The 127,500-nt window shown below is 28.3% G+C and overlaps 2 protein-coding genes across 4 annotated transcripts; both read right to left on the bottom strand.

Annotated features, from left to right (window-relative positions):
• Positions 1-5,090: 5,090 nt before the first annotated feature.
• On the bottom strand, positions 5,091-9,209 carry LOC136075857 (uncharacterized). The gene is made up of 8 exons (XM_065789294.1): positions 8,406-9,209; positions 7,531-7,732; positions 7,340-7,435; positions 6,671-7,227; positions 6,024-6,279; positions 5,839-5,899; positions 5,540-5,708; positions 5,091-5,400 (listed from the first exon to the last, which is right to left on the bottom strand). Exons 1-5 carry the CDS (start codon positions 9,207-9,209, stop codon positions 6,238-6,240), a joined length of 1,701 nt encoding a protein of 566 aa, XP_065645366.1. The 3' UTR covers positions 5,091-5,400; positions 5,540-5,708; positions 5,839-5,899; positions 6,024-6,237.
• A 30,599-nt stretch (positions 9,210-39,808) lies between these two features.
• LOC136076749 (NACHT, LRR and PYD domains-containing protein 13-like) lies at positions 39,809-96,831 on the bottom strand. Of its 3 annotated transcripts, XM_065790162.1 has the most exons (5): positions 96,776-96,831; positions 87,323-87,370; positions 53,086-53,133; positions 45,545-46,883; positions 39,809-40,431 (listed from the first exon to the last, which is right to left on the bottom strand). In XM_065790162.1, the coding sequence occupies exons 4-5, from the start codon at positions 46,782-46,784 to the stop codon at positions 40,229-40,231; spliced, it is 1,443 nt and encodes a 480-aa protein (XP_065646234.1). In that variant the 5' UTR covers positions 46,785-46,883; positions 53,086-53,133; positions 87,323-87,370; positions 96,776-96,831; the 3' UTR covers positions 39,809-40,228. The 3 variants fall into 3 exon arrangements, with proteins under 3 accessions (XP_065646234.1, XP_065646233.1, XP_065646235.1); XM_065790161.1 differs by lacking the exons at positions 87,323-87,370; positions 96,776-96,831 and adding an exon at positions 69,814-70,081; XM_065790163.1 differs by lacking the exons at positions 39,809-40,431; positions 87,323-87,370; positions 96,776-96,831 and adding exons at positions 41,325-41,618; positions 69,814-70,081.
• Between the last annotated feature and the right edge of the window lie 30,669 nt (positions 96,832-127,500).

Below are 127,500 nucleotides of genomic sequence, written 5' to 3'. Positions count from 1 at the left end.
TATATATGTATATGTATGTATTATATATATTCACGTATAATTAATATGCATATATTGTTTTCGGCTAACGTCAATAACTATAAAGAATCGCATTCCTATTCATTAGGTATTACATATTTTATATATACGCATTTATATTCATTGTGTATTACATCCATAATAAATATGAATAAATGTATATGTATTGCACATATATTTGTATATATATATATATATATATATATATATATATATATATATATATATATATATATATATATATATATATATATATATATATATACATATACATATATATACATATGTATTTTACATACCGTAAAAACCCCTAATTCCGGATGGTTTAGGACTTAAATTATCATAACTAGCTCAATATAAAGAGTTTTGAAATAATTTTTTTAAATAAATAAACTTCATAACAAGACAAATCAAACAATATAAAAAATATTTTTTTGCAATATAAATCTATCTTTTATTTTATTTTTAAAAAATATTGTTTTCATCCGGAATTAGGTGTTTATGCCCTAATTCCGGATGCGTATAAAATAAAGAAAAACAAATTCACACAAATAATACTAACATTAAAATAATTATTTTAATCCATTAAAAAAATGAAATCGTTTAATAAAAAAAGAATATACATTACTTTATACACATTCGTTATAAATAAATTCTATGGTTGAACGATAATCAAAGACACATGCAATGCATGACCAATTTGAACACTGCTCACACGCAAGCCATTGGTTATCTAAGTTATTTGTCCAATTAATTTCGCAAGAATAACATAGAAGATCATCAGATACTAAAATGTTATTTGAAGCTTGAGGAAAATGAGGGTCTTCTAATTGATTCTTTGTCTTTATACCTTTTTTACCTGGTATTTTAGACGACTGACTTTGTCTCAACTTTTTTTTTTCTTCTCTTTTCTGTGCATTTTTCGCTTTTTGTGTAGAAGTGGAAATCTTTTTTTGTTCTCTAGTAAATTTCTTTGCAGCTTGTTCATCTAATTTATGTTTTTTTGATACTTGTTCAGCTTCATCGTAAGCTTTGGCATCCGCCGAAGTCATATTATAATTAGCTGGACGCTTTATTCTCTCACTTTTTTGAACTCTTTTATTTAGAGTTGGTGTCAATTGATCTCGAAGCATATTTAACACTGATTTGTTTATATCTTTGCCCACTTGTTGAACAGCATTATTCAAAGTAGCAAAGCATTTAAGCAACAAATTGACATTCTTGTGACATTCTTGACGGTGTGTTAGGTGTATTGGTAGCATTTCCCATAACAAATGGACTAGATACTGTTGAAGAATTAAATAAATTTTCAATATTGTTGCTTTCGACAGCTTGAAACACAGCACCAATGGAAGTTTTTTTAGAAGAAATTTGCGAACGATCGAGTGGAAATATACCAGCATTTTTGAAACCACTTCGTGCATTTTCAGGTTTAAACCCACCATTTCGGATGAGATCCTTAAACATGGCCGGAAAATGTCGATTAGTCAGGCTTTGAAAGTGATTTTTAGTCAAATAACTTTCAACAATTCTTTTCCATGCGCCTGTTACTGTTTTAAAAACGCCAACATCTAGCGGCTGTAAAAAATGGCTGGTATGAGCCGGCAAACTCCAAAGTAAAATAGAATTTTCTAAAGCTTTTTTTTTCAACTCTAAGCTCATATGTAAAGCATGACCATCAAGTATTAGAACTTTAAATCCTGAAAGTTTGTTTGCGTGAGGCAAAAAAACTGTTTTAAACCACGACAAAAAAGTGTTCGGATTCCATCCAGCCTGAACTACTACTGTAATAATAAACATTCTGGGCACCGCCTTTGCACCAATCTTTCATAACATGATTGCCTTTATAAATTATTTGATGAGGTAAGTAATTACCGAATGCGTCACAACAAGCCAAGATTGTCGTCATTTGCTTTTCATTCGATGGTGCTAGCTTTTTAGGGTTTTTTGTTCCTTTTCTACAAATAATTTTGACTTTGCCTTGATCAAATTGCAAACCATCACAGTTAAATATTTGAAACGGCTTATCGCCTAAATTATGTTCATTATATGCTACTGCTAATTGGTCGAACCAATTGTCAATTATAGCTGGTTGTGTGGCCACAGCTCTAATAGTTTGCATACCGCTTACTTTTCTTGGGCAAATTTCTTTACGATATTTATTCATGAAACTGGAGTACCATTTTCAAGTCGGTTTACCGTCTTTGAATAGACTACGTTGGTTTGATTCTTTTAAATAGTTTTCAACAAAAATAAACACGTCTTTTCTATTCAAGCCGAAGCCTATATCACTCATAAATTTTAATAAATCAACAATAATAGCTTCAGTGATGTTGCTCATCTTTCTTGGCTCTCCTCGATTATTAGATGATCCTTTTGTTCTGTCAAAAAGTGTAGATTTTGCCACATTACAACACTTAGCAGCTTGTACGTATGACATTTTTTTTTCAGTAATAGCTTGAATAGCTAGCTGGATTCGACTCTCTCGCTCTTCTTTTTGTTTAAAATTATCCATATTCTTTAATACAGTAATACAATTAACACAAATGCGTTAACTTTATGGATGCTAAAAAAAATAGATGTATCTGGATTAGTGTCAATTATTTTTTCCCTGGCGGCTATTTTATTTTTTATTACTTACTTTCATGAACATAGTATATTATATTATGTGCATGAAAGTGATAAAAAATAAAATAGCCAATTGTAATTATTTATATCCGGGACTCAAAAGTGTATTTGTTTATTGCAGCTGGCTAATTTGTTTATTATTTTTTTTAGGTACATAAAATAATAATTGCCTCTATCCGGAATTCGGTGTCTTTTTTTTTTGGCTGGTAGCAAATTTGTTTTTCATTTTTTTCATTTATTTCAAATGGTAATTTAATTTTTTTTTGGCTAAAATAATCAGCAGGAAGTTCTGCACAAAATAGTGTTTTTACTTTTTTAATTTTTTTGTTGCAAGTCAAAGTTATTATTTTCCTTTTTTTTGTTTTTTTAGTTATGAGAGATTTCAAATTGAAATCTTTCATGATTGCATTAGTTTATATAATTTTTTTTTTATATTTTTTGATTTGTCTGGTAAAGACGTTTATTAATTAAAAAAAATTATTCATACATTCATTATATTAAGGGAGTTATGAAACTTTTTACTAAAACCATCCGGAATTAGGTTACATCCGGAATTAGGGGTTTTTACGGTATTCATTTATAATTTCTTTTAACTCGACTTAGTCACAGATTCATTTCTTTACAGTTATTGACGTTAGACAACTTGAACTTTATTTGCTTATATCTTTTTTTTTAGGGTTAATCTAGAAACTTTAGATTTTTTGTATTATTTAGTTTAATTCGACCTTTTTTTAACTATATATAGAAAGTACTATGTTTTATATGACTTCACTTATATATTTTACTTTTTAGAGTTTCAGATAAAAGTTATGTTTCAACTTAAAATAAAAAACATGTTGGTAGATAGAACCGCACAGTTCTCTTATGATCCAGAAGAAAGTTTTTTAAACAACGTAAAAATTTAGATGATATAATGTTTTGAAAAGAAAATTTCCAAATGGAGATATCCAATGCATCACTTTTGTATGCATGAATTTAAACTTTATAGTTTAGGGATCGCCAAAAAATTATGCAACGCTAAATTTCACCAATAAACAAACCAACAAAGGTTATAAGTTTTACCTCGCAGAGCCTCAAGTCATAGAAAGTCAAAACAGTCTATTTAGTTTATTTAAAGTTGCCGCGTAAAAGAGGTTAACATCTCCTACTCCTTTTTTTCAAATAAATTTAGCCTTGTGTAATTTATGGACGATCCCTTATATGTTATATATTATTACAATATTTTTTTTAAAATTTCATAAACATTTTTAATACTTATTCCATTGTTTCTTTTTCGGTAAAACAGTTATCATTAACTGGCGGTAAAAATTCAGCTAATGCAAATAAAAATGTTTTGCAAATTATAATAAATATAATATTTTTTTATAATATATAAAAAATTTGAATTTTAACATTTATGTTTGACAGTATGACATTTATCATCTTTTTTATATATGTAAACTGACAACAGACACTATTTTGTCAGAATACAGCATGAATGGTCTAAAGAAGAAGAAAAAGTTCAAAGAGTTGACAAATCTATGTAACGCTATCAGTGGTATTCTCATTAGCTTTTTATTGTGTTTGATTAATTTTTAAAATTAAGAACAATGTTTTAATTTTAAGAAAATTAAATGTTTTTTATTTATTTCTTTGGCTATGAAACATGACATGTATTAAGTACATTTTATTTTATGATCTTATTGATCTTGTATTGTACTATTAATTTCAACTCTAAATTGACTACTTTCAGTAAAATCATTTTCTGTATTAGGCTTGCAATAAGACGGAGTAATACTTTCTATTTAAAAATCAACATCTTCTGATATCTTTTTCTTTTTCTTAGGTATTACAACTACATCGCGAATGGTTGGGTTTTCGGTTTTCCTTTTGTTACTAGAGTTAATCTGATATTGTGTAAGACTTGCTTTTAATGGATACACTGTAAAACTTTACCGTGAAAATCACGGTACTATACCGTTACCCATAAGTGCCGGTATTGTACCGTGATTATATTACGGTAAAACACCGTGAATAAATCTCGGTAAAACGCCGTTATTTTACGGTAGAATACCGTGATTATTCTGTAATGAAACAGCGTGAATTACGGTATAGTACCGTGATTAATTTACAGAAATGCCTCGCTCATTTGTTGTAAAATATTTTTTGTACAACTTAAATCAAAATATATTTTTACTATTTTCGAAAATGTTTCGCCTGTTTCATTTTGTCTTATTTTTTCATTTATTTCAATTGTATTTCAATTACATTTTTTTTAACTGTATCTTCAATTATAAATATCTATTAACATATATGTTTGTTTATATGTTAATGGCAACAAAAACACGTCATATTTTTAAAAATCTTTTCAGTTTTACATTACTTACATGTTATTAAATAGAAATAGTTACTCAGATAAATTAAATGAATGTAAATAAATTCAAATAAAACGAAAATTTAAAATCTCTTACATATCAATATGACGTTATATAAATAGTTATATTCGGTAAGTAGGAGTTTAATAATGTATTAAATTCAAAAATAAAACAAAAGACATCATTGTGAAACTATTGAAATTTACAAATAAATATAAATAACTATATAATAAATTGCTGTTTCAAAGTTATATTAAAAAGTTTAGCAACGTGGTAAATTCAAATATTATTAAATTTCGCAAACTTCTGCAGTATTGACAGCACAATTTTGCTTATTGCTGAAGTCTTCTTCGTTCGCCTTGCTTTGCTCCCTTTTTCAGGATTGATGCCGAAAAATGCACTAGAACGGTCAATAATATATGTATAAGCAATTGACGTTTAAAAACATTCTCATCAATAAATATCATTAACATCAAATACTATGTAAACCTTAAACAAATTAAACACATTTAATTAAACATAATATAAGCATTATATACCGTTGACAAAATTCTAATATTGATGAAGCTTCTTTTGGATATGGTATATTGAAAATATAAAAACTCGCAAATAAACAACAAAATGACTTGATGAAATTGTTCATTCCATCAACTACAACAATGCAATCAATTACCAGCATGAATCGATTTGCTGTAAATAGCAAATTCCCTAAAAAAAGAATGCAAGTTGACCTAACAAAAATCCATTTTAAATACATATAAATAAAAATGATCAAGCCTTTTTTTTTTTAATTATTTTCAAAATCTTAAAACATATTAGAACTTGTAATTCAACATACCATAAACACATAGATGAGGAGAATTTGATCTTGGCACCAATTCTGTTTGATCCATTGTCTCCTAAACATATTTTTTTTACTACTAAATATCTTTTAGTAACTACATTGCATGTTATTATAAAATGAGTGAAACACAATTAATTGCTTGAAAATATGTATTGGATATATTTTAAATTAATGATTACTATCTTTAACATTCATCCACAAACATAAAGAGTGCGTCAAGTTTTTCATTAAACAAACTAATCAAAGCCATTAGAAGACCGGGAGCCACAGGTAAATCTGACAAAGTTTCATGTATTGCTTTATCTAAATTTTTTATCACTTTCTTTACGTTAAGGTTTGCTATTCCACAACTATGCAAAAATAAATATAACTTTTCATCATATAATGCTTTCATCAAAAGTTCAAAACATCAAAGTGATGTAGCAAACCATCAACCTAAATAGAAAAAACCAATTTAAATATATATATATATATATATATATATATATATATATATATATATATATATATATATATATAAATATATATATATATATATAATATATATATATATATATATATATATATATATATATATATATATATATATATATATATATATATATATATATATATATATATATATATATATATATATAAATATATATATATATAAATATATATATATATATATATATATATATATCCCAAAACTAAATAAAATAAACTTCTACAAAAATCTTATAAAATACTATAAAAAAATCTCTAATTAGTAGTAATATAGATTAATACTTACTGGTTAATAATATAAGTTATATTATTTTTAAATAAAATTAATTTAATTTACTGTAAATAAATTGGGGAATTTTATCAACAAATCATTCAATAACATCTTTTCATTTATTTCAGTTCGTTGCAAATAGTATTCGAGTTCTTCAGGACTGTTTGAAACACTGAGAACTGGTTCTCGGTTCAAGCAACCATAACTATCAGTTTTTCTTTTTATAACATCTACTGATAATTGTTCCTTTTGGGATTCCATATTTAAAACACTCATTAATGGTGGAACACGGTTTGGCCGCTGCAGATAGTCATAACGGTTTACTAGTTGTAACGTTAAACTGTCATGACCGCTACCAATCACTGTAGTACCATACTCATCTTTAAACGATTTAGGATATTTGGCAACCATAGAAGATGCAATTACATCTAAATGTTTTTTTAATGGCTTTGGGCAAACAGCAAGGACATCATTCATAATAATCCTTATAATTGCACACCGATGTGCTGTTAAAGGTCTTTCTCCAGCTGCTAATATATCTTGTACCTCTCTAGACATTTTGGCCCAAGGTAAAACAAATGTCAAATACCAATCAGCAGCACTTACATGTTTAATCTTCATTACTAGACAAAATTGACACAATATTTAAAATAGAGCAATTAAATATATAAAGAACACTAACTAAATATTTTTTCAATTACTATGTTTTATTAACAACTTTTTTTAATAACTTACTCGAATTAGTTGAGTTATTTTTCACTTCAACTGTGGGCACCATTTGTATGCTGGATTGTGTGGCCACAATAAAATCTACAGAGTTTTGGGATTGTTCTGCATAAAATTTTATTAATATTATAAATAAAAATATATAAATGTATATGATAATAAAAATCATATTTATTTTGAGTATCATAAATCTTTTTTACCAGAGCTTTCCTTTGCCCAAGATTCAAGGAGTTTGCGTTGTTGGATGGGTTTTAGCAAAACCAAATAATCAACTTTAACCAGGTAGAGATCTGTTTCATTTTCACCACCTATTTCCCATAAATTTTTCACAACCTGGTTTAAAACACATCCGTCAATATTTAGCAGTGTTCTTAAAATATTACTTTTAATAACCTCCATTATCTAAAAAAATAGATCTTATATAACATGTGAATATATCAAGAGTATCATAATAAAAGTCATATTATATTGTAAGTAAATTTTACAGAGTTTGATATGGTTATTTAATTTAAAAGATTACAACTAATTAAATTTAAAAAACATATATATAGTATTCACAAAATGTAGTATTAAAAAAAAAATTAAATTAAAAATATATATATAAAATATTAAAAATTATACTTGCTTCCATTTTAAATTATACTAAGCAAAAAAACCAAATATTAAAAAATTTAACAAAATTCAAAGTAAGGCATTATACATATTAATTATGCAGCAAAATTCTTAAAAAAGAAAGTTTTCTTAAAACGTTTTTATAATACTCTCTACTATTGTTTTTAATTGGTTCTTATGACTGGTTCTTTAAATAATATTTCTGAAAAAAACTGCACACATTTACTGCATAAATACTGTAAATAAAATAGTTTACAAATAAAATCTTTTATCATGATATTGCCAAATAAAATATATAACTTTTAAAAATTATTTATGTAAACCTGTAGTTATTCGATGAGCATGACACAGAGTGCTTTAAGGAAATAAAAGAGTGATTGCAGTGCTTTTAAGATGGTAGTGGAAGATAGTCTATTAAAAAAGCAATCATTATACATCGAATCTCATTATTTTCTCCACAGACCTCATACATACCAAGCTCGTGCACAAATTGTGTGTTCTGCTCATTAATAAGAGCATACTCAATTCCATGTGTATCAAAAAAAAGAAACAAAATTCTTGCAAAAATAAGAAGTTCGTGATCCTTTGTAAAGTCAAAAATCAAGAATAAATCTTTTTTGTAATGGGTACCTTGATAGACAATATGGGTAGAAAATGTATCCGGCAGTTGTCCACATGTAGTTATAATTGCCTCAGAAATGGTAGAACTAAAATTTTTGACATTGAATGAAAATGAATTGACCGCATAAATTTTTGAACTTGGTATGCTTGAATTATTGTATGATTGCAACAACTGGTGTGTTTCTGTTAAGGTTTTACATACATGCTTGTAATTGTTAAAATTTCTGGCACATTTTTTAAAGTAAGAATGCTTTTGTTCAAACCTTAAAGTGAAAACTCGCATTAGATGCCCGTAACGTAAAATTAGCTGTGGATAGTGGGACAAATAATGATGTTTTGGTAATAGTTTAGAAGAAGAGAATAATTCTCTACGAGAAGACAAATAACCATTTATTGAAACCTGCAGATAAGCAATATGTTGAATGTCAATTTTAGGTGAACATATAATCTCAACAATTTCTTTCAGTCTTAAATACAATAACCACACAGGATCTTCAAAATCTAGAATGTAAATTCCTATATAAAGGGGACACAAACGCAAAAACACCCAGTTTTGAACTGCATGACCACTTAACTTTTCAGTACTCGAAGTTTTATTTATCTCACAAGGTTTATCCAAGGCATCTCCTTCAAAATATTTCTGCATGTTAATGCTTCTGTTGATGTTGTTAAATGAAAACCATCGCTTACTAACAAAATATTTAACAAATAGATACATATCTCGTGAAGCAACGCCTTCGAAGATATCATGAGCTAAGCATGGTGGCAAACCTGTAGACACATGAAATCCACATAAACCATTAAATGGTGAATTAAATTTTATTCCTTCAAAATTGTTACCATTATTCTGAGCTAATTGAAGCAGGCTATTATTATGGCTTGATTCTGTTCAATCTAGTCCACAGAATTGAGGGTTAAAATCAAACTCTGCACGTGTTGCTAAACAGTATCGACAAAAGTGTGAAACTGTGCTAAAATTTTCACAAAAGCCTTCTATAGAATGTGATCCTAAATTATCCCCTAGTATGCATAGAAGTTTTGTTTTTATAGATAAACTTTCAGAAACAGAAACAGAACCAGATATTTCTGCCAATTCAGAAAATATTGGTGCAAATACTTTGCTGAGGCCAAAGTACTTTAAATCTGCATCTTTACACATAAGTACCAGCTGTAGCTGCTCCGATGCATATCTTTTGTGTGATGGAATATTAGCTAATGTTAAGTAAACTGCAAGTATTTTATGTTTTTTTCTTCCTGATCCAATTGGATTGACAATTTCAAAAGAATCTTGATATAGAATAAGATATACAATTTTATCATCAGACTTTGCAATATCTTGAATTAGGGATCCACTCAGTAAGTCTGAATATATACCAAAATTTTCTTCATGTTTTACCCAAAACCCAGGTTCATTGCTGTGTTTATTGTACATCATTTTTAGTAAAAGTCCTTTATTGGAACATGATGAACAGTTCTAAATTTTTTATTGGCATCAAAACCTAAAGTAAATTCTATTGGAGATATGTAACTCATGTGTTTATGAAAATAAGCTTTCCTTTTTTTATTAGTACTTAAAGCGTACAAACTGTTTATCTTTATTTGTTCTGACTTAGAAAATTCAGTTAAAATATTTTCACAGATATCGCTGCTTTGATTCGAGATTGCAGAAGTCAGACTTTGAACAGAGAATTGAGTACTCGAATTATTAACTACCATAAGTTCATCAAAAATAGATTGAACACAAGAAGCTGGAAATATATTTTTTACTTGCGATTTTAAAAAAAAGAGAGCTTGATCCTTCAAATATTTTTCAGAAGAAATATCATCAATACGATCAAGAAACTCTTCATTTTCATAGTGTTCTAAAGATCCACATGAAATGCTTTCTTGTTCAAGGGTGTTAACATCTTTATTGTTGTTTAAATTAGAAGAATTTAAGCTATGTACAACATACAGTGGCATGATAAAACTTGAATCCCATTGCTTGTGTCGTCTTGTTATATGAGATGCAAATGAATTTCGATAATTTTAAACTGAGATAGTCCAGCACATATTTTTTTACATAGTGCAACATCACATTTAAAACTTTGGAAAATGTTATTTATTTCTGTTGTTGGTTTATTTTCGATAATACTTTTATTATGTTCTTTTCTTATATGCAATTTGAAAGTTGAATACGTTTTGAAAATAATTCTGCAATTTTGAATGCAGCAAGGAAACTGAATATTAGCTAAATTGCGATGGCTTTGATAATGAGTCATATAACTCAGCAAAGATTTCATTTTTTTGGTTGCATGCTTTTAAATCCAATTTAGACATTATCTTTTTTATAAACTATATATATATATATATATATATATATATATATATATATATATATATATATATATATATATATATATATATATAAATTATGTTAGTGTATTCTACAAACAGAGTGCTCAATGTTCTAAAAGAACAGAGCAATAATAAATTAGTAAAAACACTTATCTAATTTTTGATTTCTTCAACACTGTGTTTCACCATCAGTAGGTTCATCAGGAAGAATGTTTGTATATATGTATATATGTATATATGTATATATATATATATATATATATATATATATATATATATATATATATATATATATATATATATATATATATATATATATATATATATATATATAAAATTATATATAAAATATATATACATATAATAATTATCAGGATTTATAATATTTATAGGATTAAAAGGATATAAGGTATGATATAAAACACAACTAGATAACCTAGCTGTGATCTTCAGGCTGAAGTCTTCAGTCTAAAGATACCATGGACTTCAGCTATGTCTTAGTAAGATATACCTGAAGTTAATAATATCTTCAGGTGTTTGATATCAACGTGTTTGATATCTAACACGTTTTATATACTCAATCTTTAATCTTATATTTGATGTCAAACACGCTGATATCATATAAGTTATATCATAAAATCAAGTGCAATAAGAAATGACATTGAAATAAATAATATTATTTTGTAAATTATAGGATGAATTATTTAGACATATACAAATATTTCAAATAGAAATTATTCAAAAATCAATGCGAAGACTAAATATAAAAAAAAAACACGGCTACTCAATTTACTTAATTTGTCTAAAAATTTTACGGTAGTATACCGTGAAGTAGTTAAGAGTCGTGTTCGCGGCCGAAATACCGTAATAATTACGGTATTGTACCGCAAAATGCGTTCACGGTGAAATACCGTGTTATTCACGGTATAGTACCGTGAATTTCACGGTAAAGTTTTACAGTGTAGGGATGGTCTTTAGAGGACCTCTGCTTTCGAAAAAATATAACGAGTAAATATATGGGCAATTCCACGGCGGGAAATGAAAAAGTAGTAAATTTTTATTCTCTTTTTCGTCAACTTAGCAAATGAATATTGATGTCGACACATGAAAGTTTATTTAAAATATACATTTAGTTACCGTAAGTTAACAAAGACATGATAAAATTTTGTTTTTTCTAAAATTTAGTTAAAAAACTTCTTTAAAAAAAGTTCTTTAATAATATATGCGAATGAATATAAAATGTTACGTTTTTATATTTAAAGTATTAAATAACGATGCTTAGTTAAAGCACATTTTAATTTTAAATTTGTGTGACGTAAGTTAAAACTACAAGCATTTACTAAAGTTTTGGCGCTTTTCCGTTAACAAAATGAATTACGTCATTAAGTAATTCTTGTTTCGTCGCGTTGGTTCGGAGAATATAGAAGAAAATATTTTTAATTTTTTTTAAAGTTAATTGAAATTATTTATATTGTTTCTTTTTTATTTGTATATGTGTTGTACATGAACTCCTCGCCCTCCTAATCTGTGATGACAGTTTTTTTGTCAAAAATATTTTAAATGATTGTAATATAAATACTTTTCAGCATTTTAAAAATTCAGCCTAATGAAAGTTCTCATAAGACGGTTTTGTCGCATAAGATTTCTCATAAGACGGTTTTGTCGCAACTAATGTTGCATGAAAATAGAGTTTGGACTATCTATAAAATTTTAACAAGTATGTTAAATTTCATCATTAGGGATGTACAAAATAGATTTGGTTTTGCACGAATCTGCTTTTTAAATGTTTTTGGATATCATCAAGTATTGAGGCCCAATAATTTTTTCCACTCCGTTACCGTAACATAAATGTAACTACATCTGTGAATTAATATTATTTTTGTAACAAATTCTATTTTTGTAATGAAATATACTGGGTACTATAACTACAGCCTACATGTTAAGTATATTAGCCAAATTTAATGACATAAAAAATTTAATTTATGTGACAATGTCTGCTCCGTCACTGACATTTACTAATTATTTATTATTTAAGCAAAACAGTGTAAGTTACATTTTAAATTAAGGGGAAAATCTTAGTATACAAATAAATTTAGTACATTGTCTTTTTAAAAAAGGTAAAGCGTCTTTAAAAAAAGAAACTAGCTCGACAAAAATCTTTTTCGGATTTAAATTGTACAAATACTGCCGCTCCGTTACTGGATCATTACCATACATCAATAATGTGAAGAAAGTCGTGGTCGCTCACAACATCATTTGCTTCAATCAACAAGATATTCAAATTTTCATTGAAATTAACCAGATCAATGATATTGTTGCTTAAGTGTTGGAATTGGTAATCATTGACATCCATTGCATTGGCCGAAGTAAAACTTGCATCACTGTTAAAATTCTGCAATATTAAAAAGAAATTCACGGAAGTACTTAAAATAAATTTAATTATTATAGAAACAAATAAATTAGCAAAATAATAAAATACAGAAATATTTTTTTACCGTGCTAGTGTTTTCGGAAAACATATATCGCTTTAAATTGTAGCATGTGCAAACTGTAGCCCTCTTACAGAAGCAACTTAAATCTCGATACAAAATATTAAATTTTCTGTCTGTGTGCAGCTGATGCAATTTCATAGTGCCTGTAATAGCCTTTAATGTTTTGGAACATTTTGAGTCAAAAGAAGTAATTTGGATCCCTCATTATAGTAAAACTTTATTAATGAATGTCCCTTGTTAAGAAAATTATATAAACTTTCTGCATCTGGAAGATCACAACCCATATTAGACAATTGATCTGCCTGACGTTTCACAGATGCTCCCTTGCCATGCCCACTTTCAAAAAAATTCCAACTGGCTAAATTAAATTTTAATTCGTATATCAATGTAGAGAATAAGAAGAAGTTTTGCTTATTCCTATATTGTGTGGTTGGTCCATCAGAAAAAAAATGAAGATCTTTAATTTGCGGGTTATCTATCTTGAGTTTAATTAGCACGGGTTCCTGATGTGCCCATACAGGAGGTGGATCGTGCCTCAAAGAGTCGGATATAGTTGTAAATGATTGATGTCCATCCATTTTATAAATTACTCCTGTATGCAATCTAGCTTGTTTGTTACTTGCTCCAAAATGTGAAGATTGAATTGCAGCAAAATTCTTGCACACATAGTTCTCAGAAAAATCTATATGTATAACAGCTTCGTTCACATTTACTGTTTCTTTTAATTGTTTGTACATTCTGAACTGGTGTCTTATTATAAAAACATGCTTGCATAGCTCGTTTCGAATTGATTCACAGAATTTTATTTTAAGATCTTTAAGTGTTCCACGCTTCACACTTTTCCTGATAACATTTGTTGTTTTTTTTCTCCCATCTTTTCGTATTCCTGTTTTTCTTTTTCCCACTGGAACCAAACTATTATAATTTCATCTTTTAGCAATGCTTTTGCTTGAAATTGAACACGAGACTTTAAACAAATGTTACATTCTCTGAGCATGCATTCTCTTCTATCAGTACTACAACAAACTTGTTTCACTACTTCTTTAATATTTTTTTCTTTTAAAACACGCAGGTTAATAAGTTTATCACAAAGTAATAGTATGTTCTTGTGTTTTTTGCACAGACATGTATCTCTATCTTTAGCCGACGGTTTGCGGACAAAAATGGGCGATAACGAGTAAACGTAGTATATGAAATGTTGTTTCTCGTATATTCCGGGCTAAATTTTTCATAAAGGTTTATTAATGAATCAAGTAGTAGTCGCTTTTGTTTTTTATCTTTATTTTTTGTTACAGTCTGTTTCTTTCCAGTTGTTATTCTAGAATTGTTATCACGTGTAATAAACTCTCTGATCAAAACCTGTGTTTCAGCATCAAGCGATGTATTACCACGATGGCATTCGCTGTTTGGAGTTGTACTTTTTGATGAAAAAGAAGAGTTTGGGGTTTTATTACCTGCTAATAAATTTGACATCCTGCTTGTTTCATTTGTAAGAAAACCGTTTTCTACAGAAGAAGTAGATGATCTATCAGTGGTTGTAGGTGAATTTGTTTGTAAACCAAGCAGGAAACTTTTAGGCCTTAACCAACGTTTTTTGTATTTTTGGGCTGAACAATTAGCTGTTTCCAACTCGTCCGTTAATGTTTGTATTTTTCTATAAGCCTTTGTTTTTCGGTAAGCAACCTTTGCTCTACCTCTTTGTTTGCGTTCGTTATTCCTACTCAACTTGCTTTCCGAAGACTCTGATAACGATGTTTCAATCTTTCTTTTTGCAGCTCTAAATTTTGCTTTCTGGACGTGCCAACAACGACGAACAATTCGTTTTTTTCTTTCTGATAATTCTTATATCACTTTAACCTTCTTCTGCTCACGCCGCATTCTTTTTCACGAAATATGTCTGCATTTTTTTGTAATTGTCTGTCCCGAAGTTTTCATGTTATATGCTTAGTTGTATTTCTTTAGGAAAAATAGTATAATAACTGTTATTGTTAATACACCAAAAATTTATTTATTATTTATTTATTATTATTAAAATATATTTCAAGATTTACATTTATTTTAAAAGCCAAACGTATTAGAGTCAAATGTAAATAAAAACCAAACAATAAATGAAATCCTAATACTAAAATACTTACGAATTACTCTAACAATAACTTGAAAGTAAAAGAACGCAGCGTACATACGGTAGTCATCTTTAACGCTGCAAGGTAATCATATTTTATCGCTGCAGTAAGTCCCTAATGGTTGATGTTTTTATTTAATGCAGAAAATACCTTAGTTTAAATGCTTTTGATTTTTTTTATCTTCGTGATGTCAGCTCCGTTATGTTCTTGTCAACTCTGTTATTAGGAGGATTTAATCACGGAGTTGACAGTAACGGAGTAGATATAATTATACATAATCAAAAATATCTCATTATTACTCATTGGAAAATATCTTTAAAATCTTTTATTGCTATATTGCCCAAAAGATTTAAAGAGTACTAAAACACGCCATATAAAAATTTGTAATTTTACGGAATAAAAAAGCGTAACGGAGTAGACTTCGAATAAGAATATCATTTTTAAAATAAGGTAATTAGGCTCTCATTTTTATATAAATAATGCTTGCAGCACGATATAACTTTAAATGTTAATAAATTCCATAGAACTGGACTTTTTTTCATTACTTTAATTAGTAAATAAGTAAAAACTACAAACCTGTGACTATTTTAGAATGTAATAACGGAGTGGACAAAAAATGTGGGAACAGCAAGTTTTTGACAACAGGATAAGGTGTAATTTAATACAAGTATTGAAGTACCATATATTAGCATGTCTAAAGCACCAAATTATGTCCCCGATTAGCCTTAATACAAAAGAAAAAAAACTATTGAGTATAAAAATATAGTCCTAGATGCAGGACATCTACGGAGTGGACATTTTAATTAACAATTGTGCACACAAAATTTTAAATTTTAGTTGGAAATATCCGATAAAATGCTAGTTTATATTAACGATAAGTATTACTACCCACGGTGATGTTTTTTATGTTACTTGTACAAGAATTGCGTTTTTATAGCTGTAGGACAAAATTTCAGTAACAGAGTTGACGGAATGAGAAAATGACTCTAATACACATAAACGTAAGTAGTGTAAGTAAAAACTTCGACAAACCAAAGATTTTATTATTTAAACTTTGAGTTTGCAGTAAGCCTGGTCGCCGCATAAAGTCCGACATTGCTATCCTCGAGCAAAAACATCGAGTCCACCATTGAGCAATAAATACATTATCATATATTTAACACCTGTCTTATAAAAATTGACTCCAACAGCTTGGTCTAACAACACTTGAAGAATGCCGTAAAAGAGCAGACCTAATCGAGCAATTTAAAATCACGCGTCAACTCAAACTTGACAGTTGTTTCGTCTTGCAAAAACTTTCAAACAGTAAAGCCAAGTATATTTTGAGAGAGTATGATCGAAAACTAGAACGCCAGCTTGTACAAAATTGTGAAGAACAACATAACCTTTTTTCAAATAGAGTTGTTGTCCCATGAAATACGATTTCGCAAGCATTAGTGAACGCTCAATCAATCAATACTTTCAAAACAGCATAACAAAGTAAATTTTAGTCACACAATTGCTGCTTTATCTGTAGCTTCTATATATTTTTTTTTCGTCAGCATAAAGGGGCATGGTGTTGCACCTCTTCATCAAACTATAAACGATTTATTGAATTTGTTTCTTTTGATCACTGAATAATAATGATTAAATAAATAGAAAAAAACTATAAATCATTATATGGTGCATTCCATAGAAACTTTGAAAATGATTTAAAAAATCTTTCTTTGACTGTTTATGCCTATGAATTATTATAATATGTACTTTATATGTTTTAAAATTAATATAAATATAGATTCAAAATTTAGCTATGAGACACCTTCACCCTGCCAAAACTCGGAAATTTTCTCATTTTCCAAAATCAATAAAGTACATTTAACAATGTTATACTATAAGTATAAGCGATTGCAATTTTTCAAAAGTTTTTCAATGCGTAAAGGGACATGGTAGATGCATTATTTCATAGCAAAAAAGATTTTTAACCAAAAGTAAATAATTAATAAAAATATTTGACGAGAACAGTGAAAAAATCTGCGTTACGTCATAAGAAAAAATATATAAAAACTCGATTCTTACAGTAAAAATTTTAAATTTTTAAAATTTTTTAAATAAAATGTAACTCTTGATTATTTAAAACAAAATTTTATTGTCATTTTTTCTATCAAAGAAAAATCGATTCCAAATTTTATGCCTAAAGTTGCGTTACTTCAGTAACTACTTTAATTTCAAACAATGTTATTGACCTTAAAACAACGTTATTGAGGTAACGCAACTTTAAATAACAATGAAATACATTACTCAATGCAACTAAGGCATAGAACAAACTAACTCGTAACAAAAAATAGCCGATAATATTAAACAAATCCGATTGGTTGTTAGTGGCAACCGAAAAACTTTTTTTATTGGTATTTAATTTATGCAAACAAAGAATTTATAAATAATACCAAAATATGAAGTGTCTCTTAGTTTTGCAGGAGATATATCCATATAATAATAACTCGTGTTGGTATATTTATAAAAAATGTTTTTTTAATAGCAGTTGGAATGAGTTATGTAATATATATTTCATTTTGCCCTGTGCTAACAACAAAAAGTATTTATTTTAATACATTACTGAAGCCATAATAGCTATTTCTATCAACTTAGAGTTCAAAAATAAATTGTTTTTATAACAATAAGTTAAATGTAACTTATGTTACTTTTAAGTTATTGCTATATAAAAGAAACCAAATGTCAATTAAAGTTACTATTGATATAAAAACGAAACGAGTGTGAAAATGAAAGTAACTTGTTTACAAAGTTTACCGCCTCTGTTTTTTCATTGTTTACGCGGTTAGCAGACGATCCCATGGCTCAAAAGTTGGTGAATAATTTCGTTTGCCGTGGAGTTTTTCTCTTTGCTCTAAAGTAGGTAGGTTTTTTCGGAAACCGTTGAGTTTATACATAAAAGTAAACAAAAATTGACACGTGGTTAAAGTAAATATGGATCTAAATAAATACTCCAAGTGTATATTCAGCTCTTTATGATGACAATTTAAGCCTGAACAGTTTTGAAGAAAGCTCTGAGGAAAGTGGAATTCTACAAGGTTATTTATTCTGTATGGATTAATTTGTTAAAAGTTGCGTCAAGATTTGTAATTTGTGATTTAAATGCGTCACAATACAATAATTTGTGAGGAATTTAAATACCTCAATTCAACAACTGTAATACATCGCAGCAAATTTAGGTAGTCCCTAAAATGCAGAGATTTTTTAAAATATGCTCTTTCCAGCTAATATGTTCATCTAGAATGACTCCTAGAAACTTCACAGAAAATGCTTTTTTTAATTTTGTTTCGTTTTGTCATCTAAAATATCCGGGAGTTTTAAAGGAAACGTGTCTGACTTTGATGGTTTTGTGAAAAGAATGTATTTGCTTTTTTCAATGTTCAAGGAAAGTTTGTTGGCCTTCAACCAATCGCTTAGCTCTTCAAGCTCCTAATTTACTGTGTTAAAAATAGTTTTTATATATTAGCGGATGTAGAAACCTTGGGTGTCATCAGCAAAATGAATAAAATTCAGTATACAAGAAGATAAAAATATGGCGTTAATATAGACAAGAAAAAGCAAAGGACCTAGAATAGATCCCTGGGGAACGCCACAAGTAATGGTTTCAATGGAAGTGTAAGTGTTATTGTGATCTAAAGCTTGTTTCCGATTGTTTAGATTGCAACTAAACCATTTTAGATTTTTATTTTTATACCATAATTACTAAGTTTGTTTATGAGGATTTCGTGATCCACTGTATCGAACGCCTTTGACAAATCGATAAATACTCCAAGTGTATATTGATTTTTGTCAAACCCATTCAAAATTTCGTTAACTAACTTTATTACTGCATGTTCATTTGAATGGTCTTTTTTAAATCCGTATTGGTTATTGAAAAGGATATTGTGATTTTGGAGGTACGAAAAAAGTCTACTGTACATTATGCTCTCTAGTACTCTCTAGCATGAAAGTATGGAGATAGGCCTATAGTTTGATAAAGTAGAGTTATCTTCGCTTTTATATATCGGAACTACGTGTGCTAATTTTAAGTGTTCAGGAAAAACTCCACTTTTTAATGAGTGATTAAAGATGTACAATAGGGGATATTCAATAACATCATAAATTTCTTTAACCACCTGAGAGTTAATGTCATCAAGGTCCGGACTCTTTTTTGATTGTATTGTTTTAAATGCGTTTCGAAGCTCATCAGAAGATAAGTCCATTACAAACTTCTTTTAAATATGATTTAAATATTTTTTTACTTTGAGTTATTTTATTAGCTAGTGTGTTTCTGATGCTTGTAAAATACTTGTTAAAGCTTTCAGCAATCTTTTCATTAAAACAATGTTTTTGTTATCAGTATTTGAATGGTTGGCAGGATATTACCTGGATCAATCTTTTTCTTTCCTCTTACTGCTTTTATAACATCCCAAGTTTTTTTATTATTACCAATCTTATCTTGTAAAAGATTTGAATAATAATTTTCTTTTACCTTGTTTCTTAAGTTTTTCAAATAGATTTTTATAACTTTTATGTGAATGTGTTAAATTGAATTTAAATTCAAAATTAAAGTGCAAAGCTATCAAGCAAAAACCCAAATAAAATGCAATAAAACCGTTTTTACAACAATGAAAAAGAATCCGCTGGGTACACTGATTCAAAATTATTTTCTAAAATAAGTGCCATTACGCAGAATGTCTGCGTAGTTGTTATACGGAAACCCTAACAAAAATCAATAAAACAATTTAACAAAAATTTAAATAAGTATAATAATCGTAACAAAACTGTTTTTATAATAAGTTTGTTTTTAATGTAAGAATGTTTTTTTATGTAAGAAACAACTATAACTAAGAATTTCTATTAGCGTCATAGTTAGTTTTTATGAACTTTCTATTTGCGTCATAGTTAGTTTTTATGTATACTACGCCTTTAAACACAATGAACATTTAAAGTAAGTTTTGCTACTGTTTTTTTCGCAGCCATCGTGATACCATTTTCTGCATAGTACACATAATAAATGTTGGAGCGAATGATTATTGTCTCCTTTGCATGAATATTTAGCACATATTGTCCAATCTTTGTTTTGTTGGTGTATATTTGAAATCACCATGTCAAATATACCTATACTCTTTGTTATACAAATACTTACTTTTAACTTGTTTTGAGTTTTTACAATAAGATTTAATATTTGCTTCTCTAGTACTTTTTTTCGATTAAACGTAATTGAGATCTCTCCAAGACTGTAGATATACCTTATAAACTTTCTTGCTTCTGCTATAGGCACATATTCTTTTTGACCTTTTATTATTTGATAAGCCCACATTATAACATAAACACCGCAATCAAAAATATTATTTTGTTGTTCGCAATCTAAACTGTAATAGAATTTAAATTTACTCATGTCTAATTTTGATTGAGCAAGGATTGATGAAATTTGAGTTATTTTCATTAATTCTACAAAGTGCTCTCGTCTGTTATTGTTTAGTCGTAGTGAATCAAAAATGCAGATATAATTGTTTTTTAATGAAATCACTCCTAATATCCAATGATTGCCTCTTTCTATATCTGTATTTATATTCACCAAAATAAAGTCTTTGTTAAATACATGTTGGTGCATAAATTTTGAAAGTTGTGCAATATTTCCATTTACTAAATATTGATAATTAAAATAATCTAAGTAAAATATTTGATTTTCTTTCTCAAACGATTTTAAGAACAACAAACATACTTGATCAATTACGTTTGATGTTAAGGGTTCATTTTCATTCAGCGACGGTTCATTTAACTCTTCAGCTGAGGGACCCAGTTGTGGCAAATTACTGAAATCTGCTATAAAAGTTGTAACTGTTTTTTCTTCTAGGCTTTTATTGTTTTTATCATCTATGCTACTCAAATTCTCGGTAGAAACTTCCATGCTTGTATTGTTTTTGAATTTATCTAAAGTTGCCAACAAAGTAAAAGTATTTTCCGCCGTGTTTAACTTTGTTTTGTTTGGTGTCGAATGTTTTGGAGGCAAATGTTTAGATAGTTCTAAGAATTGTCAGCAGCTATAATACTTAGTTCTCTGTCTTTTGGTCTCGGTTTTTTTCTGCCACTTCTAGTTTCATGGTTATTGTTTTTTCTTAATTTGCTTAAGCGGTATGTTGGCTTTGATACGTCTGGGGGTGCGTTTGGTAATGAGTTTACTGATATTATATGATAACAGTTTTTTCTAGCAGGGCATGTACAAGTATATCCTTTAGTATTACCGTTATATTTTACAAGATGTTTTTTGCCATCAATTGCGCTTTTTACTGTATTACAATAATTTTTCGGTTCATACGCAGCTAAATCTTTTTTTTAAACTATTGATGCCAACGTGTTAGCAGATTGTCTGAATGATTTACTAATGCCAATCTGAATCGGTTTCATTTGATTTTTACTTATACTTTCTAAGATATTATCTAATGGAGTAAATTCTAAATCACTTATTTCTAATAACATTTTATTTCTAATAACATTTTAGAGAGATTTTGGTCAATCATTTTTAAGTTTCCTAGATTTTTGTAGCCACGATTAAATTCGTTAAGAAAATAAATTTGAAATTTATATAACGACAATACCATAGAATCTAATGGAAGCTCTTTATATTTTTGATGGTCTTTAATCATTCTATTCAAACGTTCTGCAATATTATTTGTTGCATTTACATCATTGAAAGCTGAAAATCTGTAATATATTGATTTATTGCAGTGCATTTTAATGTTTTTTTTCAAATGTTTGTCAAAATATTTAAGAAAAATTGCTGACCATTTTAGTTTCAATCTTTCATAATCGTGGTCAAAATTGTTACTTTCGCATAGTTCCTCAACATTTGTTATGTACACTTTGTAATCATCTTTATAACCTTTTACTGTGCTGATATACCTTTTTATGTCTTGAAGAACATGATTTCTGCAAAATTTTATGTTCGATGAAATATTTGAGTTTCTCATTATTGAATTTAAGATTGATTTTTCGCGATCTATTAAAATTGGAATGTTCTTTCCAAATTTATCCAGTAACAAAAGACGATATATAAAATTTGACCAAACCATATCGTGTGTTATTTCATGCTCTCTATCGTGTATTACAAACATCACCGGAAATATTGGTTCTTTTACAAAATCAGTGTTTCTCATAACTAAAATCGAAGCATAAAAGCTTCTAAATTAAAAGTTGTATCATAAGATAGCATTTGTTTTAATGACGGATTGGCACTGCTTTCTTTTATCAGTTTATTAGCGAGCTCCAAAGCTTTTGGATGAGCCATAATTAACATCAAGTCACGATGAATAGCAAAGTGATGAATGAAATCATATAAATCTTGATTGGCTAGCTCTTGGACTCCGTAAATTTCATCATTTGTAATTCTCCGTTTTTTCACTTCGTTGTATTTGATATTTTCGGTTTGCTTAGTGTTGCGTGGTGAAACCGATGCTTCAGCATCAATAAAAGAATAGGGAGTATTTTTTAGGATATAGTCTTTTTTTGATAGAGTTAAAAAATTTTCATATAATTTTTGTGGTTCAATATCCAAAGCATTTGCCTTCATAAGATTTTTTAGACTTGTTGTTGAACGGATAAACGGTCTGTCACAATTGCTATTTCCGTGAGGAAATATATATATATATATATATATATATATATATATATATATATATATATATATATATATATTTATATATTTATATATATATATTCAATTAGTTTTTTTACTGCTGTGATTATGAGGGAAATACATTCTTGTGTACAGTATGCTATTATGGGGTTAAAAATGGGTTTATTTCAGAGAGTAACAAGATCTTGTGATCAAAATTTATGCTGAGGAATTGTTAAGCCACTTTTTAAAAACGGTTATTTTCATAGCCACATATTAGTAAAAATATGTTAGCATATGAAATTTTATTCTACATTTGTGAAATATTTTATACTATATTAAATCCTATCACTATCACTCTGCACGTATGTGATACAAGTAAACTTCTTGTGAGAGCCTTGTTTGAAAAAGATTTGAAATGACATATTGTACTTAATTTTTATGTGAATAGAAATACATTATTTTTCTTTTAAGAAATACGTTGATAAAAAAGCTTTTAAAAACAGTTAAAATTTTTACTTCATAAGATATAGGGTGTTATGTACTTTACCTAATCAGGTGTAATATACTTTTCCTAATCAGTGGTCAATTGATGAAATTACCACTAGATAAACCATTTTTTGTAAATAAAGTTGAATTAAAGTAATTGAACTGGTACATATATCAAAAATTGCAATATACAAACATTTTATATGTAAACCAAAATGATATTTACAGTTTGCTATGTTTAATCAAAAAAAGAAAGGATCTTCTGAAAATAATTAATTGATGGTGATAAGTCAACTAACCTTGTAGATTAAACCGGAAGTAATGACATTGATTATCGAAAAAAAGAACCAACGAAGTTGTAAAAGAGTATGAACATTTTCTGTCCTTTTTTGATTGTCGTAGGCTCTACAAACGAAACCTTTAATATTATTTATTGTAAATAGATCAGGTGAAGCTTCTGATTTACTAAAATATGATATTGCAGCTAGGGTTCCATTGTCAGTTTTGGTAAATTCTTTCCACTGAAGCAGTTAATAAAGTGAAGAATTTGGTAAAAGTTGTGTTAAAGGACACTGTGATAGCTAAAAGAGCTGCAGCATCAGTCATTGCCAAAAAGGAAACCTCACCCATGGAACAGTTTGTCTTGTAGACCTAATGGAATAGGTGGCTACCCTATTACAGTTCTACCAGGTAACATTGTATTAGATATTTAAAGTTTTAGCTTCACATTGTAAGTCTATAATAATGTAAAATCTTTTAACAATTTCCAACAGACACCTTCAAGAGCAAGAAGACTTTTTAAAGAAGAACCAGAACTGAGAGCAAAAAATCAGGTTTATTTGTAACACAAGACAGAGCTGTCCAGCTCTGGTGTAAAAAGCTGGTTTCGTCACTAAATCAAGTTGTTCCAAGTCGGATTGCAGAGATGAACTTGGATCAAAGTTGCAACTAACAAGGACACAAATCAGGTAAATAAACTTGTCATTCAATGAAAAGACTTGAAAGTTCTTTGTCAGCAAGTTCTTGAAACTAGAACCCTCTCCGATAACTACATTATGAAGCTGGGACTGGATGGTGGTAGTGGTTTTCTAAAAGTAAGCTTTGTAATCATGGAAAAAGATTCAGCTTCACAATCTTTGCCATCAAAACGACTTCTCACCCAATCTCTGACCATAGTTTCTGGTATTAAGCGTCAGTTACTGATTGCCACTTCTGCACATCTCCAGGAAAACTATAGCAATATCAAGCAAGTTTTTGATCTGCTAAACCTTGAAGAACTTCCCTTTGCTTTTTCCTGTGATATGAAGCCGTCAAATATCATTTGCGGTCTACAAGTAAATTCTAGTGAACACCCTTGCTCTTAGTGTGACATTTCATCAAAATATCTTGCAAAGTGTGGATCTCTAACAACTTTTTGATCAAGCAGAAGAGATTATCAGGTATTGAATGTGGCTAGTGCTAACATCAAGAAAGCAAGTTCATTCTGCTATTGTTTTGCAGTGGAAGCTATTAAAGTTCCACCACTTATTTGGAATCATCAGACCGTAATAGTCTTTAGAGAAGGAAGAAATGTGTTATAACACATTTTTTCCTTCTCTTAAGACTATTTTGCACTTGACTGCACTTACATAAATGTAAGTGCAAGGGAGTGCTAGATAAACTATAATATTTGGACAGGTGTCCAGTATTGAAAGGTGGTGTTTAAGAGGAGAGTATTATTCAGTGATTAAGTTAGAGTTAAGTGAGTATTGTTTAAGTTAGATTTAAGTAAGTGTTGTTTCAGTGTTCTGTAAGTTTGTGTAAATTATTGTGCTTTGTGTTTGTAGTGTTTTAAAAGTCTTATATGTCATTTAATGTCTTTATTTGTATGAATCTGCATGTTCATAAATACTTTGATTTTTAAACCATAGCCATTTTAAACATGCATTATAGATGCGTATCACGGATGTCTTACGGATGGTATGGATACTGTGATCTGATGTGGTTCATGATCTGGTTTAAAATTGTATTATTGACATGGTTAGAGAGAGTAGTTCGTCTTATGTTTAATTTTCATTTAATCAATATGCTTTAATGCGGTTCTTCATTTTATATTTATTTTAAGACTAACTTTTGTGTATTTAAATACAAATTTATGGTGTAATTTTAAACTTAGTTTAATTTATACGGTCATCAGTAGAATAATTCATTTCAAATTTAATTTCTACTTAGTTCAATTTATATGGTCTATTTAAGATAATTTTATATATCAGTTTTATATTAAATTTATTTTATTCTAGTTTTAGTGTTTGTAATCTTTTTTTTTTTTTTATATATATATATATATATATATATATATATATATATATATATATATAGATAGATATATATATTTTATAAATGGTTTATTGAAATTAATCATTTTAGCTTTTGTTTATGATAAATTACGTTTATATAGTGTGGTGCAACAGTTCATTTTATATTTAGCTTATATATAATTAAATTTAATTAACGTGCTTTAATGGAAATATTAGTCATTTTACATTTAATTTACTTTAAATGGTTTAATGAAAATATTCATTTTTTATGTTGTTTTTTTTTGGTTTTAATTTATTTATACAGTACTGATTCTTTTAGTCTAAAATTAGTTTGTATAATACGAATGCTTTAGGTCCGTAATAAATTTGAAACATAGGAAGAGTAGTAGGGTGTCCCTAAAAACAGTTTTTTTGAAAAAAATCTGCTCCCACCCTTTAAATGAGTTCTATATAATACAAAAACACTAGGTTTAAAATTTTGTTGAATAAAAAATATTTTTAGAGGTCCCCCAAAACCCTTTAATACTTAACAGGTCCCTAATATTTCTCGAAAATAGGTCAACCTGGTACTCAAATGAAGCGAAATTATATAAAAATTTCAAAAATAACATTCATTTTGAAATAATATAGTTATTTTAGGTTTTACTACGTAAAAATCTTGTTTTTTAGCAAAAAATGAAATAAGTGAATTTTTCATGATAATTGTGAAAAATAAGTTTAAACTTCAAATTTATTTTTCAAAATGAATATTATTTTTGAAATTTTTATATAATTGCGCTTCATTTGAGTACCAGGTTGACCTATTTTTGAGAAACTTTTTTTTTGAAAATATTAGGGACCCGTTAAATATTAAAGGGTCTTGGGGGACATCTATAAATATGTTTTTTTCAAAAAAAATTTAAACCTAGTGTTTTCGTTTTATATAGAACACATTTTAAGGGGTGGGAGCAGATTTTTTTCAAAAAAGTTGTTTTAAGGACCACCCTAAAGAGTAGGTATAATTTTTTTTCCAGAAATTCATTTATCAAAAAAAATACTAAAGCATATTCCTTTCCTATAAATAGGAATACGAAACATTACAAACCTTGATGAACATAGCCCCTGCAAGAAAAAGTAAGTCTGTAAACAAAATTTTGTATAATTCATTCACTGACAGACCATTCAAAAATAGTGAACATAAAAAATCTCTATAAGTATAAAAACAATATATATTTTTTCAAAATTTCCGAGATCGAAAACTGCGAGACTGCACTCTTTTAATTTCTACAAAAAAATTTTTTAATTTATTTACCTAAGTTTTTAAATAAGCTATAGTAGTATCCAATTTACAAATCTGGTCTTTAGTGATTATGCTATTAAGAAATGCTTAGTAGCTTTGCAAGTAATCTAGAGTAGTTATATTAATCTTGCACAACAAATTACAAAATATGCCTATATATTTTGTATCTATATTACAATCAAATCATTTTCATTTTAACATCAAACAATTTTTTTAATTCATATATTATTTTTATTTTTTACCACAAGTAAAAAAAAAAATTATTGTTGCCATGACAAAAACAGTTATGAACAATACAATCACAAGCTATGAAAAGCCATAACAAATACAGTTACATAGAAATAAAGTTAAACAAAAACTAACATAATGATAATCACAAAAAAACGTTTAGTGGTATTACCAGAAAACAGAGTTATTCTTACCTTGTGTTAAATAGAATTTTACAACCTAAACTAATGGCAAATGATCAATAAAGTAAATTTTAAATCATGAAAATTTACTAAACTTAAACCATATTTCAACAGTAGAGAAATTAAATAGAAATAATGAGGAATGGCAGAAGCTCAAGTGCGAACTAAAAAAAAGGGAAAAAAGAATATAATACCAAAACATTTTTAAATTCGAATAAAATATAATCCTTTTAATAAAAATGTCTAATACATAATACCAGTTTTTAAAATAAAACAATAAAAATGGCAAAAATTAAAAAAAAGGTTAAACTTAAAAAAATATATAAATTAATATTACTATATATCTTTAAATTAAAAATACTATATTTTAGACAATAAATATACTATTTAAAGTAAGATTGACAGTTGCCTTTTTCCAATGTTCTAAAATTAAATAAATAACTCTACAACTTATCTATCAAAAGCTCCAGAAATTTCAATTACAGTAAAAAATATATAGCTACATAATATTAACAGTAATATCAATTCTAATCATTGTCATTCGACACCATTAACATACATCTCATATTGAATGATTTACTAGGGGCAGAGTATTATTCAAATGCAACTTTATTTATTTACTAGGAGGGAGGTGATAATTCAGACGCAAGTCTAGTGATTTGCTAAATAAAGTTAAACAAAATTTATTTTAAATATTTTCTCGACTGGTGCATGTCCGAACCAACTTTTCAAACATAGGATGAAAATTAAACAAACTAGACTTTTAAATAATGGACAAAGATGAAAGAGTGATAAACATGGAAATAGAACTGCCACTAGGATTAATCAATAAGGTACAAAATGTCATTCAATAGAGTGTCGTCATAAACAGCACCATTATAAGCAAATTTTTAGTTACATCATGTCTTTTTTTATTTTTTTCTAATCATATTTTTTTGAAACATTTCTGCCAAACCCATGGTGACAATCTAAAACTTTATTAGAAATAACAATATAAGGCATTCCTTAATAAGGAATTTTCCCAAAGTACACTATTATTCGCTGTAATTGCATCTACAGGGTAGCCACATAAAATTTTTATAAGAAAAAGAGGATATAAGGGGATTTTAGAGGGAGATTTTGCATTTAATTTAGAGAATATTTTTTGAAAAACTACAAAATTTTGAATAAAAATTAGAGGATTTTTTTATAGGTTTAACGCCCATGTTTCCACATAACTGGGGTTTGGACAGGGGTCAACAGCGTCATTTTTTATGTTAGATGGCATTGATTTACTAAAAGTTTTTAAAGATTTTTTACAGCCCAATCCTCATTTCAGACATTAACCAGTTTTGCAGACCATGAATTTTGAACATTATGCAACCATCAAGATATGAAAAAATAAGAAAGAGGGGTTAAAGAGGAAATGTTACCACATTTTTAACTTTTTTGAGGATAATAGAGGATTTTAGATGATTTTGAAAAAAAAACTTTTAGAGGATTTTGGAGGAGCAATGGCCACCCTGATTTAAAAAATATTGGGTTAGCAACTTAATGCAGAAAATTTATTAGAAAATCCTACAAAGAATTCAAAAAGAGCACTTGGCAATCAGCTAACCTGTGTTACCAAAATTTTTATTATCACCACAAACCGTGTTGTTGTTCTTAATTCATATTTTTTTATACAATGCAATGCCTCTTCGTGTGATTTACAATGATAAGCAACTTTGGTTTTTTCTCCTATAACAAATGTTTACAAATAGTTTTAACAACAGTTCTGAAATCAAAACGATGACAGTATAACATATTCTAGAAAGAAAAAAGAAAAAGATCATCCTTAATAAAATTTTATTTATACAATAAACATATTAAAAAGATTTCAAAATTAAAGGAAATCATTTTTTTCTTATACTTATTTAGTAAAATACATACAAACCATTATCAATGCAATTTACTGGCAAAAAGTCGATATCTGGGATTTTCCCATCTTTTTCAACAATTTCTGAAGTAAAAATTTAATTTTAATCTAGAGTTGTAGTCAAATTTTTCTTTTCAAACTTAAATATTTTTATTTGAGTTATTTATGATTGAATAAATTTGCTGCGATGTATTACAATTGTTGAATTGAGGTATTTAAATTCCTCACAAATTATTGTATTGTGACGCATTTAAATCAAAAATTACAAATCTTGACGCAACTTTTAACAAATTAATCCATACAGAATAAATAACCTTGTAGAATTCCACTTTCCTCAGAGCTTTTTTCAGAACTGTTCAGGCTTAAATAGTCGTCATAAAGAACTGAATATAGATCCATATTACTTTAACCACGTGCCAATTTTTGTTTACTTTTATGTATAAACTCAAGGGTTTTTCCGAAAAAACCTACCTACTTTAGAGCAACGAGAAAAACTCCACGGCAAACGAAATTATTTACCAACTTTTGAGCCATGGGATCGCACAGTGGGCCAGAATGCACTTTTACTGGACAAAATTCATAACTAACTTAATATTAGAGCTATATTCACTAATATTAGTATGAGTACTAATATGATGTCTGCGCTTTTTATGAAGGTAATATTTTTTTATTTCGTTGCTATGGATACCTTTATTTTGCTTAGCAACAACCTACTTTTGTTATCTGCAGATATTTTATAAGTGCTATATTCACTAAATTTGGCATGAGTACCAATATGAGATCACACTTCTTGCAAAAGTGATAATTTTTTAAATTTAGTTGTTATGGATACTTTTTTGCTTAGTTACCGGATACTTTCCTTAGTTACAAAGTGGTAAATTGATATTTGAATATCTTATTGGATTTTTGACCCACCTATATTGAATAACAATTGAGTATTTAGGTAATTAATGTTTTTGGAATAATAAAAGCAAAAAATAGTGCAAGAAAACGTTATCAATTTTAAATTACATCAAAAAATTATAAAACAATAATATCGTTTGAAGATTGTTTAAGTAATTGTAAAACATCTGAAGGAAATGCTTTATGATTTGTTTGGTGTGGTGTTGATTTACGCAATGATGAAATAACAGGATCACTGGAAACTAGGAGTCTATTGATAAGATCAGTATTTGTTGCTTTTCTGGATGTTTTTCGGCTGAAATTTTCGCGATAAGATTTAAAGTCTTTATTTCTAGCCTCTTGAGCTTCCTCTGACATAAGTCCGATGGGTAATGTAAGGCTTTTAATTATGTCATGTCCATGTATCAATACTTTGTGAAGTGATTGAGCCATGTAATACCATGGATAAAGGGACACATATAGTCTAAAAGTGTCAAAACAATAATCCTTGAACTTTAAGCAGTCTATTTCATATCCTGAAGAGAGCGTTACCAAGATAATGTAAAATCTGAATATAAGGTTTTGGTCAATACCCAGAATTTCAGCTGTTTGTTCATATGCTGCAAAAGCACGCCTTGAGGTATTGCCATCGTTACTTGTTCCAGAACCACCACTTTTAGGGATATCAACAACAAGTCCCATTTTGTTCATAAAATCAGTCTGAATCTTTTGTTTAGCTACAGATGCCTTTTCTTTGTGTTCTTTAGATCTTGCTTGCCACTTTCTTGTTTCTTTTTTATATGCAATGTGCAATAACATCTCAAAAAATCGAATCCATGCATGAAGACTGGAAAGACCATATTTGAACTCTCTGTTAGTATAATCTATATTAAGGATATCAAGACTATTCATATTTTTTGGAGAGACACCACACACTGAACAGCATTGGTATGAGTTATTTTTTTCAGATAATATTGTTTGAACCTTCCCATCAATCATTGTAAGTTCAATAAAACAATTCACTTCAATAGAAGATCCGCAAACCTCTAATAAAATCATACCCAAGCTTTCTATCTCACTTTTAATGTACTGATCTTCTTCAATCACAGATTCCTTGGATTCCATTTTGTATGCAAAACTTATGGGTCTACAATAGGCTGTGGAGGACGACTTTTAATTTCTCCAAATAGGCACCTTTTCGTTGCTGTTGTTAAATCCAGTCAAATCCAATGGGACAAGACAAGTAATAAATAATGATTCTTCACGCTTTAAATCTCTGTTAATGTCGGGTGCTGATAAAACTTGTTTATAAATGCTTTGGCCAGTAGCACCATCAAAACCAGCCTTACACGTTAGTGTCATTGTTTTTATTACTTTGTTGTTCAATATCAAGTGCCTTAGCACAGGTTCCTGAACTGCACAGATTCTTTGCAAAGTATGAATCATTAAATCTTTTAAAGGAACTGAAGCTGAATAGTCCTCCACTGTTATGTTTGCAGGATAACATTTCAATTTTGCATCTCTGACATCATTGTAAGCGGGGTAGATGTTATATTCTTTCTCCAAGGCTCCGCTTCTAATCAATTGATAGGAAGCTTTTGTCAGACTTGCATCAAATATTAAAGCCAGTGCTTCGTCTGCTGAATATTTAGTTGCTTTATCTGTATTTGATATATTTAAAACATTCTTGGCAGCAATAACAACAGATTCATCTCTAAATTTTTTATTAGCAGCAAAAAATAATTCATTGGATGAATGAGATTCAATTAAACAAGATACACGCCATTTTTTAGTTTTATTAGAACTATTATCAAATGCAACTGGTTTTCGACCACGTCTACTTGCAGTTGGTTCATTGTCTTTTTTTCTGACAATTAAATATTCATTAAGCCAGTTCACAAACTTCTTTTCAAAATTTTTCACAGTATAGTTTGCAGATTTCCACTTTTTTTTATACAAGTAAACAAATCGTTGAACAGCATGTCTAAAATCAACATCTTTAAAATCAGCAAATTTTGGCTGAATAAATTTTAATATATCTTCAGCAATATTTTGTTTTGAAATACTAAGATTGTTTTTTTGGAGAAAATTATGAATGTCTAAGTTTAACAAAACCATATCTAAATAATTATTGTAACAAGTATTTTGTATTTAGAAGTAAAATGTTATAATATATATGCCGCCTGGACTACTAATACTTGTTAGTAATTAAGTTACTACAAGTGTTAGTAATTAAAATTAAAAATAATTAAATTACTGTCAGTGTTAGTAATTAAATTACTAACAACTACCGAAAATATGTTGTTGCTATGTTATGCAAAGTAAGGTACCCATAGTAACCAAAAAAAGTTAACCTCATAAGAATTCTGAATCTCATTTTAATACATACCCCCAATATTGTGTATTTAGCGCAAGTAAAATACTGTTAAAACAAGTTAATGTAAAAATGAGTTGTTGCTATGCAAAATTTAGTACCATAGCAACCAAGTTAAAACATACATAAAATCTGAACGGGGATTTAAGGGGACGAGCAATCAATTAAAACTTGATTGAAGCATCATATTGCTCAAATAAATATAAGACAACACATGGCAAATTGTGGTAATTATTAGTTATTGTGCGGCAAAAAATAAGTTTCTTAAGAAATTTTTTTTTTAATCTATGATTTTCAAAGTATAACTGAGATAACATGCTATGACAAATTTATTTCACACATTGGTTTTTCTTATCTCTAAATACTCTAGAATAACATGTACTAATTTTTTGTTTCAAAAACGTAGATGTAATTGAAATATAACACAACGTTGATGTCACCGTTAATTACTTATTTATAATTTTTTTATTTTTTTATTTTATCTCAATATTCAAATGCTTAGAGTCCTGGTAACTAAGGGATTTAATATAAATAAATTATCAATAGATTTCTCCTAATATATGTAGATACTAAAATTAAATAGGTTTTCAAGATTAGACAACTAAAATTTTTCCCATTTTGTCCACCTACTGGCCCACTGTGGATCGTCTGCTAACCTGGGATCGTCTGCCAACCCGTTAAATAAGTAGACAAACAGTTCTGCGCATGCTTTTTCGCATGCGCAGATATGCTGTTAAGTGTCCGTTAGGTAAGTTACATTTATCGTTAAATAAGTAACCTCGTTCCGTTAGGTAAAGATTTAAGATTATTTGGATTTCATTTTTGGCCATACTTAACAATTTAATTCATTTAAAATTTATTATAAAATGTCAGCTCATAGTTATTCTGTTGAAGATGTAAAGCTTTATCTTTCTAAAAGAGCAATAAATTGCTCTAAATCACAGCGTAAATCATTTTTAAAATATGCAAAAAAATTCAAACTATGCGGTATGTAATCGTTATATAATAAATTGTTGAATAAGTAATAGTTATTTTTAATAAACATTAATTATTTTTATTGAATAATCACTAACTTATTATATACTTCAGATGGTAAGTTGTACTATGTAACAGCGTCAAAAAACCTGCAAGTACTTTTTAATGACTATGAAAAAACGTTAGCCTTTAAAGATGTCCATGATTCTAATCATGGGGCTCATGTTGGCCTTAACAACACAAGAGCAAAATTAAAAGGTTCTTTCTACTGGCTAGGTAATATTAATGTGTTTTTATAATAGTACTTTTTTAATTTCTATAAGGTTTTTAAGTTCTTTTAAGTGTTGTGCATTTCTTGAACTAAAATGCTGGGCAAATTAAATTTTTTTGTGAGTTATTGGTTAATATCATCATAATAATATATAGTTGCACAACTCTAGTGTTTTAATTTAGTTATATTTTGGTTCATGTCAAACTTTTGTTTTTGTTAAATAATTAAGAATGGTTAATGACATTACCAAATGGGTTAAAGAATGTGACAAGTGTCAAAGAATGGAGAAAATAAGAACTGTCGCTCCTGAATTAAAACCTATCAAGGTTAATGGACTGTGGGATTTTTTAGGCATAGACCTAATTAGACCTCTTCCAATTACAAAGCTTGGAAACAAATATATTTTAACAACAACTGATCTTTGGAGCAAATATATCGGAGCTTTTCCTATTCCTGAAAAGTCGGCATTTTATGTTTCTAAGTGCCTTTCTACTTTGTTCTATCGGTTTGGTCCTCCAAAGAAAATTCTTTCGGATCAAGGCAGGGAGTTTGTAAATAGTTTAAATGAACATTTATTCTCTTCATTTCAAATCAAACACTTGATAACCTCTGCCTACCACCCTCAAACCAACGGACAAGACGAAAGAACTAATCAGACAATTAAGAAATCTCTCTCTAAATTATCTAATGATACCCAGGACAATTGGGATGAGTTGTTAGAAGCTGTTTTATTTGGTCTGCGCACATGTGTGCAAAAGTCAACTAAATTTACACCATTTTTTTTAATGTTTGGCAGAGAAGCAAACTTGTTCTCCACTTTATCACTGAATAATATTGATTCTGGTACTAATGACAATAACATATTTGAAAATAATGCATTGGATGAGCAAATTCAAGAAAAATTGGGTTCATATAATAAAGTTATTACAGAAGTAAATAACAATATTTGTCATGCTCAAACAAAAATGAAAAAGTATTATGCCTCAAAACAACTTAAAGGATGGAAATTATTTACATTTAAAACAGGTGATCAAGTTTTAGTTAGAAATTACAGAAAAATTGGTCGTAAAGGAAGTCGGATGGAACATGATTGGTTGGGACCTGGAATTATTTCAGAGTTAAAACAAACTGGTGCTACTTTAACTTTCAATGGTAAAGTTTGGAAAAAAACTGTTTCTTTATCCAACATGAAGCCTTATATAGTTGATAAGCAAGTATTGTCGGCAGAATTGCTTTTAAAAGAACATGATTATTGTTTGAAAATGACAAACCAATCATATAAAAAAGAAGATTTAAAAAAAAGGAGTTCCAAAAAGAGGCACATGTCAGAATTGAAATGTTATGACAAAGGTAAAAATTATAAATTTATTAAAATGGAAATCTCTACATCATCTCTATCTGACGATAAAAGCATTTTAAAAAATAGAAGATTGATTTATCCTGCAATTTCGCTAGATAACAATTTTTATTCAACATTATCAGCACAGTCGATCAAACAATGCATAGATATTTTAAATAATCCATTAGGTTGGGTAGATGATACTTTAATTGATATTGCACAAAGTTTTCTTTCGCATCAGTTTCCTAAAGTAGGTGGGTTTCAAACTTCTTGTATTTTTAATTCAAATAACTTTGGTGGTTTTGTTTCTGGAAAGTTTGTTCAGATATTTAATGTGAGAAATTTACATTGGGTATTAATAAGTAATGTAACATCTGATAATGGTTCAAATTCTGTTCAATATTATGATTCCTTTTTTACTGGTTTTAATAAAAATACTGTTCCATTACTAGTACACAGAGTTGCACGATCAATATTGATAAATGAGGGTATTGAATTCATAAATTTAGAAGTCATGAGATGCCAGAATCAAGACAACGGAAATGATTGCGGGCTTCATGCTATTGCTAATGCTACAGCTTTATGTCATGGAATTGATCCAAGTGTAATTCTTTGGGAAAGAAACAGTATGAGATCTCATTTTTTGAAGTGTGTTGAGAATAGGAAACTGGAGATGTTTCCTTCCATTTTATCTAATGGTACAAAAACCTGCTCAATATCATTTCAATGTGATGATCTCTGCCCTTGTGCATTGAAATAGTGTTTCTGTTTTGTGTCTTCACATCAAGAAAATGTTTAAATTATGAGCTAGTACAATATATTTGAATGTTTATTTACAATATGTAATGACAGCATGTGATGAAACATCAAGTTTTCAGTTATTTTTTATGTTTAAAGAACTTATTTCAGAAACCCTGTATAAAAATAATTAAAAAAGAAATGATAATAAAAAATTATTGGTTTTAAATTTTTTTGTGGATCATTAATTTCTAAAGTTTGTGGTTTGTGAGGATATTTACTGTATTAAAATATTTTAATTCAATCTAAAAAATCAGTTTCCTTTTCTATAAAAAAAGGCTAATATTTTAAGTCTAGTATTAGTTGAGTCAGTACTTAAGCTTGTTATTAATTTAGCTTTAGATTAGACTTTACTATTGTTAGACTAGAGTTTGTTCAATTTTATATTAGAGTTATATGTAGAGTTTTTAAACTGAATATATTAAAGAAATTTTGTATATTTGCAATTTGTTTTTTCATTCTAAAGTAACTATACTTAATTAAAGAATAGTTACTTTAAATATTTAATCAAAAACCTTTTACTTCTAAATCAGAAATTACCTGATTTCTGACTTTAAAGTAAAAGGTTTTTAATTATTTTTATTTAGATTTGTAATATTAATTTGTGTAATATTTAGACACTTGAGGTTGTTGAATCCATTTCAGGTTACAAGTGTATTTTTAACTAACTTAGTATTATCTTTTTATTATTATTCTTTATTTTAAATACAAAGATTTTTAAATAAATGTTTTAATAAAATATTTGCATATTTAATTTACAAGTTTCAAAAACTGTAATAAATGCATACTATATTATTATTTTCTAGTAAATAATTGTACTTTTTTTTAGGAATGACAAGCTAAACTCCTTAGTTAAAAGCGGTAAAAGAGTACATTTTAGGTAATCTCAATCTCTGATGTTTGACTGCAAAGACAAGTAACTTCCAATCTAGGAGAGGTAAACGTAAATGAACAGATTTAAAAACAAAGTAAATGTAAATTCATTTTTACCTAATAAATTTTTATAATTTTATTATGTTATCGTATTAGTTTATGAATCTTTTTTCCGCATAAATTTGTCTTGAATGTTATCCCATATGTTTTTTTTATTGGAATTAAGCGTTATGGAAGTTTATTAAAGGTTTTAGAAAATTATTGAATTTTATTCGTCTGCTAATTTTTCCAATTATTCATGAACTTATTATTCAAGATAAAATACTGCGATGAAGGTAACTATTTCATTGAGCATTTTCTACCAGCTAAGAAAATGTTATTGATTTTTTGCTCTTGGCCTTGAAAATTTTGGCCTTGGCCTTGATTGTTTTGGCCTAGGCCTTCAAAAAAATACATAAAATTAAAGAATTAAAGATTTTCATCCTTTATTTTTATGTATTTATGTTTTCGGCTTTCATAAATATCTACAAGTATGTTTTCTTATTGACTTCGTAAAATTTTGCGCATAACTTTGGTTTATTTTTACAACATGTGGTTTATTGTCACAGTAATTGTTACCTACAGTTTTGTTAATATTTGACCTTAACGTTAGGCAAAAATTCAAATCTTTGGTCTTGAAAATGTTTGCGTAGGCCTTGGCCTTGAAACTCTTATCCTTGACCTTGTAACTTTTGGCCTTGGTCTTGGCCTTGTAACATGTAGCCTTGGCCTTGCAACTTTTGGCATTGTAAACAACTCTGCTACCAAGCACTTTTTCTAAAGTATTGCAAAATTAACACGCTTCGCAAAAAGCATCCCAAAGAAGGTTATGTCGTTAGAATAACACCCATCAGCAATAATCCTAACCGTAGTATCATTTTTTTTTAAGGAAAAAATAACTTATGCATATAAAACAACGTTACCAATGTTTAAACAAAAAAACTGTTATTTTAAAATAAAAGCCATTTTTTAGTTTTTTTTTGTGAAAAATTAATCGTGCCCTATTTTTTAAAATCAGTTTTTAGTAACTAAAGTTAATGCTATATATAAACCGTAAATTGGTTTCACAATAACATTGTAACACTTACCTCGACAACGTTTTTGTTTCAGTTTGACATAAAGTTTGGCTAAGCGAACTATGCCTTGATTGCTCAATTAGTCTACTTTTTTAACGAGCTACTAATTTATCGCCTATTGGCGTTAAATAAGTATCCGTATACTAACGCATGCGCAAATATTACATTTTGTCTACTTATTTAACGGGCTACTTATTTAACGCAATACCGCCACTAGTACGCGTTAGTACGTTTTTGAGTAACCCCACCTCCCCCCATGCATTTCATTTAAGAGGTCTTACATAAAATACGAACTGCGTTCGTATTTTATGTAAGACCTCTTAAATGAAACTGTACCATGGAAATTTCATACAAATTCTAATAGAAATAAATTCTCAAAAATCTTTTCTATGCTAAATATAGAGTGACTATTTCTTAATACAAAGTCTTTAAAAAGTATACTTTTTATTTTTATTATGCTTTAAATAGTGACAATTTTTAAATACTAAATCTTATATAATATGAAATATATATTTTTATTTAATAATGGTTGTCTTACCTACTACAATATTGCTTGAGATCCTACTTATTTCAGTTAACTAAACAAATTTACAGTAAACAAAAAAATGTCCCCAGGATTATATTTGGCGTTTACAAATGGTAAATTGCGAATCTCTTTAGAGGAAACTTAATGCCTTTAATCTTTATAAACTTAATATTCACCAAGTTTTACTATTCATGATTAAAACAAAACACATCTTTACATATCTCTTAAAATTTATTTTGTTAAGAAAAACTGTTAAAATTTATTTAGTTAAGAAACAGGTTTCTACAATTAACATGTTTAATTTAATTTTATTACAAAAGAAACTTTTTTAAGATGTTAACATTTTAAAATTAATATCTAATTATTAATTTACAATTAAGTTAACAACGTTATTTGTAACTTGAATAAAACTTAAATTTCCTAACAAAACAACTTCGAAGAAAAATTCTACAAAACTTTCGAACTTTTATTTTGATAACAAAAATCGTTTGAAGAAACAAATGGCGAAATCCTTAAATTTTTAAAATAGTTGTTCATGAACATAAATATATTAAGTAAATCGAAAATTAAAATAATTCAATTTTTTCAATATTATAAAATATATTTAATATTTTATTTAAAAAATAAATATTAAACATTTTCAACAAAAATAATAAATATATAGAATATTAAACAAAAGACTTCCACATAACGTTATTAATATTTTCAAATTATTTAAAACCTCAAAAAAATTTTACTCTACGTCTATGTTATTTAAATTCAATTTATAAAAAAAGAAAACGAAAATAATTCTAGTTTTTATTTATTTATTTATAACTATATATCTTATTATATTCATTTAATAAAAATTATAATTAATGTTAATTAAACTAAAATTAATTTAAACATTCATTTAAGAGGTTGCTGAAAAAGTGTTAAAACTTTTTAGTATGTTGCATTACTATAAATATATATTGAAAGAAATAATTATGTTGCATAATAATAATAATAATAATAATAATAATAATAATAATAAATTAAATAATCGATGATTTTACTATTACTAATATTTTAAAATAAAATTATTTATATTTCATTAATTTAAATTTTTAAACATAATAAAAATATAAAACTAAAATATTATATTAAATATTTCATTTATTACTTTATAATTATTGTTTATATTTTATCTAAGATATTAAACATTTATCTGTGTTATAAAGTTTTTTAATTCATCGAGGTTAAATAAATGTTTTCCACGGTACTTGATCCACAACCACTTGACATTCGAACAACGAATCCATTCACAAATCTCTTCAATGAAATCGATCTCGTCGCGAAGTGAAAGATCCAATCTTTCACAAAGATTAATCCACGGAAGAAAATTTTCTTCAAAATCTTTTTTCGTTATTAAATAACGTGAGATGTCTATCAACAACTCTTCTATCTTATTTTTCGGTTTCAATCCTTCGAATTTAATTGGACAAAAAAAGTTGACTTCGCGAACATTTGTTAAACATTGAATTATAAGATTTTTTTCATCATCATATAAAATTTTTTTATCAACATTTAACCACGGTAACTATCATCCAGATTTAATGTAATGATTTACGAAATAAATTTCACAAGAAGTTTTGTAAGAAGTTTTCCCATCCGCAATCGAAATCGTCCACTTTCTTTCATCGACGAGTAATTTTATTTCATCAGTAAATGATGACTGACTTTCATAAAAACATTCAATGAATAAATCAACGTAATTATAATAAGTTTTTGATTTAAGTAGACGATCTAAAGAAAAAACAAATATAAAATAACAAATAAAAGTTAGAATAATAATCGAAATTATAATATTATATATATTAAAATATTCTATATATTATTACATAAACTAATATTAAATTATAATTAAAGTTATATATTATTATGAAATTTTATCATACACATAATTAAAATTTTATTTAAAAATAATTTTTATTTATCACATTTTTAAAACAAAATAGATTCATTTTATTATCAATGTAACATGCTTAAAATAATATATAACAGATTAATTTATATCAACAAAAAAAAAGGACCTCGTTATTCATTTCAAACAAACGTAGAAATTGATTTAAATTTACAAAAATAACATCGTTTAGTTGTTTTAATAATACACAAGGAATTTGTTTTTCATTCAAACACAGATTTTAAATAAAAGTTAATAAATCAAATTCGAGAAAAAAAAAATTAAATTAAGAAATATAAAATCAAAAATCTCCTTCGACTATCTTTTTTTGAAATATGTAAATAAAACCATAAAAAACTAAAAAGAGTGAGAGTTTAAATATTCGATTTCAACGTTGATTTGATACTCAAAATTAAAAAAAAAAAAAAAACTCAGAGAATTTATGTTTTATAATACAAAATATAAACTGTTTATAACTTTGTTATAAACAGATTATATTTTGTTTGTATATTTTATAATATAAAAATTTATAATATGAAATATATTATGCGATGCATTTTAATTAGAATAAACAAAAAAATTTCACAGAGAAATAAGAAATACTTATAAAAAGAAATAAGAACAGGTCACGAAAAACAAAAGATTTTTATAAAATTTTTTTTAAAATTTCGAAAAAATAAAAATTTTTTAAAAATTTCGAAAACAAAAGATTAAAACTTATTGCAAAATAATAGTCAAAATCATAGTTAAAAATAATTTCATTGCTACCAGAGTTGTTGAAGCATAACTACCCGGGTTGCTATAGCATCGCTACCACGGTTGTTAAAGTATCGCTATCAGGGTTGTTAAAGCATAGCTACCAGGGTTGGCATCAAATACATTTTATTAAGTATGTTAATTCTAGATTCCCAAATAAAAATTCAAATAAAAGTATATATAAATGGCGTTTTCAAACCGAACACAAATATTCATAATTTAGGTTAAAAAAAAACCCAATAACTTTTCAAGGCAAACCAGATAAAATGGTATACTAAATAGAAGAATGAAAACAAGTGAAAAAATATCACTTAAAAACAAATTTTTAAATCAATTTAATGTTAAAAAATAAAAATAAAAACTAACAACGAATCTATTGCTATCTACCAAAATAATGTTTTTTGCTAATAAAATGGAAAAATTTTTGTTTTAGAAATATTTAAAAAAAATATATTAAAAGTCGTTTAAATCTTTATTTCACACATTCAGTTTATAAATACATTTTTTTACTTTATATATTTGATATTTCTCTGTATTCTTTTTAAGCTAAAGTTAGAGACGTTCTCGGCGAAAATTAAACATACGTTGTAAGCAGAAAAAAAAAAACAAAAAAAAATATTTACAGGAACTATATCATTATTCCGGTAAGTTAATTAACAAAAAAAAAGTGCGAAATCGTGGAAATATATAGTAAATAAATGGATCGAAAAGAAAGTCAATTAAAATTACAATCGATTAAGATCTCAAAATGTTTAAAAATCAATACGACAAGCTTGATTTTGATGTTTATATATAAAAAAAAGAGCTTTAAATTAAAATCAATATTACTTCAAAAATGTTTAATTGATATCAAACGTTTAGTTTTCTCTCCGAAATTATACTGTTCACTCTAAGTAAACTAAATCAAAAGATCTGTTTATTCTTAAATTTTAATGAAATAATTTAATGTATCAAAAAAAAAATGATATGCTCTGTAAAAAAAAAAATTACTTCCAGCTATGGTCTTGTAACAATTTGAATTTAGTTTCAAAACAAGGTTTTTTAAATTAAAAACTAATTACGACAATTAAAACTGAAGTGTACTTACAACTTACTAAATTAAAAAAGTTTAGTTATCAGTGTTAATTTCAATAAACGATGGTGACAAAATGATTCCTTAAAACATTTTAAGAAAAAAAACCAAATTGTGAGATTTTAAATATCAAAAACTCGATCATCGAACTTCAAAAAAATCTTTCAGAAAATTCGAACAAAATTATAATCAAATTGTAAACAACCATTTTTTTTTTTTTTGTAATTCACCTTTTTGTAATTCCCAAAGCCAAGAAGGCCACTACTGATGAGGAGGCTACTTGTGGTTATACCCCTCTCCCAACTCTATAACTCCGAAACATGAAGCTTGACGAACAAGGCCGCTGCGCGGAGAAACAAGTTGAGCACGGTACTACCAAGAACGTCGTGGGAATCGAACTCAGAACCTCTCGCTTATGAAGCGAGCGTTCTACCACTACACCACTACCGCATTTTTGCTAATAGTTGCATTTTGCTAATAGTTAAACGTATCGTAACTATCGCAACAATTTTTATAAAATGAGAATTAAGCATGATGAATGAAATAAGCGGAAGAGAATTAAGCAAGTATGAAATAAGCGGCCGTGGCGCAGTGGTTAGAGCGCTTGCTATATAAGCAGGAGATCCAGGTTCGAAACGACCTTTGGACAAATTTTCGCGTCACGGTAAGGAAGGAGGCGTGAACTTCCCGGTTAAATGCACTTCCGCGGTGCTCTGTGACAAGACCGTTAGGACTTCTTGGGGCACCTAAAAATAAGACTAAAAAAAAAAAAAAAAGAATCTAGCGAATTGCGAACAAAAGTAAATTTTCGAGATTTTTTTGATCGTATTTTGTAAAATGACTATAAACCAAGTTTAAGGCTTGAAAATGTGATTTTTAATTTAAACTGTGCTAGAGAACATAAACAAATAAGTTTCTGTGTAAAATATTGTAGAAAAAAAAATAAAAATTGGAACAAAAAAATAATTGCGGTTTTCGTTTATATTATCTTTCTTTGACGTCATTAACATATTTAAAGTCAATTAAAGAAAAGTGAAATATACGAGTTACTAAGTGGACTACTTAAAAAAAAATAACTTGTATACTATTATTAGTTTACCAAAGTAATACCTATTAAGAAACAAAATGAACTAAAAAATAACTCACATAACAAATTAAAAAACAATATATTTACCTATAAAACAAGACTTGAGAATTTACCAGGTCTATAAACATGAAGTGTGAGTCGAGTTACATATGTATCAATAGAGAACATTTGTTGTGGGCTTTAATTTTTTTTTAATTTTGGGCTTTAATTTGTTTTTAATTTTGTTGCTAGGACATCTGTCAAACATATTTAGTAAACATCAAGTCATTGTATAAACAACATATTTTTTAATCGTGTTAAAAATGTCGAGTTTTGTACCAGAAAATGATGATTTGCGGAAAGCACTAATTTTTTGTTTTCATTTGAAGAATAATGCTGCAGAATCGCCTTGAATGCTTGTCGAAGCTTATGGTGATCATGCTCTATCGGAAGCAACATGCGAAAGATGGTTTCAACGGTTCAGAGAAAATGATTTTGATGCGCGAAATGCAGAACGTGGAATACCACCTAAAAAGTTTGAAGACACAGAATTGCTAGCAATATTGGAAGAAGATGACACTTTAAGTCAAAAACAAATGGCAGAAATTATAAATGTCTCACAACCAGCAATTTCTGACCGTTTAAAAGCTATGGGAAAGATTCAAAAGTGCGGGAAATGGGTGCCATATGAATTGAATGACAGGAAGATGGAAAAGCGAAAAACCACATGCGAAATGTTGCTGTTACGACATGAAAGGAAGTCAGTATTGCATCGAATTGTGACTGGTGATGAAAAATGGATTTATTTTAAGAATCCCAAACGCAAAAGATCATGGGTAAATCCAGGAGAAGCATCAACATTGACTGCAAAGCCTGATCGGTTTGGAAAAAAGACAATGCTCTGTGTTTAGTGGGACCAGAAAGGAGTGGTGTACCATGAACTTCTAAAACCTGGCGAAACTGTTGATACGCAACGCTACCGACAACAAATGATCAATTTGAACCATGTATTGATCAAAAAACGACCAGAATGGGCCAGAAGACAAGGAAAAGTAATTTTGTTGCATGATAATGCTCATACAGTCATACAGCAAAAGCGGTCAAGGAAATGATAACATCACTTGGCTGGGAAGAGTTACCTCACCCGCCGTATTCACCAGACTTGGCTACTTCAGACTACCATTTGTTTTCATTGATAGGACACGCATTAAATGAGCAACACTTCAATTCCTACGAAGAAGTCGAAAATTGGATCTCCGAATGGTTTGCCTAAAAAAACGATCAGTTTTATTGGCATGGTATCCACAAATTGCCAGAAAGGTGGTCAAAATGTGTAGAAAGCAATGGCAAATACTTTAAATAAAATATTTTTTACTTTTCCATTAGAAAAAAGTGTTTTATTTTGAAAAAAAACCCGCTCATTTCATACTTATAGACCTGGTAGGTAAAAAAAACAAAGCTTGCTATGAACTGCCTTAACTCTGGTTAAATTTTAAAATTGCTAATATTAAAAATGATTTAATATTATTATTATGCCATCTGTTATAAGATTGATATATATTTTTTTGTTGATAATCTTTGATTATTGTTAACTATAATTACTAATGACAATTTTTGCTTATTTTTAGTTTAGTAAAAAACACTGATCCGAAAGTTAAAATGCTTTTAAAATAATCATCCTAAAATGTCTAATAAATTTACAAAAATAAATTTTCGGAGTAATTTGCATCAAATTACAAAATGAAAAATTTAATAATAATTCAATATTTATTTTAAAATCATTTTTTTTTTTTTTTTTTGTTTTAAAAACAATTTATTGATTTTAATCAAGTTTTTGTAGTGGCATAAAAATAAATAAATATAAATTATATACATAACAATATTATGAAACAGGAAAAAATTTAGAAATGACAGAAATACTCTACTTACCCCAAAATAGTTTGCATTAACAGAAATATCTTTTTTTTAGTAAATAAGGTAAAAATTTATACATTTTTCATATCTTATTAAACAGCTTCATGTTTCTGTACAATGATTAATATTAATGCTTATTAGAACTTACCTAAAATAGAATACAAAAGTTCTTCAGAATCATTTTTTGAAGGATTTAAGTTAACAAGAAACTTTAATAAACTATTTTGGCTTTTATTAGTTAATCCACAAATCATAGATAAACAACTCTTCAGCTTTTCATTGGCTATAATCTCTTCAATACTTAAACAATTATATGCATATACAGATGCACAAAACTCCATTATTGTTAAGTGTGCAAATTGATAATAACATTCCAGATTTGTTTCAATCTTTTCTATAAATCCAAAAAGATTACTTTCAATTTTATCAAAATCAATGATAAAAGTTTGAATTTCTTCTTCTGAAAAAATTACTTTATTTTCAACAAACAATTCATATGCAATTTTACAAATATTTAAAATATATTTTTTATTGGAATCGCCTTCAATGATATTTTTGATCAATTTATTTGTTTTTATGATGTGATTTTGAAAAAAGTATAAAAAAATACTTGCATATAAATTTGTCATTGTTAAGAAAGAATTTTTATTTATTCCTTTTGAAACACTAATAATTTTACACATGGAACTTAAATAAAATGGAACCGACGCCATGGCTTTTGCAATTAGAGAACCGTTTAAAGTTTCTTTCACAACATCTTTTTTTTCATCACTAACATTTTTTTCTATATAATTATGTATTCCTTTTTGGTTAAATCCCATTATTTGAATGGTTAACTTATTTCGATGCTCTGTAGATATACTTTGGTATTGATCAATTGCATAAACTCTACCAGCAACTACATACTTGTATTTTTGAATTTCAGTTAAAGCATTAACGATTGGATAGTTACAACTTGAACTGCAATTTATCAGTTCATTTAAAAATTTAAACTCGTCTAATCCATCAATTATAAACAGTGCAGGATGATTACTAGTTTTGAAACCATTTATAATATCTTTGTAGAAAACATTTAGTAATTCATTAATATTAGAAATATTTGGATATTGATTAAGCCTTCTGCATTCCAAATAAAACACAAGTTCAACACTTTTCCAAATTAAATCGTTTGACCAATCAAGCAAACATTTTTGAAGCAACCATGTTTTTCCAATACCAGCTACTCCAGATATTAATATTACAGACTTTTCTTTCATAAAAACTTCATTATATGAAATAGGTGAATATTTCATTTGCTTTTTAAGAAACTTTTGTCGTTCAAAACTAAAAACAACATCCATTTGAGTATTAACTGCATCAACAATACATAGATCAACAAAGTTATCCATTAGATCAATATTTGCAGGTGCTTTTAATGGTGGTTGAATTTTATTTACTTTTCCAAAATTGATAATATTTTTTCAGTGCTTTGCTGATCTCTAATGTATCTAAATATAAATAATTTATAATTATCATCATCTTAAATATTTTAGTATGCACAGGTATCATAGTTTTGTATTCAGAAACTATATATTACAAATTTTACATTTTATTTCTAAAATTTGAATTTACGATTAATTTGAATTCTCAACCAAGTATTTATTTAGATTTTCATTTTGTTATTTTGAGTAAAAAGTTTCTCATTACATTTTGCGATTGGTTCTGTTTAAGCTAGAAGCTTAAACAGAACCAATCTTGTTCTGTTTAAGCTTCTTGCTTAAACAGAACATGATTGGTTTAACAGTAAAGCTTGTTTTAATGAAAATGATAACTTCTTCCCATGATGGCATACTAACAAGTTGGGTGTGTTGCAATATTGATAAGTTGGGAAAACCTTCTTTTTTTTATAAGAAAAACTTATATTTAAGTAAAGTAAAAAAGAAAGCAATGCTCTAAAAGTTTTTTTTTTGGTAAAAAAAAACACATAAAATGCAATATATCCTATGCACATGCGCGAAACTATACAATGCTGCTGTGTAGCATGAAATGGTAAATTAGGATGGTTCCAGATAATTTTAGCTTTCCTGAGGGAAGACTTTAAGGTTAAATGAAACCATCAAGTTACCCTTGATCCTAATCAGCCCCATCCTCCCCTATGCCATCATAGGAGCAGTGGTTGCCTATGAAGGCATACTTGTGCTATTTTTTTTAAACAGGAATAACTTATAAAAAAACAAAACTGATAAAAAATTTGAGGGTTATTATAGTTCAAAAACATGAAAACTTGGTCTTTAAAATTTAATCTTATATACTGACGTTTATTTTGAGAAATGCGTTGTGAAATTAGTGACATAACATTTTTTCTTTTGTTGTTATCCTTATATTTGACAAAAAATATTTGATACTCCAACATTTTGATGTTTTTGAATTTTAAATATAATAGTAATTAATTAATTTTTATTGAAGTGTTTTTATTTTATTACATGGACTTTTATGCAATTCAAAGTAAAAGTTCTAGTCAAGCGAAGTTTTTTGTCGAATGGACCCTAAAAAACTATACGAGTTAGCGAATGGTTCGATTTAACCAGGGGACAATTAAGCATATAATATGATAAAGTTCAAATGGAATTAAAAATAAAAATATGCTAGATTTAGAAGAAATAAATCATTTTTGCTTTAAACTTATACCGCATAAATTAAATTTAAAGTATGTCACACATAAATTATGTGTGACGTACTTTATAACTAATATAACTTCATTATTTAACAATATGCAAACTCTACTGTTTAAACATATTTTGACTTCAGCAAAAAAATTTTCTTCAAATATTTTTTTTATAAAATCAATTTTTAATTTTCTCCCTAGCAAGTAGTTCGCGATTTTTTACTATTGTAACAAAACTAGTGAGCGCTTTTTGTTGCTCCCGCTTTATCACAAGGCATATATATATATATATATATATATATATATATATATATATATATATATATATATATATATATATATATATATATATATATATATATATATATATATATATATATATATATATATATATACGTATATTAGCCCTCGGAATTAGAGTCGGCATTTGGCAATGCCGACCTAACTGCTGACCTAGAAGTGTTTGTGGTCGGCAATTTTTTGCCGACCTCGTTTGTATGTTTTATGGTAAGACCTTTGTATTGAATTTTATTTGCCGACCGCTAAAAGAATGAGTTCAGCAAGTAGTTGCCAACCTCATTTTACCTAATTCCGAGGGTTAATATATATATATAAATGTTACTGTTACCCGCAGTACCAGGAACTAGCTAAATGCTAATGTTTATAATATAATTTAATATTGCAACTCTGAGTTTCATGTGTTACAACAATCATCAGGCAAGTAGTAAAAGTTTAATTTTGCTACGATTTGTTTAGTGGACGTCACGGTTTATATTTGTATTTTGGATTGTTACGGGACGGAAATTGATTAGTAGTTAGGTTAATAATATTATTAATTTGTTTTTAGATGGCTAATAGTTATGAAATAGTTATATGTTTAATGTTGTTTAAAATATTTTTTATGCAATAATGTGTATTAATTGATATATGAAGTAGATTAATGTATTTATTTTTAGTTGTTAGTCAGGTTTGTAGCGAGCTTTGTAATTTATTAATAAGAATTTATTTTCATGGTGGTACTTTTGATATTATTTCGGTTCTTTTATTTAACAGTTCTTCAGGTTTTGGATATGATATAATAGTAAATTTCTCATACAGACATAGTGGGCATCTTTTGGAAATATTTGAGTAGGGGGGTACAGACTTGAGAAAAGACCATGTTAGCATAGGGGTTTCATTAAAATTGTTTTTTAAATCCCAGACTTAGTTTGATAGAGCGGTAGACTTTTTGTATTTAATATTATTGAATGATGATTTGTGGTTGTTATATCTGGTTTTCCACTCACCTTCCGTGAATCCGATATAGACTTTGTTGGGTTGGTTTTTTGCTGCGATGATGCATTTATATATAATATTTGTGGATTTGCACTTACCATTCAGGGGGCATTCTGCTTTGTTTTGACAATTGCATTTTGGATCATTATTTTCAATTCTTGGGAAGATAATTTTTTTGTTGTGGTTTTTTATTTTTTCTATATTTTCAGTGCAACTGTAGCTTACCCTTACAGTGTTCCTGTTTAAAATTTTGTGAAGTTTGTGTGTCTTAGAGAAGTTTTTTTCTAGTAAATACAAGAACATTTTTGCAACATTTGTGGAGATGTTTTTGTTAAATGAGAGAAGGGGGAGGGGTTGAACCATATGATATTGCGTTTACGATTTTATTGGGGTGTTTTTTGTTTGATCTGATATTTAAGGGAGTAGTTTTTGTATCCGCTAATTTTTAGCACTTGTTCATATTCATTTTTAGATTGATTAAATATAACTTTGCTGGAGTTCAGAGTTGCAATATTAAATTATATTATAAACATTAGCATTTAGCTAATTCCTGGTACTACGGGTAACATATATACAATATAGCTCTAGTTTATCTATTGAGCACTCTTTTAAGTATACAATATTATACATGATAATATAAAGATATTTTCTTTATTCATATATATACACTTACATATATATATATATATATATATATATATATATATATATATATATATATATATATTTATATATATATATACATTACTAAAAAATAAAAATATGAAAATATTATTATTTAAACCATACCTAATCTCAATTCAACAATGGTATCTTCTTTCAAGTTGTGAAACTTGAAAGAAGATACCATTTTCAAACTGTGAACTTCTATAAAGTTCTTATCTATAGAAAATCCTCTTTCGGGTGAACTGTTGCCATGACTAAGAGATAAAACACACTTAACAAGTACAAGCAGCTGAGGGAATTTTAAATTGCCTGCTTCACCACATATAGTGCCCACTTGACTCCAATAATTATCTATTCGCTTATATTTGAATTGTTTGCTTTATATTTGGATTGTTTGTTTTATTTAAGTAACAAATACTAAAAGCATAAGACCAATATGATGTTTGCTGTTGAGCAACAGATGTAGTAGTTGTGAATTTATATAAAAGTGTTCTGGGATTACCTCATTCTGATAAGACAACCATTGATCTCTAACTTTATCACACAGAGATTCAGACTCTTCAAGCTCTTTGAAATTTTACTCCACAAATTAGCAATATTGTTTTTCCAAGTTATATTTTCATCAATAAAGACACATAAAAACCTTGTCACTAAAATTCTTTTAATAATTATATTATCCATATATAGAAAAGACATGTTACTAGGCAGTAGATGTTTTTTACCGCAAGAATAAAAAAAAGAATCTATTTAATTTTATCCATATTTAATAACAATTTATTAAATTTAAATCATTCAGAAATTTTGACTAGTTCAATCTTCATGTTGTGAAAAAGTGTCATGATGTTTTATGAGAAAGAAATAATTTAGAATCATCAGCAAACATATTTTTCATTAGGTTAGATAGACTATTAATATATATTAAAATTGGTGAGATCCGAAAGCACCAGTGAACTGAGCCAACTGAGTCAATCACATGCAAGCTCCATGCTCTTATGAATTCATTAGGTGGAAGCATCCACCTAATGATGTGGATTAATACCAACATTCATTTTGAGAGCCCATATTTTAACAATGGGAGATGCCTGTACTCTCATTGAAGTCCTATGACAGAGATTTGTCAACTGATGGCATTTTTGAAATGGAACCTGAAAAAGTGAGAGAGCATTAGCATTTGTAAATGAAAAAATCATTTACTAACAATCCATTGAAACATTCTGAGCATAATTGAAACACAGTAAAAACATATCTTTTAAGCCTCTTGCATTATTATCTGCTTAACTATTATCTATTTGTTTCTTAATTATGTCAAATTGCTTTACTAAAAGTTTTAAAAATAGGTGACTTTGTGGTGTTTGATAAATATCAACCTTATTCAATTTTTTTTTCTTTTCCAAAAAATATATTTAAAAATGTTATTATTTAAATATATTTTTTGATACATTTTTTTATGCTAATTTAAAATTAATTTGTTTGCCAATATAAATTTAATATTTTTGCCTAAAATTGCAAATTGCTCTCTAAAGAGTAGTGCTATAGCCTCACCAGCATTAAAAGATCCAATAAAAAATCCCCTTAACTATCAGAATCTCTGTCACCAAAAATTAAACCTGCATTAATTGGAGATAAAGGATTAATGGGCTCATTTACTTGTCTACTTGTCCTTAATATTGAAGCTAGCAAAAGAAAATTAAGGTTTCCTCAGCAATGTTTGCTGGTGCTTCTGCTACAGTATTTCAAATAAAGTGCACAGATTTTCAGTTCTTGTCGTTTCATTGCAGTTTTGGCTTGCAAAACTTGCATGCCTATTGACTTTAAACCACAATCGAGTGTACTAGATAAAAAGTCTTTGTTCAAAAATGTATGCTCTTCCTTTGCATTTCCAATTAAAAAATGACACTTGAGATGAAATTTGTTTTTGTGAACTTTCTTACATGTATAGCCATCCACAACAAATTTTTTTTCTTAATATTACTCAAAATTTTATTAACACATCAACTTAAATTCAAATGCAAAAAAAAGCTACCTTAATTTCTTATGAACCAAGAATTTTTTCTTTTACTTTCATTATCATTAAAACCAAGGCCACTAAACATGTTTTCCTACAATTTTTAACAAATTAAACTAAAATTTTTTATTATGATATTCATTAGCTAGATTTTTTCACTTATTCAAACCCTGTTAGAGTTACCGTAAAAAATATAAGTGTTAACTTCGTATAAACAAAAATGTTAAAAAAAAAGCCAGAACTTTGGAAAATTCACATTTTGCAAATTAAAAATTTGAAAGTCCTCAAACTAAGCATCTTTATTTAAAACTTTAAATATGTCTGCACACAATTTTAACAACAAAAACTCAGTTTTTAATTAAACTTTAGAATAAACAAAACTTTTTGATGTTTAGTGAAAGACAATTTAAACAAATCAATCTAGAACTGTTTCTTATGATGCATTTAGTATTTTTGGAATTGTTACTGGACTTGCATTTTTGTCATTATTCCTTTCTTCTAATTTTGTAAACACTTTTACTTTATTACTTTTTTTTCTTTTCAAAATTAATTTAAAAAAAAAATTTCGATGAGTTTTTTTTTCGAAATAATTATATTTGGGAATTATTTTTTTGAAACAGGTATGCTTTCCCAAGCTGAATCCTTTGTTTAATTACAACTTTCATGTTGTAAAAAGTCTCCAGTTGTAAAAATAAACTGAAGCGCTTAATGTAATACAAATATTTTTTTTCATAACCACTGCAGACAAAATGTAAATACAAAATGTAAGCTTATTATGTTTATTTAATTGTTAAAAAAACTCTGCAGTGAGCAAACACATGTTATTAAAAACAAATACTTTTTAACACAAAATACAATGCAGGTATGTTATAATTTTGCTATAAAAAAAAGTTGAATGAAAACTGTTTTTACAACACTATAATACAATTTATACTTACAACAAAAAACCACCAAAATAAATAAAACCAGTCACTTTTTTTACCTAACATTTAAAGCTTTACCTTTACTTTTGAGGCAAACAAAAGATTATTAAAACCTGATTACAACAAATCATTTTGGAATATACTTAATGTAAAATAATTTAAAAAAACAAAATTACCTTTGTTTGCAGAAAATCTTGAAGTTATTTCTGGCGAACCTGGAGCTTCTAAATGATTCAATTTGAAAGTTTCAAAAAAAATTTTTTTGTGAGCACAAAAGAACACAAAACTTACAAAAGAATAAAAGTAAAAAACAATGTTCTAAACAATCTTCTATTACAAACAAAAACAATCTTCTTTTACAAGCAATAACAATCTTCTACTACAAACAATAACAATCTTCTATTACAAGCAATAACATTCTTCTATTACAAGCAATAACAATCTTCTATTTTCATTTAAAGAACATTAATTAGCAATAATTAATTAATATTGATAATATTAATAGCAATCTTCGTTTGAAAAGCATTAATTAAAATTTTATTAACAAACTGATTTCAAAAAAGCTACGCTATTTTTTTAACAATATCTTGTGGTTCTGCTAATAATGTAGTGAAACTTTTACAACAAATCAAAATTTTTTATTTGTTCTTTAGTAAGTAATATTAATGTTAGTTTACTCCAAACACTTAAATATATCATTTATAACTTTAATGTTTATAAGATTTGATAAGGTTTTTTAAGGTTATGCTTACTAATATTACATAAAAATAAATTAAGTGATGGCTTTGAATAAAATTGAAACCTACATAACCTAAATGCAAAGGAGGAAACTAAAAATTCTTGATAAAGACAAAAATGATAAAATCTGATTTTGTTTAATGCAACTTTTTTTCAAACGTAAGATACTGTCTCAAAGTAATCAACCTGATAAAAATCAAATTAATACCAACATTCAGCATTTGGTAGTGACACCAATCCTGATTTCAACCTAACATTGAGAGTTGAATGTAATTACCTACAATACAATATTTACAAATATAGATATGACTATAGCAGATCTAAATTTAGAAAAATGTCAATTCAGAAACTTTCTTGCAATTATTTTTAAATTTTACCTAATACAACCAAGTAAAAGTAAAACTGATCTACCATTCACAATTGAACATCAGGTATTTTTTTAGAAACAAAAATTTCGGAAAGAATTGGATACTATACTGTAAAGAATTAAAAACTCGGTTTTGTGCAAGTAACAAATAAATTTCTGAAAGCACAGACATCAAAGAATAGAGCAAAATGAAAACAGAAAATATCTAAAAACAATCATGTTTTTAGATATTTTCTGTTTTTATGTATCTTGTTTTTTCAAGAAAATAAAATTTTACCATTAAAGTTATCAACAAGTTCATGAAGAAAAAAGTGCTGGAGAGAGTAAATAAAATTTTAAAATTAATCGGTAAATGTTGTAGCTATTAGTCAAAAAATGCTGCTGCTAATTAAACAATACAATTGATTATGAAAAAATTTTGTCTAAATTTGACTCAATACTTATTTAAGAATACTTATCGTGTCTAAATTTGATTGAATAAATAAAATATATTGATGCGCTTATAATGCGTATAATTTGGCATATAAAGGGAGAGAAAATTCGATTACTTTTATACCAAAAACAACATAAATGTATATTATTGCAATGAAAATTAATATAAAGAAAACTATTTTAATAGAAATTACATCAGATGGAATGTTACTTGCTCAATTAAATACAATAATTATAAGATGTCACAGAAAAAGTTCATGAGTGACTGATATGCATTGCAAACTGCACACTTTCAACTGGTAAATGTATGTTTGAAGTATTTAAAGAGAAACTCAGTGAAAGGGAAAAATATTAAGAATTACTTAAAAAAACACTTTTCAACACAAAATTTTGTTTTAGAAAAAAAACTGCTGAATGATTAAAATTATCCATTAACTTTTATTAGATTTGAATAATTATGCAAATGGTGATTTTACCATATATGCATTTTTAAAACTACCACAAAAAAATAAATTACCGCAAAACAAGTTTATTTTACTAATTAAGAAAAACAAATTTTATAAATGTATATGTTGTGAAATGTCTATTTTGTTTCAATTTTTTTTTTTAATAATATTAAATAATTAAATTTACTTTTTTTATTATAATTTAACATAAATTAATTTCTTTTCTCGACATTTGTATAAATGAATTAAAATGTGTTTTTTTTTTTTGATTATAATTTAAAATTTGAAAAAAAATTTTACTTTTAAAAAGTTATTAGCAATCAAAAAGTATTACTTTTAATGGTTTGTTGTTGTTGTTACAAGAGTGATTATTGTAGTAGTAGTTGCAGTAAATTTCTGAATTAAAGATTTGTGAATGTTTTTATGTTATGTAACAGTCGCTTTGTGTTTAATCTTGAGCTATTAAAAATGTTAGTTTGTTATACTTTTCAAAGCTTCCATTTGTTTTGAGACAAAGATTTAAGTTTTCAACTATCATTTATTAAAAAATATGTACTATTGCAGTTTCACTTACCTTAAGACAAAAAAGAAAAACATACGCTTTATAAATATTTTTGATGCAAGTTATAACTTTGATGCAAGTTATAACAAGGAACATAATTTTTTGTAAAAAAAGGAAAAAAGGGAAGAAAACTGAGAGAGAAAAAAAAATTTTTTCCTAATTAATAATACTATACTATATATATATAATAAACTAATACCTTAATAATAATAACTTTTTAATCAAAATTCTTTCTTAATCATAAGAAAACTTCTGTTTTCACTTTTTTTGATATTGCACAATCTGTTATTTATATAATGCTAATGTAACTATAATAAAATATTATTTTTCTAAACTATTAGGTCTAGGAATTAATTTATGCGCTTTTTAATTGACAATTGAAGGTTTATTTCAAAAACTAAATGGATGAATACATTAATGAAAAAAGTGTCCATCGCTAGTCACTACTTTTGCCCATCTTTTCGGCAATTTACAAATTCCGTGTCGAAAAAATGCTTCATCCTTAGAAGTGATCCAATCAGAGACCCATTTTTTGATATTTTCTGAAGAAGTGAAGCGCTGTCCAATCAAATCGTTATTCATGCAATCGAACAAGTAGTAGTCAGAAGGAGCAATGTTCGGAGAATACGGCGGGTGGGGTAACACTTCCCATCCGACATTTTCCAAATAGTCTTTGACAGGTTTTGCGACATGGTTTTGCGTTATCATGCTGAAAAATGAGTTTATCATGTCTGTTACCCCAATCTGGTCGTTTTATGATCAGAGCTTGCTTCAAATGCATTAATTGTCGTCGATAACGTTCTCCATTAATAGTTTCACCAGGTGTCAGAAGCTCATGGTACACCACAGCTTTCATATCCCACCATATACACAGCATAACCTTTGCACAGTGAATATTCCGTTTGGGTTGTGATGGACCTGGTTCACCTGGCTTTACCCAGGCCTTTTTTCATTTAGGATTCTCGTAATAAATCCATTTCTCATCACCAGTAACAATTCGATGCAAAAATCCCTTTCTTTTCTGTCTTTCAAGCAGCAATTCACAAATGGTCTTTCTTCTTTCCACATCTCTGTCTTTCAATTCATGTGGAACCCAATGAGACATTTTTTGAATCATACCCATGGCTTTGAAGCGTCTGGAAACTGTTGATTGTTCAACTCCTAACGATTTTGCAAGGTCCTCCTGGGTTTGACAAGAATCCTGATTGAGCAATGCTGCCAATTCTGCATCTTCAAATTTTTTCGGCTGTCCTGGTCGCTCTTGGTCTTCCAAACAAAAATCACCATTTTTAAACCGTGAAAACCACTTCTGACATGTTCGCTTAGCTAGAGCATGGTCACCATAAACTTCAACCAAAATACGATGACTTTCGGTAGCACTTTTCTTCATGTTAAAGTAATGAAGAAGAATCCCCCGCAAAAACACTTTATCAGGAACAAAAATCGACATTATCATTTAAATTAAAAATGTGTTGTTTACACTTAAATCAAATGATTTATACTGAAAATGATGCGCAATAACAGTGATCTTCGCACGCATGCGTGGCTAAACGAAACGCTGAGACAATAAGCTAGTTTCATAATCCCTTGTCAAACCGCACGAATTAATTCCTAGAACAAATATTATTTTTTGCAAAATAAAACTTATAAATATAAACGAAATCATTGCATATGGTATATTGCTTGAAGTGTCATTGCAAGAGCTATATTGCTTCAAGCAAAAAAATTAATAAAAGTTATATCTATAAAAGAAATTGTTTTTTTTTTTTTTAATTATAAAAAATAAACTCTTTATAAGATGTCATTTAAAGTTTGTAATAATGTTTTTTCATCTTTTATGATTAACTGAAAAAACATGTTATAAAACCATTAAAACAAAGAAACAAACAAAATTGAAAATACCAAAAATGGTACAAAAACAAAAAAAAAATTAAAATGTACTATTTTTTTGTCATTAATTTTTTGTTTTGTTTTTTATTCATTTTTTAAATTGGTTAATTATTTTTGTTATTGTTTTTTATGAGAAATTGCCTGAATAAATATTCTTGCTATTGCAAGATGATAAATAAAAATTTTTTTATTAAGTATTCAAAAGATGAAATGGGTAAAAAATGAAAAAGAAATAAATTGTGTCAATCACTCATGAACAATTTGGTGACACATTCTGTCTACAATGTTCAGTGTCTTCTGCATATCACTAATGAAGTTGAATATTTTAAAAGTAGTTTGGACTAGATTTCTTGCTTCTAGTTAGAATTTTTGCAATTAGTTGCTATTGTAGAGGAAGATTATTGACAAAAATTGCATTTAAAAAAAATTTTGTTTTATGGCAAAAAAAGTTGTGAATTAAATTTTTTTAGTATGTAAAAAAAACTATACTAAATGACTTATTACTTTGTGACATCTAAAGAAAAAATTATTAAAAATTCACAATCAACATCTGAAAAGACCAAAAAAACCCTCTCATGAACTACATATTATATAAAGCTATATAAATAAATATGGAGATCTTGTAAAACCTTTTAATTTTGTCTTAGAACAAATTTTTGTAATTTTAATAGCCAGCAAGTCTGAAAACCAATTAGTGGTTTCAATTTGCCAATAAATATTTCTTTTAATATGTTCAATTGTTAACTTTATCATATATATCATATTTATATCATGCAGGAAAATAATAAAGATGAAACATATTAAAAATCTTTAAATACATTTGCATTGTTTAACTTCTTTATCAAATCTATTTAGAGAATTTAAATCTAAAGAAGTTATAACCCATATTTAAAGTTTATGTGATTCCATATTTTTGTTCACCAGCCAATGAGAGCCCCATGCTGTAGCAGAAACGAGATCCTTTTCACGCTCAAATGCCCTCTCTTTAGTGATCAGAGAGTGTTGGCTTCTTATCAAGACAAGAATAAATGGTAGTATCATCAGCGAACGATGCCACCTTAGGTGTGAGAATTTCTGGGAGATCATTAATCTAAATTGAAGAGTATAAGGTCAAGAATAGAACCTTGAGGAATCCCTAAATTTACAAGATATAAAGAGGAGTACTGTCCATCAAGGACAACTTTTATGCTATGATTGGTAAAAAAGGATTTATTATTCTTAAAGATATTACCTGATACACCGTAAAAAGAAAGCTTATGTCTGCCAAACTTTATCAAATGCTTGGGAACTGTTGCAAGTCGTCCTTAACCACTCCATATCTATCTGATGCACGATAAAACCTATCGGTTATTGAGAGATTAAGTGTTTGTTAATTAAAGACTCAAAAACTATTCTAATGATAGGAAGAAGACTAATGGGACAGTAGTAAGACAAGTCAGATCGTTCTCCAAAATTTTTGAAAGTAAGGATAACAGATGCCATTTTCCAGCAGGCTAGAAAACAAGACTGATAAGCACTTAACTGGCTTGTGGTCCAGACAACATACTTGTTATAAACTCTGCAAGACTATAACAGGTATGTTGTATGGACCACAAGGTGCAGAAGAGTCTAAGCACGAAATCAATTAAGATACAGAAGCTGGAGTGATACGAATGTTAAGCAATTGATCGGCCTGTTTATTGGCTATATCAGGTAGAACCCGACTAGTGGAATCAAAAGATGATATTGATGAGAAGTTTTTAGCAAACAATTCAGCTTTATCTTTAGGTGAGATGACAATATCTAAACCATTCAAGAGCGGTGAAATAACAGATTCACCCTTATTATAAATACAGTTAAAGATTCACCAGAAAAAACTAATTTTTAAGATAAAATACGAAATTTTGTGACCTGAGAATAGCGGGCTTTGGCGCTAGACAAAAGATAGACATTAAAGTAATGGTTACAATTGGAAATTGCAGCAGCACAAAGAGAGGAAAAGTACGGAGAAGAGTGGGGCTTAACTTGGAATCGTCAAGAGGAAAGAAAAGATTCCATGCCAGCCTGAATCCAAGAAGTAATGTAAGAAGCAGGAAGACAACAGATTTCTACCAAGGAGCTATGTAAGAATTTGTCAGCAGGAAGACGACAGATTTCTACCCAAGGGCTATGACAAAGAAAATCACAAAAGAGTTCCAGTTAGCTTTAAAGTAGTTGTATGAGGTACGATGATAGGTTATATCAAAACATGATCAGAAGCATCTAAGGGTGAATGTGAAGAAACTAAGCATTGACTAGGATCAGAAACAAGACGTAAGTCAAGTAGAAAAGGTAAATCATTCGGATTGTCTGGAAAGTAAGTTGGAAAGTTGACTATTTGTATTAGAGATTGAGAAAGGCAAAAGTTGTGGGCCTACACACCTGCAGAGTCACTGACACTAGAGTCAAGTCATTCAGTGTGAAGCATTAAATTCACCAACAACAACAATATTGGCTGAAGGAAAAAGGGTTTGGTCAGTTTGATCAAAAATAACATTGCAGTTTTAAGATGAAGGAGAGCAATAGAGAACAAAGAAAAAGGCAATAGAGTGAAGTGATGGTAAGTTAAAGTACGTAAAAGAATAGTCTGTGGATTCAAACCTAGTTTTCCAACAAATGGGTGAGTTTTTACGAATGCTGATGCTCAGGCCAAGTATGTGACTATTGGAGTCATTACAAATTAAAGGAAGATAACCATCAATAAGATCACACAATAAGAGAGCTGAACTCAAATTAGTTTTTCAAAGAGCAAATAGGTCTGATGACCTTTGCAAGAGATAAGTCTTAACAAAAGAAAAGTTCCTTCAAAAAATAAGGAATATTAGTGAATGATAGATTTAGAGAAGGTGATGATGATGGTTTTTTATGTTTTACAGTTTTAGATTCATTTTTAAATATGTTAAAAAACTTGACTCAAAGTAAAGATGTACTATCAGTACACAATTTAATAGTCCAAGCAACTATCTCATTACTATTAATAAACCCTAAGCTGTAACAAAGGGCTCCAAATGCAGCCTCGATAATGCACATAAAACCCATGCATTGAGTCAACAAGATCCAGCATTTGACATCCTAAACAGGAAAAAATGTATTATAAAAACATCTACACTGGCCTAATAGATGAAGTAGGGGTGCGAGGCTGGTCTACAGATAGAATCTGTTTACCCTTTAGTCTTCTTTCTATTATTAGTTTCTTTATATAAAGGTTATTAAATTTCTTTTTAATCCCAGTATATAAGTCCTCCTTAAAGCTCTCCACTCTTCTTCTTTTTCTATAACTTAAGGGTACAGCATTGTTCTATATTTGCTCCTGTATTGTTTTTTATCTACAGCTATTATTGCCCTACAGTTATTTACCAGCACAATGTTTTGCGTTGAAATTATTTTTTAAACGCAAAAATTGAATTAGTTAAATAAATGCTAAGTAACTAGATAATCCAGGCTAGGGCGGTCCACGATACAATGATAAAAAATAAGTGTTATCAGAATGCTGCTCCACAAGGTTCCCTTCATTCCATTTTGTAATAAGAATGTTCAGGACAAATTTCGGTTAATTTGGAACATATTTATAGGTAGCAACCAAAAGTACAATTTTTATTTTAAGTTCGTGACAGGGTTCTCACTACCTAAAAACTGATTAAAATTGTGTATAGCGTGTACAATTTTATTCATGTATTATTTTATTAATCTATTAGTCTTAAGTAAGTGGTGTATGAACTAAGACCAATAATTTTTAGGAATTAAGTACATAGTTGCTTTTTGTCAATTAGCGATTATTAGACCGTTGATGAATTTATAAACAGTATTAATATTTGTGTTAAATAATTTAAAGCCGTTTTAATGAATTACAGTACTTTACAAAATTTCTGTGATAATTTTTTTATATCATATATAGATAACAATGACGCGGCCGATGACCAGAAGTTCACCACAAGTTTGGCTGATTGGCAAGTGTGAAGAGGAAATTCTTGGTTCTGGATTGCTGACAAATGGTGCAGTCTTGAAAAATTTTATGTTCCACCACATTGAAAATGGACTAACGATTGCTAGAAGTTCAAAACTGGCTATGGATGCGACTTAAAAAATTTGGGCAAAGGCTAGGATTCCTACACAACGTATTGACACTGGAGTGCGGAAACTTTGCAAATTATACGATAAATACTGTTTGTTGAAGAAACATCGACTAACGCAGAAAGATGGTTGCCGGTTCAATGAGGAACAGTTTAAAGCTGATCTTGAAGAACTGTTTGATATCTCCTGCAAGGATGCCATGCAACTCATGACCAATGAAGAGGACAAGCAGTTCTTGCAAATGCAACGAGAAGATCTCTTAAGTGCCAGCATGGCTAGAATTGACCAGTCATTAGCCAACAAAGAATCCCAAAAAGAAGCAGAATTTCACTAGAAGCTGCTAGATTGGAGAAAGTTCTATCACAGCAGACTGCAGTCCCATCTACATCTCTTGTTCAACTTGATTCAGACATCTCCTCCTCGTCTTCTTCTGATTCTGATGATAATTTTGTCATCCCATCAACATCAACCAATTCTACACCAGCTTCAATAAAGTTAAAGAAATCCATCATCACAAATGAAGTGGCATCTGCACTTGACCGAGTCAACCTTCCTGATGGAGGTGCCATGTTTGTTGTTGGGGCAGTGGCACAAGCGCTAGGTGTGGAGTTAGATGATGTAGTTTTGTCTCGTAGTACCATTAAATGTGCTCGTATGGCCACACGGCAGGCAGTAGCAACTGCACAACAGGCATCATTCTCAGCCAACACGGATTATCCGTTACTACTTCATTGGGATGGAAAATTGCTTCCAGACATTACCGGCAACAGCAAAGAACTTGTAGATTGAATAGTCATTCTTGTTTCAAGGAAATAAAAGGAGCAACTGCTTGCTGTCCCAAAGATTGGACATGGCACAGGCGAAGAACAGTGTAATGCCTGCTTTCATACATTAGAAGACTGGCAACTCAAACCATTGATTCAAGGATTATTCTTCGATACAATGGCTTCCAACACAAGATTGAACATCGGTGCCTGCACTCTACTTGAAAGAGCTCTGGAAAAGGAACTTGTATGGATTGCTTGTCGCCATAACGTGTTTGAGGTCGTGCTTGCCAATGCATTCTCTGCTGTTCTTGGACCATCCAGTGGACCTGAAATAGGCCTGTTTAAACGATTTCAAACTATGTGGCCATTCATTAACAAGGATAATTTTAAGTCTGCAACTGACATCCTCTTTGAAGGTATGCCCATTGGTCTTCGTGCAGATATGATATCATTTTACAGGGACGCAATACATGCACAACTTCCCCGTGATGACTACAAGGAGCTACTACAGCTATGTTATGTTTTCCTTGGAGGCGAAGGCACATTTAGTTTTCGTGCACCCGGAGCAATGCATCATGCCGGATGGATAGCTAAAGCCATCTATTCTATCAAGATTTTTCTAGTTAAAGATCAGGTCAAACTTATTGCAAAAGAGATTCAAGTCCATTGCACTTTTTGTACCACTGGTCTATGTCCGCTATTGGCATAAAGCTCCTCTCGCATCAAGAGCTCCTTTCAATGATATGAATCTCCTAATTCTACTACACAAGTACCCAAATATCAAAGTCAGAGAGTCTGCTATCAAGGCATTTGGTCGGCACTTGTGGTATTTTTCTGAGACACTTGTTGCTCTTGCTCTCTTTGATCAATGCGTTGATGATGATACTAAAGCTTCTATCTTTCAACTTTTTTCTGCTACCAAATGCAAATGCACGCAAACGTCTGGACTTCAAAGATTTCGACTATTGTGCACCATTGCAGACATACATCACTAGTCGTTGTTTGAATATCTTCAATCTTCTAGCTATAAATGGAAAAGAAGAAGCAAGAACCTTCTTGTCAAAGCATCCGACCAACTGGGCTTCTGACACAACCTTCCAATCAATGCTGGCTAGTGTAAAAGTTCTAAAGGTTGTAAATGATTGTGCAGAAAGAGGGGTTGCACTCATTCAATCTTTTAATTCTTCCTTGACAAAGGATGAAACTCAAAAACAGTATCTGTAGCAACTAGTGTCCAGCCATCAGAAAGAGTTTCCTGTACCGACGAAAGTGGCTCTTATGTTTCACTAAGAACACTTCTAGACTTACAAAAACTATTGTTTAATATTGTTTCATGATTATGTTATCAAGCTAAAGCTTATTTTTAAAGTTTGTTTAGTCTTAAAAAACATTAAAGTATAATAGAACAACAATTTACATAATCAGAAATCAATAACTAATGTTTCGTGAATTTTAGATATTGAATTTAAAAAGTCTTATAAAGTTGCTAGCTCTAAATATTACTTAATTTTATTCAAATTTTGGAATTAAATCAGTAATAGCATATGGAATAAGGATATGGAAAAATATAAAGCTTAAAAATGCAACCCTTGTGGAGGATTGCATTTTTAAACTTTATATTTTTGGACCGCTCTAATCCAGGCATTGTAAATACTTTATTGAAATTATTACTAATATATATCAAGTTTTATTTAAAATAAAAATTTGCTTGATATGACTTTTAGACTTAAAAAACTAATATTTATTTAAGTGTTTAACTTTTGTTATGAAAAAAACGTGTATGTTACTTTAAATTCGAACAACAAAAGTTATACTAGAAATATTAACGAGTATTTTTTTTGTTGTTTAAAACTATTTTTTTACATCCAGCCAACACAGCCATAATACAAATTACCTATGATGGATATAGCATCCATACATAGGATTTATATGATCTTCTGGTTCTAAAAGCTAGCTCAGATATGTAACAGAATCAAACTTAAATTAAATTACAGAAACAAATTTAAATTTAAACAACAAAAGTTATACTAGAGATATTAAAGAATATTGGTGGTTACTTTTTCTGTTGCTTAAAACTAATTTCATGCTCTGAGACACTTTTTGTTTTAATAACTTTTACAGAATGGAAACTTGAAATTTGATTCAAAAAATATAATGGGCCTTATTCAAAATTACACGTCTTTGAGAACGATTCTAAAAATACTGGAACTCTTAAAGGTGTGCATGAATGAAATTTGCACACCTTAAAGAGTTCTCTTTAAGAACGCTTGTGTTAAAAAAAAATTTGTTTGTTTACAAAAAAAAAAGATAAACAGAAACAATACTCAATGCAGCTATTATAAGAATTGACTCTTGAAAATTTGTATGATACTGTGGCTAACCCTAATGTAAAGCATATAAGATGTTTTCCTATTGGTTAATGACTACACAATAAGGTGTTTCATTTTTTATTAATTTTTGAAATTGAACTCACGAATCGATTTATAAATTGACTATTTATATGTAAATAAGTTTGAGCATTAAAAAAAAAAGTTATAATTTTTAGGTTCCCTGCCAGTTTGATTTTGGGACAAAAATGTTGGGTGTTTTAAACGCCTGGCAGGGACCTCAAAGTTTATCCTAATTTTTTATTCTTTTAAATATTAGATGTTGGATTGAACATTAATCACATAAAAGGAGCATGATGAAAAAATTAAGAAATTAGTCTACAGAATCTTCTGAAATTTATGAAAAATCCAAATTTTTCTTTACAAAAACCTATTTTATAACTCGTTGACGTATAAAAAATGTTTTTGCTTTTCTAATAAACTATTTTCAGACGCTGAAAAAACAATAACCTGGAAAGTTTTTATAATAGTGTCAAATGAGGTTTATACAGGTCTTTAAAACATTTTCTTTTATCCTTGGAGGTAAACTGACCTTTACGCTAACCTTAATAGCCTAACAATAATAATTTATTTTAGTTCTTTTTAAGATAAAAAGTCTTAATGAACTTACTGCAACATGGTTAAAAGTGGTATTGTTGTCATTAGTTTTGTTGCCTCAAAATTAGCAAGAATATGGTAGCTCTTCAACTTTAAACGATTCTCGTGGTATTGTTGCATAGTTGTTTTTGTAAGAAAGCAAAAAAAAAAAGATGTTTAAGTATATTAAATAAAAAAATTTTATTTACATTTCAATATTTCATCATTAAATAAACGTTTACAAAACATTATTAAAAACTATATTTATAAACTCATTTAAAAACTATATTATTTATTTCGCAATTGCTTCATATGCTGATTGCAAATCTTCCTTAGTCTTTGCCTTGTGAAGGTTTTCTCTCCTTTGGTGAATAGCAAGTAGTAACCCCTGACAATTGTCTTCATTGTGAATATTGTTTACAAATGTTGTTAACCACTGAAAAGTTAGAGACAAATTGGGAAAAAATCTCAAACTGGTCAACATACTCCCTTAGTGGTGCCAGTCTGTTTAACCAAGAATTATCATTCAGTTTAGTGAGGTTTAGCAAATTAAATATGAACCGAAAATTTTCTCCTATTAATTATGCAATACTAGGTAGTTTTTCTAGCTTAAAGTTAAGAGCCTTTTAACAAATTCTATTTCTAGGAATACCAAAAAAATTCAGGAACTGGTTTTGAGAAGAGCATTTTCACAACATCTTCTCTCTCTGCAACAGAAATTTCTTGATCTAAAAAAGCAAGTGGAACCAAGATTTCATCAAGGTACCATAAATGTGATTCAATCGAAACCATTGTGGCATCAATTTCATTTAAAATTGTTTCAGAATTCTGAACATATTGTTCTCTGTATTCTCTATATTTTGTCTTTTGCCAATAGTCTTTTATATTTTGGTAAGACACAGTGTAAGGTAAAGAAGTTTTTAAAAACCAGACGGAATAAAAGATTGAGATAAACTCGACGTAGACTGCACTTCTTTCTTTTGATTATCTGTCAATTCATAAGAAAGTTGCAAACTCAATATCTGAATCTTGAGATAATAAATAACTTTGGACATACAATGTGCATGTGACACGCACCCTGGACATAAGTACATAAGAGTCAGTTTAAATAGCTCTTTGTAACCTCCTGTTTAGAGCCATCTTGCAAAACTTTACAGCATCGAGTCTATGGATTTCTAAGAAAGTGTTAGCAATATATTGGGTCATTCCAGTTTAATTGGAACCGTTTGAACATTAAGTTTTCTGGAGTTTTAGCTTTCTGGAGATTTACTTTTTCCACTGCACTGTTTTGCACAGAAGTGTTTTAGATGTAATTCATAAACATACCTCCTCCAAGCCAGCTCTAGTACAATTGAACTTTGTTTATAACTAAATCTGATATTTGTACCAGAAAGTCTACCTGTATTTGTAGCAATTGTATCAAAACATAAACCTTTCTTCGCATATTCCATATTCATCCAGTTCTTTAACTAAAGCATCATATTGAGCTTGTCCAGTACCACGATCAATAGCTGGAATGCCAAGAAGCTTCATTTTACCATCAATATTTACTGAGAATGCAATTCGATCTCTTTTTGATTTTTACTTTCGGGGATATCTTCAATGATTTTTCTATTAAAATATGCTATTATGGGGAAAATAGCTTTACCGGTAGCAATTTTAACATTTTTCTTATATGGTTTAGCATTTACCCAATGAGATTTCTTTTTACCTTGCCAAATAGTTGAATGAGACAATGAAAAATCAGCCACATTTCCACATGAACTTACAATTAAATTTGTACATGTATTAGATCTCTTGATGAAATATTTTTTGATACTAATATCATGGCAATATCTTTAACAAAATCCTTCCCTAATTCTTGTTTTCGATTACTTGGGCTGGGTTGCGCTAAATCAAAAGAAATATCTGATTCTGTACTAATATTACTTATGTCTGAGAAAAGCTCTAGCTCTGTAGTTAATTCGTCTACTTGGGGTAATTGCTTAATATTACCATTTTCTAACTACTTCGTTTCTTTGTTTAAAGTCTTATATCTCATGTTTTGCTCCCCAAAGTCATAAGGCGACTGGACTTTTGGTCTTTTAAAAATTTGATAAAGCATAATATAAGTTTATCAAGGCTAATTTTTTTTAAGATTTCCTTAATATTATCTTTACCAATCACAAAACCTGCTACCCCTTCTTTTTGAATTCTTCCTTAGATTTCTCTGCTACTTCCGAGTCCTTACTCTTACTTTTCTTTAATGCCTGCCAACTATCGATTAAACAAGCGATATTCTCCCTGCAAAAATTAAGACAATACATTAAATGTATTAAAAATATTTAATGACATATTTATAACAATTCATCATGTTACATATTTGTTTTACTGTTCGATAATAAGAAATTTTATTTAACCAATAACTAATCAGACCATCTTATATTTATTATATTATTTGGCTATAAACCCATACGTAAAATAAAACAACTAAAAAAAAAATTAATTAGAGTGGTATTAAAAATAAACCTTAATTATCTACTACCTTAAGAAGCTCAAAGGATTATAAAAATTTATATTTACTATTTTATTGTAAATAGAAATTATAAAACTTACCTTATAGATTTATCCGTTAATAATCCAGGTTACTCCATGGATCAAATTAGTTTTTTTTTAGATTTTAGAAGATTCTGTAGACTAATTTTTTAATTTTTTCAACATGCTCCTTTTATGTGATTAATTTTCAATCCAACACCTAATATTTAAAAGAATATAAAATATTATAGGATAAATTTTAAGATCCCTGCCAGGTGTTTAAAGCATCAACATTTTTGGCCCAAAATCGAAATGGCAGAAACCCTGAAAAATTTTTTTAAAAGTTATTTTCATATAAATGGTCAATTTAAAAATCGAATTGTAAGTTCAATTTCAAAAATTGATAAAATACGAAACACCCTACCACACAATCATCTGTGCAACACATGATTGTTGCATATTTTGCATACTGTATGTTTGCATTTTCATGTAAGTATTTATTATAATTAAGAGTGGTTGTATTTTTTTGGCCTAAATAAAAACAAGCAGCGACTATTTCTTAATAAACAATATATACAGCAATATAACTTTAATAAATGATGTTTGGAAAAATAATTTTTGCTTTCACAAGTAACAAATAATAAAGTTTAAATAAATTAAAGTAATTAAATTAACATTTCTTTTTATTTTTAAAGTCTTTTTGTTGAAGTTTATTTTCCTTCTTTTCTATTAACTTACATCATTCTGTTTAAATTAGAACGCCAGTTTTCGTTTTTTATAAAGAATAAATGAAAGTTTTGAAGTCATAACTGCTGTTAATTAGCAAACATTTTTACAAAATTAAATTATAAAAATTTCTTATGTTAAAAGTTTATTTATCAAACACTTTTAATTAAGTAATAAACTTTTTTTATTTAATTTTGTTAAAACGCTTGTTGAAAACACCTTCTTTAAATAATAGAATAAAATTTTAATATACAAATATAGTTTTATTATAAGCTCTATTATAGTAAACATTCCATTGTTATATTATTAAAAATAATTAAAATATAATGATACATTTTTATTTTAAAGAATAACCTCAAAAAAACTTTCTTTGAAAGCTGTTTTATCTTTCAATTATTGTTCATTAAAAATTTAATTACAAAAAAACTTTTTTTTCTCTCTTTAAAAAAGAGTGAGTGCGCAATAAAAATACAAAGATGTTTAAAACGCTAGTTTAAATGTTTTTTAAAAAACTTTTTTTAAAAAAGTCCTTCAAGTCGCATTTTTCATTCAATCAAAGGTTAATTACATAAAACGGACGCAAATAAAAATACCAAAACATTTTAAACACTACTATATAAATGTGTCAATAGTTTATTCACAATTCTCATTCATTTAAAGTTTAATTATATATAAAAGGTGGCGCATATAAAAATACCAATCATTTTAAATGCTACTTTATAAATGCAACAATAGTTTTCTTATAATAAATATTGTATTGTAACCGCTGAAATTGAAAAAAGATAAATAATCTTTTTTATAACTTTATATTCATCAAATATGAAAATATAATTTTATTCATAGTGAAAACACACACTTTAAAAAACTCATTTGAGACATATTTAGAACATAAATAAAACCTTGTTTTTTCAATAACGGAAGACTCAAAATAATGGCGGGCGACCAAGATTAACTAAATTATTACTCTCAGTCGCCCACCGGACGGCCGACCAAAATCCTAGTGTACACCACTAATATATATATATATATATATATATATATATATAGAGAGAGAGAGAGAGAGAGAGAGAGAGAGAGAGAGAGAGAGAGAGAGAGAAAGAGAGAGAGGGAACATAAACTGAAAAAAGAAAATAAATCTTAAAGAATAAGGAAAAAAATAAAAAAGAAACTTGGAATATAAAGCTATAAAAATAAAAACTAATTTTTTAGTTTTATTTTAAATTGCTATTTACTTGATAGACTTTATCTTATATTATGCATTATCAAAGTTTCAAATTTAAAAATATCAAAACATGCAAAGAGCATGACCAAGTTTTCAAAACAAAACATTATATATGTGGTCAGGCAAGATGTGTATGCGCCTCCTGCAAAAACCATATATAAAAAATATAATACTATTACAAAACTTACTAGAAAAATGATTTGCCAGGTCAATCCTTCCGATTCTAATAAGTACCTTAACAAAAGCATCATAGTTATCAATCCCTAGAAGTGTACGACGTTCTAAAGTTTGAATTAATTCAATAGGAGTTTTAATTCTTTCAAGATGACCATAGCCAATTTGTTGTGAATAATAAAACTTAATTGCTTCAACATCTTTATCCAATAGATCATTTGCAATCTTTAGGAAAATACCTTTATGTTTCTTATTATCCATTTCTTTAAAATAATAATCTAAAATTTTATTCAACATTTTAAATATTTTCACATTTCATAATATAAGAATATTAATAATAACATAATAACAACTAATTAGTTAACTAATTATATAATATAATTATTAACATAAAAACAAAACTGTTTCATAGTATAAATAATATATTGTATACTAATATAATATCACTTTACTAATATAAAATATATATTTACTAATATCAGGGATGAACCCAGACCTATTTTAGTAATGCTGGAGCAGTATGGGCACCCAAACCAAAATTTATTTCTATTTTTTAATTTTTCTTTTCTTTTGCTTTTTTATGACAAATAGAATAAAAATTTGCAGTTTCAAATGCAGTATGGATGGATGGAGCGTATATAAATATTTTTCTGTTTTTTATAGCTACCACATTTTTTCTTCAGGACAATAAAATGAATTAAAAAGAAATTGCTTTTTAATGTAATTACGTAAATGTCTTTCAGTTACTAACTGATCGTTAGTTTAAAAAAAATGAATGTCGTTACGAATGTCGTTTACTTTGAAAACTTAATGCAAATTTTATAAGAACGGAATGCATAAAAAATTTGCTTTTTCCAAAGATGGAGCGATTTTAAAATATACATTCAGAGTAAAGTTAACTTTTATTTTTTGGCAATTTAGAGTAAACTGCTGTTGATAATAAATGAACAAAAGTAAAAAATTCTGTCCTAATAACCATCATGCAAATTTTTGAATGAATGAACTTTGGATCTTTAGCATGCTATTTTTGTTTAAATGAGGAAAACGAAAAAACGAAACGTATACTTTTTCAGAAAGTTTTGTTTCTTTTCAATATTCTTTTTGACATTTAAAATAATAAAAATAACGATTATAATAACTTAACAAAAGTTTTATTAAGATCTGTTTAAAATAACCCATAGTAAATATAATTTATTTATTAATCGTAATTTTTTAAATTATACTTAACGAATAAAAATATATATACTTTTAAATATAATAGGGAAAGGTTGTATAAGATGAGCAGGTTCCTAAGTAGGTATAACCTCATTTTGGGTAGGCTAATGATTTTTTCGCAAACTTTTTTAGTTAAGAATATTCATACAAATTTGACGGTGTTATTTATTTTAACTTCTTGATGGTATAGTTAATATTTTTTGATTGTTTTACCGTTAAAAGAATTTACGACCCTCGTTATAATTTTTATTATTCAATATATTGTAATTACATCAGAACGAAATATGATCAAAAATTTAATACATCCTCAATATTTTATGATTATCTACTGCTAATTCCATAGGTTATATGAGATAATACATAAGCTGTAGTCATGCTATTTAAATTATGATAGTACTTGGTGAAGTTGCTTAAGATGATACGTTTTTAGACACTCAAGAGGAGATGTGGCTTTTTATTAAGAAAAGCGCATTTTTCTAAAGTTAATCTACATGGAGCTTTATTTTTGTATATCAAAAAAAAGTATTGCTAACATTTTTAGAGATAGGAAAGATTTATTATTGTTTTTTTTTTTTATGGTTGAAATAATTATTTTTTACTTAAGTATAGTCATTAAAGATACAATTTTATTGAATTTTTTTTTGGTTATTTTTAGTTTTTTTGAGATCCATTATAAGCTCATCTTAGGAAACTGGTTTCCTAAGATGAGATAATTGGGTGTGTTGAAAATAACGCAATTTTTGGTATAAAGACTTATTTATTTTCCATCAATTCATTGATATTCTTTGAGAGGAAAGATTAAATTATCATTATTTTTAATTAATATATATCTTTTTGTAATCTTTTGGGAGCAAAAAACATTACACCGAAAACATGCTTAACTTATGCAAACTTCCCATATACTTTTTAATAAAAAAATATATGACATTTTTTAACTTACGTTTACTGTAATTATCTCTTCTTTAATTATCTTTAATTTAGAAGGTGCCTCAAAATCACTTTCAAAATTATTAACCTTCAGAAAAAGTTAAATGAACAGATTTGCTAATATTTAAATCAAAATTTTAAAATTAAATTTATAGTAAATACGCTTATTAAATGTTTATGTTTTTTATTCGATTAGTTTATTAGATGTTTATTTATTTGAATATGTTTATTTATTAAATGTTTATTTATTATATGTTTTTTATTTAAATACATAAAACTATTTTGTTAATTTTACAAATATTATGCAATTTAATATATGTAAATATATTATTCAATGTAAATATGGAATAAAAATGACAAAAATGATGATTGAAAAAAAGATTATTAAAAATGATTGTCACCGCACCGGTTTAACTATGGGAGAAGGAGGAGGGGGGGGGACTCAAAAACATTCCCTCCCCCAACGTTGTCAGAAAAAAAGCAGTATCCCAAAATAAACTCTGGGTTCTTCACTGAATATATATATACACACACATATATATATAAACAACCCTCGGAATGTAAATTATGTTAGTGTATTCTACAAACAGAGTGCTCAATGTTCTAAAATTTAGAGTAATAATAAATTAGTAAAAACATTTATCTAATTTTTTTAATTTCTTCTACATTTTGTTTCACCATGAGTAGGTTCATCAGGAAGAATTCTTCCTCATGAACCTACTGATGGTGAAACACAGTGTAGAAGAAATCAAAAAAATTAGATAAGTGTTTTTACTAATTTATATATATATGTATATATATATATATATATATATATACATATATATATAAATATATATATATATATATATATATATATATATATATATATATATATATATATATATATATATATATATATATATATATATATATGGGGTTATCTATATATTTTTGGCCAACCCGCCCCCCCCGTCTTACATATAATTTCATCTGTTGTACCCCCTCCCCCTCCCAAATGTAACATTAAAAATATGCGTTAACACCATTGATTTTTTTCTGGTTAAATTATACATTTATATAGTAGTAGATCTTAGCAAGTTATATTATAGAACAGTTGATAGCTTATCAAATAATAAACCAACTAATCAAAATTTTATTCTATATCTATAATATAAATTCAATCAATCATCATCTTCCACGAGTTGTTGAAGTGATCTTCGATAATAATAACGATAGTATTTGAAATAATGACAAATGACTTTATGTGTTAGCTTTGAAGCACATTTTATAACCTGCTAGGGAGCGAATAAGGATTGTTAAATTTATATACAAATTGTTGATATTTGTAAACAATTAGATTTACAGTCAAATGGTAGTGCAATAATAAAACATTGGTTCTTTTTTAAACAGATACATTTTGGTCTCAACACCCCCTCCCCATTGTCAATTCTTGCCAAACTTTTTAATACCTCCACTATGTTTACTGACATCATTTATGGATGGCTCCTATATATATATACAGCTATTCACGAAAGTTTAAACGATTACAGAACTTTAAGATCTAATCTTTGGTTTTTCTTGAATAAAAATCTAGCGGAAATAGATATCAAAATAATTTTCTTTTCCAATTTAATAAATAGCTTATTTGTTAATAGAATAAAAAAAAGTAGGTTTCGACTGTTTACTCAGAAATTTCATTAAAAGGTAGGTGATAGAAATTAAGAGGTATCAAAAAAATTTAAACGATTTTATTTAGGATCAATTATTTGCTAATTAATTGATAAATCTGGTGCAGAAATTCTTTTTATTTTCAAATAAAGTTAAAATAAGTAGTTTACAATCAAAAAATTCATCACAACATCATCAAGCAGCTTTTAATTCATTAAAAATCAACTTGAAATATTGTAAATTTCAAATTAATTTCAATTGCGTGTAAATGGGTCAAAAATCAGTTTCTAGTGAGATCAAGTGGCAAGTTATTGGTATGACGAGGACAAAAAAATCACACAAACGTTCAAATAGGAAATTATTTCTGAGTATTGCGTTCGAAAAACCATTAAAACCTGAGAACTTACCAAGGACGCCTCTGACATGCGCGTACTGGGAGACCATCCAAACTCAGCAACCGTGACAAAAGTTGTATATTCATAATGAGCAGAGAAAACCCCAGACTCAGCTACAAAAAGCTAGCACAAATATTCAACCAGTCAAAAATAATCCAAAAGTTAGCAGAGAGCTTGTGAGACGAACATTGTTGGACAAAGGTATTGGAACGTACATAGCTGCTAGAAAACCTATTTTTTCAATCACGGATAAACGTAAACGAGTGTGGTCCAAAGAAAGGCTGGACTGGTTTGTAGAACAGTGGGCAAAAGTTATTAGGAGTGATGAAGCTAATTTTCAAGTTGTAAACCGCAAGGGAAGAATCTTGTCAAAAGATTTGCAACCCACGAATTCTTCCCACAAGGGAAGAATGTCAAAAGATTTGCAACTGAGAAATATTTAGACAGGTTTTTGCAACATCGTCGACAAGGTGGTGGAGGTATGGTTGGCATCTGGGGATGTTTTTCTCACAAAGGTATAAGCTTCTGTGAGCTGTATGAAGGCCGAATTAATCAATACACCTACAAGAACACATTGGAAACGTGTTTAGTTTCATCAATCAGACACTTGTATGGCAGAAGCAAGCAATTTATCTTTCAACAAGACAGGGATTCAGCTCACACAGCTCACTCAATCAAAGAATATTAAAAAAAAAAAAGTTTAATGTGATGCCCTAGATCACCAGATCTCAACTCAATTGAAAATATTTGGTCTTGAATCGACAACCAACTGACATACTATGAAATTCAATCAACTCAGCATTTGAAGCAACTTTTGAATGAGTACTGGCTGAAGGTAACTTGCGTGATGTGCATAAAACTAGTTGAACCAATGCATAAACGATTTTATCTTTAATATAAAAACAAAGGAGGACACTTTAAATATTAATATTGCTTTTTTTTATATTTTGTTCGAATGTTGCAATTTGTTTAAACTTTTGTGTTTCTTATTTTTCCTATATGATTTTTTGTAATTGTTTTTTTCTAATTAAATATCAAAATTTTTATAATATGTTCATATTCATTTTAAAGCTAAATACTATTTCTTTAAAAAATAAAAAAAATTTGATATCATTTTACAGTTTTTTTTTATTAAACAAAAACCAAACATACTTGATAAAAATTATGCAATCGTTTAAACTTTTGTGTATGTATATATATATATATATATATATATACATATATATATATATATATATATATATATATATATATATATATATATATATATATATATATATATATATATATATATATATATATATATATATATATATATATATATATATACTCTTGCATGGTCATCTTTAAGTTTTTATTTTACAAAAATCTTTCTTTTTATAACTATTTGATAGACTGCCTCCCCAAACCAAACCCCCAGTCAATGTAGCAGCACTCTGTTGCGAGTCATGCAATAAGATAGTCGATGTAGCAACACTCCGCGCATGTTTTACAGTTAAAAAATAAAAACATTTAGAATGTTTTTATTTCCAAAAAACTAAATAAAAACATTCAAAATGTTTTTAAAAACATTTAGAATGTTTTTAAAAACATTCTTGTCTTTTAGTTTGTGGTTTTGTGGTTTAAATTACTTCCTGCTATTTAATTAATGTGTTTTGACATCTGTCAAACTAATGTTACTAATGGTTCAAAAAAAAACGAGCGTTCATGGTTTTTAAAATATGGAAACTTGGAAGACTAGATATTTTCACAGAAATTTTAATTCCCGATCACTTCATTTGCCCCTTTATTAGGTTTTTATCTTTTTGTGCAACTATTATATTAAACATCCAAATCACTCCGGCATCAGATGTTGATGTCAACTCACAATTAAACTCCTCTACAGTTTGTAATTCAGACATGCTTTCCATCCTAGTCTTACAAAAGTATTCTCCAGAACTCTCTTAAATTCTTGCTAAACAATTAATAAGTGCTAAATATGTGGTTCCAATTTTAAATAACTATGGAAAACACTCTTATCTCCTTAAATATAATAAGATTAGTCATTTTTTTTAACATCTTAGCTTCAAACAAGGCTGCAAGCAACCACTATTGGAGTTGAAAGACGCTGGAAGAGAAAAGATGATGTTTATAGAGTAAGATTTGTTTAATTTCAAATTAAACAAATCAGGAAAACAACATCAAAGGGAGTGCATTCCAAAGAACTAATGTTTGAGGAAAAAACTAGACTAACAAGAATTTTCAGAGCGCTTAGGAGCGTTAGCTCATTAGAGCAGAGCCCTTTATTGTATTTATAGATAAGAGAAAGAGAAGCAACATTAAAGCAATGTGATAATAATTGGAGGTTTGCTGCAAGAGCAGGTCCAATTATTTTTACAATGCATTTTTGCACCTTGTCTAAAAGAGAATGGGCATCATTGGAAGATCCAACCTGGATATGGCAACAGTATTCCATACAAGAATGGATATGAGATTTATAGAGATATAGATTAGAATCCGGAATAAGAATGCAGCAAGCATGATAAAGAGATATAACCTAAGCAGATGCTAGTTTTGCAAACAATTTGATGTGTTTCCAAGAAATACAAAGGAGAGTAGATAACTCATCAAGTACAAGACCTACATTATTGCAATAAGAATTAGTTGAAATTTTTTTTATATCAGTTAAAGTTCACCAGTCACTGAGAATCCCATGCTGTAGCATAAGTGAGATCCTTCTCACGCTTAAATCCCACTCTTTAGTGATCAGAGAGTGTTTGCTTCTTATCAAGACAAGAATAAATGGTAGTATTATCAGCAAACAATCCCACCTTAGATGTGAGAATTCCTGGAAGATTATTAATCTAAATTAAAGAGTGTAAAGCCAAGAATAGAACCTTAAGGAATCCCTGAAATTACAAGATATGAAGAGGAGTATTGTCCATTGAGGACAACTTTTATACTATAATTGGTAAGAAAGAATTTATTAATTTCGCCTATATCTGGTGCAACATACACTTGTTGCAACTTTCTAAAACAATACCACTTAAAGAACCTCTTTAATTTCTGCACATCACAATAATTAGTACCATTGAAATCATTTATTGTAAAAACCAGTGATGAAACTCAATCTTTACTAGATACCTGTTTACCTGAGGTAATGAGTTTAAAAAAGTATTGAAATTACTATTGTAAGAAACCATCAGCAATATCATTAAATAAACTCATTAATTATCTGATTTAAATTGTTAAACTTTGAGCGCTAGTATATTAGTATTTTACATAAGAAAACATTATCTAACATCATCCTCAAAAATAATTGTGAAAAATATTTACTATATCACATAAACCCCTTTTTATGAATAAATTAAAAAAAGACGCGAAGGATAAATTTAGCTTATTAAGTGATTAAAATATTTTCAAAATGATAAAAAATGATTTGAAAAACTTACTTTCTTAAAAAGTTTTAAAATTAAATCTATCTTTGAAAAAATCAATTGCATTTATTATTAAATATTTTTAAAAGATTATGCTATTTAAATATATAAAGATATCTAACAAAGATCTCTAAAAAAAAAAAAAAAAAGAAATTGTAAGTAGACTAATTAAAGTTTTGCTTTTTTAAATTAAAATTCCCTTCATTTCTACTTCAGTCATTTTACTCTATAATCTATTTTCTTTGGTAAAAACTTTAATTACGTTGTTAATTAATAATTTTTACTTTTAGTTTTTCATGTTTCAAGTGCAAGAATTTTTTTTTGATAAAACAAAAAAGATAAATGTTTTCTAAAAAACATTTTTTTGTTTGTTTGTTTATGCGACACAATGCAGGCCTTGTTACGAGATTTCGCTACGTAGCGAAAACGCGTAACGCATTTCTAAGTAACTCAACTCAGCAAATATATTTTGCATCATTAGAAGTTATATATCCTCACTAGCGTCTTTTCAAGTACCGCATTATAATTAAAGTTACTTTATTAACGAGTTAAAAATCATACAAATAGTTTGTTTTTTTCTCACGGTAACAAAAGTTACAAATAAAATCTAAGTTCTTATTTAAAAAATCATTTTTTTCAAAAATGAACTAAATTTTATGTTGAAAAAAATATTATTTTCATGAAACGTAAAATAATGTTTGTTTATTTTCTTATGATTTTACAATTGGTTTTTGGTTATTTTATTAACTGTTAATAAATTTTTTCTTATTTAATTTGTGAACTATTTTTAATAATGTTTTTAAACAATAAAGAGTTTTTTTTTGTTATTTATCAGTTACCGATAACATATTCGTGATCATAATTTATTTTCATAAATTAAACGAACGTCATTAAAACTTCACGTTATTGAATTAACAATAAACAAAATATCTTATTAATAAAATATTTACATCAAAATAAATCGTGCATATTTTTAACTATTATGACTAAAAATAATTTTTATATTTAAAAGGAATTTATATATTTAATTCCTTAAGATAAAACTTAAAACACTTTATTTTTTTTAACTAATTTTTAACAACAACAAAAAAAATTATGAAACAAACTGTTTCTTTAACAAAAAATTTATTAGTTTACAATTGCGGTTAAATGCTTTTACTTACGACTTTATTTCTTCTGAATAAACGCCACGTTAACGACAATCACAAGATAATTTAAATATTCTAAAAGTTTTTGCGTAGTGCAAAATTGCTGAACGCGTAGGCAAATCGCTTTATCGCAGGCAAAATGCGAGCTGCGTAACGCTTCTTAACAAGGCCTGCAATGGTTGCAAAAGGTGACTAACGGAGCTGTCCAATCACGTAGACCTGGCAGATGTGAAAATAGAAGTAGATTGTAGATGATGTCATTGGGTGAGAATCATAAATGAATGTAAAGACTATTTTGTAGGAGGAATAAAATTTTAGGACTCAGGGATAGGGTGAACAATAACTCACACTCTCAAACTATAATTGGCTAAAATTATCGCACCCAACAAAAGCAATAAAATAAGTAGATAACAAAATTGAATAAAAAGTTGATAAAAAATGTAAGTACAGGCAATATAAAAAGAAAAAACAGGCTAATAAATGTGCTACTATTTATGTTCTAAACTCTAGTTAATAAATTGAAAACTGATAACCACCTATGTGAGATAAAAGTATATAAATGTCATTAATGTAACAAATTCAAAATATAAAGCTCACAAAGCGCTATAATACGTGGGTATAAGAGGTAAAAAAATGTTGGTGCCATGATAATTAATCAGAATTAAGTATTGGATAATGGTGATCCCCCTTCTCAGGAATGCACTGCGATCACCAATGATGTTTCAGAGAGCCTGAGACATGCACTAACACCACTCGTCAGGGGCATGTCCTTGCAACAGATCCCTCCGCCTGCACTCTACGTCATGCTAGTCAATATTGCAATATAATAGGACTACACTAGAAAAGCCAAAAATCCCAATCCTTATCCCAGTTTTTAAAAAAAAGTTAGCCAGAGATAAAAAAATACAGACATATAATCAGTAGGCAGAGAATAGTGAGAAAATAAAAGGTTGAGACAACAAATGCGCTTTTTTACTAACAGCTTATAACCACTGAAAAATGTAACATAAAAAAATATAATCGTTGACAAAACGACCAAAAGAACGCTAGTGAACACTGTATAGTGCAAACCACAACAAACTAACTTAGCGACATCAGATCAAGAAAACTAGATAGAAACAAAAAACCTAATTGCCATATGTCTAAACCTATCTAGTAGTATAGTTCAGTACATTCCAACCAAGAATACATTTGTTGTTTATGCGACACTAAGATTGCAAAAAGTGACCAATGGAGCCGTCCAGTTACGTATTCCTGGGAGATTTGAGAATAAAAACAGATTGTAGATGGTGTCATTGAATAAAAAATAAAAAATCATTAGAAAATATAAAATGTGTGGCAAGATTTATGTGAAGTAGAAAAACGAAGAATAGACAATAAGGGGGCATGGGGAGAAACAACTAATGCTCTAGTCACTCTGTGTGTAGAACATATGTAACAAAGAACAAATATTTGATACACTGATTTTAGAGACAGTTGATGTCTTCAGGTGTGATGGTGTAGTGCATTAGTATGTACCATTTGGTCGTCTCGTATGGTCTCGTTATGTTTTCGTTCACTTTCAAATCGGGTGAATAGAAAGCTAAAGACACTCACTCCTTGTGCTTATGGGCTAGCACATCAGAGCCAGACGTAAGACCTACAGAATGGATTTCAATTGATCGAATGCACACATTAGCCACAGTAGGCCACAAGCCATCGCTCTTAGCCAAAAGAGCTACTGCCCTATGCTTGTGTGGAATGATGTGCTATGGAGTGAGATTTTAGATATGAGCACATAGTCAGCGAGCGCTGATCCGATGTGCATTGTGGAGCTTCCGAATGAACGTGTGCGTGAGTGTCAGCGTAGTCATTAGGTTATTGAGCGCCATAACCACATCCAGCGAGATAGCCTAATGTCCGTTTTGTCGTTGTGGTGAACATTGGAAATAGTCTGGGCTCACCAGCCACAAAGAATAAATTTGTTTGATTATGCAACACAAAGATCGCAAAAAGTGACCAACGAAGCCGTCTAGTTATGTAGACCTGGGAGATGTGAAAATAGAAGTAGATTGTAGATGATGTCATTAAGTGAGAATCATAAATGAATGTAAAGACTATTTGGTAGGAGGAATAAATATTTAGGACTCAGGGATAGGGTAAACAACAACTCACGCTCTAGTCATCCTAAACTAATAAAACAATGATCTATGAGTAAACAAGTCAATATAGATCCGCTGGTTTATTAACGACAACCATGGCTAAAATTATTGCACCATACAAAAACAATAAAATAAAATAAGCAAATAACACAATATTAAGTAAAATGATAAAAAATGATAGTAGGGGCAATATAAAAAGAAAAAATAGGCTAATAAATGTGCTATTATATATGGTCCAAACTCTAGATAATAAATTGAAAACTGATAATCACCTGTGTGAGATAAAAAGTATATAAATGTTGTTAATGTAACAAATTCAAAATATAAAGCTCACAAAGCGCTATAATACGTGGGTGTAAGAGGTAAAAAAATGTTGGTGCCATGATAAACAATCAGAATTAAGTAGTGGATAATGGTGATCCCCCTCCTCAGGAATGCACTGCAATAACCAATGATGTTTCGGAGAGCCCGAGACCTGCACTAATGCCATAGGGGCGTGTCCTTGCAAAAGAACTCATCGCCTGCACTCTAATTTAGAAGTCCAGCGATAACAATGGATATAAAATACTTTATTTTAAGTAAAAAAAATTGAATGCCAATCATGCTGTTAATCTGTTTTGAAAATCAAAGTTGCATATTTTTATTGTAACTTAGGAAGAATAAAATCCATAGTTTATGAGCTCCTCCTACCACTACCCAAAACTAAATTTTGGGGTTTATATAAGTTTTACTTTTCCTAGATAAATTGCCTTAACTATTGCTATGGAGTCCTTACTCTAAAGCTATGCTATGAGTTGATCCTATGAAACAGGTTGTATTGGATTAAATGTTACCTGTAGCAGGGTGACCTGACCTGATCATAATTGATTTTATGATACAACCTCAAACAAAATTTAAAAGTGTGTTTTAATTATTTATCAAACTGATACTTAGATATATACTAAAATTCAAAGTAATTTCTAAAAAGGGTGACCTGACCTGACTGATTGCAATAAAATGATAATCTATAACTTACAAAGCAAAAACATATCCTTTACTTTGCAAATATGTTACAAATATCACAAGTAGAAAAAAAAAGAAAAAATAGATAATTGAGGTAGTGGTAGTGTAGTTGTAGAGCGCTCGCTTCATAAGTGAGAGGTTACGAGTTCGATCCCTACCACATCCCTAGTAGTACCGCGCTCAACTTGTATCTCCACACAGTGGCCTTGTTCGTCAAGGTTCATGTTTCGGAATTATAAAGTTGAGAGAAGGTTATAACCACAATTAAATAGTCTCCTCATTTGTAGTGACGTTTTCAGCCTTGGGGAGGTGAATTAACATTTTAAAGTTGATTTTTCCATGTTAACCTAATACTTAAAACTCCAAGTTCCCTGTTTGTGAACAGCATAAAGATCAAATTATTCCTGTTACCCCAAATAAGCAGATTAATGACTGTTAGACATCACAATCATTTATCATTATTGGAGTGTGTCGATTTTAGACTTTTTTTTGAATAAATGTTTTAATAAAAATTGAGATATAAGTAAAAGTTGCAAAATTTTATGGAGAATTTAAATCCGATAATTTTTCAAATCAAAAAAAAATTTACTTAGCCTTTTAAAAAAATATAAAACGGTTTTTGTTTTCTTTTAAACGGAATAAAAGCAGACTTTTAAGCCACAATACAAAGTTACATTAAGTTTATAAAAAATTTATTTAACTTAATATGTATAAAATGTTTTGAAAATTTTTTGTATTAAATGGGTAAAATAACTTTTAATTTCTAATAAAGGTTTACTCAAACATATTTTTTTTTTTATCTTAATGGTGGTCAGTAAATTATTTTTTCATTGCCGCAATAAGTAAACAACTACGAATTGTATATTGTTAAGTATAATTTTTAGAACTTTTAATCGATTGCTATCATTCTTATAATATTAAATTTTTTTTTTTTATTACTAAACATTAAAAAATTCTTTTTAAATATTTTATAACTTGGAGGAATAATGGCACCCAAAACCAGAATAAGTACTAGTACAAAAATTAGTGTTGCATTTGATACCGGAAAACAGTTTCTAGTTTCAGAATTACCAACCAACAGAAACGTTATTAAATATGGAATTTTATTAAGAGAGGCTGCTAAGACATAAAAAAAAGAAATTATCCTGTAAAAGATATGGCCAAAGATATACTTCCAGCTTTATTACACCAGTGGTCGAGTGCAAGTTTGGAATTTACATCACCTAAATTAATAACTGACAAAACAATTAATGATAAAATAGTGACGTTATGGAACAACGCTTCGGCAATAGCATAGTAAAGTTTCGAGAGCGCAAGAAAAAGTTATCTCTGATCTAATTAAGAATTTTGACAAAATAGCAAAAAGTGGAGAAGTGAAATGCATATTTTTTGATGTGAGAATTAATCAAACCATGCAATTGATTGAACTTGATGACTCAAATCCAAAATTACCAGTAATTGTGAAAGAAGAGCATTACTCTGTTTATATGGAACCTGAAGGAAAACTTTTATTTCACTTTACTCCTGAGAAAGCAACAAATAGTATCAAACATGCAGAGATTAGAGCAAATAAAATTGTTGAATGGTTGACTGAGAGAGGTATTGACAAGTCTTTACTGGCTGTTGGTGGAGACTCAAATTGGGAGGTTGGGAGGCTGGAGTCGTCAAAAATATATAAAATTAGGAAAAAAACTTGTTTGACTATGTCAACTCCATACAAATGAGTTGCCACTGAGGCATCTTATAACCAATCTAGATGGTCAAACAAAATCCAACAATAAATGGTCTGGTGTTATTGGGTCCATGCTTAATCTGGCTACAGATCTAGATATAAATCCAGTATTTGAAACTATTAAAATTGGTAATCCACCTGTTTCCCTCGATGATAAAATAATAAATGAATTGTCTTCAGATCAATTTTATGGTTATAAAGTTGTTTGTGCCATAAGAAGTGGTACTTTACTACCAAAATTTCATTTATTAGAAATTGGGCCTTTTCACATTCAAGATGGTTAACTACTGTTAACAGAATGTGTAAAAAATGGATCTCTAAACATGGAATTCAAGGTAAAGATTTTGAAAATATAAGGTCTATCACCGAGTGCATTGTGGATGTTTATTTTTCTTGTTGGTTTAAGATCAAAGTTGAACATTCTTGGATTAAAGGTCCTAAACATGTACTTTACCAGCTGCAGTAACTCAAATTTCAAAAAGAAGATGTTATTAAAATAGTATCACCCTCTATTCAAAGATCGGCTTGGCTTTGTTTCAGTGAGTGTATACTACTAACATTGTTGTGTTCTAATACTGAAGAGGATAGAAGTTTAGCTATTAATAAGATAAAAGATATCAGAGGTACTGGAAATTAAGATAAGACCTACAAAAAGGTGATTCTTCTCCTAGACCAAGAAAAACTTCTGTTCTGAACTTTAATGCTGAAAAATTAGTAGACCTGATATCATTAGAGTCACTGGTTTATGAACCAGTCTTAACTACCTCTCTAAGAACTTCTGAAATTAATGTGTTTTTAAAGATTCCTATGCAGGTGCTGAATTGACCATGGCATGGACAATCTGTTGAACGTTGTGTAAAGCAAGTTACTAAAGCTTCAAGTAGAGTGTACACTCATGAAAAGAGAGAAGGATTTGTTCGAACTCAAGAGGCGAGTTGAAAGTTAATGACTAAAACTAATAGTAAACAAGACCTTGAAAGCTTGACGCAAATGTTTTTGTAATAAATTTATAATATTTATTGAAACAATTCAATTTTTTTTTAATATCTCGCTGCATTTCTAAATCAATGCCAATAAAATTACATTGCGATGTTAAGCCAAACCGTATTTAAAATACATTGAAAAATATTTATATATTTATAAATTAATCTTAATCTAATTTCAGTTTTAAATTAATATGCATATTAAATTCAAAGTCTAATTTTGATATAAAAATAATTCTTTTAAATTTTATTCAATTTCTTAAAGAAAATATATTCATATCTAAAAATTAGTTTTAATCAACATTTATATCCCAACTGATATTTATCAAATAAAGTAAAAAAAGGCTTATTAATGTTTAAGCAAAATCCGGATTTTTTTGAGACACCAGGTCAAAATTTTATTAAATTATAAAAAGTCAAATCACTTAACCAAAAAATTTTTTAATTCAATTTTTAAAACCATATTTAGATTCTCCATCAAATTCTGCAACTTTTACTAACTCCCTAATTTTTTTCTTAAAAAAATCCAAAGTTGACACAAAGTTGACACACCCTAATCATTATTAACTATGATAAGTTAAATCATTTTTACTTCTGTTGCTATAAAAATTGTTAATATTCACTAAAACTCTTCTGCTGCCTAAAGTCTGAACATTTCAATCACAACCTTCCAAAAGAAATCTCCAGAACTCTCTCCATTACTCAATAAAAGATTTAATAAGTTAAAAATTTTGAATTTATATTTTATATGTTATATGTTAATATATAACTAAATTAATATTCCACCTTAAACAGTTAATATTGCTGGTTTCAATATAAAAAAGCTCTGAGGATCTTTTTGACCCATCTAAGTATCACCCAATCAGTTTACTTACTGTTTAAAGTTAATGAATCTTGAATTAAGAAGCTTTGAAGTCAAAGACTTTTAATAAAAACTGACATGTTTCTCTTCTCCATAAGCTTGTTTCATATGATATATCTAGAATAAATCACTTAGATGAAAATGTAACTTTATTTCATACGAAGTTTATAATGTATTTATAGCTGAAGTAGGAGAAAAAGCTGAAGTATAGTTACAAACTTTTAAATAATAATAGTGTTAAAGTTATTCTGTTTTTTTCATAACTGAAAAATAACGATATGAATGATAAAGAAAGATATTTAAAAAGTTGAACTAAAGTACCCAAAAATGTTTTTAAAAAAAAATCATTTGTTAAAGAAATTTGTCACAAACAAACAAATGTAAAAGCATTAAATAACAAGAACGTTTCAAATCTAAACAATATTGAAAAAAACTAGATAATTAGTTTTTCTGGCATTGAAATGGATTATAGTACAACGATTTGTCTGCACCATGAATGTATTCACTAAGAGAATTACCCCATATTCCATATAAATTGCTGCGATTAATTTAATTAACAATTGACTGATGTTAAAGGTCTGGTGCTACCTCTGAAAATATTTTTCAGTAAAATTTTTTAATCTAGTATTATTTTATTAAATTGAATAAATTAAGGGTACCAATATATGTACTTTTTAAAGTGTTGTTTTTTGAACCACTCTGCACTGCTCTTATTTTGATGTTTTTTGTCACTTCGGACTTCTTAATATTTTAACTTTTATTAAGGAATCTTTTCAACAGGTTCACATGAAATGGAAACTGTAGAAATCAAAGTAAAAACCACATCTTTTTTTTATTTTCTCAACCTTTTTTTAAAATAATAAAAAGCCCAAAAAATGAAGGGTCCTGAACTTTATTTAGCAATATCTTTAAAGTGCTAAAATATTTTGATCAAACTTAAAACCCAATTAAAATCTATGATCGTATTTAAAATAAAGACAAAAAATAAATAAAATAGAATAACAGATTTGCCCTAATTAAAGACAATGTGAAAGATTCTTCAGTTTTTGGAGTTTAATTTTTAAGATGAAATACAAGATTTAGTGACCTGAGAATAGCATCTTTTGCATTAAACAAAACTTTTTTTACAATCGTTTCTAGCATAAGTATATATATGGTAGAAATAGATAAATAGATGGTAGGCATATGGGATGAACAATCAAATATTACAGCCAATGGACTATATATTATTCTAATAATTTATAAATTGGTATTCGATTGTTTATAAAATAATTTTAGGTCACACCAAAAGGTAAGGCAACGCTATTTTATTTATTGATTGCTTATCTGGTTTCAATAAATATTGTAAATGTAAAATATTTTATATCTAATTATAAACGTTAAACACTTAAAAATCCTACTCTTAACTGATAAGATTTTATTTTGGTTCGCTTGAGAAATAAAAAGTTATTTGTTAGCCACTTGTGAAAATTGTAATGTTGCTTCTATTATAAACTATAACAGACTTGGCAAATTCTCTTAAATTAGATAAATATAACAACAAAATAAGGTAACATATAAAAATGCAACTGATTGAAGTTCAACAATTATTTAATGATAATTACCTAAAATAAAATAGATAATTATTGAAAAATTGTAAAATTTTAAATTTTATAGAAGTTACAAAGAAGAAAAGTTATTCTTTTATTTAAAAAAAGTTTGATGCATATTATTCTAACAACACTGTAATAAAAAACACTTCTAAAATTAAAGTTTTAATAAGTAAAAAGAATTTGTATACAAATAAAATACCATTAAAAAAAATAAAGTGTTAATGTTAATGTGATAATATTGATGAAATTAAAGTTTTTGTTTGCTTTCAAAGTTAATTTATTTTATTTGAAAAAGCAATAGTTTTTGAAGCATAATGAAGGTCCTACTATTAATAAATATTCGACACTTTTCTAATAAACTTTTTATGCAAACAAAGCATATCGAAACCAGATTGTGGCAAATTTTTGGTGAATTTAGTAAATGTTCAGTAAATTTAGATAAAATAAATATTAAAGTTACCTTTATTGGCAGAAAATCCTGAAGATATATCTGGTGAACGTGAAGTCTCTAAATGATATAATAAAGTTCTCTTTAAAAACAAAAATTTTTGAATTGAAAGATGTCGAGCTAATACAAATAGTTCTTTAACTTATGTAAACTTTTTTGTTTTGTTTTCATTTAACAAATCATTACTTTATAACTTTTTTCAACTTTAAATTGTTTTGCCATTACTAAAACTTTAAATCCAATAAAATTGATATATAACATGATGTTTTGTTATTATATAACAAAACATCATGTTAATCCTTAAACATATTTTTACATACAAAATCTTTGATAGTACTACGCCTAATTTGTTTTGCAGTCTTCTTTGTCAAGTTTGGTGTTTCAGAGATAAAGAGTTTAGTGAGGGTCGTAACCATAATGACACAAAAAATTATTGTATGCTAACTTTTAATTTAACCTTGCAATACCAGAAACACCTATTTATGGCAAAACTTAGCATAATTATAAAGGTGCAATTACTGCCAACAAACGTGCTGGTCTTCGCCTTTTTAAAAAAGTAACAATCAATTCTGCAAATTATTTAGAAACTTAGAATAGCAAAGTGTCGAACTTCTAGTTAGAAAGTGTGATATTTTTATGCACAACAGGGCAATTTGGCACCAGGCAAAACATGTTAAACATGGCTCTGAGAAAATGCAACTAATGCACTAGCCTTATGGCTGGGTAAAATATTTGTTTTAGATCTCATCAATTGCTTGCTTAGGAAGACCATAAACAGAGATTTCTAAACAGAACCCAACATCAATAGCAGAACTGAGAAAAACCATCATAAAAGCCAACATACAATGTATTTTAAACTGTAATTTTATTCCTTAATACTCACGTATGTTTTTTTTAAAACTAAAACGTCTTCTAGTATTAAATGGATTCAGATATAACAGCAAAGTTGACAAACAAGGCCACTGCGTGGAGAAACAAGTAAGGCAGGCAGTACCATAGACGAAACTTTACGAAGAGTTTTTTTTTATTGGTTTCCCGATAATATATTGTATCTGATTAAGTTTAGTTAAAAAACGTTGCTTTAACACGTCTGTTGTTTGGTCAATTAGATGCTTTAAAGTTTATACTCCTATGAAAAATTAATTGTCAGAAATTTCCATCACAAAATCAATATAAAAATTATTTCTAAAAAATATATAAAAAAATAAATATTAAAAATGATTTTTTTGAATAATTGTTAACTTATTATCACTTTAAATTAGTATACCCAGCAACCATTGCTTTAGTGGAACTGCAGTGGACTTATATAGACATTTTTGAGCACTTCATTGAAGTTTTGCTCAGCAGTTACTTAGTGGACCATTTGAAGTGGCTGCTATAAATACCAGCCATAAACTATATAACATGTTAATAGTGGCTAGTCATTGACTAGCCAATTTTGGTGGCTGTCACAAATGGTCCACTATCAACCACTAAACAAAACTACAGTGTGTTGAGAAGGATTGAAAAGTTGTGTTTTTCAAAAGAAATGACCTTTGTAAACTAAACTGGAAATTTATAAAAAACTAAAAACGTAAAGAAGGGGGCAAAAATACCTAACATACTAAATATAATATCTATATAATTTTGAGAAAAGACATTGTTCCTAGAATTCTAAACTTTTAGTTATAGGCATTTAAAACTTGTGTCACGGAAGGAACGATAGGTTCCTTCCGTGACACAAGTTTCAATGGCTATGACAAAAAAGTTATTATTCCACATGCAATATCTTTACCTGATACTAAATATGTCTTTATAGGTTGCATGTTAGGTGTTATTGCCCCCTTCTAAATGTTTTTATTTTTTTTGAATTTCCAATTTAGTTTATAGTGGTCATTCCTTTTGTAAAAAACAACTTTTCAATCCTGCCCTGCCGCTCAAAATGCTTATATAGATCAACTGAAATTCTGCAATAGAATGTTTGCTGGACAGAGTTATCAACAACTCATCAGTTTAGTTATCGAAATGCAAATATAAAATATAACAAGATTTCTTTTTTTATCTATATCCAAATTAATTAAATTTACTAAAATTAATTAAACCGATCAAAGTTCCATATTTTAAAACAAACATTTGACCACTTTTTATTTACCCCTAATTAGAAATACGCTTTTATTTAAAACTGTCTATAAAATGTACACCTAATATATATGTATACCGGAACAAAAAGAATACCACCAATCATAAAATTGTTAAGTAAAGCTTCAACAGTAGATTATCTTTAATTTATCAAAAATAAAAAACTAATATAAGTGCTATAAAAATCATAAGAAAGACACAAGTTTCACAACTACTTATACTTTTAATAAAAATATCAAAATCTATCAAAATCTGAAACCAAAAATACTTTTTTATTTTTGTGGTTATATGAAATATAATACAAACAAACTAATTAGGCTCATTTTAGATGAAAACAAAATTCTTGGTATATTAAAAATTATGTAGCACAGAAAAGATTTTGTTAAATTTTGCATCTTTTGTTACCTAACACATAAAAAAATTAGCCAAAACATATATAATTATAATTTGCATAAATACATAAATATCTTTTAAAACATAATGCAATATTCTTCAGCATTGATAGAGAGAAAAACTGAATAACACATGATATTTAGGCTGTTTAGTTGCATATAATTTATCAAACACATATCTTTAATAAAAGAATAAAAAAAAAGTTACAAAAATATGTTTTATAATCCTTTCCAGGAAATGCACGCAGATTTTTATCTTGTATGACCACACGCAAGTATTTTATATTAGACAACTTGGTCACAACTGTTTGAAAGTTTTATAAAATTAATCATTGCAGATAAAGTAAAAGAAATAATTAAAAAAAAAACCAAAAAAATAGGAAATAGAAATAAATTTAAATAGAAAAATGTAATATGAAATTATTAATTTAAATAATTTGTGTACTGTTTACATTTTTGTTTTTTTAAAGTGGTTGTTCAATTAGCGACAAAATTAGATAAGGTGAAGCAAAAAAAAGCAAAACAGTTTCAAGTCTACAATAAAAAGAATGATTTTCCAAAAAAGTTAAAAAATTAAACAATAAAGTTCTGACTACAAAAGTAAAAACGCTCTAGTAAATAACTGCATTATAAAAGTAATAACTCTATAATAGTGTTATTACTTTTATAACGCACTTTTATAATTCATTCTTTGTTCAAACAACATAAGTAATCCCAAAATTTAATTGAAGTAGAAAAGCATCAAGAAAAATAGAGTGGATATTCAAATAATATTTTAAAAAATGATTTTATTGATTGATTTTGATATAAACGCGGGTTTTTATGAAACTATTAGTAACGTTTTTCATAATGCTAAACTTTCTATAAAGTATGTTTTTATAAAGATGTTTAAGTGATTTGTAAAAGTTCCTGAAGTTTTTAACAACATTTGAACATCTGCTTTATATTTTCTAGATAGATTTTCTACTTTAATAAATGTTTGGAATTACTAACGTTATTTGAATTTTTTTTGATATACAATTCAATATTATTTTTTATTTTAATATACATTTAAAGATTAATAATGTTCAAATGTTTATTATAATACCCCCTGCTCCCACTTCCTGTATGCATAGCAGAACTCAAATCAAAAATAGGTGCCTAATTTGGGTGAGTTAGTAGGGTGTCTGGGGGTATTTTTTTTTCATGAAGTTTGGCAGGTAGCAAGAAAGAAGGTTTTTACTGATGTCTGAATATATTAGAAAAAAGTCTCAACATTCCTTCTTATATATACCTGATGCACAAACAACAAGGTTTTAAACAACAATAAATTTATTATAAACAACATTTTTCAAAAAATATTTTCGTGCAGAATTAAAGTTAAACTATTCTAGTACTCAAAAGAAATCTGTTGATACAAATTTCTAGAAAAATATCACAGCAAAACATGTTCAATCATGCCACTCTTAAAAATACTAAAATGAGCGTGGCACAAAATTTGGACAAAGAAAATGGTTCTGTCAAGGTTGAATTTACGCGTACCTATCCAGAGTTTGCAAATCGCCATTGCTTCATTCAACCTTTGATATATACTTTTTAAATTAAAATTATACAAATATATTTTACAAACAGATGACAAGACAAAAAAACGCACGCATTTCCTGGAAAGGGTTGCTTAAACATATCAACTATGTAAATGAGTAAATCAAATCTTATGTCCACATAAGTTAAAAAAAAATATGAATATCCTACATTAATTCAGCAAAGTTTTTAGTTGACTTATTCTTGCCTCATGTGTGGCCTGAATTTGGAAGCAAACAAGAAATCATATTAACAACTATTGAGCTAACATCTTTTAAGTAATGTTTCCTCATGTTTCAGAGTTATACAGTTTAAAGAGTGCAGGAACAACCAACACAAGAAAAGAGTAGCATGCATGACTATTGAACCCCATCACCTTTGGGATAAGAAATACAGAAATATGTGGACATGTAAATATGCTAGCCAATGCTGTTATTAGTTTGGCAGTGATTATATTTTTAATAAAATGTATAATCATTGTCAGCGAAAAGTTCTTCTATTCTAGATTTGTGTAGTTTCACTTAGAAAACTTGACAAAAAATATAATTTTTTGACTTTTTTTCTTAATTGATCTAATGTATTATGTATCATTTTTAGTTTTAAAAAACCTCTTGCTGATGTTTTTTCAAGAAAAATTTATTTTCTAAGCCATTTGTATATATTTTGATTTTAAATGCAAAATGAGAAATGTTTTAATTCTTGACAATTTTCTTTACATTGGTCTTTTTCTTTGTAATAGTACCATCTGCTTTTTGTATCAAGTAATAATGTTGAAAAACCGTCTTCTTTATTAATTCAAACACAAAAAACTGATTTTACGAAAAAATAACTTCTGTGCGTATTAATAATGGAAAAAATAGGTGTCACTTAAAAGTTTTTTTCACAGTATGTTTCAATGCACAATAACAAAGTGTATTTAAAATTGTTTATTTAAAGTTTTCATATGGTAGAGTCTGTTCATTTTAAAATACAAAAAGTATTATAAGTAACTTCACTGTTCAATATAAACTAAAAGTATAATAAAATAAAAAATATATATATTTACTTTATAATATAAAAATATAACCAAAAAAAAAAGAGAATAATGTCACTTTTTCCTTTAGTTTTAAATTGTGAAAATAAAATTTCAATATTAAGTTCCATAGCACCAAAAGTTCTTGCAACAAGTTCAACTTTTTTTCCTGATGTTGTTAAACCAAGAATAAAAAAATAATGAATTTTTTTATTCTTGCTTACTATGAATTGTTTTGAACTTAAATTAAGAAAATCTTCATAATTTATTTGTGACATTCTGCATAAAAACAGAAAGTTTAGAGTTCAGCATGCTTCCCCTAAGATAATTTTTTGTTAAGTTGTCAACACTAATTGTCTATTGGTCAAGGATTTGCTTCCATCAATGGTTTTTTTAATTTAAAGTCTTGTTTTTTGCTCTTTGTCTTTTATTTAATGGAGGTTCGATTAAATGAAGGATAAAAAAAGCAGAAAACTTTCAAAACCTACAGAACTAATAAAAATGGTAAAATAGCATGTTATATTTTAAAAATAATTTTTTAATTCTAACTACTCAGTTTCTTTTTTTTTTTTTAATTATAAAAGCTGTTTCACCTTCAATAATAATAATAATAGGGGTTTGTACAAGAATAGCTAAGCTTGCTGGCCGACCTTTATTCTTGTTAACCACCCGCCATCATGTCAGAGACAAGTAAAAAATGTTCTAAAACATTAGAGACATGTAAAAAATGTTTTAAAACTAAAAACACTTGTGCCATCATGTCAGAGAGCTTCCTCATCACGTCAGAGAGCTGCCGTCATGTCAGGGTCAAGTAGCCGTAAATAAAATTGTTAAGCCGGAAAATAAACAGAAATAAAAATAATAAAATAATGGAAAAAAAAAAAAAAAAAAAAAACCGGAAAAAACCAGGAAAAAAGGTTAAAAAATAGTAAAGATAAAACTTAAAGATAAACTTTAAAATACTTATTAGCAAAAACACAATGTATTAGTTATTTTAAAATTAGAAATTAATACATCATAACAATAATTTCTGCACTTCTCATAAGTTTAAATTTACACTTTTGAAAAGTGCAGAGATTATTGTGAACTTGCGGAAGAAAGTCAGACTATTAGGTGGAAATTAACAAATATGGAGCTGCTCAACACACCATTTCTTCAAATTCAAATTGCATTTCTCTAAAATCAGGCAGGTTTTTATTCTGAGGAATAAATCCTCAAAGAGATCAATGGAATGGCTGACTACATTTCTTTCTCCAGGGCATTGCGGTTTTTGGCCTGCAACTTTTCTGATTCTGCAATTTTTAATGTAAAACTTAGTTTCATAAGTTTTGATATTTTAGTCTTATTTTTTAAGAATAATTTATGTTATAAAGTAACAAATTGTTTAAAAACAATGACTTGCAAAATGGTTTAAAATGAGATGTAAAATTAAAAGAAAATAACTCTAAACCAATTTTTTTTCCAATGACAGACTTTTCTTTAAATCAGTAGAAATATAGTAAAAATGAAATTGATAGAAATAGCATTTTTATATTATCTTATCAAAATTAAATGTAATGACATTTTAGTAGTGTCATTTTAAATCTTATTTTATTTACATTGCAATATTTTTAATTTACACTTTTAAGATCAACAAGACTATAGGCAGATGTATAATGAGCCTGCTGCAGAGGTGAAATTCAAATAATGGTAAAACCATAGATGTGTTTGGTGCTGGCGTTAGCATATTTTGACTGAGATCACAATATAAAAATTGTAAAAGGTTCTGCATTCAAAAACAAAGGGAGGTCTGAAAAGATGTAAAATGGATAGAATTAAAGCTGAAACCCTTCTGAAAGCAGTTTTTGTTGATCGAGACCAGCCACTAGGTCTTGAGTTGTATATTTCACTACTGGGTAATTTTTGATATTCTAGGTCATAGTTTGAAAAAATGTCTATGAATGAGACTCCCTCACACTTTGATACAATGAGTTCCAAAACTTTCAAAGTTGCTAACAACTCATCAGAACTCACAGCAAAATTGTAAATCTTGCTACGGTAACCGCATTCTCGCTTTCTCGTTATTAAATGGTTCTAATAATTTGAATTTTGAGCCTCTCTTCCATCATCGTGAGGTTGCACTTCTTTCATTTTTCTGTAATTACTATTATGATTGCTGCTCAAAGAAGCTATCATATCTAGTTCTATCAACAAAAAATAATTGCTTGACTTTTTATTCAACAAAGTTGCATCTTTTTACTGTAACTTGTTCTTGTTCAATTTGATGTTCTAAAAACTTTTATTTGACTTTTTATTTTATTTTTTTTATTATCAACAAACAACAGCAATTTATCAAAAGAAATTTTTAATCAGCTCCCACATACTTCAACCATTAGTTGTGGGAGTATATTGTCATGTCAAAAAGGTTTGGCGAAAGCAATAACAACAGCATAATGCATACCTATTATCAACAAACAACAGCATAATGCAGCAATTTATCAAAAGAAAGTTTTATTCAGCTTAAAGCCTAACTTTTTAACAGTGGTTAAGTCTTAAGCAATTGGAGGATTTAAAAATACTGGTTTATTTCCATTTGATAAAAATAAAATTGATAAATCTAAATTACAAATTGCCAAAACATTTGAACCACCACAAACTCAACTTACACAAACTCAACCAACACAAGCTTAACTTACACAAACTCAATCTAATAAAAATCTTAACACACAAACTCAATCAATGAAAAATCATTTGCGAATTTGAAATACCGATTTGTCCAAAGACACCAGCAATATATGCATCGAATCAAGCAGTAATTGGACTTAAAATATCTTTAAAAGAACATTTTAAAGAGTCCAAAGTGTCAATACAAAAAAAAAAGTTAACAAAAAAAGAGTGGAATATGAATGCCTAAATGAAGCTGAAATTCTAGAAAGGCTACCACAAGCTGAAAAATTAAAACAAGCATAAAAATTTAAAATTGTAAATGGTTTACATGTTAAAATACAAATTACCAAAGCTGGCTTTATCAAACATGTTTACCAAAATAATACAAAACTGGTGAAGAATTTCATTGCACAAAAAAAAGTGGAAACTTGTAAAATCTTTTCTTCTTGTAAATTAATCTTACTATTTTGTAAATTAAATGTTTGCTTTTTGTAAATTAATTGTTTTTACCATAATTAAATAAATTAAATTACAAATACTTTAACATGTTCAGTTTTAAATGAATTGTTGGATAAAACTGATTTTTTTTTTTCAAATAAATTCTTTTTAGTAAAAAACTTAAATCAGTTTTTTTTTTTTTTTTACATATTCGAATAGAGCTCATTTTTCTTAACAAAAACAAAATAAAAATATTTTAAAAATCGCTATACCATAAAAAAAATTAATTATAAAATATGTGTTCAGTTTTACCCCTTTTTACTTACTTTATAAAAAAAACTACTTTATAAAAAAAAAATTTTAAATTTAAAAAATTTTAAACTTTAATTTTGGTGACCAATTAGTAATGACATGTTAATTTTTCAGGTTTTTAAAATTTTTTTCTGGCTAGTAATAAAAAATGAAAAGTAATTAAAAAAAAAATTGTTGTTCTGCATTTTAGAAATTTCTAACCTGTTATTTTTTTATTATTTGAATTGCTTTTTTTATTTGTAAATATTGTAAAATCAAGTGTTTTTAAAAACCAGGTCATTAATAAAACTGAAATATCTCAAAAACTATTTAACATTTTAGAAAAAATTTGTGGGTAAACTTTTCTTAGTAAAAAGCAATATTCAAAGAAGTTTAGAGAAAAAATAAGGAACCTATGGTTCAAAATTTTCAAAATATTTAGTGATTTGAAGAAATATTACCTACAATGCAAAAACCATCATTTATATTGAATGATATATTGAATAGTAAACATGTTGACATAGTTTGCTTTTTATGCCAAGTGAAATATAAGAATAACAACAAACTCCTATCACATTATTACTGATGTACTACATCCTCAAATGATACTAAAATATATATTCAAACTTTTATTGTTTCTTTTGCACCTTTTAATGTCATAAACTTATATTGCTTTTTTAAAGCCAAAGTGGGCATTGAACCTTAAAAAAAACCACCCAACACTTTATATTTTTGAGCAACTCAACTCTGATAAAATTTCACATATTAACAAACATCTCTTATCCTCTCCTAAGTTTATAAATTCTATAAGAACTAACTCATTCTTCATTCTTGAAAGAGCATACTTTAAATACGAACTTAAATTAAAAATAAGCATTTATATTGAAGCTTCACTCAACATAAAGTCGTAAGTATATATATATATACACACACACATATATATAAAATCAATGTTATAAAATCTCAACAAAAAGTTTTTTTTTAACAACATTTTTTTTGTTCACTTACCTTTTTCTAACAACTGTTTTCGATATTTTCGTTCAATACCATCATCACTATCATCTATAAATGTGTGTATATGTATATATATATATATATATATATATATATACAAAATATATATAATACAAATATATATATAATCAATGTTATAAAATCTCTGCAAAAAGTACCTCTTTTTAACAACTGTTTTTGATACTTTTGTTCAATACCATCGTCACTCTCATCTATTATATATATATATACACACACACGCGCGCACACACACACATATATGTGTGTGTGTATATATACACACACACACATATATATATATATATTTATATATACACACACGCACATATATATATATATATATATATATATATATATATATATATATATATATATATATATACATATATATCAAATCAATGTTATATAATCTGCAAAATGTACCTTTCTCGAACAACTGTTCAACACCATCCTCACTATCATCTTTATCTTCAGACTTTATTCTTTGCAACACACTGAACCTTTTAAGTTTTTTCAAAGTATTTTTTATTATTTGTTTATAATGCACAGGATCAATTTCAAAAAGTTTTTTTAGAAATTCCATCAATTTTAAGCAATCATCCTTAAAATCATGATCAATATGTTCGATAATATAATCAACTTCAAATAAACAAGTGCGTTGAGCAAAATTTTTCCATTCAGAAGAAAAGCGCTCCAGTAAAATTTTATTAAAAATGTCAGACGGTCCTAAAATTAAATTAAAAAATTATTAAATAGTATATTTTTTTTCCTCTTTAAATTTTAAATATTATTTTTTAATTTTTATTCTTTAAATTTTTAAAGCCTCTTTAAATTTTTTCTGACTTTTGTTTTATGAACTTTATTGATTCTCTTATTCTCATGAATTTCAAAATCTTTTTCAGATTTTATAATTATTCTGATGATTTTAGGTAACAAATACTACTAATACTGCTACTACTACTTAATGAAGATGCAAAGTAATAAACGGTTTAGAGGTTGTCCATAAATAATGTCAAGCTTTAGGGGGAGGAAGATTAGTGGTTTTGTGACAACTCATATAGGACTTGAACTTTTATAAAGAAGATTTTGTTTTGAATATTATTTAATTTTATAATAGAAAAAATTTTATTCAATAGTTCTTTTTTCAAAATCACGTATTTATATAAATAAAAATAAAATTTTTTCTATTATAAAATTAAACAATATTCAAAATTTCTCTTTAGTCTATAAAAGTCACAACACAGACTATTTAAAAAAAAATGATTTAAAAATAGAAGTTTATTATAACTTAAAACCTAAGTTTTTAAAAAAAATTTCAACTGAATCATTTTAATTTTTTTTTAAATGTTAAGATTTTAGTTTTTATATGTGCGTTGACATAAAAAGTTGTCAATGTGTATTTAAAAAACTAAAACATTTGTTCAGAATCAATAATAAAAAATAATGCAATACTTTTTTAATAATAATAGAATCATTTTTTAATATATATATATATATATATATATATATATATATATATATATATATATATATATATATATATATAATGGCAATATTAGTAATAAATTTTAAAAAGTCAACTCATATCAATATATATGATGGCAATATAAGTAAAAAAATTTAAAAAGTCAACTCATCAATATATATACAGTCAGATCAGGTTATCCTGCTACTGGTAACATGCAACCCAGTACAATCTGCTTCATGTCCTGCTGCCTTGTAGGATACACCTTTTTAGGCAAAGGCTAGGAGATGCAAACTCCGATTTAAAACAATCCCTGCCTTAGGGCTCTTGGTAGAGTAAAGGCTAGAGATGGTGTCTCGATAAAAATACTCATCTTGGGCAGATTTAAAATGCACCCGGCTACTACCTTGTAAAAGGCCTCCTAGGCAAAGACTTAAGGGGTAAACAGATTCTATCTGTTGACCAGCCTCGCACCCCTTCTTCATTTATTAGACTGGTGCAGATGTACTTTTAAAACAATGTTTCCTGTTTAGGATGTTGAATGCTGGATCTTCTTGACTCAATACATGGGTTTTGCTTGTGTCTCTGTTTTTATGACTAGGCAACTCATTCTATTATCTCCTAATGAGGGTACAGCTCAAAAACTCAGTTTTATGGTTCTGAGGCCGGCTGGTAGTCAGGTTTCCAGAATTCTGTGGTAGCTCTCAAAGAGGCTGATTCCATCAACAGCTGAAAAATGTCAAAGTATTAACAGTGCCATGTTGCGCATGGATGGTGTCCCTGTTTGTACTTTTGGTGTGCATTGCGGAAGCCTTATTTAGAGCCCTTTGTTACAGCTTAGGGTTTATTGGTAGTAAAGAGGAAATTGCTTGAGCTATTAAACGGTGTTCTGAGTACTATCAATGTTTTGAGTCAAGTTCTACAATCTAATTTAAAAATGAATAAAGTACCAAAAACTATAAAACACAAAAAATCATCACCATCACCAAGTTCTCTAAACCTATCATTCACTAATAATCGTGGTCTTCGAAGTAACTTTTCTTCTGTTGAGTCTTAACTCTTGCAAAGTTCACCAGACCTACTTGCTCTTTGTGAGACTAATTTGAGTTCGGCAGTCTTATCTTGTGATCTTAGTGTTGATGGTTATCTTCCTCTAATTCATAAAGATTCCAATGGTCACATGTTTGGCCTGGGCATTTAAAATCGTAAGAATTCAACCATTTGTCATGAAACTAGGTTTAAATCCACAGACTATTCTTTCATGTGCTTTCATTTAGCACCACTTCACTCTATTGCCTTTCTCTTAGTTCTATATCGCTCTCCTTCATCTCAAGACTGCATTCTTTTTGATGTTATTTCTGATCATATTGACCAAGCCCCCTCTTTTTATCCATCAGCTAACATAGTTGTTGTCGGTGACTAATGCTCACCACTCTAAATGGCTTAACTCAAGTGTCAGTGACTCAACAGGCATTAAAGCCCACAACTTTTGCCTTTCTCAATCCCTAACACAAATAGTCAACTTTTCAACTCGCTTTCCTAACAACCCGAATCATCTACCTTCTTTACTCGACTTATGTCTTGTTTCTGATCCTAGTCAGTGCTCACTTTCTCCACATTCACCCCTTAGGTTTTTCTGATCACAGTTTGATCTCTCTAAAACTAATATCTCATTCTTCTTCATCACCTGAATCCCCCTATTATCAAACCTCTTACAACTACAGTAAAGGTGACTTGGATTCTTTCCATAATTTCCTTTGTGATGGCCCTTGGGTAGAAATCTTTCGTCTTCCTGTCCACAAATGTGCTTCTTACATAACTTCTTAGATAACTTAAGGCTGGCATGGAATTTTTTATTGCCTCTTGACAATTCCAGGTCAAGCCACTCTCCTCCATGGTTTTCCTCACACTGTGCTGCTGCGATTGCCAATCAAAACCATTACTTCCATATTTATCAGCAAAACAATTCTCCAGAAAACAGACGTCTGTTTATTACTGCTAGAAACCATTGTAAAAAGGTTTTGTCTAACGCCAAAGGCTGCTACTCTCAGGTCATGAAATCTTGTATCTCTTCTTAAAAATTAGGCTCTCGTGACTTCTGGAGAATCATTAATAGTATTAATAATAAGGGCAAGTTTTTAATTCTACCTCTATTGTATGGTTCAGACTTTTTCACCTCACCTTAAGACAAAGCTGAATTGTTTGCTTAAAACTTTCATCAATATCATCTTTTGGTTCCACTAGTTGTGTTCTGCCCAATATTGCCTCCAAGGTGCAAAAACGCATGGTAAACATAGCTGGACCTGCTCTTGCAGCCAACCTCCAACAATTATCACATTGTCATAATATTGCTTCTCTTTGTCTTTTTTACAAATACTATAATGGGCACTGCTCTAAAGAGCTAGCATCTCTTGTGCCATCTACTAAAATTCATTCTTGTGTTACTTGTCATTCAATCAAGTCTCATCTTTTTCTGTGACTGTTCTTAAGTGCTCCAAAAACGCTTCTTCGTCTAGTTTTTTTCCTCGAACATCAGCTCTTTGGAATTCGCTTCCTTTATCTTGCTTTCCTGATTTATATAATTTGCAATCCTTTAAGTCGACCGTCAATCGTTATCGTGCTCTACAATCTTCATCTTTCCTCTTTCAGTCACTTCCAACTTTAATTAGTGGCTGCTTGCAGCCTTGTTGGAAGCGAAGATGTAAAAAAAAAAAAAAGGTTTGGGTCGTAATAAGCTTTTTTTATAAAACAATTTTTATTTTGAAGAAGTTTACAATTTTACAATAAGAAGTTATAAAGTACATTGTTAACAAAACACAAAGACTTTTATTTGTTACCCTTTTTTAAAAATAATAAAGCAATAAAGCAAAATTATTGAAATGGTCTGTGTAGAATAGATTTACTATGACCCAAAATATACAGGTAATGGTAAGTCCGTTATTCCACTTATAAAAAAGTTTATTTCCACATTTTTTTTAAACTTTTTTTTTTAAATGTAATTTATTAACACATTAATCAATTTTAATTAATCAACACATTTTAAGCTAAATATTATTTAGACAGGTATTAATATCTGATCAGTTGATAAATATCAATTCGCCCAAGAGCTCCTTACAAAGGCTAATTGGAATATATTTGATTAAGCTTTAAAGGGTAAACAATAAGTATGTTTTTCTATATGTATATAGTTACTTTTTTACTGCTTACTTTCCTTCATCTCACGACTGCACTCTATTCAATGTTATTTCTGATCAAATTGACCAAGCCCACTCTCTTTATCCATCAGCCAATATCGATTTTGTTGGCAACTTTAACGCTCATTACACTGAAAGGCTTGTCACTAGTGTCAGCGACTCTGCAGGCGCTAAGTCCCACAACTTTTGCCTTATCAATTTCTAACTCAAATAGTCAACTTTCCGACTCGCTTTCCAGACAACCCAAATCATTTACCTTCTCTACTCAACATGTGTCTTGTTTCTAATCCTAGTCGATGCTCAGTTTCTCCACATTGATCCTTAGGTGCTTCTGATCACGGTTTGAACTCTCTAAAACTATTATCTCATTCTTCTTCATCATCTGAATCCCTACCATCATACCTCTTACAACAACCTTAAAGCTGACTGGGACTCTTTCCGTAACTTTTTTTGTGATGGCCCTTGGGTAGAAATCTTCCTGCTGACAAATAACTTCTTACATAACTTCTTGGATCCAGGCTGACATGATTCAAGTCAAGCATCGCACTTCTTCATGATTTTTCTCACATTGTGCTGCTCCAAATCTGATCAAAACCATTACTTCCGTATCTATCAGCAAAATGATTACATATCTTTCAGCAAAAGAATTCTCCAGTAAACAGATGTCCAGTATAAAAAGGTTTCATGTAATGCCAAAGCCCGCTATTCTCAGGTCATGAAATTTCTTATTGGAAACGAAGATTTTGAAAAAATATAAACATTACTTTTTTTATTTTCCTCTTTCTCGCAGAATTGCCTATATATATATATATATATATATATATATATATATATATATATATATATATATATATATATATATATATATATATATATATATCAGGGGCTATTCTAGACTGTTTTTAACAGTGTCGAATGTATTTGGGCGCCCAAATTAAAAATTTAGGAACTTTTTTTAGGCAGAATTGCCTATATTTATATATATATATATATATATATATATATATATATATATATATATATTTATATATATATATATATATATATTAATATATATATATATATGTATTTATATATATAGATTTATATATATATATATATTAATTTATATATATATATATATATATATTTATATATATATATATATGTATATATATAAATATACATAACATATATATATATATATATATATATCATATATTTATATATATATATGTATATATAACATATGAATATATATAACATATGTATATATTTGTATATATAACATATGTATATATATAACATTTGTATATATTTGTATATATATATACATATATATATATATATATACATGAATATATATATATATATATATATATATATATATATATATATATATATATATATATATATATATATATATATATATATATATATATATATATATATATATATATATATATATATAAATATATATATATATATATATATATATATATATATATATATATATACAGGGCTTATGATGAAGCGAGCGCGATCGCGCTCCGCTCGTAAAACGCGCCCGTAAACGGTATTTTCAAACGTTCTAGGCGCGATAAACAACGCTCGTTCAGCTTATAACGAGCGTATAAAATAACGCTCGTCCAATAGTTCGGGATCATTTTTTTATTTTCATAAAATATTAAAAAAGATTTTTTATTAAAGATATAAAATATAAAAAGCACTATGTCGTTCTCTTTTGCACTAACGTAATGAATGAGCAGTTTGAAGTCGTTAATAGTCACTAATTTCAATTATGGAATGTGCACGTGGAAACACAATGTTAATACAAAAATGCGCAAATAAAATAAGAATAGACAATTAGAAAACCGCTATAAGAAAATTGAAACTACAGAGTATTATTAATCTTGTGAAAATATCAAGTAAGATTTATTTGATTTATTGTTTGTAATATTCCACACATCGTTTATAATAAAAATAAATAATAATAATAGAGTAATTTTTAAATTAGTTTTTGTTTATAGAATAGGTTTTTTATTAACTATTACTTATTTTAACTCAAATTTAAAACAATTCTGTTGTTTAAAATGTTCGCAATCACATTCGAAAAGGAAACAAAGTAATGACGTCAACATTAATTAAATGGAAAGTTATTATTATTCTAATTTATTATTATTTTAAATTTTTCTTGTGTTATTTTTTTAAGATAAAAAAAATGTAATTTTAGAAAAAAATTAAATAAATAATTTGAATAAAAAATATCAAGAAATATAAAAACCATTAACCGTTAATTAAGTTTACAGCCTAACATTTTAAAATACATATATCAAAACAACGAAGCAAAACTAAATCACTAAATTATACTTAAATACTAAATCAATAAGAAGTTGCGTTTTTGTTTGATATTATTTTTTTATAACATAAATAGTTAAAAATAAAATCGCGATCTGACAATATACAAGAAGTTTGGAAGTATAAAAATCTAATTCGTTGAAGTAGTTTCATGAGTGTGATACTAATTCAAACATTTTTTGACGAAAGAATTATGTAACAAATAAAAAAGGATATTAAAAAAAAAAAACTTTTTATGAGCATCACCTTCAGCAATTTTCATGATCGCGCTCGCCGACGTTATTTCGAGCGCACATAATCACGCTCGCTGAAAACATATTCTAATTTTACGAGCGCGATATAACACGCTTGACGATTTTCTTCATCACAAGCCCTGGTATATATATATATATATATATATATATATATATATATATATATATATATATATATATATATATATATATATATATATATATATATATATATATAAATTAGTAAAAAACGCTTTTCTAACTTTTATCTTAAAAAAGATAGAATAAGATGAAAGTTAGATAAGATAAAAGTTAGATTGTTTTTTACTAATTTATTATTGCTCTGTTCTTTAAGAACATTGAGCACTCTATTTGTAAAATACACTAACATAATTTACACACACACACACACATAGATATATATATATATATATATATATATATATATATATATATATATATATATATATATATATATATATATATATATATATATACATACATATATATATATATATATAGTAGTAATACAATTAAAGTAAGCTACAGTTGCACAAAAATGTGGAAAGAATTATAAAAGGTCACAATAATGCTTTGTTAAACAAAAAAGAAATCCTAAATCAAAAAACTACAGAAAATTATATTCGTAAACAAAAAACAATTGTCCAATAAGTGGAAGTTGTTTATCAAAAAATGTGGTATATATATATGGTTTGTTTCCTCTAAGAATGTACCTGATAAACAATATATTGGAATAACAGAGGGTGAATGGAAAAAACATTTTGCCAATCATAATCTTTTAAAAATAAAAAGTCATAATCTTTTAAAAATATTTATTTTTAAAAGACAGCATGGTGTCTTTTAAAAATAAATATTTAAAAGACACCATGCTGTCAAAATATATATGGGAATTAAAAGGTTAAAATAGTGATGATTTTATACTGAATTGGTTTATCCTTAAAACAGCGCCTGCATATAACAATATTTCTGAAAAATGCATACTATGCCTACAAGAAAAATTTTAAATAATTACTCATGCAAACCAAGAATGCTTATTAAACAAAAAATCTGAACTAATTTCTAAATGTAGGCACGAAAATAAGTTTTTCCAAAAAAACTATAAAAATAAATGAGCTTAAATAATAGTTACATTAAATCCCCCTTTTAAAAAAAGCATTAATAATCATTTCTAAAGAATTCTCTTTATAATAGTATCAGCAAATTCCACAAATGTGTGGAAACTTACAGTAGTTATGACATTTGCGACTTCCTTTAATTTAATTTTTGGTATAAATTGAAGTTAATTTGATATATATATATATATATATATATATATATATATATATATATATATATATATATATATATATATATATATATATATATATATATATATATTAGTAAAAAACACTTATTTAACTTTTTTCTTCTCCTTTAAGTTTCACCATTGCTAGATCATCAGGAAGAGTTACTAAATCTCAAAAAAAATTCAATTCATAGAAAAAAAAATTTTACAGCAAATTATAAACTATTATAAAAAAATTTTTAATTAGTATATTTTTTTGGTTAACGGGAAGTTACAGAAAGTAATTATTAAATAAATTTCTTTGGAATGGGGATAATTTAATTTGGTCATTTGTTTTTATAATTTTTTAAGAGATATTTATTTTTGTACCTACATTTAGAAATTAATTCAGTTTTTTTATTTAATAAATTCTCCTGATTTAAATGAGTAATTATTTCAAATTTTTCTTGCAAACATAGCATACATTTTTTGGAAATGTTATAATAGGCAGGGGCAGATTTTAGATTGGACCATTGTAAATTAAAATTTTTATTTTTTTCTTTTATATCCCAAATATATTTTGACAGCATAGTGTCTTTTGAATATTTTTTGTGTTTAAACGATTGTTTGTGATTGGCATAACGCTTTTTCCATTCCCCCTCGGTTTAGCCAATATATTGTTTATCAGGGTTATTTTGTAAAAAGTAAAGATATTATAAATATCTTTACTTTTTACAAAATATTTTTTATAATATCTTATACTAGCAAAAGTATAAGATACTATAAAAAAGTACTATTACTAGTAAATTACTACGCGACAAACACAGTTTCATATTCATAATCTATTGATTTCATAATAGTTTTATTTATTTTATAGATTCATTTTTATAAAAAACAACATACTTGTGTTAACTAGCGGCAACAATGAAATTTTGAAAAAATGGTGGAAAAAGATCATAAAGACAAGCAGCAATAAAACTAGCAGCAATAAAAAACCTGAAAAAACTGCTGAATGCTTTGCAAAGTTGTATTGCAACCAAAAAAATCTCTTTTGACCGCTGAACATCGCAGGAGAAGAATGGGCTATCTGCGTGGGTCTGCATGGAAGAGAGCAATAAAAGCTTCTTTGAAGTCTCAACCCTCATAATAAGAGTTCTAAATGCCAATCTAAATTCCTATCTAAATGCTGACCTGACAGTGTCTGAGGTTAGCAATTTTTAAAAATTTCAAAACTTAATTTTATTTGTTATTTCAAATAAACTAAAAATGGCAAAATGAATGCTTTATTTAAACTATAAATAAAATGATTTAAATTAAGAAAGGCAAACGCTTTAAACAAAATAATTAAAATAAAGTTGACAAAACTTTTATTAGCTTTCCAAATTTTTATGCAAATGACAATATTTGAAAGAAAAATCTGCAAACTCAAGGATTGTTTTTCTGTCAATTTTATGCTAAATGTTGACACGCTTGTCAATTGTTTGAACCCTGTTTCCAAATTTTGTCCCAACCTAAAATAGTTTCAGGTCATAAGTTTTGTCGTCTTTTTTTTTCTAATTCTGAGGGCTGAAATCTTTTGTGAAGCTAAAAAGGGAATTCAAAGGCGCTGCTTGGGGAAAAAATATATGCCAGAGTGCATCATACCAACAGTTAAGCATGGTTCCAGGTCAGTGATGATGTGGGGTTATATTTCCTGGCATGGAGTTGGACATCTCTACAGGTGTGTAAACTCCTCGGATCAATACCAGTAGAGTAATGAAGGAGCATATGATGCTGTCTGCCAAAAAGCTTTTTGGAGTAAATTCTGATTTTATATATCAACAAGACAACACTCCATGCCACAAAGCAGGGTTAGTGACAGTATGCCTTGAGGAGTTGAAAGTCTCAATGCTGGATTGGCCGGAACAGAGCCATATAATATGAATCTTTGAAAATGAAATTTTATTCCCTATGTAATATGTATTTATATAAAAGCTATAGTCCCTATAGCTTTTATATAAATACATATTACATTTTATATATATATATATATATAAAACATATATATATATATATAAAATATATATATAATATAAATTCTATATATATATATGTGTGTATATATATATGTGTGTATATATATATATATATATATATATATATATATATATATATATATATATATATATATATACACACACACACACACACACATATATACATATATATATATATATATATATATATATATATATATATATATATATATATATATATATATATATATATATATATATATATATATATATATATACACACACACTCTTGAAACAGTCTGTTAGAAAACTTAACGATTTCCTATATCCATTAAACTAATGGAGCAATCTGTTACTGAAAACAGCAAAATTGACAGAATAAAGTTAAATATTTGCAATTTCTTTGAAATTCTGTAAATTCAAACAAATTATCTGTTTGTTTCAAAGATTCACAGGTAATTTTTTTACTATGAAAAAATGTGCTTATTTTGTCGAAAAATAAAGATATTTAGTTTTGTTTTAGATCTTTTTTTGGAATATGTAAAGTTGAAATCTTATCATTACTTCTCAACAAACACACTAATCCTAACATTAATTGAAATCATTTTTCAAAGATAAAATAAAATGTTCTGCTACATCAGAGAAATATTAAAGAAAATAAGTTTTAAAAAGGTCTTTTTTGTTTATAGGACCCTAAATCACATTTTAAATCAATAAATATCATCATAGATAAAAGGTTTGTTTCATAAGTTTACAAATTATCAGTATTTTATATTTAGCAGTTTTTTTATAATTATGCAGTTTTAGTAAAGGAAGCAGATTCAGTAATTTTAAATTTTAATTCTTTTTTAATTTCTAGAAACTCCTAACTTAATAGCAACCACTTTCAAGTTGGGAGTTACTAGAAAAAAAGAATAGAGTTATAGAGCAAGAAAACGGTTGACGGAAGACTTTAAAAGTTGAAAATTGAGTCAAGAAAACATGAGGATGGGAGAGAATTCCAAAGGATTGAATAGTGGGGAAAAAAGGTAGACCAATAAAAGTTTTTGGAGCATGCAGGGACAGATATAGTATAAGAAAGAGACTATGTTGAGTGATGAGTCAAGCGAGAATGAGTTTTAGTTGATGGAACTAGAGATGAAAGCTTATTTGAGCAAGGAAAAAGAGATGCAACTTTACAATGATGGGAAAAAGTCTCAAGCTTAACAGATAGACCAGGTCCAACTACGTTTACAATGCGTTTTGGACCTTGTCTAGAAGAGAAAGAGTATCATTAGAAGAACCAGGCCAAATATGACAACAGTATTCCATACAGGGAGAGAATGGAGTCAGGAGAGAGAAAATTGCGAGCATGATAAAGAGAAGCAACCTTAGCTGATGCTAATTTAGCAATCGATTGTATATTTGGTTTCCATGAAAGGTCAGTAGTAAATGATAATCCAAGAAGACATAAAGAAGAGGACTCAGTGAGAGGGTTGCCATTTCTCAATATCAGAATGTGGACAGTACTGCAATAGTTGTTTGCAGTAAATAACTGAGTTTTGTTGGAGTTAAAATTTACAAGCCACTGTGAGCCTCAATCTGTTACAGAAATAAGATCAGATTCAAGGTCAGCTGCCTGTACTAAGCCAGCAAAAAGAGAAGACTTTTTGTCAAGACAGGAGTATAAAGTTGATCATCAGCAAAAAGAGTTACTTTAGATGCAAAGTTGTCGGAAAGATCAGTAATGTAGATATGAAACAAAATAGGGGTAAACAAAATAAGGTAAAATAGTTCTGGGGTACCTTGAGATACCCCAGAAGTTACTGGAAATAAAGAAGAGTGTTACCCTTCGAGGATTACTTTAATAAACTAGTTAGAAAAACATGATATGAATTTCTCAAAAACTTTTCTAGATATACTATATGAAATAAGCTTACGGAGGAAACCAACATGCCAAACTTTGTCAAAAACCTTAGATATGTCAAGAGCAATAGCCCAAGCCACTACGCCTCCATCTAATTCACAGTAAAATCTTTCAGTCACAGCAGTTAGCAAGCCATAGGGCGAAAGGATTGAAAACTGTATTGATTGTCTGACAGCAAGTTATTTGACACAAGATGGGATGTAAGAAATTTGTTTATCAAAGACTCAAAGACCTTGTTAATAACGGAAAGAAGACTGATTGGACAATAATTTGAAGGGTTAGAATGTTCACCATAGTTTTTGAAAATTGGAACAACAGATACCATTTTACAGCAGGCAGGAAAACATGACTCAGTCAAACACTTATTAAATAATTTTGTAAGACTGTGACAGGAATTTTGTCTAGACCACAAGCCATAGAAGAGTTTAACCAAGATATGGTTTTAGCTGGAGTGATTTGAATGTCTAACAAAGGATTAATCTATTTCATTGGAATGGAAGGAAAAGAATGGCCATTAGATTCGTTCAGCCTTGAAAGAGGCAATAAGATTAGTCCCATGAATGAGAGATGGAATGTTAGACTTAAATTACATTCTATTTTCTAAGGTTATTTAACATATTTGAAATTTTATATATAAAAACCAATAAATATTTTATAAGAATTTTTTTATATGATAAACCAACTTAAATAATAATAACAAAGAGTAAAAAAGTTGTAAAAAAAAATAGTTAAAAGGATTTTTTCTTTATATGACTAACTAAAATAGACAATATAGACTAATAAATAATACTAATAAATAATATAGAGTGTATAAAAGGATTAGTTTCACTATTCAATTTATAAATGTTTATATTTTTTTAGAATTTAGTATTTTAGACACGTGGTATGTAGTATCAGTCTGTTAGTTTAATTTAGTTTTAGAATTTTATGTTGCTAATTGCATTTCTTTTTGGCGTAAATATTTATATAGGTTAGTTACACCTAAATTTATATGAATTTTTGAAACTGTTATAGAAATTGATATTTTAGACACTTTAAAAATTTATCACAGTAAACCAGTTTTAATATTTTTCATTGCTACTTGCATTTTTTTAATGTGCATATTTACCTATACAGTTACATATAAGTTTATATACAACTTGTTTATATTGTTTAAGAATTTAATATAACTTTAGAAATGTGGCATGTGGTATTACACAGTAAGTTTAATTTAGTTTCAAAATTTTATATTACAAACTGCATTTCTTTTTGACATGCATATTTGTATGGATTAGTTGAAATTTATAAAATAAAATCCTGCTTTTTTTAACAATAACCCTGTAGGAATCCTTATATTGTTACTTGAATTTTTTGTGACATATTTTCAGTGGCGTATATATTTAGTCTTGTTATATGTACCTTTTATTCTTGATAGGTAACGAATGGATATGGAAATTGTAAAACATTTCAAGAATTAGAGTAAGTACCTTAAGTAGATTAAGGTAATTTTTGATTTTTTAACAGACTTTATTAAAAATTTTCCTTGTTGCATTAAAGTTCTGTCTTTAGAAAATGATATCTGAAATCAATAAACTATCGAGAAAAAAAAATTTTTAATTCTCATTTACTCTTAACAAGACTGCAAGCAAACACTATTAAGTTGGGAAGAAAAGGAAAGATTAACGTTTAACAAAAAACTTAAACAGTTGTAGATTTTTTTAATATTCTGATTTACTACCAACAAAGGCTGCAAGCAACCACTATTAAGTTACGAGTTACTGGAAAAAAAGAATAGAGTTATAGAGCAAGGAAACGGTTGACAGAAGACTTAAAGAGTTGAAGGTTGTATGAGTCAGGAAAACATGAAGATGGGAGAGAGTTTCAAAGAGTTCAAGTGCAGGGGAAAAATTAGACTAATAAAAGTTTATAGAGCATGCAGGAACAGATACAGTAAACGAATGAGACTTTGCTAAATGACGAGTCAAGCAAGAATGAGTTTTAGTTGATGGAGTTGATAGATTCTTTGAGCAGCAACTATGATAGTATTTGTAGAAGAAAGAGAAAGAGATGCAACTTTACGACAATGGGAGAGAGGCTCAAGCTTGGCATAAAAGTGGGTCTGACTATGTTTACAATGCGTTTTTTGACTTTGTGAGCATCATTAGAACTTTCTGAGAAAATTTATCTTAGAAACTAATAAAGAATTAACAAAAAATTAGCAGTAAAATTTGGTTTTTACTTTAGTTTTGTGATAAATATGTCATTTAGGTTGCGAATTTAATTAATTAAATTTTTCATTATCCATTTTATTTTTAAGAAATACTTAACAACAGTATGCTGGATTTAAAGTGGGCACATATGTACGAATAACAGTATTACAAACCTAAGTTTAGTTTGTTAGCATTTGTTACTTATAAACCTACGTGAAATGGAAGTTATATTCTGAAAGACAAATAAAGTTATATCTAATGAACTTTTTTGATTGAAGAGTTTTATATTGAATAAATATTTAGTATCATAAACATTTGATCAGTTTTAGCAATTCCCCGTATTATACCATGTTATATATAATATTATATCATATTATATATTATATATCCTTTATTTATATATCATAAAAATAAAATTATTATATTGGCATTACTCCATTTAATCATAGATAATTATTTAAGTCTTAAATAATAATTCTAATTAAATAATTTTAAGTCTTGCACTAAAAGATGAAAATATGTAAATAACCATGTCTACATTAGGAACCACTTCTAAATAACTTGATATAAAGCCATTTGGTCGACGTTCTTCTATCCTGCTACTTGTATAAATTTTTCTAACATCCTGCTACCTAAAAAATCATCTTATATAAACCTCGCACACTAACATATTGTTATATTATTTGTGCCTAGAAAAAATATATTTTAAGAATATTGGGAAAGTTAGTCTTGTACCACTACTTTTAAGGTTTCATAACCCATGTTATATATACCATGTTTGTTGGTATAATTAGTAGTCGTATAACTCTTGATATAACTCTTTTTTAAAAAAACCTTTTTAACAGAATAGCAATATATTATTTTATGCACTAGCAGATTAAATCCTTTATTTCAACAGAATATCTGTTATACTAACACAATAAATCTTTAATGTTAACAGCCTAATATTAACAGACTTCAATCCATTAAAAACTTAATCCATTTATTTAACGGAAAATCTGTTGGTGCAATAATGACAGATTAATCTGTTAACCGATTCATTGTATATAACAGATTATTTTTTAGAGTGTATATACATACATTTACAGATAAATATAAAAAATCAGCTTACTGTCAAATTCAAACTCCAATAAAACATCAAAACGATTAGTCATGTTGAGAGAGCGCTCAATAAAATCTTTATAATTTAATGGACAAAGTTGCTTCAATCTATTGAGAATTGCAGCCATTTTAGACTGGTCATCATTTAAATCACCATCAATATTTTCCACAATATTGTCAATATCAGGCAAACCAATATGGCGAGCAAATCTTCTCCAGTCTGGTGAAACTCTCTTAACTAAGATTTCTTGCAATGAGTCACTTAGTAATGAGCTACTTTCTAAAGATAATTCATGAAGCAAATTAAAATATTAAATATTGCTTTAAATAATAGGTAAAAAAAATAAAGCTTATTTATCAGTAAATAAAAACAATTTACAACAATAAGGGACAAAAAGCCCAAACCTACTGCTGATTATAACCATAAATGATCAAAAATGACCGAAAATAATTAGAAGATAACAATCTACCAGCTTTAAGAGAGGTAAACTTTGTAATTAAGTACAATATGCACTTACAAATTTAATTGACTAAAAAAAATTCAAAATAAATCATTAGAAATCAGTAACCAACTTGTGATGATAAATGACATTGGTCATAGTCTGGTTGGATAAAACAAGACCTGAGCCAGTTTATAACTAGGAGCTGGGAGTGCTTCAATATTGATAAATATAATACCTTTTCTATATTTAAAATATTTAATTTTACTATAAGATATAGTTACTATGAGATAAAATTTTTCATATATCCTAGGAAGAAAAAATTGTAGCACCTGGAAACATGTGTTCCATAGTTTTCTTCTTAAGATGATGAATGCTGGATCTTGAAATAACTCATTAGTAGTTTACTTACTTGTTTCCTTGGTAATAGCTATTCAACTCTTTCCATTGTCCTTTAGTAGCAGTAAAGTTCTTTTTCAATCTTATTGGCTATTAACAAAGAATGATTAACAAGGAAAGATAGGGTTAAAGTATGCTTTTTAAAGTATGTAATCTATCTGTGATAGCTTTTAGACAGGCTGATTCCATCAATAGCTGTAAATATGAAAGTAATAACAATCCTTGGTTGAACATGAAAGAGAAATAAAGAGCTAAAAATGAAAGGTGTCACTGTTTGTGATTTTAGTATGCGTTGTAAAGGCCAAATAAAGAGCTCTTTATTATGATTGGTTGATTTTTAGGAACGTGTTCGAGTTTTCTGATTAATAATTAGAGAACTTGACTCAATCCATGTCAAGTTCTCTAATTATTAATAACATGAATTAAATATCTGATGATATTATTTAAAAAAACATGATCACCACCTAATTGTTTCAATCTACCCTTTACAAATGGACTTTGAAGTAAAAATTCATCAGTTAAATTATACCTTTTGCAAAAATGACTAGATTCTTATTTACTTGTTCTTCTTGAGATTTAAATTGGGCTGTTTCATCTTCCGGTTTTCAAGTTTATGGCTCCCATCATTTGATTTGTAAAAACTAATATAGTCACATACTTGGCTTGGGGGTATAGTTACATAACTTTTATTTCAAAATAAATTGAGTGATTGAGAGTAGAGAGAAAGAGTGAATGTAATTGACCAAGTCATTGCGAATTAAAATTACCCTGCAAGCCATAAATAGAAGAAACACATGAAACTTAATATGTAGACATGCAAACAATTTTCCACCTGCCATCTAATGTATAATATAAACAATACTGTTTTGTGGATATTTGTCCCTAAAATTAAAACATTTTTTTACTTGATTTTTCTATGGCATTTTTAGTCATAAGTTTGCTATTTTATTGTCAGAATAAAAGACGTTTAGCTTATTTTATTCTTCAGACCAAACAAAATTGCTAAAAGTTTATTTAATTTATTTAATAAAAGATATAGTTGTTGCATAACTTAATAAAACGAGTGTATAAGATTGTAAGAGGGATTGAAAAAAGCAAATTATTTATGATGCTTTAACCACCCTAGGATTATGTTGTCTGTTCTGGCATAAGACAAAAAATTTCAAAAATTTAGTAAAACTGTCAAAAAAAAAACTTTTTCTTAAAAAACTTTTTAAATGTGGCAACACTTTGTGGTAGTGTTATACCCACTTTGGGTAAGGATCAGAAGTATCAGAAGGATATTGCTCTCACTGTTAGCTCAGGCACGTAACCACCTTGTCTTTTTAAGCACAATCTAGCTCCCCTAAACATGTTTTCTCCAGAGAACTATTAGAGAACTTATCATAGTAGATTTTGTAATCAGAGTGCATGTTGGTTCCACATCAAAATCCACCATTTATTTAAAGATGAAGCTATACATCTTTATATTCAGTCATCCAGATACTTGGATCAGGTTTACTACAGGGCAATTCTACATGAAAACATCCAATTTTTTTTGAAAATGCAACCTGAAGTCTCAGAATTTGCTGATTTTTGCACCACCCAAAGACTTTAATAAGTTATGAACATCCCCAAAATTTTATCATCTAATTCCAACCCGTTCCAAAGATATAGCTATTTTAACTTTGACATGAACCATCAAAAATCCGCCATTTTGTAAAATGGTTTTGGACATCTGTTAGATGTGAGTTGGAAAGCTGAAAATTTGTACCTATACATATTTTGGGCCAAGGAATCCAATGAAACAACTTAAAATATTTAAAAAGGAACATAACATCTAAAATTTAAACGATTATCACAATTGTACTGGGGCGAGTCCAATCACAAAAATGCCGATGTAGCTTAATTTTTTTTTTTTTTTAAAAAAGTTATCCTAAATAATTAAGTTATAGTTATTACAAAGAATTGTAGAGTGGTCTTTTCTAAAACAGAAATAAAAACATGGTCAAATCTACTTAAATTTATTACTTAAAAGACAGTTATTTTGATAAATCAAAAGAGATAAAAAAAGGTGATAACTTGACAGTTTTGTAACTGAAACAGTTTTGACTATATCCAAATGTTCATGTAGTTGTTGTTGACTTGTTGTTTCTGTTTCCTTTGTAATTTTTTAAAATCTGATCCTAAAAAATTGAAGTTTAAAAAGGGGGAGAATTATATTAATAAAGATGTATGTTGCAAATTATTTTTTTTTTAGAAGTTGTATTGAATAGTTTAGTTAAAGTTATTACAAAGTATCTGATTGTGGTCTTTACTAAAAAAGAAATAAAAACATCGTCAAATATACTTAAATGTATTAATTATAAAATATTATTTTCATTTTTATCAAACAAAGACAAAAACTTGAAAAGAAATGAAAACTCTAAGACAAATAGAGCACTTGAAAAGAAGGTCAAGAAATAAAAGTAATATGAATATTTAACAACTAAAAACTAAAAAAATTAAAATTTATTAGTTATAGTGTTATAATCAATCACATCAATGTTATATGTTCGCCCTGATCTTGTTGTTGGGACATTGATTACTACAATTAAACTTGACAATGGTACCCAACAGATATCATATCTCTCTGTGGCCAAGTGAAGCTTTGAGAAGGCCCGTGAGGGTGCATAAACTTCATTTGAATATCATTTGTTGTAATATCTATCTCTGTAACCATGCCTACCCACCAAAAGGAATCGTACTTGCATGCAACAAAATCATTTAGAATTGGTACAGTTACAGCATCAGACATTGCTGCTTTTGACAGTATAAATCTGTCTACACCTTGATGCTCGCTTGTTCGTTTAAAACTAATTTTAAAATTTGAAATGGGTATGTAATGGTGATAACTTCTGGTCCCTGGAACAGTTTTGCCTGTTTCGAATCGCTCCTTTAGTTGCTGTCGCCTTGCTGATACTGTTTCTTTGGTAATTTTATAAAATATGATTGTGTTTATATTGGCGATACAAAACTCAAGCATATTATCAACTGTCAATATTTGGTTCTCCAATGGTCTTTGTAAACTTGCTCTTGCTGTTGTCCTTTTAATGGTACCACCTATGCCGTCACAAGGGGATTTTCCATGGCTGGTTGCAAAAAATACCCATTCAGCTGTAATCTCAAAATCTTCCTTATGGTGGCATAGATTTATAAAGTTTTTATAATTTTTATAATGAGCAGAACATCCATCTGAAAAATAATAAATTTTATTAATATCCACTAAATATTCTTTAATGTACTCAACAATTTTCTTTTGAAATTCATACACAAAGCATGTATCATGGTCCTTGTCATCACTTAAAAAACAGAACGACTTATGCTAAATATTTGGTTTAAAAATTTCCTTAAAATATATAACAACTGGATGTAATGTACATTGTTATTTATTCCAATGGTAACTTTGTATTTCATCCTGTATTACAAATTTATAGTTCTCAGCAAAATCTGCCAGTATAATACATTCATTTTTACCTAAACTATTTTTAAGCTCTTTCAAATAGCGAGTTTGGCATTTAGCAATATATGAATGTGAAGTTAGTTGATTAATGTGAGAAACAACTAGTTCTTTATATTCAAATAAGCTAGCTGTCTGAGTAACTAATTGTGATCTATCAGTACTTTCCCATTGATTAAATTGAATTTCTTCTTCTTCGTCAATTTCACTTAATTCCTCATCTAAAAAATCCTTTAAGTTATCAAAACCTGGACATTTGGCACATCTATGAATCATGCATTCATTATTGCTTGTGTCACATACTAATTTTGACATTAAATCTTTGTATGTAACATTACATTGAATAGCATTTACAAGCAGTATTGAGTTTTGATGGTGAATACAAATACATACACAGTGTGACCGCTTGGTCCCACACTAATACACCATTTTGGACGCAAACTACAAAACTTTAAAAATCCGATTTTAAAATTAGGGTATTTACTTTTAAAATCAATATAAAGTTCATGAAGGTTGCACATCAATAATCTTTTTTGTTGTGGAGGACCACTTTTAACTTGAACACAATCTTTTTTAACAGGCATAATTCTAGAATATTCATCTTGTTAAAAAAAATCTTGAACCAAAGCTGTAAGAAAGTCAGGTATATTATGGCCTATTTTTTTATCAGGTATAGCAAGAATCCCATTTCCACTTTTAAGTTTCCTAGCACGTCGTATAAGATGTTCAGAAACTTCAAAGTATTCTGAAGCATATTTTCTAGACCAAGATTTAGGTGTAAGAGTTAATATTTGAATTTTTCTTTTTAATGGCTCAACTTTAAGTTTTTCTTTCATTAAAGTTGTCAATTGATCAAGATCATTTGCTTTTTTTTTTTCTGTATCATGACAGGAAAAATTTGAAGCTACACTAAAGTTATCTATATTTAATCCATAAGCCATTGCTACTCCTTCTTCCATTTTTGTGTAGGCTTTGGCTAATTTTCGTTTTGCTGTTACAACTCGTTGATGCTTTGAGACATCATGAACTTTAATTGGTGAGACTCCAATTAATATTAAAGAGTTGTCTAACTGTTGTTTATCATCGTTGACATATGCTACATCACCATCAATTTCACACTCCATTGCATTATCAGAAACTTCATCACAATTTGAAAGAAATTTAACACATATATTAATATATATATATATATATATATATATATATATATATATATATATATATATATATATAGATATATATATATATATATATATATATATATATATATATATATGCAAAGGTGGGCACCCGATAATTTTTTCTTAATCCGATAATCGATAGTCCGATAGTTTATTTTCTTAATCCGATAATCGATAGTCCGATAATTTTCCAGATTCACCGGTCCGATAATCGATAGTCCGATAGTCCGATAGTTCAAAAAAAAGACCAATCCGATAATTTTAAGTCCGATAATTTCCCAGATTTACCGGTCCGATAATTTAAGTCTTTTTTTTTTTTTTTTATTTTTTATTTTTTTAGTATTGTATTTGCCGATTGAAAATAATTTACACTCGTAATTTATAAAAACAAATATTTACATGACTGGGGCTTGAAGAAGACAAAATTCATCTTATCATTAAGCCCCCCCTAAAAAAATGCATATTCATCAAATAAAATGTTTTAACAAAATGCGAAAAATAAAATATATAACGTTTAAAATATTTAGTAATTCAAAGAGTATTTATATTTAAGAACTGATTAGTAAAATAAGATGATATATAAGTATTAATATTACAAAAAGAATTTACAATAACTTTTTTTAATAAAAATTGAAATTATAAAATTTTACAATATTTTTAGTAATTAGTATTTCAAATAATAAAACTTAAAAAAATCGTTTGTAAATTCAAAACTTATAAGATAAGAAATACATTTACAATAGCAGACTATTGTTTAGAATATTAAATATAATATTAAAGAGTAATTAGTAGGTTAATTTTTGTTTTTGTTTGCTAGTTTAAAAAGCTTTTTAGAAGAACTTTAATTCATTTTCATGTATCGTCAGTAATTGCTTAAGTTTTGTTTTAAACTGGTTTAAAGAATAATTAGATTTCAGCTCATTATTTAATATTGTATTCCACAGCTTAGGACCTCGGTTAGCAATTGAGAATTTGGTTGCTGAATAATGTGTTTTGGATTGAATGTAATTGTTTTTTGAAAATCTGGTAGGGTATATGTGGTTTATTTTTTCAAAAAGTGAATTAAATAACATTGGTGATATTTTTTTATCAAGTTTAAACATGAAGATAAGAATATGGTAAAGGTTTAGTTTATATACATTTAGAATATTAAGTTTATTAAATAATGTTTGAGTGTGAGAGAAACGGTCTACGTTTGCAATTATCCTTATAGCCTGTTTTTGTTTACTAAACAGTTTTTTTACTTTTGTTGCGTTTGTGCTGCACCAAGCAACGTTTGCATAATTTAAGTAGCAATGAATTAAAGAAAAATATAAGTTTTTTAAACAAGATAGATTTAAAAACTGCTTGGCTTTATACAAAACACCTATATTTTTTGATATTTTATTTTCAATTAGACCTATGTGGTCCCTCCAGGTTAAATTTTCATCCAGAACCACACCTAAAAATTTTATTGATTGCTCTCTTTTTAATAATGCGTTATCAATAAAAAGATCAGGAAGTTTTAATGGAATATCTTGTTTTTTATGAAGACGATGGAACAAAGTGTATTTGGATTTATTGATGTTCAAAGATAGTTTGTTTGAAGTCCGATAATCTTAGTTAAAAAAATTAATTGATGAAATTATCTCTTCTCTTGAAAGATTTTGTGTATTAATGTTAAAAAATTCCAGAATAAAAAAATTTCCTCTGAGGTTTTTTTTTAACATGTTGACCTCCAAAATGCATGTTCCGATCATAATTATCTCAAAATATCAAAAACATAAATAACTAAATGCATCTTATAGTTTATCTTGTCACCCAAAGCAGTATGCCATGGTGGTATATAGAAAAATTGCTGTCCAGCATATAAAAAAAATAACAACAAAAATTTTTGCATTAGAAAATTTCGACAAAAAAGAGAATGGTAATTTTTCCAACAAATTTTAGAAAGTTGTAAAAAGAAAACGTACAAAAAATTTATTTTAAGAAAGCAAGGGAAGGTTACCCTTGATAAAAACAAGTTTTTCAAAGTTGTCGGCTGTCAGGTTCGACCGCTTAGGCCTCAAGATATCTGAACCACTACTGAACAGCCTCTCCACAGCTGCGGAGGAGGGGAGGGGGTGTTGTACTTGAGGAACATATCCAACCAGGCAACTCTGTGGAGCAGGGGAAACTGGTCATAAGAGACACGTAGTTTACTGTTCACTCTGATTCTGTTCCACTCATCGTAAGCTTTTTCAATGTCCTCCTCAAGGACACCCTTTCTTGCCAACAGATCGTCGTCGTCCCTCATGTACTTGAAGGGGTCCTCCTCATCTTCTTTCTGCATCTGGCCAGTCTCTCTACCAGTCTCTTCTCCAGGGCTGGCCCTGATCACCATCTGTCTGACAATTTGCATCTTGATGTCACCTTCCAAGGCTGGGTTAAGATACCCAACCACACTTAGCTTGAAATGGGGGTGGAGGGCAGTGGCCACTAGAAGGTCCTTATCCTCAAACATCTTCTCAAACCTCCCCTTCAAGGCCACACCTGGATTTTGAGGGTTCTCCAGCAGGTATGTTATCAACGCCTGCCCCTCAACAATGCTGTTATCCCTCCTCAAGCCTGCTACTTGGTCCTTCATCAGCTTAATAGTAGGCAGGAGAATGCCCATATAGGCATTCACTTCAGACTGCAGGGTGTCCAGGCATGTTGCAACCGGTTTAATTATCTTGCAGTACTGAGCGAGCAGGTCCTTATCAGTACTGTACAAATAAGGCAAGCTTTGCTTAAGCATTACAGCATTCAGCTTTTCCATCATATCTCGGTCCTCCAGCACCTCAAGCAGAGCAGCACAGGAATCGTAGTATGAGTTCCAGCCTGTCACCCCTGGTGTCTGAAGCTTTTTACCGATGGCCTCCTTGATCTGATTGGCCGCCACTGTCCTCCTGTTCTGACAATTCCACAATCCCTGTGCCTTGCCATCTGTCTTAGTGAAGGGAGCCCTCCCACCATAGTTCCAGCCTGGCACCTTAGAAATTATATTAACATTTAAAATTACGTTTAAAAATTGATAAGTTAGAGTTAGTAACAAATAATTAAATAATACTTAACTTAACTTAAAATATTCTATTAAAACTTAAGTGTAAAAAATCATCTTGCTAATGTCTGATGTTGCCATCAAGTTGACTGTGTGGGCTGCACAGCGGTGGTGCTTGGGCAGCTCTTTGCAGACCTCATCATCCATCCACTCCTCCAGGAGGTCCTCCCTCAAGATGGTCATGACAACAGCCTCATCAGAGTCAAGGTCAGGGTCACAATCCTCCTGAATTCATTAGTGAATTAGAAAATAAATAAATAATAAGGTAATAATAACTAATATGTATGGTAATAACAACATTTAAAATAGTTTAAACTAATCTATTTCTTTCAAAAAGAAAAGAATGGATGAAATCCACATTCAAATAAATTTCTTATTGGATGAGCTCTTCTTAAATCAGGGTTCTATATATTGGGAAATACCCCGGGTGCAGGGGGAATATGGTCCCAGAACCATATACAAATATATATTTTTTTAAATATAAAAGGGGAAAAAAGTTCACAAAGGGGAAGGGGGGGTATGGTTTTTTATCCAATATATAGATTCCTGTCTTAAAATAATTTCAATACTAATCAAATTTTAATTGATTAAATCTTTTCATTTTAGCAACATTTCTTACTCAATCTGGGCTGTTCAATAAGCAAAAGTGAAACTTTGAAATTAAATCATTGAATTTTTTTTTTCTACAATAACGATTAGCCTACCTCTTCAAACTCCTCTTCACCCTCCTCTGCATCTCCACCCAGCAGGATCTTGCAGGCGGCAACATAGTTAGCACCATTGTCAGTTGTTGTGCTGATGACCTTAGTGGAGATGCCAAACTCCTGGTGCAGGTCGAGCATGAACCTGGCGAGGTAGGCACCAGTTTGCTGGACTTTCATCTTCTTTATGCCCAGGATAGCATTTTTTCTGTCGAGGTTGACAGGGTCGATATAATGCACTGTCATTCCAATAAAGGCCCTGATGTGGGCGCTCCAGCTGTCTGCTGTGGTCGCCACATAGCTGACTTTTGCCAGGAGATTGGTCAGGATGCATTTGGCCTCCTCTCCTCTCACGGCTATGTCCCTGCTGAGCTTCCTCCTGGAAGGGACAATGAAGTTTGGATTCAGCAGTTTCAAAAAATCCCTCAAGGCAGGAGAGTCTGTCAGGTGAGCGGGCACAATGTCTTTGATGAAGAAGTTATAGTAGAGATTAAGGGCCTTTTTCTGGTCAAGTTTCTCTTTCAAAGCGTACTCGATGCTGTTTTGTTTCTTCGCAGGAGGAAGGACCCCGCCTTCTGAAGTGTCACTGAAAAAAAAGAAAAAATTTACAACAAACCTATTTAAAGAGACTTTCTTACTATCAGTGTTCCAGATCTTTAACTTTTTGATATAGATCCATATCCGAAGTTAAGGATCCAGCTCTTAATCGAACCTTTTTACAAACATGTACAGAAAAAAATTGTTCCCTTTTCATATTAAATGGGAAATTCTGTAACATAAAACATGTGAAGTTGCTGATAAAAGTTTTTTATCATATAACATTTAACATATTTTACAACAGAATCTGTTGTAAAATATGTTCTGTATACAGGTATCTGTTGTATAATAACTTCAGTACACAGGCATCTGTTTTAAAATATCTTCAGTATACTGGCATCTGTTGTAAAATATCTTCAGTATACAGGTATTTGTTGAATAATAACTTCAGTACACAGGTATCTGTTGAACAGATACCTGTGTACTGAAGTTATTATACAACACAACAGATAACTGTATACTGAAGATATTTTACAACAGATACCTGTATCCTGAAGATATTTTACAACAGATACCTGTATACTGAAGATATTATACAACAGATACCTGTATACTGAAGTCTTTTTTACAACAGACACCTGTATACTGAAGATATTATACAACAGATACCTGTATACGGAAGATATTATACATCAGATACATTAATACCGGAGATATTATACTAAAGAAACCTGTAACTATTAAAATTAAATATACCTTGCTCCAGAAGAGTGTCTGCCACGCTTGGAGCCGGCGCTCAGGGCAGCAACGAAGGCCGGATAATCCAGAGGGTGCTGTGTTTTGTAGTGGACCTTGAGGTTGTTGTAAGAGGACGCTGCGTAGCTGATCTCCTTGTTGCACATTGTGGCCTTGCACTTCATCTTCAAACTGCCTTTGCCTGGTCCAAAGTAGGATTTGATCTACTGTAAGACAAAGGACAGGGGCTCGGACAAGCTGGTCCTGCTGGTTCCGCTGTTATGAGCAATCTGGTTGTCCCCCTGACTGTATATGTCAGTCCTGGCTAAAGAAGCGACATTTTCCTGTGTTAACGGGCTGACTTCCCGGCTGGTAGTGCCTTCACAGACTTGCTCTTCATCACTTAGGCTCATGGCGCTAGAAGGCCGCCTTGTAGAAGGGATCAAAAATCTGTCCATTTTAATAATAGCAGACTTTTTTTTTTTTTTTTAGTTTACAATTATTAATCGTAATGTAACAATATAACAATACATAAACTTGGTATCTGAAAGAAGATCCAAAAGATCTTGTCGTCAGAACCATATAAAATATATCAAACGTGTATATATAATATAATAAAAATACAATTGATTTAATAATTATTAGCAATGTAGAATAAACAAAAACAGGAAATAGTTTTACATTTCGAAAATATTTATATATATTGTCAGTAGAAAGAATAAAGTTTTTTAATTTAGTTTTAAAAACAGAAAACGAAATTGACAAATCAAAATTTGGAACAACAATTTTGTTCCATAAATACGGTGCTCGATAGTTTATGCAAAATTGATTAAACTTTGTTTGACAAAAGGGTTCAATTATTAAATTATTATTTCGTAAAGTATATTTGTTTATAGCTTTATGGGTAAAAAGATCTTTAAAAATGAACAATGGTTGTTCACTTTTACAACGAAACATAAAACATAAAATATTATAGACATTGAGTTCGTAAACGTTAAGTGCTTTAACGTTTTTAAACAAAATATTAGAATGAAAAAAACAATTTTCAAAACATATTAAACGCATCGCGTGTTTCTGACGATGGTAGAGATTTCGTAACTTATTTTAGAGGTACTTCCCCAAACAATATTGGCATAATTTATATAGCTATGTATAAATGAGTAAGAGAGTTGAATTAAATTTTGTTTATTTAGATAGTATCTGACCTTATATAGAATTCCAATACTTTTGGCCAATTTAGTAGAAATAAAGTCGATATGATACTTCCATGTAATATTTTCATCAATGTAAATGCCTAAAAATCTTGTGACCGACTCCTTTTTTATTTCAATTTTATCAATGAAAAGTTTAGGTAAATTATTTGGTAAAAAACGCTTTTTTGCGAGGGAGTGGAAAAGGATCCATTTTGTTTTGTCAATGTTTAACGTTAACTTGTTGCATTTAAACCAGTTGGAGATGTGATTGAGTTCTTTATTCATATTTGAAAAAAGCTCATAAATGTCACTGTTTGACAGAAATAAATTAGTATCTTTCGCAATAATGATACTTATAAGGTTAGAAGCTTTATTTAAATCATTTATATAGACTAAAAACAAAAGTGGGCCTAGAATAGAACCTCGTGGAACACCACATTTTATGTCAATTAATTTTTCATTTTGAAAATAGTTTCCATTGAAAACAAATTGTTTTCTATTTGTCAAACAACTTTTATACCATTTTATTAATTTGCCATTAATTCCATAAAATTTGAGTTTCTTAAGTAAAATTTTGTGATCGACCGTGTCGAATGCTTTTGATAGGTCAATGAAAATACCTAGTGTATATTGTGATCTACCAAATGAATTGGAAATTTTACGAATGAACTGTGTAATGGCTTGTTCAGTTGAACAATTTTTTTTAAAACCGAATTGATTTTTATATAGAAGTTTATTTAGATTAAGGTATTTGTATGTTCTATTGTATTTAATTCTTTCTAAAATTTTCGAGAAGGTTGAAGGAACTGAGATAGGGCGATAATTACTAATATTTGATTTTTTTCCGTCTTTGTAAATTGGAGTAACTTTAGCTATTTTTAATTGGTCGGGGAATACACCTTGCTGTATAGATGCCCTGAACACTTTATAAAGAATACATTTTAAATTTTCAAAGCAATCTATGACTATGTTGCCATTTATTTCGTCCGCACCTGTAGCTTTGTTTCTTTTAAGAGATTTGTAAGCTCTCTCAAACTCATCAAAAGATAAGTCAGAATATAAATTATCTATAAAAAGCGAATTATTTATAGGCTCTAGGAAATCACTAAAAGTTTTTTCCGTAATACGAATCTTATTTGCCAATTTAGGTCCTATATCAATAAAATATTTATTAAACTCGTTTGCAATTTCGTTTGGTTCATATATATTTGTTTTATTTATTCTAATTACTTTAGGAAGGTAGTTTGAATTTGTTTTTTGTTTTCCTGTTATTTCTTTCAACGTTCTCCATGTATTTTTTGAGTCGTTTTTAAATTTACTAATTAAATTTGAATAATAATTTTTTTTAAGTTTTTTACGAATTTTTCCAAATAAATGTTGGTAATTTTTATATTTTTGTTGGTTTTCATCTGATTTTGTTTTTAAATATTTTATATATAGTTTGTGTTTGATTTTAGAGGATTTTCTAAGTCCTTTTGTAATCCATGGACTATTCAAGGTTTTTTTTTTGTTATTTGTTCACAAAGTGGAAAGTTTGCATTGTATATTGAGAAGAAAGTATCAAAGAACTTATTATATATTGTATTTGCGTCATCACTAAAGTTAATATGTTTCCAATGCAGAAGTGATAATTGATATTGAAAGGATTTTATATTGTTTTTGTTGAAGACACGTTTTTTTATTATATTTTGTCTTTCGGGGTTATTAGAGGATACAGTATGAATTGTAAGAAAAATGGGGAAATGATCGGATATGTCGGTTTTTATAATTCCTTTTTGTAATTTCTTATTATAAATATCTGTTGTAAAAATATTGTCAATCAACGTCGATGAAGTTTTGGTTATTCTAGTAGGGCGATTAATTAAAGGAAGAGCTCCTGCCATAAATATTTCATCATAAAAACTTTTTACTTTTTTATCTTTACTATAAATTAGACAGTTCATGTTGAAATCTCCAATTATAAAAGTAATTTTGTTTTCTTTGCTACCTTTGTGAATGATATTACGCTGTAAAAAGAAACTAAGATTTTCAGACGCACCGTCTGGTGGTCTATAACAGCAGCTTAATAGAATATTTTTTTTTATTGTTTAAAATTTCAATAGTTACGATTTCTTTATCACCGTCAGAAACGCACATATCATTCCTAATATGATATACAATGTGTTCCTTAACGTAAATCAGAACTCCTCCACCCCGTTTATTTGTTTGTCTTTCTAACAAAATTGTTTCAAAACCTGGAAGATGGAAAATGGAATTATTTTTAAACTCATTCGAAGAAATCCATGTTTCTGTTAAGCAAATTATATTATAAATATTTTCAGTTTCATCTAAAAAATCACAAAACTTTTCAAAATTTTTATTCAAACTTCTAATATTAATGTGAAGGATTCTGATTTTTTGATTTTCAGTGCCGTTTTTATTAAGAAATTCTTTTAACTTATTGGGATAAAGATAAGAACAACGTGTGTTCACATCATTAAAAAAGTTGACATCTGGATCTGAATTAAGATCTGATTTTAAGTATTTATCATGAAAATTAAAAGTAAAGGATTCGTAGTCATCCATTTTTGTTTTTAAATTTGATTATAGAATATTAAAAGAATTCCTTTATAATTATAGGTCACGAGTAATTAATTTATTGTAAGTTACTTTAGCAAACTTACCTTTCGCTCGCAATTCCTTCGCTTCTTTGAAAAGCTTTCTTCGTAAATTTATTGTAAAATCGCTAAAGTCTTCGTTAACGTACAACCGCTCGTTCCAAAGCTTCATCGTCGTATATTTGTTTAACACTAGGGCTTTGTCTTTGTAGTTTTGAAATCGAAAAACTATTGATCTGTTTTTTCCTGTTTCTTTTCCAACTCGATGGGCTCTATCTATTAAAATATTTTGTTGTATATGAAGCTTCGTATTGAGGAATTCTTTGATTTTTTGTTCACTTTTTTCCCAAGTTTCATTAGCTTTATCTTCAATCCCAACAAATCTCAAGCTGTTTCTACGGCTTCTGTCTTCTAGTTCTGCTATTTTCTCTTCAATGTTATTGTTTCCATTTTCAATATTACTTATATCTGGTGATTTTTTCGACTCTGTTTTTTTTAATTCTGTAAGTTCAATTATTATTTTATCATAGCTTTTGCTTATAAATTCAACAGCTTTCTGTACCTCAGATAATTCTTTTTTTAACGTAAAGTTTTCATCTTTTAAGTTATTAAATTTAATTTCCATTTTTTCTATCCGATCATTAAAAATTTTCATCATAGTATTCTCATGAT

This window comes from Hydra vulgaris, chromosome 02, assembly GCF_038396675.1.
Source record: "Hydra vulgaris chromosome 02, alternate assembly HydraT2T_AEP".
Taxonomy (NCBI): Eukaryota; Metazoa; Cnidaria; class Hydrozoa; order Anthoathecata; family Hydridae; genus Hydra; species Hydra vulgaris.
Note: the sequence above shows the minus strand (reverse complement) of the source record. Positions and strands in the feature narration are given on the sequence as shown.

Bases quoted from the DNA above. Each gene is read 5' to 3' on its own strand.
- LOC136075857 (XM_065789294.1), bottom strand. From the start codon at position 9,209: ATGCAGAAATATTTTGAAGGAGATGCCTTGGATAAACCTTGTGAGATA. The intron at 7,733-8,405 runs GTCTGTGGAGAA...CTATTTTTTTAG, and splicing joins ACGAGCTTGGTATGTATGAG to ATAATGGAGGTTATTAAAAG. The intron at 7,228-7,339 runs GTAAGTTATTAA...AATTTTGTCTAG, and splicing joins AAATAACTCAACTAATTCGA to TAATGAAGATTAAACATGTA.
- LOC136076749 (XM_065790162.1), bottom strand. From the start codon at position 46,784: ATGGATAACTTTGTTGATCTATGTATTGTTGATGCAGTTAATACTCAA. The intron at 40,432-45,544 runs GTAAGTTCTAAT...TTTTTTCTTTAG, and splicing joins ACTTTTGTATTCTATTTTAG to ATCGTCTACTTAAATCAAAA.